This window comes from Myotis nattereri, assembly GCF_964212035.1.
Source record: "Myotis nattereri genome assembly, chromosome: 7".
Lineage (NCBI taxonomy): Eukaryota > Metazoa > Chordata > Mammalia > Chiroptera > Vespertilionidae > Myotis > Myotis nattereri.
In genome coordinates, this window is record NC_138082.1 from 28004274 (window position 1) to 28119837 (window position 115564).

General features: G+C 42.6%; 1 protein-coding gene across 1 annotated transcript; it reads right to left on the reverse strand.

The window, feature by feature from the left end:
• Nucleotides 1-9817: 9817 nt before the first annotated feature.
• Nucleotides 9818-103594, reverse strand: COL4A4 (collagen type IV alpha 4 chain). The gene is made up of 46 exons (XM_081095691.1): nucleotides 103458-103594; nucleotides 101486-101528; nucleotides 97594-97668; nucleotides 85066-85200; nucleotides 84237-84281; nucleotides 83471-83587; nucleotides 82007-82075; nucleotides 79300-79335; nucleotides 77940-78002; nucleotides 77586-77621; nucleotides 77331-77372; nucleotides 76176-76256; nucleotides 74987-75040; nucleotides 74662-74721; nucleotides 73734-73778; nucleotides 73364-73417; nucleotides 72289-72358; nucleotides 71396-71500; nucleotides 67203-67367; nucleotides 64715-64804; nucleotides 63579-63742; nucleotides 59316-59388; nucleotides 57981-58087; nucleotides 55732-55915; nucleotides 54302-54370; nucleotides 52515-52622; nucleotides 51830-52048; nucleotides 49861-50022; nucleotides 48412-48582; nucleotides 47629-47781; nucleotides 44378-44476; nucleotides 43327-43508; nucleotides 42432-42495; nucleotides 39944-40018; nucleotides 36415-36522; nucleotides 35682-35789; nucleotides 30073-30144; nucleotides 27317-27445; nucleotides 27108-27221; nucleotides 25621-25776; nucleotides 24745-24852; nucleotides 20713-20838; nucleotides 16040-16156; nucleotides 13844-14032; nucleotides 11207-11493; nucleotides 9818-10834 (listed from the first exon to the last, which is right to left on the reverse strand). The coding sequence occupies exons 1-46, from the start codon at nucleotides 103517-103519 to the stop codon at nucleotides 10571-10573; spliced, it is 5055 nt and encodes a 1684-aa protein (XP_080951817.1). The 5' UTR covers nucleotides 103520-103594; the 3' UTR covers nucleotides 9818-10570.
• Between the last annotated feature and the right edge of the window lie 11970 nt (nucleotides 103595-115564).

The window sequence follows — 115564 nt, forward strand, 5'->3', positions numbered from 1 at the left end:
TCTTAGTCACTGAGATATTTATTTTTTAAGAGTTGGAAGCAGAAAAATATCTATTTCAATTTATCTAAGATTTGTATAGAGTTTTCTGATTATGAAAGTAATATACATGTCTCTTGTATATGGATAAAGCAAACATGTTATGGAAGAAGATAAGCCACATGTTAACAGAGGTTATTTTGGGGAGCGGAGCAAAAAGGATTTTGTTTTCTGATTTTTATAATTTTATATTGCTCTTTTAAACATGTATTTATATATATGTGTGTGTATCACTTTTGCAATAAGAAAACTGATTTATATAATAATAAATCAAGAAATATATAATCAAGAAAATGATCAAGCAAATTGTTTTTTTCAATGCATTAAGCCTAATAACTTTATATGGAAAAGTATTGTTTGTTGGGTTTTTGGTTGTTTTTTTATTGGGGGGGGGGGGGTTTGCTGTTGAGTCCAAGAATAATAGCTCCTGGCTGTATTTGACTGGTCAGATACAAAGACTCTGGAGTTGGATTTGGGATGATGGAACTGTAATATGCACACCTTCTTTATTTATGGACTGGAACATCGCTAAGCTATAGAGAAGAGGAAAGGTCATTTTAGTTATAAATATAAACCAGTTATCTTAGCACAACAGTAAAGATGTTCTGGAAATTATTATACTTACTTCATTCTGTTAATAAGTTTGCCTGTAACCAGGGTTTATTATTTCCCATGTCCATCTGTTTTCATTTGTTTCCTACAATAAGGAATCCCTAAAATTATGCCAACAAAAATAAGTGTATTGGAAAAATGATCTCTAATAGGGAATAAGCACATAGAGCTGGTTTTAAAATTTGATGTCTTTGCTTGAGAGCAATTTCTTGATTGTCTATTCAACAGCCATTTCCCAGTTTGGTTGTGGTCAGTCTACTTATGAGACCTCTTAATTCAGAATCTTGGTTCTCAAGATAAAGGACTGGTCATTCCTCTGAATGACCTTGAAAGTATTGCCTGTGATCACAAAGTTGTACATGGCTGTTCAAGCCTCCCCCATCGTTCCGTCGGCTGCTGAGGCGCAGACTGAGCCGTCAGTGTCTGGTTTTCGCAGGACCAGGGCCAGGCTACATATTTGGCATCTGTTCTACTGCCTGGGGAGTGAGTTAGCTAAAGGGGTGAGATCTGACACCAACCAAACTGGGAGACAGAGGGTGTGTCCGACCAGGCCTTCTTGTTCCCAGACTTAGTTTCTCTCAACAGATTCAGTATTCAGTGAAGAATTGTATCCAATGAGTCATTTTTAAAAACTTATCACCTCTTCCTTCCCCTTCCCATGGATCATTGAAACAATTTCTTATATTTTTTTGCCCATCATCTTTCATTTTAGAATCTCAGACTCTGCATAGAATGACCTTAAAAATCTCTCAATCCCTTGCTCTGCTTAATACTTATAATAATACCCCTGCACTCAGTTCTACGTAGCTCTGCCCATTAATCTTCCAAAATCAACTCTTGTAATGGCACTTGTTATCTCCTACCTCTTATTGTCTCTGTTGCCAAAGGATAAAGGTCAAACTCATTAGCCTTGACCCTGCAGGTGCCACCCAGCCCTGGGCCTTATCCCCATTTATCCATGAGTCTGTGCTGACCAGCTCACCGCCTTAACCTGTGACTTAATTTGTGATGCACTTTCACATGGAGCAGCCTTTTCTTCTCCCTCTGCCCATCAGAGCCTCCCTGACCTGTCCCAGACACCTCAGCCCCACCTGGTCTCGCCCCCGTCAGATCCACTGCGCCTGCTGGGCCGTCCTCACAGTGTCCACAACCTACTGGAATGGCTGGTTATCCACCAGGAGAGGCTGTCTCTCTAGGGCAGGGACCATGACAGTTTCTGTGTATCTCTGTACTCCGAACAAGGCTTTGTCTGGACCATCAGAACCAACAAACATGTGGACTGAAACAGAGCAGCTCATTTATACTGTCACCCCGGGAAGGTGTGAAAAGATGTGCCTGTTGCTTATTAATATTGTTGTATGCCCCCTGGACTCCCTTGGATCACATCAAGGGAAGGGTAACTGGAAAGAAAGCATTTGCCCATCGAAATAGAAACTGGGATCTTCCCCAAGTCTTCATAGGATGACAGGCCTACTGATGAGATGGTGGGGAGATATCACCAACCTGTGTCACTAAGACACCCCCCATCTCACTGAATGCTGTGACCCAGAGCACAGCTGCGAGTCCAGCATATCCAGGTGGCCACTGCACTCCTGCAGGTATGCGTTTGATGTGTCTGTGCTAACATTTTTCCTTCTTCTGTGGAATTTAAGGGCACGGAGAGAGTTATCTTGACATTGTGTTCAGATAGCAGGAATGAGCTGGCAGATTTGAAAATACAATTTATACCTTATGAAGGAAAACTGGAACATTGCTCATAGAAATCATTAAATTTGCTGGTAGTATGGATTGCTTCTTAGGGAGAGAATGATGCCATAACCTCAGTATCAGAGCACACCCAAGCAAAACCTGAAAACAATCCCTGCCACACGCCTGTGCGGGACCTGGCCTAGGTCCTTATTACGTATTGACAAGAGCTGCTTGCCTGCAGGCCAGGGTTTCTGCCCAGAAGCCGTGAAGTTCTTTCTGTCTCTCACTCTATTTCCCCTTAAAAAACTTCGTGTGGTGCCTGGAGGGAAGTGCTAAAAACAAATCAAACAACCAAAAAGTATGTGACACGATAGATTCTTGGAATTTACTTGAGGTTCTTAAAAGTTTCTGCCTAACTTTAATCTCGAGAAGCTGCCTCTTGATAAGATTCTCTCCCCCAACAATGAAAATGAGCTTGCACAGCCTTAGCCGCAGATCATTATTAAAACAACTGAGCAAGGCCTCCGAATCTCTAGTCAAGAACAGCTCCAAGGCCAAACTCCCTGCTGCTCAGAGTGTGGGCCCGGGGCAGCGGCCAGCGGCAGCGGCCAGCAGCACCCAGGAGTGGCTGGGGATTCAGACTCCTGCCCCAGGCCCATTTCCAAGGTCCCACGTGTGCACGAGGCTGTAGTGATACCATGGAATCTTACGGAGAGTCCATGAGACAGTGGAAGTCCTGCTGTTTACAGCAACATGGATGGAAGCAGAGGCCCTTACGCTGAGTGAAATAAGTCGGATAAATCCCAGATGACCTCTCTCAGATGTATGGCATCTAAAAAATAAGTCAAACTCCTAGAAGCAATAGAATATGGTGGTTGCCAGGGGGTGGGGGGAAATGGGGAGACGTTGGTCAAAGAGTACAAACTTCCAGTGAGAAGATGAATGAATTCTGCCTGGCATCCCATGTACAGCACAGAGACTCTAGTTCAGTGGTTCTCAACCTTGGCTGCACATTAGAATCACCTGGGAATCTCAGAGGATGAGGCCCAGAAATCAGGATTTTAAAAAGATTCCCAGGTGATTCGAATGTGCAGCCAAGGTTGAGAACCACTGCTCTAGTTAATGCTGTATTGTAGACTGAAATTTACTAAAAGGGTAAACCTCAAGTGTTCTCACCACAGGGGGAAAGAAACAAGAACATGGATGTAGAAGAAAAAATCAAAGAAAACTGGTCTGAGGTGGTTTATAGTCACCAGAGTCCTGCTCAAATTTCAGGTGCATAAATGCATTTTAAGATGACCCCACCACTTATCTGCTAGGGTTGTAATAATCGTCCTATCAAAAATAGCCCTGTTTCAGGTGATAATTGTCGTTCTCTGACTGGCTTATTTCATTTGGCATAATACTCTTTAGGTGCCTCCAGGCTGTCTCAAAGGGTAAGAGATCCTTCTTTTTTGCAGCTGCGTAGTATTCCATGTGTAGATGAATCACAGAGGGAAGAGGGGAGAATGGGGTGGGGAGAGATTAACCAAAGAGCTTATATGCACACATGCATAACCCGTGGGCACAGATAATAGTGCGTGAGGGGGGGAGTATGGGTGGAGAGGGTCAATGTCGGGGGGAAAGGGGACACATAATACTTTCAACAATAAAGATAAATAAAAAAAAACAAAAACACATAGCCTTGTTTCAGTATAGTCACGGAGGCTCAGAGAGGGGAACTTGGCTCCAAGACCACCAGCACACAGTAGGGCAGCGCCTCCTGTTTCTGTTGTGCTGAGCAGAGAGGAGCACCTGGTCGCAGCAGAAGGAATAAGTGTAAAGAACAGCTTACCTGGGGCTGCACACGTTCCTCCCACAAAGAAGATTCCAATCCCCGACTGTGACCAGCAGCTGTGCAAGGCAGAAATGGGCCGGCCCCAGGGACAGGTGTGGGAGTCGCCATAGTTACTCCTCCTGCATCGCCAGAGCAGAGTAAGTGGGGGATCCAGCCCACACAGTGTCGCAGGTTGGACACTTTTCACTGTGTGTGTTGTAGAGCAGACTGAGTGCTTTGCGACCAGAGGAACTTCTTACTCTTGATTTTAAAGCTTTCCCTAGTTTTCCAGACACGTGGATTCCAATTGATAACTGGTAGAGAAGTTTGTGTTAGGCTGATAAAATTATGCCCAAAGTATATAATCATAAAGGAGGCAAGCCACGCCCTAGGACCGGAAGTGCCTTGCTGGCAAGTGGGACAATGAAAATGTCTAGGTCAGCCGGCACTGCCATGTCTGGGCCGCCAGGTAAGGGCCTCCAGATACTTCTTTCTCCAGCTCAGGGTAGTTCTGATTTGCTGACCTTGGACATCAGGGGGCTCCAGAGGCCTGATTGGTTTGCATTGGACCCTGCAATACAGGCCTTCCGGGCTCCCCCAGGTCGCTCTGACCTCATGAGTTCCCTGCCCCCTTCCCAACAAGTGCATCTTCAGACTGCCTCTGAGCCAAGCTGGGTGGGGGTCTGAGGACTCACGAAGGCCTTGCAGGAATAGCATCCGTTCAGGCCCCGTGTGACAGCCTCAGGGGCCCTCCGTTTTCTAAGCCACCACACATGGGGAAGCCCTTGGGAGGCGATGTGTAGGTGAAGGCACAATCTTCAGTGACAGAGCAGGCTTTAGACTCTACGGGGTCCTGATTGTGTCCCCTCGATCAAGCCGATCAAGCCGCTTACTCTGTCTAAACCTCAGCCTCCTTACCTGCAAAATAGGGCAGTGGAGAGGCTGAGAAGGAGCACAGCAGCAGGGTTAATTCAGCTCCTGTCCCCTAGCCCCTGCTAACACACAGCTCAAGAAAGGTTAAATATCCTCACATCTCCACCAGGTGAGAGGGGGGCCCAAGGACCACTGAAGGTCCCCTCTAATTAACAAGAGTGGCTCCTTGACACAGTCACTGAATGCCTGCACCTCGCCTGCCCTGCGCTTTGCTGCGGGAGACTGTCATCCCTGCCTGACCCCTACCTTCCAGTTACCATGGTTATCAGTAACCGTACCTCACTTTCACTTAATCTCTTTGTAGTTGTATCTCTCACTTTAAATCCTCAGAACCACCCTGTGAAGCAGGTGGTCTCATTCTCCTTCAATTAATGGGACAACTTCAACCCACAGGGTCTGCACCCCAGCCCACTGCCCAAGCAACTCAGCAGGTTGATGTAGACCCCTGACCCTGAGGCCTGGTTTCCCATCCATCCTCCAGCCCATCACCATGCACAGGACAGTGCTGCCCGGAGCCCCAGAACCCCATCCTTTCCCCGGGAAAAGGGGATCATGTTTTAGGGTGCCCATGCTCTTCCCATTGGCTGCTCCCATTTCTGCCTTGTGTTCTCCCCTGTTTGCCCCACTGAGCCAGCTGCAAGGGAGGCAGCATTCCGAGGTAGGTAAGAAAGTGAACTCACGTTGGCTTGAAAGAAAATAAATGCACCAGATACATCACAGTTGTTTGGGGATGTCATCACAGAACTTTATACATAATAAATGAAATTATAACCTGTAATACAACAAAGACTGAATTGTCAGTAACAGACCAGGCATCTTGCAAATGGTACATTTCGAAAGTCTTTAACTTTACAACCATAGGTTAGAGAAAAGGATGCAATTTATTGGACCCGTTTCACATTTTTCCTATGAACCATTAAATATTTAAGCACCATAAAATTCAAGCATCTCATGTGGGTGTGGCAGCCAGCCTTGGCGGTTTAAAATGCATTATGCAGAGTCTCTGGAAGATAATAACAGTGACAATTGCAGAGTACTGATTTTTAATGTCAATTGTTTTGTTCCCTGCAGAACTTCCTGATAATGTCCCTGTTGGAAATCGTGACTTTTTTGGTGTGGTATGGTAGCTTTTAGAATTGAAATAAAATAGCATTCCCAGACATTAGAAATTGACCAGGTTTAAGTAATTCTAATTAGTAATTTGTATGCCTGTGAGAATCATAATATAATTATATATAAAAATATATTTTTCATATTAAATGGTTTGTTTTAAATAGAACATGTGACCATAATCAGTGCACCGTGGCCGCTATGTATTAGGTTCATAACCAAACTTAATTTCCAATGCCAGAGTATATGTTATGTCCCATGTTATAAATGAGAAAATTGGGGCTCAGGGAATTGGTGTAACTCACCCAAAGTAATAGCAAAAAGTGACCCAACCAGATTCAAACCTGGGTTCAACCAACTCTAAAGTCCACATTTTTCCACTGTTCTTGCAGCCATACTGCAGCCATAAAAGTTAACAATTATCAAATTACTCTGCTGAGCTAATAAAAACACAAATCTAATGTACTTTCCTGGAACATATAGAATGATTTGCTTTATTATAATCAGAGGCTCAAAATCTTTGATAAAATCCAGTTTTGTGCACCATTCCATTGACTATTTTCCTAAGCACCGAGAACATGTGTAAATTTGTTAGAGGCGACCTTGTGCCGGGAAGATCTCACATCACCAGGGAACAGAGATTTCAGCCCAAGTCAAGTCACGTGACATTTCAATGAAGAGTCTTCTCTCAGTCAAATCTCTCAAATCTTACTTCTGAAATTTCAATTTTTGGGAAAGCAGCTATTCTTCAGGAGGGAGTGATGGTTAAAATTACTCTCACAACATATGTGCACACCCACAATCTCTTCTTACAATTATTCACCGGAAGCCAATTGATAGACTTGTACATCTGAAACCTATATAATTTTATTAATCAATGTCACCCCAATGCATTCAATTAAAAAACATTTAAAAATAGATGTCATTGCCCATTAAAAAAAAGGAACCCCATATGCAGAGTGAAACATCTAATGCCTGATGACGCTTGTTGAGTTGTCATTGAAAAAAGAATTATGTCAATAATGCGTCAGCTCTGTGGAGACACTGGGCACGCAAAGATGAGGGGAGCCTGGTCCTGCCCTCCGTTTTAGCAAGAGAAGGCAGGAAGTGTGATGAGACTATACAGGAGCCATGTGGGAACAGGGGAGAGTGGGCAGGTCCTAGTCTCTCTGGGGAAATTCACATAACCTCCTCAACTCATTCAGTCTTTATAGGTAAGGAGTTGTCTGGCAGGTCAACTTCTGGGGCTGGTGGAAAGAGCAGGAGCAAAGAAAGTCACAGCGATCAGAGTCCACCTCTCTGGTGAGCACAGAGGCAACCTAGACAGCCCCTGCAGGCCCCTGCACCCCGTGAGAAGTCATTGCACTCCATAGGCAGGGCAGTCTTGGAAGGGGTTTTAAGCCAAAGAATAACAATCACATTTGCATCTTAGATAAACGACAACTGGGATGGGCACACAGAGGCATCAGTGGCGGGTGTCTACCGCAAGAGCGTAGGTGAAAGACAAGGCTGTTAGGCAGGTACAATGAGGCTGGAGAGGAAGCGTGCACCCACAAGGGGTGGTGACGAAGCTCAGGCCTTTGGAATATGAGAGCAGCAGGAATGGGCCACCACTCACAGCCTGGACATAACCCGCAAAGGAAACCTACAGTCCCCAGCTAGTGACCCAGAGCAATTCCCACTGGGCAACCTAGACTCGGTCCAACCAGCCAAGCGGGAGAGGGGCTCTTGGGAAGGAGGTTTTGGTACTGATAACCATCTGTGCTGGATTAGAATAGCCTGAGAGCTTTGTCCATCCTTCACAGAGAAAGGACATTTCAAAGTGCATTGATATATGACCAGGAGGAGAAAGTAATGGCTTAAAACAACTCGGTCTTCTCTTCCAAGAAGTTATTTTTCCATCTAGATAATTTAAAATGCTTTCCCCCCCCCCCCCCAAAAAAATCATAAAGCATCCCTAGCCAGTTTGGCTCAGTGGATAGAGTGTCGGCCTGCGGACTGAAGGATTTCAGGTTCGATTCCAGTCAAGGGCACATGCCTGGGTTGTGGGCTCGATCCCCGGTTGGGGGCATGCAGGAGGCAGCCATTCAATGATTCTCTCTCATCATTGATGTTTCTATCTCTCCCTCCCTCTCCCTCCCTCTCTGAAAACAATAAATATATATATTTTAAAAATCAGAAGGCAGCATTTTGTTACATTTAGAAAGGGCTCTTATGTATGAAACCAGTATTTTGAGCAATCTCAAATTGTTCAAAATATCCCAGGCTCGCCGTGGAGCAAACTGTTTTTTTACAAAGTTTACTTGGCAAGCTTATTAAAGTTGATGCTACCGAAGTTAAAGTGTTTTAAATATGTTTCTGATGTTTCCTTTTTCACCCTTACCTCTTCTCAGAAAATGTTCTCAGACCAAGCTCATGAATGAACAAGACAAATTTTTAGAGTGCTTGAGTTTTGGTAATATATGATAAAGCTTTTGGAGACAGAAAATTGTAAGTATAAATAAGGTTGAAATTGGCTTAAATTTCAGGTGCTTAAAAATATGTACTATGCCATACCATAGTTTAAGAACATCAATGAATGGGTCAAATGAACTCAAGAAAGTGTTTCATCTTAAAATGCACATATTTTCTATTTTTACCAGAAAGTATTCTTAAAATAAATTATCATTCAGGGACACCTCATACAAGACTCATTTGAAATGTGTTCTGCGTATAAGGGCACATTCCTAATCAATGTTTGGCCAGGAAACTATTTCTTATAAACAAACTTTTAATTGAGTTTTCCTTCTCTCAATTATTTTTAAGTGCATTGAAATAGCACTAAAATGAGTGTCACTCTCTCATGAGAAATGTCTTTCATTTTCTCTAAAGTGACTTTTTTTTAAAGGAGAAAGGCAAGTTTCCTAAAAATATTTTTCAACAAGCCTTTTGATATTTGTGACTAGACCACTGAAATCCTGCCCAAACAGAAAACATAGCCTTTGCTATTCAGAAAACTACTCCTTATAAATGGACATACCTCCTAAACTTTTGTAGAAAATGTTAATACCAAATGTCAAACTGCTGCCTTGGTATAATACTGATAGAACATATAAGAATGTTCTTAAAATTGGGAAACCAGAATGATCCTATGAAAATGAATAACAAGAACATAAAATTCAAATTGTAGGCTGTCTTTGTTGCATTTCAAGATAATACTGTTCTTTCTTCTTCCTGGTGGGGTGACCGTGACTTAAATGAATCTTCTTACCTAGGCTTAATGAAGTCGGCCCTTCATTTTCTTGGAAGTGCATAATAATAGCTCTGTCACTTCCCCGGGTGAGATGCTATTATGTGCAGGGAGCGGAGTGTCCACTGTGGGCTGCGAGCCAGCTCTGCAGGGGCCGCTGGGGACCCGAGCGCGATGCTTTGTATGAGCCGCGTGCTGCCCGAGGAAGTCCCAGGTGGCTCCCGTCCCATTAGCACGCACGCACCGAAGACAAGCTGGACCCCGACTGGGGAAAAGCTGCCTGTTTGGAAGTTCGCTGCCATGGGAAGTCAATTTTTGTGAATCACTGTCTTAATATTCATTAACAGCTTTTAGGCTCTTAACCCCTCATTGAATATATTTTTTCCATAATTGCTGCTTTTCAAACGGGTTGCCAGAGTAGGCATCTCCATTCTCTGACAGATGCAGTAGAGAACATAATGTTTTACGTTCATCTGCAGTGTGTTTGTGCTAATGCTGTCTCCGGAATACGGCCGCGTGGTCCTTTCTGGCACAGCAATTCAGTCTGCTTGGAAATGAGCGGTTCACGCTGGCTGTGTGGATTTTTTTGTGTTTAAGTCTCGTTGGGTCATGGTTTTACCATTATTTAAAGTACGTGAAAAAATAGATTACAGAGGAAATCGTTTTGAAATGTTGGAAATCTCTACTTTCCAGTTCCATTTGTTGGCCTATGTATTTTTTTTTCCTGTAAAATCCATCCCAAAGCCCCCCTGTATTCCAGAGTAACTGACTTTAATTGTTTGAGGTGCTATTAAGCAATGAATGGAGTTTTCAGTAATGTAGCTTGCCATCTGGCCTTTATCACCTATTTGCCTTTCTGTGCATTTTTTTTAAAAATGATAAAGCTAGCTCTTCTATCCTCTTCAATAAAATAAGGAGATCTGGGTTTCATCTAGATTGGTGGGTCCAACCATATCCATACACATAGCATTTGCTTAATCTGTCCAGAACAGAGAAATACAGTACTGTGGGAATAAACGCAATCCAACAGAACAAACTGCTATCACAGGAGTCGGAAATGAGCACCATTAAATCCCAGCACGGCCCGGGACCACTGAGCCCCTGGGGAGTGTCTCTCAGTGGCACGTGGGCGAGTCCTGGGTTCTCTAGCTAACCTTCATGCAGACCTGACACCTGCTGATTTTCTGGCGCTGGGCCTGGCTTTCCTTTAAGGTTTCTGGCGAAGGTGCTGCGGAAAATTGCAAGTGTGGTTTGACCGCCGTCAGCCAGAAGCTGTACTTGTTTGCAAAGAAGTGGCAAGTTCCCTGCCGGCCTTGGCATTCGAGGAAGGGAGCTGCTCGGAAATCTTCCAGGCAGCTGCCGGGTGACATGAGGGCCTGCCCTCCTCCTTGATCCCCAGCGCCTGTGTGCTGCCAGGACAACAAGAGAATTAGGGCTCAGACACACGCAGACAACCCCAGACCCAGTCGGGGACATGCCGAGATCTGGGCCTGACTTTCTCATTTTTCCTGAAATGGTTCCACGAAAACCAGACTAGCTCTGCTGAGGGCAAGTGCAGTGGAGACCAGTTGGGTGCACACAAAATTCAACCACTCTCACCGATGCCTGAATCATCTCCAGCTTCTAAATGCTACCCAAGTAGAATTAAAAAAACAACCTAATTGACAGGGAGGGAAAATGACCGCATGTCCTGCTGCTGCCCATGTGCCCGGAGTTCACAGAATTACTGTGCAGAGGGAAAAGCAGAGGCTGTGACGAGACCGCAGGGTGCGGGGACTCACCATGAGGAAGGAGTACCCGATCCAGAGGCTCCGCCAGGCCCGCGGGCACGGGGGCACGGACTGGTCCTGGCTATGCAGCGCCACCGCCTGAGCAGGGGCCTCGCACACGGCACAGCGGCTGATGTAGGGGCGGATGTCCTCCTCCGACAGCGGCATCATGGGCAGGGGCGCGGCGCTGGCCAGCCAGTAGGACCTGTCGTTTCTCCGGGCGTAGTGGCACACTTGGTGGATGTTGCAGTAGGCAAAGGGCAGTGTGCTAAACACCGGGAGGCAAGACCCCGCCAGACCTTGGGAAAGAGAAGAGATAGCTTGGCATCTGAGCCACCTGTCCCGGCGTGCCCAGCGACCCTCCTGCATGTGCCGTGTATAGACATACGGTCTGGGCACACGGAGGCCCTGGACAAAGTCTACTTCTGTGCTGGCGGAAGTGGGTATGTGCTGGGAGCCGGTCCATGCTTGCTGTTTCAAGGGACCTGGCATATATGGCATACTGTTCTTAATATGTTTGCTCACCTTCTTGGCACTATGTGTTTTAACCAAGGTCTCCTCTCTGAGAAAGGTTGTTTCCCCAGGTAGGGCTTTTCCCCTGAAGTTAGGGAGGGAATAAAACCTCTTAACTAAGTGCCAGGCGGGTAATTAATCACTTTAACTATGAACAATCATGCTTAAGCTACATAATCTTTACTCCCTGGAATGGAGATAAGAAACGCCCTAACCTTTGGAATAGAGATTGATAGGATTGGAATCAACTGGTATAAATACAGATGTAACAAGTCAGAACTTAGGAGACAAAGAAGACAGAACCGAGAGAGACAGAAATTGGCACAGAACCTACACAGAACGTTCTCTAGAGACAGAAGAACTTCGCTGGAGAGAACATGGCAAAAGATCCTGGACAGAAACTGGCCTCAGAACCTAGAGACAGAACCTAGCGAGAGAACATAGCAAAAGATCCTGGACTGAACCTGACTACAGAAATTGGCAAGAGAACCTGACTAGAACCTGGTGACTGAACCTGGCTGGAGAACCTGGACAGAACCTGGCTGGAGAACCTAGTGAGGGAACTTGGCTACAGAACCTGGCTGGAGAATCTAGCAAGACAACATGGACACAGAACCTGGCTGGAGATCCAGAGCAGAACCTCTCTGGAGATCCAGACCAGAACTTGGCTGGAGATCCTGGCTAGAGATCCTGGCTAGGCTGCTGATCAACTGAACGCTGTCTCCATGTCATTCCTTCTTCGCCAACTCCGTCCACACCTTTGAGGACCCCTGGACCCACTGGGGTTGGACCCCGGCAGGTATGGGCCTGACCATTTCTGCCACCTCCCTGGTCCCGTGGGCCAGCCCTCATTCCCACAGGCACGCATCACCCCTGAGCCGAGCACGCAGCCAGGTGCGGGAGAAAGAGCCACAGCAACCCTCTCTTCCCCAGGCTCTTGGCCTCGCCTGGGGGGAGGCTGGAGGAGCACACAGGCCATGAAAATGCAGCGTGACCAGCCCTGTGGATGAGAACTGTGGGCTGGGATTTACGGGAAGGCTAACCAGATTGAAGCTAGGACCTGAAAGATGAAGGTTTGGAGATGGTGAAGACTATTCAAAGAAGATGCAGAGTAAACAGAGTCAAGATATTGAGGGAGCATGGAGCTCGGGGAGCTCAGACGTTCAGGGAGGAGAGATGGGAGAGGTCTGCGTGTGTCTCTCTCTCAACTAGAGGTCAACCAGACAGCATGTGGGCTGTCTGTCTGGTTAAGGGGCTTGGATTTCCCCCCATAGTTCTGCAGAGCTTTGTGATGTGCGCTATGGCTCGGCCAGGATGGAGAAGTGAGATTGCTGGCGAGGCCAGGCAAGAAAGACTGGCAACAAAAAGGAGAGAAGAGAAGCAAGCACAGTCAGATATGAACATACTTCCTCTTCCCTGGCCCCTAAGATGGGAAAGGCCATGGCTGAACCCCAGGGAGAGATAGAGAGGGACATGTCAGTAGCTGCCACCTCCAGGCCTGCACCCTTTGACCATAATAGCCCAGTGAGGGGTCAGGCCCAGTGAAAGCAGTGACAAAACTCACCCCCCCCCTCACCCCGTCACCCATCCCTGCAGGCATCTCCCTCCTCTCCCCCCCACCCCTCACAACCTTCATTATCTGGGAATGACAGTGTTTGCCAGCACCTGGGTGCCTAAACTCTTGGCTTGAAGTCAGTCTCATAAATCTGCTATTGAAAACTGACAAGACATACCAAGGATGCCTCAAACTCAGTGGGAGTGGGCAGGGAGTTGGTGCTGGGGAATGCCACACCATGTAAGCATCGGGATGCTGCCAATACACCTTTTACATTCAAATAATTTACACGGGGAAGTGAAAAATCCCCTTTTATATCAGAGTTAAAACTCACTAAGTATAAGTTTTTAAAAACTAATAACCAGCCAGATAATAATAATAATGGTAGCTAGAATGATCCCTTTGGCATGTCACAGGATCACAGATTTAATAGCCTTCACTGAGGATTAACATGGTAGTATAAATAGAGAAAAAAATCCCAAAGAAGATGAGTAATCACTTGATGTTTTTGAATTCATAAAATTAACCCAACAGTTTTACTTTTAGGCAATGCACATGGGCATCCAGTGCTCTGTACGTACCGAGGTCCTGATTGTGTGCTCTCTCCTGTCCTTCCACGTAGAGCAGACTGTAGCCTGTCCAAAGCCTGGGCATGCCCATGGGGCAGGTGGGCTCTCCATCCGTCTGACTGTGGAGAACCAGGAGGAAGCCACTGAGGTATCCAGGGCCGACCCCTTTGGGCCCAGGATCCCCAATGGGCCCAGGAGGGCCTGGAGGAATAAAGGAAAACAATGAAGGCCATTTAGGGGGGTCAGTTTCACAAACATTTCTGAGCACCTCTGTCCAGTGCATCGCTAAGCACTCAGACCAGAGAGAGGAGCACAGCAGGGCCCACTGCCAGAGTGCTCCCTCACACCCCTGCGATCTGTGCATACTGCTCACTCAGCAAACGTGTACTACAACCAACCTCCAGGCATTGGGCTGTGTTAGCATAAAAACAGAACAGACAAAACGCCCTGCCTTCCTGGCATTTACACTCTACCTGGAGAAATGACAAACAATACGCAATATAAAGAGGTAAAGTGTGAAATATGTTAGAAAGTGATGGGCGCTAAGAACTAGAATAGGGTAATGGCACACCTATGTGTGATCTTCCAGCTGTTCCAGCCTGGACAGGGCACCTGCCTGGCCAAGAAGGTGGTTCTCAAAGTTGGTCTCCCTGGCCTGCTCTCTCTCTCTCTCTCTCTCTCTCTCTCTAGAGCAGCGGTTCTCAACCTGTGGGTCGCGACCCCTTTGGCGGTCAAACGACCCTTTCACAGGGGTCGCCTAAGACCATCCTGCATATCAGATATTTACATTACGATTCATAGCAGTAACAACATTACAGTTATGAAGTAGCAACGAAAATAATTTTATGGTTGGGTCACAACATGAGGAACTGTATTTAAAGGGCCAGAAGGTTGAGAACCACTGCTCTAGAGGGGCCTGCACCTTCTCCCTTTAGGCATGTGTGCCTCTTTGCTTTCTCTTAAGCTCCAAAGGCCCTTCTTTTGTCTCTAACTTGTTTCCTGTGCCCATGCAGCCCAGCTGGCTCACTTCCTCACTGCTCACATTCTGTGACTTTCTAAATATACTTTTGCTTATATTTGGGCAGGGGAAAGTTGGTCTTTCCCAACTTCCAGAACCTGTCTCATGGTTCTGGCAGAGTGTCAGGCCCATTCTAAGAAGGACAAAGGCTTGGGAGCCACATGTTGGACTTCTGATCTTTTATAAGGGGGGACGTGGGAGGAAGGCCAAGTTCCAAAATTCTCAGTGGCAGGTGGGAAATAATGAGGCCTGCAGCATGCGAGCAGGGCCTGTCCCCTCTGGCATCCCTCAGGGACTGACCGACTGAAGAAGCCTATGGTGATTTCTAATTGCCAAGAGCAAAAGGGGAAGTTTGACTTTACAACCAAAAGGCTTTTGTTTTAACTTGTTTCTGGAAGATCCCCAGTCTCTCCGAGCCATGTGCACTGCACACCAGTTTGTGGACTGGATCAGGCCTGCTGCCGGGTTTTGTTTGACCCAAACAGGGTTTCCAAGGTGAGGTTTTGGGCTTGAAAAGCAGTGTAGGGGACAGGGGGCTGCATGTCCACATGGCAACCACAGGCCCAGGCTGAGCTGCGGTTCAGCCGGGGCTCCTTCTGGCTGCAGAGCCCGCCCAGCCCTCCTCACCCCTGCGGTCTTTAGGTCCCTGGAGCCTAACATTTATCCTGGTGCCTTATATTTCACATTTCTGTCCAGAAGAGTCTCTCCCCTCACACAATGCCCACTCCCAAACATTTTCCTTAGGAAGGAGCCGTGCGTGCTATATACATTTACCGATGGCTGTACACTCGGATGAAGTGAACTCAGAAAACCAGAGGCCGGTGAATCGAGGGTGAGAACCCTCCATCATCCCAGGACCCTCAGCACAGCCTCTCAAAGGTGGTCACACGGCAGGTGCCAGGCTTGCCGTGGCCCATGGGGCCTCTGAGATGGCTGAGCCTTGTGATAAGGTGCAGTGCTTTGGGAAAAGACTGGATGGAGACAGGGCCTTCACTCCTTTGTCGGGCGGGTGAGAGTCACAGCGTGGGGATACCGCCTGGTTTGTTCTTGCTGTTTCCACCTCCCTGACACCTGGTGAGTTGGTGTCTAAGGCCAATGCTTTTCACAGATCAGCTTGGAAAGCTGGGGATCCTGTACCCAGTTCTCAGATCTGCTTGTCAGAGGAAAGACAAGAAACTGAAACTCTTTACCTGGTGCTCCAGGGCAGCCGGCTTCTCCCATGTCACCTCTGTGTCCCGGAGGCCCAGGAGGCCCTGGGATGCCATCCTCGCCCCTCCTGCCATCCAGCCCGGGCTCTCCTTTGCACCCTGCACAAAGTCCATGATGGCAGTGTGAGGCCGTGTGACACCTGCTGGCCGCAGCACTCGCTGTGTGTACACCTGTTCCACCTGAACTGCGCAGCTCATTTCACCCTCCAGTGAATACTGTCTCCACTTGGCACTGGGGTGACTGAGGCTCTGAGAGGCCAATCAACTTGCTAATCAAGGCCAAAGAGCCAATAAGGGGCAGAGGCAGGATCTGAAGCCAGACCAGGAAGTGTTGAGAGGTTTTCACATGTTCTTCATATTCTTATATATCTGACCTTTTATTTTTTTTACATTAAACATGTATGGGTTTTACCATTAAATATTATCCTAATACTGACTTTTTAAAAAGCCAGGATGAAGGAATGAATAAATTTAATAGGATTCAGCTAGAGGTCAAGTTAAATTTGGAGCCAGATAAGAACAGCGATTTTTTTGCATAGGCTTTTTTGAATGTTTATAAAGTGCTAAGTACCACAACAATCCTGTTGGGTGGATGATCTAATTCAGCCTTGACAGCAGTCATGTGCCCAGGTACTCTCATGTGCCAGACTACGGGTGGGGAGACTGAGGCTCAGACCTGCTGCAGAGCCGGTCACATGTGGACAGGAAAGGGGCCCAGGTTGGCCGAGTCCAGAGGCTGTACCTCAGCCACCTGCTTCATGACAGGCACAGAGCTCAGGTGCACTCCTTGGCGGGTGTGCGCTGGGGGACCAGGCACGGTCACATTGGTACTCGAAGGGTTCTTTAAGTGTTTGCTTACTTTGGGCCAAGACATCAGTTCATTGCCACAATGCCCTTTGCTCAGAGTAGCAGACATGGTCCTTGCTGTGAAGCAGTGTATTGCCAATAGCCCTAGTTCCCCAATTTACTAGCCCTCTCAAGGCTTCCAGTCTTTAGTTATTATTCTCCCTTCTTCTTTTCCTCTCCCTCTCATTCTCTCTCAACCTCTCTACCTCCCTACTTTTCTCCCTCTCTTTTCTTCTCTCTCCTTCTCTGTCCTCTCTCTCTGCCACAAATCAGCTATCTTCAAATAACATCTGTTATTGTGGGGGGTTGGGGAACACAGGGCCCCAACCCTAACCCTAACCCTAACCCTATTGAACTCAGAGCATCCTTTCTCTCTCCACCCAACAAGATGATTCCAACAAGTGGCCACTGTGCTCTCTGGAAGGGGCTGCCTATGTGCTGATAAGACAAGCCAGTGACCAGGCTTCTAATGGAAGAGATCAAGGGCATCCCCCTGAGATGTGGAGTGGGGAGATCTCTGTGGATCTGGGAGAAGCGTTCTCTCACCAGACATTATCATGTGGCTTTGCTCCCATTAGGGAAGACAGTAATAGTCAGGTGGGTGACATTTCCGAAGACGGGAAGGAAGGCTTTTGCTAGCCCAAGTTGTGTGCCCAGAGCTTCCCAGTACCTGGACTTACTCTCTACCTGGAACTTGCTTTAAAAAATAAAATGACATCTGAGAGCCCACCAGTGTTCGACGGATGACCTCCACTGAGAGGGTCCCATGTGACTTGAAGAGAAACACACCTCAACAGGATGTGGGCACATCCATTAGGCAGTAACAGCCCCAACCACAATGGAAACCGCCTGGTATTTGTCACCGGGAGCCTCAGCCTTTGAAGCCACCCGGGAAGGAGAGGCTGTAGATCAGAGACGTGTGAAGAGAAAAGCACTAGACTTTCCGTGGTGGAGGCCCCTCAACAGACCCGAGTGATGCTGAGTGTGGCTGTGACGCATGCTCACTGGGGCAGGAAAGAGCAAGCAGGCTTTTTCCTATGTAGATCTCAGCTGCAACACTTGGTTATGTGCCTGGTTTCATCAGCTCAGCAATGAGAAAGATTTTGAAGAGAAAACGAGAGGAAACTAACAATGTCATTTTAAGTAGAGGTGGGACTTCCTAGTGGCAGCTGATCCTTCACAGCCAACCTTGCGGGGGGGGGCGGGGGGGAGTGTTTGCAGCCTCTCCCACCTGCAGATGACCCAGGTCAGTCAGGGCTGGGTCAGACCCTCAGAATAGACTCCTCACTTTTTAGCAACTGGACAGTATGACCAATGGATCCAGGGTGGTCAGCAGGAAGAAGAGGAAGAGGGAACCAAGGAAAAGAGGGGTCCTTTATAATAGTGGCTGGGGGCACCCATCAAAGAAGGGGAGCCCAGAAGAAAGCATGGCTTGTAAGTGGGTACACAGGAGGAAGCTGGGCTATGGAGTGGGGCAGCCCTGATTTAACATCATCACATTCTGTGGCAAAGCTGTGGCCTTGGGGAATTCCCCTGGCCAGTAGGCAGGGTCGGTGGCATCAATAAGGGGCGGGCACAGGAAGCCAGAGAAGGACCTCTGTGGCCACCTGCAGCTGGCTGAGCCCATCTGACCCCACATCGGGCGGAATCGGAGATGACAGGTGAGCACACCTGGGCCCAGAGGCTGTCGGCCGGTCAGACGCTCACTATGAAGAGAGAATCTCGTATATGCCCAAGATCGCGACTAAGTTAAAGTGTACAGAATTTGCCCAGATGATTTTTTTTCTTCTCGGTTACTTTCCTTGGTTATTTTCCAAAGCCACCATGAAGGAGTGGGTCTCAACCTTGGCTGCCTGCCACGGCCATCTGGGGAGCTTCCTTAAAACCCTGACACCCGGGCTCTGATTCCCTCTGCATTTTATTGGTCTGGGATGAGGCCCAGACATCAGCCTTTTGCAAGCCCCCGTAGGTGACTTTAACCTACAGCTAGGACTGAGCCATGAGGGAAGGTGTCACTCTTAACTGAATTTTAAGGACAGCATTCATATAATATAGTTAGGATTTCTCAAACTTGAACACACTTGCAATATTTTGGAGATCTTGTTAAAATTCAGATTCTACTAGTAATTCAGTAGGTCTGGGGCGTGACCATACTTTGAGTGGAAAGGATGGAGCTGGCTCTTTGTTACCAGGTTATTAGGCCAACCTGCCCCTATCTGTGCTCCTGCGTCTCCCTGTTGGACAATTCTGGTTCCTCTAAGCCCAATCTTTTCTCAAAGGCTCCACTCAAATGCCACCCCTTGCTGGGGTCTTAGCAGCTCTACAATCTCCACACAGGATTCACCACTCCTGGTATCACTCTCATAATGCCCTTTCCTTGAAACTCCTTTAAAACACAAAGTATTATCTCCCATCGTTGAGCATGACTTATGCTCTGCTGGCCATGTCTGCCCTGAGGCTGTGAGACCGTGGGCGGGGGCAGGAAAGAACATCTTACCCACATCTGTACTGCCCACACCTACTACTTTCTGAAGAGTAGAAAGAGTCTGTAAGCATTACATGCACTGAATTTGTAGAACCCCATTGTAGGCTATACCTTCTGCTTGGAAGTTATTTTGTAAAGTTTGGGGGGAGGGCAGCTCTCATTTCTGAAAAAATATATACAACAAGGCAGCTTGGTTTTAAAAGCAGTTTGAGAGATGAGTTACCCTGCCTGACTAAGAGCTTTATCCTTGTGCTGAGAGCCAAAGCAAAGAGGGAAAGCGACTGCCAATTCCCAGGGCTTGTGGGCTGTCAGAGAAAGTGGCTCCAGTGGACGCCAGTTAACCTGGTGCACAAACACAGATGCAACGCAGCAAGTACAAACAACAGCCCCACCACCACCACTTCCAGGAGGGGTCCGAAGCTGACACCGCCCAAGAACTACTCAGACTCCAGAGGAGGGGACATCTGGGGGCCCTCCACTACCTGGGAGAAAAGCAGGTGGTGCAAAATTCCTGCTCCCAATTCCTTTGGCCCTAAACCGAAAAGAGCTAAAACCATAGCTGGGTGGTGGGGGAAATGAGATTGTCATGGCCTTGTGTCTCTTAGGATCATTTGCACACAGGTTTCTAGAATCAGGGGCACTGCCGATTGGCCCGAAAAAATCAGTGACCACCAGAGGACCAGCCCAGACTCCCTAACCACTAAGTAAATTACCCAGTGCCGTGGAGATATGAGAAGAGAAAATAAATGATTTGGAGGATACTTTTCAAAGGAATGGTTTAGTTTAAATCCTTAAAGAAGGATCCTGCTACCCCGACAAGGACTGAGCAATGCTCAAATCAATTAAATAAACAATGCAGTCATTGCCATAATTAGAGTGAACCTCCCTCATTTCTCCCTCTTGCTCCTCCGAGGACGCACCTCCTTCTCTCTGCTTGCACACTGTTTCTGCTCCAGGGAGCCCAAATTCAGTTGTTCTTCATTGAAAAATCAAGTCAGCAGCTATTAATGACATTGAACAGAGCATCTACTCTTTTGTGCTAAGAAGTTTCAAAACCTCATGTCCACAAGCTGCCCAAATATAGAAGACTTAAGTAGAATTTCAACATAGAAATGGAAGGGGCAAGACGATCCAGTTAGTATATGATTAAACCTTGGGATAAATGTAGAAAAAAATATACAAGGGGAAGGAAATTTTCATTATTTCATCCTCACTAGTTGTTTAGGCTCAAAAAACAAACCCTACATGGCAAAACACTGAGTTTTCACGTCAGCAATATGCACTAGTATATATCAATAATGAACAATCAGTGTCAGGCTCCTACCTGCTCCTGGAGGGCCTCTCCTTCCGGGGGGCCCCATGGCTCCTTCTGGTCCTCTGGGGCCTGGTACCCCAGGAAGCCCCGGGATTCGGGGGCAGGCATCCAAATCTGCAGGTGGCCCCTGTTCACCTGAAATTGGAATCGCCACTTTTGTGATGAATTCAAATGCTTATGAGCAAGCTCCTTCTGCCATCTCAAGTTAGACAGACGGGCTCCTGACACTACACTTATCGAGAATGTCTGACAGCCCTTGTAAGCTCCAGAAAGCATTTTGTCCAATGACTGACTGACTGAATAATTAAGTAAGTGAATGGGACCTCCTAGGAAGCAAAAAAAAAAAAAAAAAAAAAAAAAGTATGAAATAATGAAGGTTGGTTGAATCAGCAATAATTTGGTGAACTTCACAGGATTTTCAATCTTTAGGCCACTTTTTACTGGGGACCCAGCCACAGGTGGTGTTGGGAGAGGTACTGGTGTATTCCTAACGCTCAGCTTAACATCTGTCTAATTCATTACTCTACATTGCAGCCAGGAGGGGTTCCATCGTGTCTGCTGCTCAGAGAGAGAAACCTTCGGGTTAATATAGGTGCTAAAGCATGACTTTTAACCCTGAGTTCACAGTGGAATTATCCAGGGCAGTTATAAAATACTGATGTCTGTATCCCGCCCCAGAAATTCTGGTTGAAGTGGTACAGATGTGGCCTGGGCAGTGCCTGCAAGCTGGGTTGCCCAATAAACCCAGCTGGGGAGTTTTTAAAAAGTACTGGTGCTGGGACCCACCTAGAATTATTAAACAGGAATTTCTGGGGATGGAGGCCAGCTACCAGGAATTTTTCTCCAGATGATTCCAGTGTGGGCCAGGACTGTGAAGCACCAGGGCAAAGCTGCAGTTCTGACTTTAGCACATCTGGATCATCTGGCCAGACTGTTAGAGTCTGGAGCATTGAGGCAGCAGGGCCGGGCGGGCCCAACCACGGCACGTCTAACATGTTCCCGTGAGGCCAGTGGTGCCCCCTGGGCTCTCATTTTGAGAATCACTGTTCTAAAGTTTTGAGATGTCTTTCTTCTTGGTTACATTCACATCTTAAAGGCATTTTTTTCTAAAGCTTCATTCAATCTCCCTGCAAACAATCCACAAGGAAGAAGAAAGAATGACCCTAAGCAATAATGGGAATAGCTAGCATGCACTGAAGGCCCTGTGCTCAGTGCTTTACAATCACATGCTCCCAGCCTGGGTATATGTGCTGCTGTTACTAGGGTGTCACCGGAAAGAAAGCCCAGGTTCAGCTAATTGGGTGACGTATCTGAGCTAGCACGTGGCAGGGTCTAGATTAGAACCCAGTATGTTCCGGCTCCAAACCTGTGTTCTTCCCGGCCACACCATATTGCCTTAAGAGCTCTTAACATCTGTATGGTAAATGCCAAGGAATGCAGCATATTTTAAAACCTGTTTACAGGTTTTCTTAAAATTCATACAAATGTGCAAAATAATTTTAAGAACAGCAATGATAAAGCAGCAAGAAAATGCCACAATCACATTGTTTTAATCTACACAGTGGTTAATGTACCTGTGCAGATCGAATCTGAACCCAAAAGGACATTGGAATTTAGCCTCTTTTGTATACTGTATGAAACCACAGCAACACAGAGCTGCATGCATTTTTACTGTTTTTACTGTACGGAGAACTGAACATAGAACTTGGGAGCAAGTTGAGAGAAATGCAGGTGACTATGTCCCATGCTCCCTGCGTCACCCGGTCGCTCACCCGTGGTGAAGGCATGGAGGAAGCGGGGAAGGGGAGTGGGGGTGGGGATGCATTTGGCTGGGGCTTCAGATTTAGGATTTTGATGTTTCCTCAAATGAGTTGATACAGACAGTCAGAGAGAGACAGTAAAAGGGTTGGAGTGAAAACTCATTAAATATATAACTGTAATTTTTAAACATCAACATTTAAAAGAGCAGGACCTTTTAAAATTATGATTTTGCTTTTCTTTATTTTTTAACAAACCACAAGCTGAAAGACAGAGGCCAAGACATCTCTTTTATGCACCGTAGAGATAATATACGGCACCTGTATCCAGGGCAACTTTCATGGGGGTTAATACCAGGTGCCAGGAAGGAAGAAATGTGAGGGTTCACAGCTTTGCTTTCCTTCTTTTGAGAAACTCCATTCTCTTTGAAAATGCCAGACAGAAAATAACATGTTGCTTTTGCATTGTGGGGGGTTAAACGAACACTCAGTTTAAAGGAATAATAGCATTTTCATTTTAACACACAAAGAAATTTGCTCCTTGAAAATGGCCTTCTGGTACCCCAGGAAAGGCTTGTCGCAGCCCCTTACTGGGTGTTAAGGACCCGTCTTTTCATGCTGCTAATACCGCTGATTTTAGGGGTGTTCTAGGCATTTCTACTGTGGAGTTTATAAAAGAAGCTTCCGTTGGTGGGTACCGTGGCATCTGACAGAGAAAGCCGCATACTCTGTGCCTGAATGGAAACTATGGAAGCTGCGTTTGCACAGTCCCTGACAACCTGCAATGAGGCTCAGCAGAGGATAGGCTAATATGGGGTTACTATATCTGTAACGAGCAAGCAAAGGCGTTAAAACCTAATATAATTACAGGACCCCCGCATATAAATATGTAACAAGTTTGACTCCCAAATGCAGTGAAAAATGGAAGTATAGAGATGGCTGGAAATAAGATTTAGAGGAAATTATTCATTTTATAGCAATGCTTACCTCTCTTACCTGGAGAGATCCAAAGGCAAAATCCAAGGCCACACAATGATTTTCATATGGTAGAAAAAGATTTTAAATCACGAATTAGGACAAACATGAAATAGATTGTTTGAGAACATAAACAGTAAATTGAAGACAGCGTTGAAGGCAAGCAGCATGACATTAAAAAGTCCATATAGTGTGTCCTGGTCGAGTGGCTCAGTTGGTTGGAGCATCGTCCCCTACACCAAAAGGTGGCAGATTCGATTCCCAGTCAGGGCACATACCTAGGTTGCGGGTTCGACCTCTGGTTAGGGCATGTAAGGGAGGCAACCAATCGATGTTTCCCTCTCTCCCTCTCCTTTCTTCTCTCTCTAAAATCAATAAACATAAAAAAATAGCCCATAGTGTTACTGACCAGAACAGCTACGATTTAGTAATGGAGTTTTCATATCTAGAAAAACCTGAAATGAAACTCTTTTGCGCAACATAAAATTTGAGTTGATTTTTTTTATGGAAAATATGCCCCAATTTAATGTATTTAGAAGTTCTGCCTATTTTGAAGGCTTCTGAAAATTCCATATTAATTTGCCAAGTTTTATAGGTTATGTAAAGAAAGGAAATATGAGATGAATCAGAGTATAAGCTCTCTGTCATGCTGAACTATGATCCACTATAGAGCAGTGCAGTTTATTTATTCTTTGGACTAGAGTGCTAATTTAGGAGATTGCCAAATATTCTGAACTGACACCACATTATCATAATATTGATTTAAGATCTTGAGAGATATTACTTCTGCCCATCTCAGATACACACGTCTGTTTGCCCTTTCAACAATCCCTTGGCTTATTTTGACACTGTGATGAAAACGTGTTGTCTATGGGGTTTAAATTAAATAGCCTTTCAACTTCATAGGCATTAATGCACTTTACAGAAAACATTAAATAAAACATCTAGCAAAACCAATGGGAAGCCAGGGATAGGAACTGATTATGCAATCCTCACAGAACAATAACCAACTCAGTGTTTGCCTCTTGGGTGAGGGAACACAGATTGATCCGTGGTTGAGATAGTATGTGTAAAATCCACCCCTAATGTTCCAACTTACCCGTTTTAATAATAAAGATTAGTTTACCAAGCAGAAGACTTCGTAGTGCAGCCTGAAGTAAACACAACGTTTATTTCAAAAGGACTGAACTCAGAAGAATTTGCTGCCTTCAGAAGAATTGCTTCTGAAAGATGACTGTCAGAGGAAGTGTTCAGGCGAAGAGCCCTGTGTGGGCTGCTGGGTGGAGAGAAGGAGGCATCAGAAGCTCACCTGCAGGCCCACGGGGCCCTTGTCTGCCTGGAGGGCCAGGTACACCCTTCTCTCCAGGTGACCCTGGAAGTCCATGTGGCCCCTGTGGCCCCGGGAACCCCACTGGTCCTAAAAGGAACATATAAAAACAAGGGCAGTGGAACGGAGCAATACCAGGCGATGACAGTTTGATGGACTGGATTCAGAGGCTCACGCCAACAAATGCTGGGCAAAGTTCGCTCAGGGTGGAGAGCAGTCTCTCACTTTCTCTTGTAAAGCTGAGAACTGCCTATGTGTTTGGGAAACCCCAGAATTCATCAAAGGGACTCAGGAAAATGGTCCCATGATCAAGACAAAACTAAATGAGAGCGAGAGGCCCTGCAATCCTGAACTTCCTCTGGAGACAAAGGACTGCAAGTGAAGGAAAATTAGGGAAGACGCTGCGCTACCTGGGGAACAGACTCCCAGACCTGAGTCCCCACCACTCTCCTTCTCACTCTGTTTCCCCCACCAGCCATTCGGTGCCGGGCACGTGCTGCCTCAGCTCCTCCTCCCGCCCACGAAGTCCTGCTCATCCTGCACGGTTTAAATCAAGCTCACCTCCCCCTACGTCTTTAATTACATGTAGCCGGCATTATATTTCTGTTGTTCAGTTCTGGTCTAAAAGATTACCAAGTATGCCTTTAGGGGCTAAAGATGAACTTGTATTTCTCATTTTACTTGTCCAACAATTACCTGAACTTTAGGACTCTCTGGAAATGAAGGACAATTGGGCAATACAGCCACTGATTCAACAGAAAGTAAGAATTAGGTCATGGTGGTCCAGTACTCCAGACCCTCAATGACAAGATAGCCGAAGCCTTCACGTACTACTTAAGGAACAACTCGCGTTCATACCTTTCTGGCCATCGTTTCCATCACATCCTGGGAGGCCTTTGGGTCCCGGAGGGCCTGGCGGGCCCCGGGGACCTGGAGGCCCCGGCAGACCACAGTCTCCTGGATCCCCTTGCGGAAGGTCAATGCTCCCAGGGGGCCCTGGAGGCCCGGGGGGTCCTGGCCACAGGGAGGAGGCAAGAGATTCTTTCAGTCAAAGACAAGCCTGTGTGCTGGCTGCCTGAGAGCTTCCGAAGGGAAGTAATTTAATGGTTTGCAAGCAAGAGATGGAAGGAATTAGAAAAATAAGAAAATCAATAGCGTCAGAAGTGAAACAGAAAGTAGGTCTCGTGGAGCCTGAGAAATGGTGTAAGTAGTCTGTTAGTGGCTGTTGGGACAAAATGAACCCAAGCAAAGCCTTCCTTTCCTTCAGAGCCATTCCCTTTGTTTGCATTGCTATCCCATTGCTTTAATATGGTAGAGGATAGGTGGGTGGGTGGGTGGGTAGGTAGATAGATAGATAGATAGATAGATAGATAGATAGATAGATAGATGTAGATGATAGATAGGTGAGTGGGCAGGTAGGTGGGTAAGTATGTAGATTACATAGAGAGATGGATGGATGGATGGATGGATGGATGGATGGATGGATAGATAGATAGATAGATAGATAGATAGATAGATAGATAGATAGACAGATGTATAGATGATATACTTATGAGAAAATTTGGCCGATGTGAAAGAAATGTTCACTCAGTTATAATCATATTTGAAAACAAGTGTCTACATATAAGAATTGAGCCCAAGTTTTATTCTACTAAAACTATGCTGTTTTAAGCAGTTTTATTTTGTAGTAAAATAGAATTATATAATACTGTAACCCCACCTTTACTAAAATGTTTAGCACTTAAAGATGGTGGTTTGTGTCTCTCTTTGATTAGGAGGAATGTGATGATCTGCATTTAGCAAAACACTGCACTGAGTCATGCTCTTCCCCCATTCCCTGCCCAGTTCTGGTCCACCCATTGGTTAAATATGGCCTTGCTGGAGTTTGTCCCTGGGAAGTGATGAGAGGAGCAAAATGGACTGTGGGCAGCACAGGGAGAGCTCTGTCTCTGTGTGTACGCCAGGCCTGGGCCCTGTCACTCTGGGCCAGTGGCAGAGGTTTAGGGGGCAGGTGCAGATACCCACAGGCAGGATGAGATCCCTGCCCCTGCTACAGCCTTGCACACAACGTCAGGCTGGTGATGGGAAGGGCTTGCTCTGACTCAGAGTTTGTACTCACAGAGAGGTGGTCTGATGGGGTGTCACAGAAGAGTGAGGGGCCTGGGCTCTCCTGGGTATGGTCCTGCCAGCCCACCGCTGCCCCCTCCCCCCCACCTTTCCATCTGCCCAAATAACGGGGCTGCTAAGGGGCTTCTCCTCTGCCATCCTCTGGTCCTCCCTCCCTACAGAGCTGGCAGCATCTCAGGAAAGGGGCATCACCAACCTTTGCCAGGATTTTCCCGTACCTCTTGGACCATCGGGGCCAGGAGGTCCTTGATCTCCAGGCGGACTGGGGTCAGGAAAATCATACTTAGGAGGTCCTCCTGTGGCGCCTGCAGGACCAGGAGGTCCAGGTCTCCCTGAGGATGGACATGTCCAGATGTGAGCCTCATCACATTTGGAGATTTTGATTCAGTATGGAGGGGGGCAGGGGTCAAAGCATTCTGCTTCTTACCTGGAGGGCCTGGCGGACCTTTTTCTCCAAAAAGGCCTGGAGGAGAAATTCCTGGGTTCCCGGGGTCACCTGTCTCCCCTTTCAGCCCAGGCATTCCCATTGGGCCGGGTGGGCCCATTTCATTCAAACCTTAATGTAGAAGACAGCATTAGCACTGTGTCTTCTCCCTATTTGTCCCAGTGGTCGGGGTGTGACCGGGAAGTAGCTGGTTCTGCTGAGACCAACCTCAGCTTCAATGGTGACCCAAATGGCTGCATACGTTTCCCAGGTGACCATCTACTCTCTTAAAACCCATCATACTGGTCAACCATAGGCTTGATCTACTTTATAATTATTTTCCATATTTAAAAAAACAACCCAGTGCCAATACCAATTGTCTAACCTCTACAATGGAAAGGGTAAAAACAGATGAGATCCAACAATGCGCAATTATGAATAAACTGGTTTGAAATGGAAGGTGGAAACTGACATGTAAATAGAATTATTGTAAACTTTCACATTGAAAAGACAGAGCATCATTGGTTGTTTGGAGGGGACACATATTAGCAGACTATTTAGAACAGCCACTAAATGAATCCTACATGGCCCAAATTTTACTTCTTGGCCTTCTAAACTGTATAAAGATTCAACAGACTCAAATCTAGCAGCACAGCAATTCAACCCTTTTCCCACAGTCCCTCAAATCTGTGTGTCTGACTCCAGCTACCTTGTCTGATGGTAAGCTATTTTTCTGAGAAAGTCATGCAACAAATGTGCATTATATAAAAACTAGGGGCCCGGTACACAAAATTTGTGCATGGGGGAGGTGTCCCTCAGCCCAGCCTGCCCCCTCTCACATACTGGGAGCCCTCGGGGAAAGTCCTAGTGATGGCTTAGGCCTGCTCCCTGCTCCCCTTGGGGAGAGGGTCTAAGCCACAGTCTGGCCTCCCTTTGTGGGAGGTGACCAAGCTGATCAGGGGAAGGCACCAGCCCCATCACCCCACTGCTGCAGCCACTGCCAGTCACCACAGCCACCAAGGTTTTTTCATCAACATGGACTCCAGTCCCTTCACCGTGAAAAAAATGACAACTTTCTTTAGGTATTTTCAAGATGTGTCTTTCATAGGATATGACATTTCTTTATTATTTTTCTTTTATCCTCACCTGAGGATATGTTTCCATTAATTTTTAGAGAATGTGGAAGAGAAAGGGAAAGACAGAGAGAAACATCAGTGTGAGAGGGACACTTTGATTGGTTGCCTCCTGCATGAGCCCTGACCTGGGCCCTGGCCAGGGAGGAACCTGCAACCTAGGTGCATGCCCTTGGTCAGAATTGAACCCAGACCCTGTGGTCAGCAGGCTGAGGCATTATCCACTGAGCCAAACCGGCTAGGGCAGGATATGACATTTCTTAGCCCTCCAGCAGCAGACTTTATTTTTTTCACCAGGAGTGTGGTGAAAAACCCTAGATCACCTTTTTGGATTCTTATTAGCCAAGTTACTAAGAATATTACCAGTGGCAAACAGGGAGCTTAGCCAATGAGCGGTCAGAACAGGTGTTTCCTCTGTAGTTCACACCGATTGCCAGCTTGGCCCCCCTGCCCAGGCCAGATGCCTCAGCCAGAGGTGTCAACCCCCATCACCCTCTGATCACTGGCTCTGCCCCCCGCCCAGGCCTGATGCCTCGGCCAGAGGTGTTGACCCCCATCATCCTCCAATTGCCCAGGCCTGATGCCTCAGCCAGAGGCGTCAGGCCTGGGCAGGGGACTCCCATCTCCCCCCGATCACCAGCTCAGTCCCCCACCCAGGCCTGACGCCTCAGCCAAAGGTGTCAACCCCCATCACCCTCCAATTGCCGGATCGGCCCCTCACCCAGGCCTGACGCCTCGGCCAGAGGTGTCAGGCCTGGGCAGGGGACCCCCAGACCCCTCCTATTGCCGGCTCCCCCCCCCCCCACTCAGGCCTAACGCCTCTGGCTGAGGCTTTAGGCTTGGGCAGCCCCTCCCCCCCCCCCCCCCCCCCCGCAGCTCCAATGGCTGGCTCTGCCCCTGCCCAGGAGTCCCCTGGCTCAGGCCCTTCCTACACTGCTCAGGGCCCACACGGGGCCTACCTCGGAGTGACCTGGGTGCCGATGATGTTCCTGGGACCCAGGCCACTGGGCACCTATATATGCAAATTAATGGCCATCTTTGTTGGGTTAATTCACATACTCTCCTGATTGGCTGGTGAATGTATCAGAAGGATGGTCAATTTACATGTTTGCCTATTATTAGGTAAGATACCAGAACAAACTAAAATGCAGTTGTTGATAATTATCTATTTGCTACGTCAAAAGTAACAGTAATTTGTTCAGGTAATTTGTTTCAGCAGCAGGCTGTTTGAGAGATGCTAAAAGTGCTAATGAGACCCACATGGTTGTACTTGGCAATACTTCACCTAAAACAAAACAAGACAAAAAGAAATCTGGACTATTTATTTGTTCTTCATAACATTGTGAAATCTTGCCCCACCTAAGCAATTACCCAGTGTATTTTAGTAGAGAGATCATCCTAAGCAACATCAACAAAAGGCACTGTTACCAACCATCCCCTCTTACTTTGGGTTTTCTCAAGTGTCCTTTTCATATAAGTCATCTTCAGCACTAAAAGGAGTCCCATATTGTGTCTCTGTGCTAAGCCAGTTTCCTTGTGTCACAACCCACATTGTGAGAAGTGAGGAGATACCTACCAGAGGTCCACTGATTGCAGGTAAGTCTCTCATGGAGGGTTTCCTCTTACCTGAAGCTCCTTTGGTTCCTTTCTGACCCTTTAAACCGTGCAAGCCATTCAGGCCAGGTAACCCGGGGGGACCTGCAACACATCACAGGCCTGTGACCCCCGGGAGGAGACCAGCCCTTGAACTTTACTGGCCATGGTTCCCAGGCACCTCTCAGAGGGGGGCCTGCTGATAGAGATGGACAGATTCTCTAGGTGGGAACCACGAGATCTCACAGTCTACACACCATTATCAGGGCTGAATCCATGCCAGTAGTTATTATTTATCATTCATTTGATGAACATTTTCTGCCAAGACTGCTTAACACACCCATTTCTTTGGCTTTAAAATACTGCTGTGAGTTGATGACCATTTCAGGACCATCTTCCTCTCTGACCAAAAACAGCCTACAATTACTACATCATGGTGTAGGCAGTGACCTTCAATTTTATGACAATAAAATCATCCTAGATGAGGAAGGAGATTGGATGGGAGCAAACCCAGGCCTCCCTCCTCCCAGGTTCAGGATCTTTCCACTCTACCAGACTTTTTAAAAAAATATTTTTATTGATTTCAGAGAGGAAGGGAGAGGGAGAGAGAGAGAGAAACATCAATGATGAGAGAGAATCATTGATTGGCTGCCTTCTGCACTGGGAATTGAGCCTGCAACCCAGGCATGTGCCCTTAACCAGAATGGAACTTGGGACTCTTCAGTCTGCAGGCCAACGCTCTGTCCACTGAGCCAAATCAGCTAGGTCAGTCAGGGTCTTTAAATTCTCATTTCTGCAGGATCTAGTTAGGTAGATGAAGTAAGACAATAAAGACAGGTGGGGCCTGGGGCATACTGGGGAGTATATACCCTCTCTAATTTTTTTTAAATAACTGTGCTACTCAGAAAGATCAGGCCTGAAGGTCAAGTTTGGCTGCAGCTCTTTCTTTGCAACCACTTGTTTCAAAGAGAATCATTCTGATGCCTCTTTTCAGAAACAAAATGTATTTCATGATGACCACTGAAACTTCATTCTCTGCAGTTAGATAGGATCTCATTCACACCTTCATCTTCTTTCACAATCTTCTATCGGACATCTATTCTCTAAGGAGACATCTTCTGACCTGGCTTTACTTAAGTTGTCACTATATATTTATCAATATATAGATATATAAACTACATATTTAAAATATGTTTATATTATATAGTACATTATATTACAGTACACAAATATATAGATTTATAGGAAGGCAGTAGAGGGAAGAAAAGGAGAGAGAGAAGAAGGAAAGAAGGTAACCAATATGTACAGAACATTCCAGGTACTGAGCCCTCTGCCATGTGCTTCACACACATCTTGCTCCACTGATTAATTTAGGGAAAGAATCTTCTCCTCAGCCCCTGGCCATGCCTGGTAACCTTCCTCTTTCATTAATGGTTCTTCCAGCCAGTAGCTGCTCATTCTCATCCAAGGCTGTAAGCCCTTCAGTGCACAGCCAGCCATTCACTCAGCTTATGGTCACATCCCTTGGATTTGTGATACTGACAGCCTCAGCTTATAGGACTAACACCCAGAAAGTGCCCGTCCCTATGCCATGACACCCACAGAGAACCCCATGATGCCCTATGGTAGGCTCACTCTGTACAACAATCATGTCTGGATAACTGGTTTATTTGGTGTAAATTAATTGATTATAAGATCAGATCTTATTAATCTTTCTATCTGTATACCTGGCATATCTCCTGACGTACAGTAAATATTCAATGAATGTTCATTGAATGAGTGAGTAAACCAATGAGTGAGTGAGAAAATGTGGAACGTGGAGGGGGAAGGATTGAACAGTTGGGAAAAAAGCTTTAAAAAGAAGTGGACTACCGTTTCTATTTCATGTCTCATCTTTCTGTGATAGATTTATAGTAAGATTTGGGGAAGTTAGAGGTATCCATTTGTATATAAATAATTCAAGTGCTAACTATTATATGTTCACAAAAGCAAGTTCTCTGTGGACTTATTAGAAGATAGAAGTTAGTTGGTTCCATTTTATTTATTGTCAGTACTTGAAACACACAGTCATTCTATTTTTAAAATCTAAACTTTAGGGTTGGGGAAGGTAAATGAAGGGTGAATGGTGATGGAAGGAAACTTGACTTGGGGTGATAAACACATTATAATATACAGATGATCTATTGTAGAATTGTATACATGAAACCAATATAAATTTTATTAACCAATGTCACCCCCAATAAATACAATAAAAAATAAAATAAACTTTAGATTGGTACAAATAAGCCATATTCTCTTGCACCCCCCAAAAGATATATTTGGGAATACACCCTTACTTTCCTTAAAGATCTTATTTCCTTATACTTTTAACAGTTCTGGTTTAGTTTATTTTCTAATCATCTTTCTTATTTATGAGCCAATGTTCCAAGTTTGCACTAAAAGAACACACAGACCTTCCTCATCTGCCAAATCTAGATATTTACTGCAATCTATCTGAAATGATAATAAATTTCAAGATTACTTTGTTATTTCCATGTGTTTTGATCTCCGGGTTAAGCCACCAAGATTGATGTCTTGGGGGAGCTGGCTGGGGGTGGAATGCCCTGGCTTCTGCCAACTCTCCATTGTCACATCAACACGTCCAGATCCTGGCCTGTCACAATCCCAGGCCCTCGCCATTGTTGAACTGTCCGACCCTTATCTGACCCAATGTTATCTTTCTAAATTGAATGCAGCTACATCTGGGTAGGGTTTTAAGGGCAATTTTTCCTTTTTACTGAAAGCTTTTTATCAATCTCATCTCTAAATCAGAAAGTTGTTCATGCATAAAATATATACAGTACAGATGAGAGGCAATTAAGCTAACAAAGCACATTCCTTGATAATGAGGACTTTTATTCACCTCTGTGGACGGCTTCGGCTAACAACCATCACTTAAGACTGCATCTCCCTGCACTCGCAGGCGGGGCTCTCCCTCCAGTCAGAGGGGCTACCCTCCACTCCAGCCTCCAGCCATAATTGTCACCCTAGCCTCCAAGTCAAACAGCTGTGTCACTGAATCTCCACTTGTAGGTTTTCTTCTGTCCTAGAGCCGAAAACACTGTTCTATCTCCAAGAGCCTTTACACAGGTTTATACTTTTAATAGGGGACCTATTTGTTGGGGACTTTCCTAGTTCTAACACAGGAAGTTCCACAGCCTGACACACACACACACACACACACACACACACACACACACACACACACCCTCGATTCCAGGCAAACTGGGACAGCTGGTCACCCTAATGTTAAAGCTGATGGGAAAGAGAGACCTTCATGGCTATAAATAACAGTTGAGCAGAGTTGAAAACTTATCAAAACAGGTTCTGAAATACAATTTCATTTTTTTCCAAAATTCAGAAAATAGATTAGTCTCTACTAAAGAAATGCACAAGGGCATAAGACATGGTCTCCTAACCCAGGGAGCGTCAGTCCCCAAATGTGCTTAGTGACAAGTGCTGGATAAGATAATGAGGAACCTAGAGAAATAGCCCCAACTTGACAGAACAGGGATCCACCCCCAGAATGGCAAGTGGTGTGTGTGTGTGTGGGGGGGGGGGGGGGGGGCAGTAGGGGTGAGCAGGAGGAGAACACTCTAGTTGTAAAAAGGGAGAGAAAATATTACTTGGCTGATGAAAGATACTCCAAGGTATTTTATTTCTTATGAAATATTTTACTTGCCACCAACCAAAATAACCCAACCAAATGAGTCCTTGTCATGCTACGAAGTTGTCTTTCGGTCCCTATTATGCCAATCCTCTATGAACGCCCAACTAGGAACAGAGCGTCTTCCTTGTCGAGGGCATGTGTACTTGGAAATTTAAGTCTAGGAACCAAGCCATTTTCAGCATATGTTTAAGTTAAAGTTTAAATCTGACTGAACACAAGCAGGACTCAGAATCCATATGGCCCGTTCTAGCAGAGCAAACAACTTTGAGTTCAGCAGCTGGTTTGTTCAAACAAGAAAATCGGGCCCCTTGACTTATTTAGCACATACTTCAAATATTTAATTTCGCAGTTCAAAGTGTTTCTGCTGGAGTGTGGTTCAATTTTATACCAGCATGATAAAAAGCAACAATGGATTTAGATGGTCGGAGTTCTAATTTTTAGGAATCTGTTTCACTGTTTTGTTTCTTTTTAAGACTGGCTGTGCAATAGGCGGTTCACAGTGAAACAGTGCCACCACGTGGTCGGGAGGCGCACTGCAGCATCCTTCTGCACACTGAATACTTGAGTGGATATATTTATTTCCTCACCTTCTCTTCTTAACAAACTTATTTTTTCAAAGCACAGAATTATGATGTGATTAGAGATTACCTTCAAGTAATATTTATTCTATCAAATTCATTAGCTTTTAGGTTTTAATATAACATATACTGAACTTATGTAATAAACTAATTCAAGGGAAGGAAGAATCAACAGTAGTAGATTGAGCCTTGTCATTTTAGACAGACTGGGTGGATATTGTTACGGCACCAAGACACGAAAATGCTTACTATTTTACTGAACTTGGAGGATAGAAAGAAGTGGAAATACAGTAGAAGTGGTTAATCATGGAAAAAGTGGGAGGGAAAAGAAGAAGGAGGAGGTAGAGAAAGATGGGTTACAGAAATCTATCAAGTAAGGCTTGAACCTTCAACTGTTGATTGGGGTGAAAACCCTCATCTTCATTACTACTAGCTCAGATGTTCCTTCTTCTATCGTCCATTCCTTCATTTATTAATTTATTCATAAATTTAAAAATACAATAACCAACCAATAGACTTATTGGGTATCTACTGAGTGCCAAGCATAAAAACATAGTCCTTGCTTTTTAAAAAATCACTTGGTGAGAAAAACTTCTAAACAAACAAATGTTATACAATGTAAGTATTATTAGGCTAGAGGTACACACAAAGTACCAGTGGAAAAATATTTTATCTAAAATGAAAGCAATGAACTGAAGAGAAATAAGTACCATAGATGAATGGGAGAAGGCATGGAAATTTGTTAAAAATCAATTATATAATTCTATGGCATTATGTTATATTAACCAGACCTATATTATAACCCATCTATAAAGACCGAAAAATTCAACCAGGAAAAAATGTTTCTTCATCAACAAACGTAATGAATTCTAGTTCCGCCATAGCATCTTATTTTTCCCCCCTCTCCCTTCCACTTATCACAACTGGTAAATACATATTTATTTACACATAGATATTTAATATATGTCTCTCCTACTCAACTGTGATCTCCATAAAGGAGGAACCCATGTCTATTTTCTTCAAAACTGGGTACTGAGTATCTGGAATCTAGGACATAGTAGGAGCTTAACTATCTGAGGAGAGAATAAATGAATAGGCCTGAACATTATGGAAAACACTGGGGGAAGTGCCTTGGAAAATGAGATGGTATCACCATCATTTTGATAGGAGGCAGGTCAGGAAGCTAGATGGGCACTGCCTGGAGCCCTGAGTGAGGAAGTACAGGCAGCGGCTGATGACATTGGTGGGGAAGGGCCATGACCAGGAGCAATGTCACTCAATGCTGGAGAGCCACTACGCATTTGCCCTCATTGGCCTGGATTTTTCTGATGGGCAAGGATTCCTCTTTGACTTACCTTTTATTCCCGGAAGACCTGGTGTCCCTGGATACCCCATGAGGCCTCTTGGTCCAGGGTCCCCCATTTCTCCTGGATGTCCCTTTGGCCCAGGCATCCCTTGATCACCTGAGGATGACAGGGAGGTTTTGCAGACACCCAACTGGCACATGAGCTACATTAACTGGGAGGGTCATCTATATTCTTATTATATGAGGTACTTGAACCAGGAACACTGCTTTATTACTTTTTCTTCCTAGGCCTCCTGACTCTAGGGAGAAAAAACACACTTAAGCTCAGAAGGAAAAAAATACACTTTTGAGCAATTAAAGTTGCCAATTATGATTTCCACTCTCACTTTATTCTGAATCGGCAGGAAGAGGAGCCTTTACAATGCTGTCCTGTATGTGTGATATTTACCTTAAGTCTAAAGGAGAAAAAAGAAGCCAGCACCCTGAATGACGGGTAAATTAGGAAAGGCGGGAAAGGAGCGCCATCCTTTTGTGCCTGGCACTCTGTTAGGCCCTTTATAGGTGTTGACCTAGTTTTACTCCCAGACCACCCAGGGAGTGAGGACTAGCTCCAACTGACAGGTTAGGAAGGAATAGGGAAGTTTGGGTGACTAGTTCAAAGTTCTGGTCTGGGAAATGGCAGAACCAGAGCGGAACCCAGGTTTGAGTGAAGGCTGGTTCTTTCTGATGCACCACGAGATAGATAGGTGTCTGGGAAGGTTCCAGGCTTCTTCCCAAGGTACCTGGACACCCTGGTGGTCCGGAGGAGCCGGGCAGTCCTGGCCTTCCTGGTGGTCCTCTGGGCCCTTGAACACCGGCCAAGCCCTTCTCTCCAGGAGCTCCCAAATGCCCTAAACAAAGAAAGATGAAAAATCTGAGTGGTTGTAGATGCTCTTCAAGACAGTGAATCTATAAAACCTCCAACTCAGCCCTTGTTATTCTTTTCTAGTCTTACTTTTTTATATTAACAATTTTCCCATTGAGAAGATAACATTAAGGAAAAATTAAAAACAAAACACCTATAATCCCACCACCTTAAACAATTTTTATATGTATACAAATTGCAAATAATACCCAGAATTTTATATTCTGATTTTTTTAAATTGGCATTGAATCAGAAGTAATTTTCCAAGTTTGTCATCATTTTCCTAATTCTTGTTTTTAAGTGACTGGCTCATAGCTTACTGAGTTCACCTAAATGTAATTAATTAATGCAAATGTTTCCTACTTTTGGCCACTCAAGTGTTTTTCTCTTTGTTATTATGCATGATTTTTATACATCTTTAATACATTTTTCTACTATTACATTATTTCCTTAGAAAAGTTCCTAGGAGTAGAATTTCTAGGTAACATAACATTTTGGGTCTTTTTCTTTATTTTAAAATGCTGAGATATTTTAAAGTAAATCACAGATATCATGGAATTCTATCCCTAAATATTTCAGGAGGTATGTCTGAAAAATACCATTCCCTTACATGGGCAAAATAACATTATCACAGCCAAGGAAATTAATAGCAATCCTTAATATAATCTAATACTAATTCCATTCTTGAATTCCCCCAACTATCCCCTTAATGTCCTTCACAGCTGGCTTGTCCACACCAGGTTCCATTCCAGAAGCACACATGGCATCTGGTGGATATATCTCATATATTAAAAAAAAATCTACTACAGTTCTTTTCTCAGGACAGTGATTTGCTGAAAAGAACAGTTCAGTTGTTCTCTAGGCTTCTAGCACAGACCATTCAGCATTTGGTTCTTGATAGAGATTGCCAACTGGTTCGGACAAGTGCTGCACCAACTCACTCCACCCCACAGACCCACCCACACTCAATCTCGAATGTCCAAGAGCAGGGCAGGCACTCACCGAGGCCTTTTTAGGCTGTTGGTTTATTTTCTTGCTAATTTAGTAAGGATGAAATAATATTCCAGACTTACATTAAGTTACACTTCTTTGATTACTAGAGAAGATAACCATTTCCCCATATGTTTATTTCCAATGTGTGATTTTAATACAATTCATATTCATAGGATAAACTAACAGTCTGTGCTAAAAAAAATAACCAGTTGTAGCCACAAAGAAAACCTAGGGCTCTGTACTGACAAACACATGGTGAGGGCATAGTCATTGTTTATTATAACACACATGAAACAAGACTATGTTAGTTGATACCTGTTCCCAGACCAATTTCAGACCTTGAGCCTCTCTCTGTTATTTTATTACCCTGAAAACATTCCTGGCGTGACGATAAGGCAGCATTATTCTCATCTCCACATGAGAAAACCGAAGTAGTGAAAGGTTTGCCTCCCCATCACAGCTGCAGTATGAATAGAATGTCTGAGTTCATCGCTACTGTGTTTTCTCTCTGAATTGAAGGGGCGATGGAACTGGACCCAGTAAAATCCTACGTAACCCCTGAGACAGCAGCAGCCCCGTGGCATCTCGTTAGGCTCATTCAAATTCAATGCAGCTCTTTTTAGTCAATGGAAATCACATATGTAGGTAAACTCTGAGCTGGTAAATAACATAAGATGTCATTTAAAAATTTTTAACCTAAAGCGATGGCACACAGGATAGGGAACAATTTAAGTGGTGCTAGCCACAGGAGACCAGGGACGTTATGCCAAGGCAAATTTTCTTGAAAAAGTTAGCTTAAGTGTCAAAGAACTCAGATTTATGATTTTTAAATTAGAATATTAGGTAATATCAAAGGGCTCCATATCTTACTACCTTCAGTTTATAAAATTTTACTATCTTCAGGTTCACATAAAGATACCAGTAACTATAGAAAAATCTCTTAATGCTTTGCTGACTGGTGATGACGGTGACAATGACATTTTACATTTGTGTAGCAATTTTCAGTTTACAAATTGCTCTCCAAAAATCTCATTTGATCCTCTGAATGATCCTACAATGAGCACTGGGCCAATTTACAGGTGAGGACACTGAGCTCAGAGATGATAAGCAACTTGCCAAGACGCCCATGCACTGTAATAATAAGGGTGACTTTGAACCACTAATTTTCCTTTCTGAGACCTTTCACTCTGGCACTTAAGAACCCTCATAGCGCTAACCTTAAAACTGTTTTCTTCTCCAAATGTACACTTAGGATATACCTTTCTGTTAAAATATGAACTATATTTGACCACGTTGGAGATGAAAGACCCATATGAGAGAGAATGCAAGATGAAAACATTGTAATCGCTAGTTTTTCTGTTAGACTTCCATTTGAGCAATCATGTGGTATAACAACCAAGAAATAAAATCTCCCATAAACTTCTGTTCAGATGTTCTTTCTGTTCTATGGAATAAAACATGCCTATTGCCAGAGAGAATTTCAAGATACTGCGCAAAAATATTAATATGAGAGGCTTTAATTTACAAGGGACCCATCTAAATACGAACCTGGCTTCCAACCTGGCCACTGTCAGCAGAATGACAGTGGACAGGTTATGTAACCAACCATCTATGATGGACCTGTTCTTTCCAATCAATGGATATCCTTGTGGGCGCATCTTTGTACACTTGTCTGATTGATGACTTAAGATTAATGCCGATGGTGGAACGACTAAGGAAAAGCGTGCATCTTTTGTCAGCTGCAGGTCAGCTATTGTTGTCAACCACAGCCTCCTGGACTGGAGGGCAAGAACTCACTGATCTGTCAGTTCAGAGGGATTATACATCTGTTGTTACTGACAAAGAAGGTACTATTTTGAAGAACTTAGATTTGTCACTGGTGATGAGGTTTTACATTTGTTTGGTTTGGTTTTTGGTAAATTTGGTATTTCCTAAGTGAGCAATTCAGTGATATCTTAGCAATTCTTAGCAGTGATATCTCACTGGCACTCACATACGCCTTTCTGAGTAGGAAAGAGAGGGCTGAATGAGAACCTGCAGCTGTACTCAGTGTGAGTGGTTATTGCTGATGTATCATTTTAATTAGAGAGACTGCAAACTAGTCCAAGTTTCAATTGCTTTCAATAATCATTGTCAAAATCTGGGCACACCTGATTGTATTGTCATGTCAACATCATTGGTCCTGGGAGCCATGGTTAGAAAAGATTGTGAGTCCCCGGGGTACAATCCTAGTGTCCTTCTCAGCCAGGGATGTGATGCTGTGTTTGTACATAATCCTTCCGACATGTGTCTTAGTGGCAAAGAGGGAAGAAAATACTAACATAATCATGCTGACTCAGAGGATAAAGTAATCGTTCTAGCTTTCAAACCAAATGTATTCTTTTTGGATTAATAAGAAAAATATGTAGCAATACCTGGACATCCAGGGCTGCCTGGCTCACCCTTTGGACCGGGTGGACCAAAGTGACTTGCAGGATCCCCTTTGTTTCCTATAATAAAATGCACATAACATTATTTAAGAGAATTTAATTTTGTCTCATACAAGTAACTTAATAACTTCTCTGATATTTTTTATAGTCTATCTTCAAATATTCCAGGAAAAGATTTTTGAAAAAAATTTTTTCTTTTTCTACATAAGAATAAATGGAAACATAGATGCAAGATGTAGTATTTAAACACACACACAATTTTATAATTGATAACAATCATGGGAAACTATAAATCTTAATAAGTTTAAATTTTTAAATTCCCTAAAATAGTTTCAAATGTAGGCATCTATTTAAGAAATTCCTTGGCATGGTGTGACTATTTCCTGATATTGTGTTTTTGAAACAAAAAGAAATTGTCAGTTTCAGCTGCTGTAGCCACATTTCAAGCTCTCTGCAAGGAAGCTCACGTTAGTGTTCTTGTAAAAACAAAATCACAAAGCCACACTTGATTGATGATTTCACAAGAGGTGGCACAGTCCAAGGCCATTGTGAGCAATGACTCCCACAGTCCCACAGAGCCATTCCGCACTGCCGCCGAAGGCTTCCAGACACCGGACACCAACACTGCTTTCGAAAGGCCCCGCCCACACCTTGTAGAAGGTGCTCTCCCAGCTGACACTCCTCATAATTGTGGCTAATTATTTGAACAGTAGGAATCTGGCCCATCCCTGGTCAGCCAATCTTTCCTTGAGAAGTTGTATTAAAAAGTGAGGATTTGAGGTAGTTGCTATTGAGGCAGAAAGCAAAAAGATTATTGTGATGTAGATTATCATAATACCCTGATGCAGAGCATTTTGGAAGGCAACCAAACATTTCCAGAAAGATCCGGAAAAGATACCAAATAGAGAGCGATGAAAACCAGCTGGTAGGCAGGTCAGTGAAAAACTGACCATGGAGAATGGCAGAAAGGTCTCAAGAGAGAACCATGACTTGCTAAGGGCCAGGTTCTGTCAGCTCCTGGTCTCCTCTCTGGGCTCCATGAGACACCTTTCGCTCCAGGTACCCGAGCGCATTTCAGTTCCTGGCCAATGTGGCCTAATCCAGTCATGAAGGAAATAAGAAGCAGGCTTGTACTTTGAGAGAGGCAAAGGGACTAGAATAAATTTACAGGGAAGTAGAAGAGGAGTGTGCTCTGAATCCTGAAGCTATAAAATGTCAAAAGTTAAATATGAAAACTTCCCTTTTTGTAACCATTTCCGAAGAAGAAGAGAGCTATATTATTCTTTCTGAATAAATGTGGGCACTGTCTGTTTTTACAGCATATTCTTTATGTAGTATCTGTCAAAGGGTAAAGCTTGTATCATTGGAATAGGGGAAGATATTTTTAGGTGGTTTATTAATTAGTATTTTACATTTTTAAAAGGTGTGTCTTTTAACTGTATTAAAATATAATCTAACTTCATATCAAACCTCTGAATTCACAGAGAGTGGGATTAAAAAGGTGCATCATTTTAAAGTAGATTTTAAAATACATTAACCCAATGGTTTAGAAGAAATACTAACCCAGTAGTATAGAAAAACAGTAAAAAATATTAAAGGTTTTATACAAACATTGCAATGTAAGATAGCCTGATTTCTGTTTATTTGCTTGTTTCTGTTTCTATGGAGAAAGGGTTAATGAATTCTCTCTCTAAGGACATTTTTGACATTGGGTCAACTTTCTATTTCTGTTTCCTGGAAACATGATAAAAGTAGAATGTAGATTGTGTTACAAAGCACACGGTGAACTAAGGCCTGAAGCTTGTATTGTAAATAAAGTTTTATTGGCACTTAGCCACGACCCTGTGTATTGTCTATGGCTGCTTTTAGTCATAGTCAAGCAGTTGTGACAGAGACCACAAACTGAAAATAGTTATTACCTGGCCCTTTGAAAAATATGTATTTGCTGACCCTTGGCTTATGGTAAAACATAACCCAATTGTACATTACATGTGGCCCAGGAATTCTTAAGTGAACTATTAATACCTGATGGGAAGTCATGGCTTTGGCCTTTGTGTACTGTGGCTCTTGTAACTGAGACTCTAAAAGCTGTACCTGTGGAGGCCTTAAAGGGGCACTGGGCTTTTCAGCCAAGGGTACAGTGTGCACCGTGTGGATCTGGTCTCCTTGCACTTGAGCTGTCACTCATAGAGATACGGTCACTGCAAGGACAGCTGCAAGGACTTCCCTGAGGGGGAAGCCTGGTGTGCCCTGCAGGCTTGCTGCTTTCTATCTGACACTCTCAGGTCTGGATGACAAATGTGGACGGCTTGGGTTTTGAGTGTTTGACTACCTAGAGAGTCTAAAAAGAACCCCTGGGTGTTGCAGTTTGTTTGACTGTGTGTTGCTTTTCATGCAAAAGGTACTTGCTCCAATGTTACAAACACCCAGGACTATGAGATTAATGTTTGGCTGCTGTATTTCCAAACCATACCTTTAGGTCCTCTCATTCCATCAATTCCTGAAAGTCCCGGGGGCCCTGGAAAACCCGGATCACCCTGATAGATTAATGAAACAGAAGTAAAACCTTAATTGGGGTTCACTCACAAATGACACCAGCATGACATGATCCAGCTATAATTTTCTACAACCAATTTGGTGTTTATAATTTGCAGTGGCAAAGAAATTTGGAAATGCATTATAAGCATACTACTACATGTATCTAGTTTTCAAAAGTTGATAAAACTCCTCTAGAATTGGAGGTATCAGTACCAACAGGTAGCATTCAATTCTCTATACTTGATTGCAAAACAGTAACTGCATCACATAACTTGAGTTTTAAGTTTTAAATGAACAAGTTGACACTAAATAAAATATAACTAGAAATCACTTCATACCCAAAACTTTAAAAGTCTATTTTATTCCCAGAGATGGGTAGTGGATTATACATTTTAGAGTTGTGATGTAGGCCACTACACTTATTGTACCTCCTGGCTTCTCACGGGGTGTTTTACTCATAATTATAAGGACCAAGTCAATGTATTTACAGCAAAACCTATAATATCTGCAATTGTAGATGCAATCATTTCTCAGTTGACTCTTTAGTACACCAGCAGTCATGAGTGAGTCTCTATGGGGCTGTTATAACTATGCCAGGGATAGTAGGTGGAGTAAGTGACTTGGTCACCTATGTCATGGGAAGCAGGCACTGGTCAGAAACCATAGTTACATCATGGCCTTCTGGAAGTCTCTATTCTTCCCTTGGCCAAACCCTGAATTCTGAAAGCCAGTGAAAGGGCTATGATGTCCACTGGCAAACTATGACTCATCGGCACCCTGAGAGCAGAAGGTTTTATTATTTCTTCCCTCCCAAAACAGCAGCCACTTACCTCATCACCTGGAAATCCCGGAAAACCAATGATCCCTCTGAGCCCCGGTGAGCCCGGAGGGCCTGGGGGTCCAGGAGGCCCCGGCTGCCCATCTCTACCCGGCTCTCCTCTGTGAAGCCCAGGTGGGCCGTGTCTTCCTGGCTCCCCTCTTCTCCCTGGCATCCCAGGATGGCCTTTATCACCTGGTGTGGTTAGAAGTTTTAGAACCAATTGGGAGGAATTCTTGGACTAGGCTGAGGGTCTTGGTCTTACTTTTAGGAGATGAAGCCAAAAAGGTGAATCATTTTAAAGGTGAATCATTCCTGCCCTAAATCACAACGTGATGGTTTCTGGTTTCAGCGCCCTGCCTGTGAAAAACGCTGCCCAGGAACAGCCTCAGGGATGTCCCAGGTAGGAGCCAGTGTGCAGGATTATTTGCGCCAACAAGCTCATTTTACAAACGAAGAAGAACTCACTCAGAGAAGTTCAAACATGTATCCCTAACAACTAGTTAAGGCGAGAGCCAAGGCAAGAACTCAGGTCTCGTGTAGATTAAGTCTGAACTTGGGAAAGAGAACCCAAATGTGGAGGTCAAGATCCTCGCTGCGTGCTGGTTCTGAGGCCAGCAGCACGGGGCAGGGGGTGCTGGTTAGAAAGGCAGGGTCGGCCCAGCCCTGCTGATTCAAAATGCGCCTCTTACAAAAGCGCCCCAGAGGATTCATATGAACATTACAATTTGAGAAGCGCTGGTCAAAATGACTTGGACCATCTCTGTGCTCTTCATTTTAATACTCGCCACCAAAAATAGGGGTACTTTAACCCTGGAACAATACGGTATGTGTATCTCAGGATTGACCCTACTTTGGAATATCCAAACCTATAAATGTATGTGAACTTCAGCTAAGTTCTAGCATAGAAAATAAAAACCATTAAATTCACTAGTGCACATGTTTGTCTAAAAAACGACCTTTCCTAGTCTCAGTGTTACTGGGAAAGTTGCTAATATACATGCTTGCTTGAGCGATCTGCGAAGCTAACTTATTTGATATGGTTCAAAAACATGAGTGTTTACCTTCTCCTCCTGGGAATCCATTATCTCCAGGAGGTCCAGGCTCCCCGGGTTTCCCCTTCTTGGAAATTATAGCCATTTCTCCTTCATCTCCTGGGCGTCCTCTCTCTCCTTTGGATATTAATTATGCAAGAGCAAAACAAACAAGCACCACATGTGTAAGGCCTCCGTTGTCACTTCACGTCCAGTTTGCAAATCCCCATTTAATCTACTAAACTGTATTCATGTTTATGGATTGCACAGGAGCAACACGTTGGTTGATTTCCTGAAGGACTGGCCATGCCTTTTATATTCGTCTCCCAACGGGTCCAGTAACAGGGTCTGGTGGACAATGAGTGCTCAGTGAGGGTTTGCCGAATTCAACCAGGCTGGTCTGTCTTCAGTGAAAAAAAGACAGGCTTGCAAAGTTCCAGGTCTAAAATATGGCTCTTAATCCTATAAAATGTGAATTGCCGATCTCATATTTTCCAGTTCCCTATCTTCCCCTTCCTAGCCACCCTCTATTATTTCTTTCACATTAAAAGAACAGACACTTATCTTAATGTGGTTCTCTACATAGAGAATTCCAAAAAGTAGGAAGGGAAAATAATATATCTGTCTGATTTTCATAAACACTGTCCATTTGTAAAGTGCATCAGAGTGGGCTCCTACCAGCTTGGTGAGAACCGATTATTAACAATTCAAGAATTTTGGAAGCTTTAAACCAGCCATGCTGGGACTATTTATGCCACAGCGGGAGTATTTATGCCATGAGATCAGCAATCACTACAAGTCATGGCACTTGTTTTCAATTTTAGTCTGGAGAGCCAGTTTATCAGCACATCACTAGCATTCACGTAATTGTTTACTTTTTTAGTGGGATAATTGTGTAGCATGACAGCACAGCAAACGCCACTCAATCTCCACTAGCAAAGACTGACTGATTCCCTGATTCTGCATAAATAATTTACAGGCTAATAAAACAAAATAATAGCAGATTCAATCAACTGAGAAGTAAAAGTAATTTTTGAATGAACTATGAGGCTATTTGCCCAAAGGGTTTTAAGATGTTTACCTCATTGCTGAAAATTGACAACTATTCATTCCCAACACTGGAAATGAAATGGTACCTTCCCTCACTGCAGACTCAAGGCTCAGAGGTAGAAGTAAATATTTAACATGGATGGGAGCATTTAAACCAGTGATCTCAAAGTTTTTATTTTTATACCAATAAAAACCCTTTTACTTTTCAATTACAGTTGACATTCAAAATTTTTGTATTGAAAACTCTTACTTTAAATGAAATTCGGGGGAGACTAACTCAGAACCAGGTGAAAGTGAACTGCTTCCATTTCAAGGCTGCAAACTCCAGCCCCAGGGCCTCACCCGGCCTGCTGCCAGTTTTTATACAATCCATGAGCCATGGTCAGTGTTTACACTTTTAAATGATTGGAAGAAAAACTCCAAAACAAGAATAACGTTTTATGCCATGTGAAAATTAAGTGAAGTTCAACTTTCCATTTCCATAAATAAAGTTTCATTTGAACACAGATCGTTCGTTTTTTACGTGTTGTCTCTGGCTGCTTTCATGCCTCAAAAGCTGAGTTGAAGAGTTGCAACAGAGACCATACTGCCTGCAAAACCTAAAATATTTATATCTGGCTCTTTGCAAAAAAAGGTTATTTTATTTATAAAATAATTGAAACAGAATCTGGGAGCCAAGAGCCTGCCTGCACTCCTTTCTTAAAAGGTGGCAAGGCTCCAATAAGGGTTTAATCTCCAACATTTATAGGGAACTCATACAACTTAACAAAAGGAAGATAAACAACCCGATCAAAAAATGGGCAAAGGACTAAATAGACACTTTTCTAAAGGGGACATACAGAAGGCCAGAGACATGAAAACATGTTCAAAGTCACTAATCATCTGAGAGATACAAATCAAAACAAGAATGAGGTATCATCTCACACCTATGAGAATGGCTATCATCAACAAGTCAATAAACAACAAGTGCTGGAGAGGATGGAGAGAAAAAGGAACCCTCTTACACTGCTGGTGGGAATGCAGATCGGTGCAGCCACTGCGGAAAACAGTATGGAGTTTCCTCAAAAAATTAAAAATGGAACTTCCATTTGACCCAGTAATCCCACTTCTAGGAATATATCCCAAGAAAACAGAAATACCAGTCAGAAAGGATATATGCACCCCTATGTTTATAGCAGCACAATTTATAATAGCTAAGATTTGGAAACAGCCTAAGTGCCCATCAGCAGATGAGTGGATTAGAAAACTGGTACATCTACACAATGAATACTATGCTGCTGTAAAAAAGAAGGAATTCGTCAAAACCAGTTTGGCTCAGTGGACAGAGCGTCGGCCTGTGGACTGAAGGGTCCCAGGTTCGATTCCGGTCAGGGGCATGTGCCTGGGTTGCGGGCACATCCCCAATGGGAGATGTGTGGGAGGCAGCTGATCTATGTTTCTCTCTCATCGATGTTTCTAACTCTCTCTATCTCTCTCCCTTCCTCTCTGTAAAAAATCAATAAAATATATTTAAAAAAAAAAAAGAAGGAATTCTTACCATCTGTGACAGTGTGGATGAAACTGGAGAGCATTATGCTAAGCGAAAGAAGCCAGTCAGAGAAAGATAAATATCACATGATCTCACTCATTTGTAGAATATAATGAACAACGTAAACTGATGAGCAAAAATAGAACCAGTGTCATAGAAGCATCAAACAGACTGTACAACCTATGAGGGAAGGTGGTGGGTGAGGGGGTAAGATATCAACCAAAGGACTTGTATGCAAGCATATAAGCATAACCAATGGACACAGACTGGGGTGTGTGTATGTGTGTGTGTGAGGACATGTTCTTGGCGGGGTTGAGGTGCAGCTGGGGAGAGGTCAATGGGGGGAAAAGGAGACTTATGTAATACTTTAAACAATAAAAAATTAAAAAAAATAAAAAGATGAGATGGTTCTCTGAAACCCAATAGCTATAAATCAAAGCACTTGTTCATTTTCTTCTATTAACAGAGCAATTCATTTACCGGAGTTTTATGTAATAAGATTGAGAGGGAAGGGAAATGAATTTTGTTTGAAATTCTAAGACCAGCACCACAAAAAAAATAAATAAAACTAGCACCACAGAATCAAGAGGAAGAGGGGGAATCCAAGCTGCAGGAGAGTCCCGTTTTGTTTTGCAGAGGTCATATTCATGGGTTGTGATCAGATAGCAAAAGCAAACCTGTGTTGCATTCCTGTGCTGTTCACTGCATTTACCTTTGGCACCCTTCGCTCCTTGGTCTCCCAGGGAGCCAGGCCAGCCCTTCTCTCCGACTTCTCCCTTTCTGCCAGGGTGTCCCTCGGGGCCAGGCTTCCCTCTCTCTCCCGGAAAACCTGGCATGCCAGGCAGCCCCTGAGGTCCTGATGAAATAAAAGCATGAATGTTTAAGAAAACGTTGCAAAAGCTAGTGTGGTTCCTACATCTGCATTCCCAATGTCCAACCGATGCACACTCCCACCTGACTCCGAGTTTACATTGAAGGTGAGCAGCCATGATCAGGCTCTCCCACACCACAGATCTCAAGTCTAGGCCTTCCTACAGGTCTTGCTGGGTGGGTATGCCAAGGACACAAGGTCCTGACTGCTCTTTACTTGGGTTACTTCTCAAGGTTATATTTGCAGTGAACAACCTTGACACATGATCCCAGAATGGTTTCAGAGAACTGTGTGAGGGATGGGGCTGGAGAGAGGAGGATCCATCCAACATAGAAGCACATTAGCCCTGACCCTACAATTTACCAGTTCTACCCAGTTCATTGAGCAGAACTGGGTTTACAGGATTCTGTGGCCCTCACACCCCATCTACCCAAACATCCTGCTACTGGAAATATCAATACAGAGGACAAGAAGAAGGGAGATGTCCCCAAGGGCAGGACAAAATCGGGCTCATATAACAGAACATTCTATAGCGTGGTCACACCTAACAGGCTTTACTTAGCAGTGGGTTTCACGTTTATAAAATGAGGAAAATAATGAAGAAGTGCTACCCACCATTGGGGCCTGGAAGACCAGGTAGCCCATCATCCCCAAAGGGGCCTGGGATTCCTGGCGGTCCTCGGGGTCCATCTGTCCCTGGCCTTCCCGGGTCTCCTGGGAGGCCCTTCATCCCAGCTGGTCCAGGAGGCCCCATATCTCCTCGCTGTCCTTTCCAACCGGGGGCACCTGAGACAAAGCACAGAGACCACAATGTAGGACGGCTGGAAAGTGGCTTCACACACAGACAGAAAAAAATAGTCATGTTGGCTTAAATTGTGTATCTATGGCCAAGGAAACTAAAGTGAAACAATGTTTATCAGCTAACATAAAACTAGCAACTCTCCATCATTCTTCAATTATGTTTTTTTCTGGCTGTTATAAAAAGAAGGGCAGAAATATTTCAAATATTTATTACTTGAAGAAAGAGTCCCCAGTAAGGAGCCTGAGGGAATATTATAAAAAGTTTTGTATGGGAAATGGATAGGGACTAAAAACCAAAATGTAATCTGTATTTAGTCTTGGGGGTAGATAACTTTCCAGGTCCTTCCAGAAGCTATGACCCAGTGAGTTTTGATCAGGATGTTAACTGTGATGAGAGAATTGTAGAAATCAGAGCAACATCATCTGCTATTACTGATGCTAGAAATAAAGCTATAACGGCAGGTTTTGCCTCAATCTCATGTTGATCCTATGAGAGGGCACAATCCTGCATTTGGATAAACACAATAGGATTTACATAACAGGTGGCAATCTGAACGGTGAAATGAAGATCATATTGGAGATAACCCCTAGAACCTTGTGTTGAGAATCACTCTTTCTCCAGTCTCTTCCAGTTCTTACAGGTCTTGCTGGGTGGGTATGCCACGGACACAAGGCCCTGACTGCTCTTTACCTGGGTTACTTCTCAAGGTTATGTTTGCAGCGAGCAACCTTGATGCTGATATAGCACCTCCCCTGGTGCAGAAAGCAGGTTGCTTTACAGGCATGTCAACCAGTGGTTCCCCAGGCCCAGAGCTCCTCTCAGGTACTGCAACCAGCTGTGTGCACGACACCTATCTAGCACCTCTTATGTCTATGTCGCTACAGAGAGACTTGGGTGAGGTGGGGAAATGACACAAACCAACAGGAAGCTCATGCTACTTTCTGTGCCATGAATAAGGAAGCTCTTCCTCTCTTACCCAGGAGGCTTGCTTCTTCCAGTGTCCGTGAAAGAGCAACAGCAATGTCCGTTGGTTAGGCCTATATGCTTGCATATAAGTCCTTTGGTTGATCTCTCCCTCTTATCCCCACCCCGGAGGGTGGGTGGGTGGGTAGGGGATAACGTGGGGATAAGGACACATATGTAATATCTTAATCAATAAAAAATGTATTAAAAAAAAAAGAAAGAGCAACACAAGCATAGTCCTCTGTAAGCCAGCTAAAGCCCCAGGCCCTTCACAGTCCTTGACACCTGCTGACACTTACCTGGACTGCCTGGAGCCCCAGGGAGTCCTGGTTGCCCTGGTGATCCGGGAGCGCCTCTTTCACAGGAATGGCCAGGTGTACCGGGAACACCTGGAAACCCAGCACTTCCCTCTCTGCCTTTCGGGCCTTTGAGACCCGGGATTCCGGGCATGCCAGCTGGCCCTGGAATGGTACAATCCATCTGTGACACTCATGGCATAAAACGACATAGATGGCCTACCAGAGTTCTGGCCCATCAGTACCGGAAGCCAGCGTTTTGATCCTGGCTCAGTGCTCAGATGAGTTCAGTCTCTGAATGGATTTTCTTTTCATAGAACATGAGCTCCAAAGGAGTGGAAAACTGTGCATGGCTAAAAGAGTTACTTGATAAAATTATATAGATGACAAAGAAGTTGTTTATGCAAATTGAGAAACTATGGGATTCTTCCTGATTTTAATTAACCTCTAACATTGCAGCAGGCTTCACACCAAAACTCCACAATACTTACAAACCCAATTTGCACTGTAACAATTTGCATTTCGTAATATATTTCATCACTTGAACTCTCAAATTTCTATTTATTGAAAAGGCAGTGCCATAATCTTCAGAGAGAAAAACAAACCCCCTATAATTCCACAGCCCAACCAAAAAAACCTAATTTATTTTTCCATGTTTTCTTTACATTTTCTGTTCAGATGTTTACATTTTTAAAGTAGTAGTCACAGTGCACAGTCAATTGTTAGATTATTTCACATGGCATATTAATCTGCAAATGTTTTCCATTGTGTTGTAATCTTTACAAATATAATTTAATTGCTAATGCTAATAGGTAATAATATTTCTTCTTTTGAGTGTGTGTGTGTGTGTGTGTGTGTGTGTCTATGCTACTTAACTCTCTATTGTGAATACTACTACAGATGACCCTTGAACAACTCAAGTTTGAATTATCCAGGTCAATTTACAAACATATTTTATTTCAATAAGTACTAAAGTGTATTTTCTCTTCCTTATTATTTTCTTAGTAGCATCTTCTTTTCTCCAGCTTACTTTGTTGTAAGAATATAGTATATAATACATAAATACATGCAAGATATAAAATCTGTGTTAACTGATTATTTATGTTATCAAAAAGGCTTCCAGTCAAGAGTAGGTTATTAGTAGTTAAGTTTGGGAGAGTCAAAGGTTACATGTGGATTTTTGACTGCACAAGTGTGTGTGTGTGTGTGTGTGTGTGTGTGGCGGGGGGTCAGTGTCCCTAACCCCAGCATGGTTCAAGGATCAACCATATAAGAGTATTTTCATATTAACCTTCATGTTCTGCTGAACACTGTCTGAGATACATTTTCGCAAGTGAGATAGTGGGATTATCAAGGCAAAATTATTTTCATTGACTCATATAATATGTTGTTACTTTCCAATTGATTGGATTTTTATATATGAGTATTTTGACTTACAAACTACCAAGCGAGCTCCCTGAGGACACAGAATGTGCTTACTCCGCTGCCCTCCCACCTAACCAATGCTGGCTCGACCAGAGCAGTGTTTGTTAGTCTGGTCTGCCAGGGCTCGGCTGGGCCCCAGCTCTCCCAGGAGCCTTCCCAGACTCCCACTCACACTGCTCCTCCCCTGAGCTATTCTCCCTCCTCCCCCGTCCAGTCTGTCCTGTTCTCCTTCAACCCGGCACTGGCAGCAGGCAGGCCACACAGCCCCTATTCCTTGGTGCTGCCCGGAGTCCAGAGCAGGCAGAGTCCAGTAGTTGCTGAATCTAACTGGGTTGACTGAGCCACAGTGGCTGCTCTGGATTTGAAAACAACCGATAAAATGCAAAAGCAACAAATGAAATGTAACCAATGCCCACATAGGAGGGAAGATGCTTGGGTGACATTTTTACATTCCCGATTTCTAAGTCAAGATCGTCTAACTGCTCTTCCGTGACTGGTTCCAGAACTGAGCTGGAGGTATAGACACAGGGACGGAGCAGCCTCGTACCTGCAGGCCCCGGATGTCCTGGGTGGCCTCTGAGGCCTTTCAACCCTGGCGTTCCTGAGGGACCCCTCTTTCCAGGGGGCCCTGGGTGGCCATAGGCAGGGTCCCCGGGGATTCCTTTCTGACCACTGGCTCCAGGTGAACCAGGAGAGCCTGGGGGCCCGACGGGAGAGGAGCCCTTTTCACCTTCAAAACCTGGATCGCCTGTGTCACCACGGAGACCTATGGAACAAAAAATGGTTTCAACTGTTAAATGTAAAAACGTACAACCTATGCACATATCATCTACTGCTTTGATGAAAACATATTTCTAAGACATACAAAGGTATTTATTTAGTATGTATTGTTTTACCACCTTTGGCAGGGGAGTTTATTGTGATTTTGTCATTCCTAAAAGCCCATGATGTCTCCCCAATTGCTTGCATTCTCTGGCAAACTGTCTTTCTGGATTGAGCAGTTTTCATAATATAATAGACCAGTAACAACCTATCACTCCTGCTTCAAGTGAAAGAAGCCCTGAGAACCCACAAAACTACCATAACCTGAAAGTTAATGAAACACAGCGAAGGGCTCAATGTATCAACAAAAACCATGTCCCCCTCATCTGGGGATCTCGGGGCCATTTCCTTCCTTAGATCGTCTAGTTTTAAAAGTATATGACATTCCTCAGGAAAAGCACTTCCCTTACCAGGTGGACCAGGTATTTTCGATATTCCTGGTTTGCCAGGCCGACCTTTTTGCCCATCAAAACACCTCAGCCCAGGAGCACCCGGTGGACCTGGAAAGCCTTTTGGACCTAAATGATAATAAAGAAACACGGACTTCATAAGATGCACATCAAGTGAGAACAAACTAAGGAGATTTCTACTTGATGGCAGTGAAGATGTGGACTAGGCTGGGTTACATAACTGTTTTACAAGTCACCTGCTCTGAACAAGTATTTCGCAGGCAGAGATTGTGCTAAGGTTCATTCTCAGAGGCCGAACTGTGAAGGATTCTTCTGAAAGCCTTTGGGACGAGCACCACCCTACAGATGAACCTTTTGGTACCTTCCCCTGCTGGGTCTCAAATACAAATATGCGAGCACATCTGGTCCTTGTGGGAGGACAGGTGGTGGCCCATGTGTGGCCTGATGAGAAGGCAACCAAAGTAAAGGCCAAATCTATTCCCTGCATCTTACTGCATTTGCCCTTGAATAAAATATAAGCCAAAAGCACTGCAAAAGGAATTGAGGGGTGTTTTGTTTTTTGTTTTTTTGAACCTCTTGTGATTTCCTACTGAGATACCTCAGCTAAAATAACCTTCAAATCATGAACAAGTTTGAGTGTTCACTTCCCTTGAGATGAAAGCTGCTGAGAGTAATCATTAACTTTTTAAATCCATCTATGACAAGGTATCAGTAAATGTGGAAATGAGTTTTCAATCAGTCAACTGGCAATGCTTCTTTCCAGTTATACTTCCCCACCCTGGCCCCTTGCCTTGTGCAGGGTGGAGTGTCATTTCCTTGCTTTGATCTGGGCCATGGTCCTGTGACTTGCTTTGGCCAATAGGATATTAACAACCATGGAGCAATGAGAGGAGTGAACTCTGCCTGTAAAGCTGGGCTGCCCTCTTGCATTTCTGTAATCACACAAGATGAGCACATGCTGGCCCCACAGTGACCTGATGTCACAGACCTGAACCTGAACTAGAGCCAGGGACCAAGCCAATAGATAGCATCTCAGATCAGCTGAGCCCCACCCACCTGCACACCCATAACAGAGAAAATAAATATTGTTGTAGCCCACTAGATTTTGAGGTTGTTACACAACACTATTCTGACAAAAGCTATTGGCTATAGAGAGCAATAGAGAGTCATTCATCATTCAACCTTTAAATACCTTTTGTTATATAGGACAAGAAAGGTTATCTTTAGCTATGCTAGTGCTCAATGGATCAATTTAAGTGAATTCGGAATAAATAAAAGAGAATTAGGCATTTATATAGATTTAGGGTCTGATTTAGCTATAAAGAAGCGATTGATTCAAATGAAGGGTTTCATGAAAGTGCAATCACGGGTGTAGGTATGTGCATTATTCACACTGCTTCTAGTCAAACTGGGGCTTCTTATAAAGCAGAATAGAATAACACTTATAATCAGTAAGTGAATGATCATTTTTGACTCTTGGGACACAGGATAAGAAAGAAGACAACATTTTAATACTCTCAAAGGGCAAACATTTTAACTGGTATGTGATCAAATCAAGGTAAATTTTGTTGCACAGAGATATGAAAAACCCACCTGCCATGTGCCCAGACCAGCAGACTAGAGACCCAATGTGAGTGACTACAAATGCCGTTTTCCCATAGACCCTCAAATCCTTATAATAATTTAGAAATACCTTATTTGCCTGTGGGTTTGCTTTTGGTTTATCTACCTTGCCAGGTCTTTTATTCTGGAGAATGTGTAAGACAGTAACATCTCATTGATCATACCTGGAGGTCCATCCAAACCTGGAGGGCCTGGCCTCCCAGGGTAGCTGACATTACAAGAAATTGTATCACCTGGGGGGGAAAAAAGGTAGTATTCACATAATTGATAGGCCAAGACACGGTAAATCTCAATGACAATTTGATCAATATATTTTTCATAGAGTATATGTAGAATTCAAAGGAAATGCCACAAAAATATCATAGTTCACTTGAACTACTTTTATTTCAAATTCTAGCAAACCTGTCCTCAAATCTAAACAGTTATAAAAATAGGGGAACTATGAAAATATTGACTCCAAGAAGGATCCGTTTTAATAACACAGAATAAATATTGGATTTATAGGCCCATAGATGTCAAATACCATGAAATCAGAAGCTTTGTGAATCATGAAATCGTAGCCAGTACCCATGCTAAGATCAGAAGATTCAGCTCCTAGTTTGGATTTGGGGGGATTGTGCAAATAAAGCTACTGGGCAGGATATTAGTAACAGCTACCATGTCCTGAGGGCCGCTGTGGGTCAGGTGTTATAAATAGGTGGTCTCTTGTTTTCCTAAAGACCTTACAATGTGGTTATTGTCATCCCCCATTTTAATCAGTGAGGAAAATAAGACTCCAAGCTTGTGCCTCTGAGTTCCCGTCTCCTTTAAAATGGGATGCTCCTCTTTTATCATAGAAATAATATCTCATAATGTATCAGTTCACATGCTCTCAACTCAAAAACACATGAGATGAATACAAATAATGTTCTATTCTGATGGGCCCCAGACCATGATTTTAAACCTTATTGAATTCCAAGGTATTTGTCTTTCTATGTTGTCAAATCAAGAACCAAAGATATTAGTTTCTTCTGAAATTTCACACTTAACAGTGTAGCCCAATGTATATGTACATATTACAAAAGAAAAAAAAATCTTAAATATTTTCCAACCTTTTAAAAAGTTTCCAGCTATCATACTGCAGATCATTTTATTGTTTGACATTTACAAAACAGTCAGATATATTTAAAATCCTTTCTTTTTTCTTCCTGGATGCTTACAAATGGGTTTCCAGGGACAATATGATGTGTTTTTTTAATGAAACACTAGTTTTTTTATTAAAATATACTGCCTTATCTAAAAATATTATAAAAAATCAATATTTTTGAATACATGTCATTTGAATATGGTCAGACTGTATAAGCTGATACTGAGAAATGCATGAAAGGCAACTTTCATATGCCAAACAAAGCAACAAAGGCATTTTAAGAATTTGTTTTAAATATTGATTGTGCTGTAATGCTTTTATTTGTTTGACACTATTCAAGATCTGAACAGTGGCTTGATGGAATTTTATTCAGTGGTTCTGCCATAGCTATAACTTTACCCAGAAGAGAGGCCCACTTTCCCATCTGTGATTTCACTTGACACTGTCACACAAAGTGTTCAAAATTACCTTTTCGACCCTTCACACCAACAGGGCCCCTCTCGCCTGGGTGGCCTGGGGCTCCTGGTTGCCCCCTTTGTCCTGGTGGACCAGGAAATCCCAGTCCTGGAGGCCCCCTTGGTCCTTCTCTGCCAGGGGGGCCTGGCAGTCCAGGAACTCCTTGATCACCTGGGCCTGCATCTTCATGATCCCCCTGGGAATGTTTGCATCATGAATCAATTACCAAACCATGAACTCAAAGTAGTCATTGTCATAGGCTAATGAAACACATGCAGAAAGCTCATAATTCCAGGAGAAAGGGACTCAATAGCAAATAGAATTTAAACTGATTAACTTCGATTCCTCTTAATAGTTTATATACATATTTACATATACATGTGATTGGGGGGGTGTCTTATGCCTCCAACACAAAGAGTTATGTGGTTGTGACATTTAAAAACAGAATAAGAAATTTTATATGGAATCATTCTTTAAGTATAATAAAATACAGAAATAAGTAAATTAATGGAGGTAGTAGGCTTGCGAATTGGGTAAGTTCTTATACATTTGAAATAGTTTTCCTGCACTCTTATGAGAAGACACAGGGATAGTCTCCCTCACCCTCCATGTCTGTGGACAAAGACTGACCAATCCTTTCCCCTCCTGCATAAGAATTGGACCTTTAGTAACCGTCTAGTTCTGTTTCTCTGGAAACTCCATAAAAATTGCATGTCAGCCACATTACTAGGCAACCTTACTTATGGTAACATCAAACATAAGTTGCAACATTTGCATCTGGTCTGGGAGAACTGGAAAGACCTTGAGTGGTGGCTCCTGCAACTTCTAAGTTCCTTGTGGGGTCCCCACAAGCTGTGCTGTGGAGATAACAGCTCTTATGGAGAATGAAGCCTTCAAGTCAGGGCTGCTCACACATCTGCCACATGTGGCTCTCATCTCCTTCACCCCAACCGAATGCCCAGCTGCAAGGATTCTCACTCATAAGAAATGCCTGACCCTGTCCTACTGGCAAGTTGATGGCCCTGTCTTCTATCCTTATGAATAGTCTGGTCTCAAATATGATATATAATAGTGTTGTGAGTCTGAATTGTTTTAAGTAAGCTAGGAAGACCACCACACCCACTCCCCATGCCAACCCTCCCCCCCCAGTGGCTGTAACAGAAATTCCTCTCCCGTTTGATCTGTAAATATACTTTGATTTTACACAAGTAGGTTAGTGTACACAATGAAAATTGCCACTCAGTGACACAGATTCTAAACAGTTTCTCAAGTGGAAGAATGAATTAAATAGGGACTATCAAATCTCGAGTAGAGTTTATTCACATACTTGAGAGCAGCTGAAAGACCAGAAAGCTAGAAACATTATCTAACCTGATTTCTAAGCTTCTGTCTCTTATTCACATGCATTCTTTCTGAATGAGCTCCTATAAAATCAGAACATGGTCCTTCTCTGTTACAACACAGACTGGTGGGAGTGTCCCAATTGACTAAGTCACACATGCTTTGGAATAAGGCAGACTGGACTTTTCATTCCTATTTAGCCTACTTGATAAATAGATATCCTTAGTAACATACCCTAAACCTCCATTTCCTTACTTTAAAACTGGAGAGATAATTGCTATTCAGAAGACTACTGTTATGAGTAAACATCTAGCGCACTTTCTGTGACACTGTAAGCATTAAAAATACCTCATATACCCAATATATTTCAAATTCCAAAGCATTGAAACATATCTTACAGTCTTTTCTCATGAACTTCATTACCTACACATGGCCTCCATCTAAAACACGATTGAAAAATGCAGAAATATCATTTATCAATGGATTTTCCATCAGCCAATACATTAGTTCAGTAGATTTGCACTAGTTTATCCTTCTTTGCTTGCTACTTCACGAGGGGACAGAACTCAAGATAATTTTCAAGACCTGTGCTTTATTCTTCACCTGACAGTCATCTGAACAGGTCTCAAATCAGTAGGGGCTTTGAAGATACAAAGGGGAAAACCACCATAATAACGACACATAGAGACAGAAAGTCTTGTTATGACTGAAATGTCACTCAAGATGTTAGACCATCTGTAATGATGCCATCCATACCTTTTAGAACAATCATCTTTTTGTGGGAATGAATCAAAGGTGTCTCTGATTTCCAGCATACTAATATTTGACTGAGTCATAGCTCTCTAGGTTGAGAAGAGGAAAACAGATGTATTGTGCCCATGTAAGAAAGTGAAATTCTATAGCAGAATAATTATACATACTGGGGGTCCTGGATCCCCGATTGCTCCAGCATGTCCATCCCAACCATCTTGTCCCCGCTGCCCTGGAAATCCTGGGGGCCCATCAGGACCTCTTTCTCCTTTGCGCCCTGGGAACAAACGCCACAAAGATATTCAAGCTCTTATCAGAAGTGGGTGAAGTAGAGGAAGACTTGGGACTAAAGATAAAGGCTTGACCTTGGCTCTCTGTGAGCTAGTAGAGATCCCTCGGAGTGTCCCAGTTGACTAAGTCACACAAAATCAACTGTGCAAAAGTCAGGGGGGAGAATGACAATTGCCAACCCCTTGAATCTTCTATTTGGGAAACATCCCTCTTCCCATTCTGACAAGGAGATACTGAATGGAGATGCCAATCACAACAGCATCTTCCCCTGCTTGTGTGATGGCAAACAAGGTCCTCTACCTCCTGGCCATCATGAACAGGGAGATGATCCGTGGACACTTGCTCCAGGCCAGTCCAATCCTTCCTGATTTTTTTTTCTTCTAGCTAGAGTGGAGAAGGTAGAGCTCTCTTTTATATCTAGTTGTAAGAACTTGGAGCTGCCTGGGACATGTACCCATAGCCTAGAGAAAGCTAATCTTGGGGGGAAAGTGCAAATAACATATTTCATTAAATATCAAGATGCAGGAGGAAGAGTCTCCTATGCAGTTGTCTTATGCAAACCCGACATCTAACCTTCAAATTTTGTTTAATCAGCCAATAAATTACTTTTTAAAAAAATATATTTTTATTGATTGCAGAAAGGAAGGGAGAGGGAAGAGAGAGATAGAAACATCAATGATGTGAGAGAATCATTGATTGGATGCCTCCTGCATGCCCCCTGCTGGGAGTGGAGCCCACAACCTGGGCATATGCTCTTGACCGGAATCAAACCCGGAACCCTTCAGTTCACAGGCCAACACTCTATCCACTGAGCCAAACCAGGTAGGATACCATTAAATTACATTTTCTTCTTAAAGTATATCAAGCTGGATGTCTGTCACTTACAGCCAAAATACTCTTGATTAATACAGGATAATACAATGCAGTGAATAAACACTAGGCACGTTAAAGGAGGGCTTGTTTCAAACCCAAGTTCACAACAATAAAGAGTTGAAAATATGACTAAAGGAGCACTTATGTTGTCAAATAAGAGACAGAGGATTTGAAATTCAACATTCACATGACTGAGTAAAGGACAGAGAGTACTTTTTAAGAAATTTCAATAATCCTAAGTCTGGTTATAGAATTAGACTGTGGTCACAGGGGAAATTACGGCAAGAGGATGGTTCCTATTTAATTCAGAAGATGGCAGTTAAGTGATCAACTAGGCTCACCTTTAACTCTTGATACAACCATGTCTCCCTTTTCTCCTCTGTTGCCAGGTGGTCCTGGGGCGCCAGCTTTTCCCTTGGTGAAAAATAATAGTAACAGATCAGTTTAATTGTGAGGGGTCAAAGATCATTCATATTCGTGTATATCGAATCTCTCTCTTCTTTCCCTCTAATCACCTGTTCTGGATTCTAGATTGGCACACTTGGTCTCATTCTCCTTCTTGCCTTATGAGGTGGGTCTTACCTTACAAAATTGAGGTTCTCAAACTGCATGTAAAAGCTGGTAGATCTGAACAAGGTCTGTACCCGAGTCAATAGAAATTTGTCACAGTTTCCTGGTTTTGACAATGCACAAGGGATATGTAAGATCTCATTGGGGGAAGCTCAGGGAATGGTACATGGGAATTCTCTGTATGATCGTGTAACTTCGTGTATGTAAAACTTTATTTCAAAAAAAATGTATAATTAAAAAAAAAACTTTTAAAACTATCCTGGGCTTTGTAATGTAGAATTGAAAGGAGAGGGGTAGGTTAACCAGAGCAGCTGGCACTAGAGCTAAAGGCACAGGTTTAGAGGTGAGTTTGTGATTAAAGAGACTGATATTGAAGGAAGTTAATGAGCAAGAGAAGGAAAAATAAGAACCTTCGCTGACAATATATTTTCTCTGTATAGCAAGTAAAAAACTAATTCTGGCTGAGGGGGTCATCATCTTTTGACATCAATTGCTCTGAGACTAGAGTATTTGGGTGTTGTTTTTTAAGTGTTACCTGTATTAAATAGCAAGCCATGTCAAAAAACTAGAACCTACTGTTGGTATATTGGAGTGGCTAAGCATTCTAGTAAATACAGTTATAGAAACACTAAACATACCTGAAGGTTACTTATCTGGTAATAATAATAATAAAAAACATAGACAAGAATTTGAAAGGAGGCAAAATGACTGATTTGACCAACTGTTTTGCTCTCACACAGGCTATGTTGTCTTATTTTCATACACTCTTGCAACATGTTGAAGCCTTTAATCGGCCCTTAGTACTTTATACACAGTGAAGTATAAAGGGGAAAAGATACCAGAGACATGAGCACAGTGGCAGCATCAAACTGTGAGAATGAAAAGAAGCCAAAAATGTACCCAACAGGCATAAAAACTGAAATGGATATCATGGTTGGAAGCCAGTTCATTAGAGAAAATATACCTACACACACATACCAGCCACTCAACACCCCCAAGAATATCACTCTAGATCCTGTGTGTAATGATGTCTATGAAGAATCAAAAAGGTGAGTGGAACACATTCCTTACTAGAAATAGCCAAATTGGACAGGGAAGTAACTTTAGAAATCATAAAGTGCTCACATGGGTTGAGTGTTGCTTAAATTCTTATTTTTATTGTCTATGCTAAGTCATAAGTACCTGCCTGACAGAGAGGACATTTTTGTTGATGCGGGGATTTTATTAAGGCCCGTGAAATCATTTAGTCTGTCTCTGCCAAGGCATTAGTGGTAAGTTAATGAAATGTTTGACCAAATATAGAAGGCTAATTTTTAAGTTGATAATTTTGTATGGCCCTTAAATTATGTTATTAATATCCAAATGGCCCTTGGCAGAAAAAAATGTTCCCCACCTTTTTGGATAGTATCCAATCCAAGAGATGGATAATGAAAATGGCCTTTGATGGGTAGGCTACCAACAGAAAACTATTCACGTAGCATTTGAACCAGTTTCTCTCCAGAAGGAGAATACAGGCATGCTTAGTAAATGCCCTGGAGGAATGGATATACCCTGGAAGTCTGGGCAGATTATCAGTGAGCACATTGGCAGCTTAATGTATTGTAAATTGCTCTAATGTTTTGCATTAGAGTTTTAATTACTAGAATCAGATCATAGTCTTAATTGAGCTAGTAAGAAAAAAATTACCAGCGCGGTCTAGATTTCACTAGAGACTTCATTTACTGAGAACCTACAATGAGCCAGGCATTATTCTGAGTCCTGAGGACACAGCAATTAAAGACCATCCTGCCCTCATGGCGCTGAGACTCTAGTGAAACAAATGTTGAATCTAAAAAATAACCTGGGGCAGAGAGGTTCCCAGCCACTTGGGGATCAAGAGCTGCTTTTCACAATTCTAAGACCCGAGATCACTAAACACATGTGTTAACACAACAACAAAATCCCAGCAGCAACAAAAATGTCCTCTCTGCCAGGCATGTACTAGTTGTTTCATACATGGTCTGTATCAGAGACTTCAATTGCGGTGGCTAGGGGGCCATGTCCTTCTGAGGAAAGTAGATAGGTGGCCATGGTGAGGACCGGAGAACATGGACCTCCTCCCAGGGGCACAGCCACCTCTCAGCTTCCAGCAGCGGTGGGAATGCACTGACCCTGTGTTAATGAACTGCCAGTTTCTCAAGATGGCCATAAATCTCATATTATTAACACACACACAACAACAACAACAACAGAGGAGATACACAGAAGAGTGAGAGCACCCACAGTGATTATCTGTTGTTCCTTCATGCTTCTTCCTTCTGTCCCTCTATCTCTCTTTTGCTTTCATGGTGCCCCATAGTATGGACTTGGTCCCTAACTGTGGCCACAAAGTGATGAATTTAATACAGAGAAGTTATACAACAGAACCATACACAGGACAAAAACATCCAAAATTCAGCCAATTTAAAGACTTAAGTCCTTAGAGCAACTGAATTCCATAAACCATAGCCAGGATAACCCTGAATGAACTAATAATCCACAGTCCAAGATATTAGCCCTGAGAAGCAACACAATAGAAAGCTGCAAAAATATTTTAGAACCATAAAGTCTTCATTAAGATTAAGTACAACAAAAACATGAGTATAATAAAATGCTGAATTGGAAAAGCAGACTATAAAATGCAAAGTACTTAATAATTGCCACCAAGTCCATTCCACATACACGTGTGAAGGACCTAGCTTCCTGTTGAGTAGACTTTGCAAGTGCGCTTTACAGTGTAACGGGGTAGTGCAGGGACAGCTCAATCATCCCCCTCACTTCAGGGTCTTAGTCGGAACCTTATTTTCATGAGATTTCCTGGGGAAAATGGAAAGGGTACAGGTGCTGATGGTTAGGCTCCAGGTCACCCAAGGATTAAGCCTCTTTAGTAAGGAGGGAAAGGAGGGCTGTCTCCAGCCTCCAGGGGCGAGTCCTGGGGGCAGTGATTTTATTCTGAGGGACATCTGGAAGGCTATGCCTCCACCTGAGTCATTGCAATGGTCAGCAAAAGACAGCCATTTTGAGATACACCTCATCCACTCTCTGGCACTAAATATCATATAAACTCTGACAATGCCAATATTTATAGCTCCAGCCTCTATACCTCTGATCTGAACCCTCAACTTGACTATCATCCCCCTGGTTTACTTGGCATCTCCACTTGGTTGCCCACTAAGCATCTCAAATGTAAAATGTCCCCAGTGATACTGTTTCCTTTCATGAACCCATGCCTGCTCCTCACATTGTCTTCACCATCTTGGCTTCATCCTTTATGTCTCTTTTTCTCATGTACCATGTCCAGTCTAACAGCCAACCTGTTAGCTCTACCTTCAAAATATATCCAGAACTGACCACTTCCCCCCATGTGCTGTACTACCATGTTAATCCCTGCTCTATTATATTTCACCAGGATTGTTGCCACAATCTACCTACTTCTCCCCTTGCCCCCTGTGGTCTGTTTTTAACAGAGCCACAAGGATGATCCATTGGCAATGAATGTCACATTGTCTTTCTTTTCTTAAAACTCAACACTGGCTGTTCTGTGTCATCCAGAGTAAAAACTCAAATCCAACCCACTCACAAAGCCCCACGCTCAGCAACCTTCCTATCCTCTAGCCACTTCTTTGACTTCCTCTCCTTCTGCTCTTCCCTTCATTCTGTCCACTCAAGCCACACCAGATGGGGGTGGCCTTTATCGCCACCTGCCATGCTATATATTTATGCATCAGTCTGTTACTAGTATATAGCGTATGTCCTCCCAACAGAGTAGAGGCCCCCAGGGGACAGAGACTGTGTTCTGGACTCTGCTGCATCCCCAGCACCTACAATAGCATCTAGAACATAGTAGGTGCTCAATAAATATGAATCAAATGGATGGATGAATGAATGAATACAGATGATTTGGGGGGATTGATATATTTATAGGTTCAAAACAAAATATAACAGAAACAGGAACTGTTGAATTTTATCTCTGTCTCTTTTAACTAGAAAGATTGTTACTCGTAAGAATTACTCACTGGTGGCCCTGGAGATCCTTCAGCACCAGGAAGGCCTGGGTGACCTCTTGCTCCAGGCCACCCAGGGAGCCCCAAGTCTCCCTTACTTCCCTGCCTCCCAGGAAGTCCTGGAGGACCTGGCAAGCCTATGGGACCAGGCTTGCAGGCACAGAGCCCCGCATTTCCTAGACAGAGGATAAAAGACAGCTTTGTCATATTACTGAGTAAAATCCCAATAAAGGCTTTACAATACAAAACAAATAGTGAAAATAAAGAGAGTCTAATGTGCACAGTCCTTTTAGCAGAACTGATAAGGTGTGCTGTGGGGCATGGGCAGGAGGGGGGCACGTAGTCATGGGCTATATGGGGTGGATATATCATTTCTATACAAATGGGGTATTATCAATCTTAATAATTCATCCTGACAAATTCTAGGGGAAAAGCTTATGTCCAATTCTAATTAAGAAACTTTAATAATAAGAAAGCTTCTTTTTTTAAAAAGTTTGTCTCTTATTTGGTTCCTATGAAAAAATGGTCTCTTGATTGATTCCCGCTATAGAATCAACAACAGAAATTCGGTTACAGCATAAACCCTGAACATTTAAAGAAGCAAAAGAATATGCGAAGAGGGATTATTGACTGCATTGAACAGTACAATTGATAACTCACTACAATGCAATTATCAGGACTTTCGATCTCAAAATAAGTGTCTTTGTGAAAGTCAAACTTCTCAGCTCTCATACCCACCTAACTCAGATGGTCAAAAAGGCACCAAACAAGTTAGGGTAGAGAAACAGCCAGAAGCACTTGATGAGTCTGGGGAATAGGGGAACCACAGAGGGAAACTAAAATAAAAGATCAATACTGCCCTTTCTCTGCTTCATTTAAGGAATCAAGAAGATTTAGTGGAAAAATTATTACTTTGCGGAAAATTTCATGGCAGGTAAGATTCTCCTTTATTCTCTAAAATATTAGGAGCTGACTTTTTGGAAAGATCTAATCACATGATGAGCATATAATGAAGTGGAATATTTACCAGGGGTAACTAAGGGCAGTAACAAATCTAAATGAGATGCCACATTGTACGTGTCGTAAGTGCCTCCCAATCCTGCACATGCCGTTGTCTTCTGGGAATGCTACCTGTGCAGCATACTTGCCTTTTTCTCCTTTTGAGCCTCTTCTTCCTGGAGGACCCATTTTGCCTTTTGGTCCTTGTGGTCCAGGGTGTCCAACACTACAATATATAACTTTATAGTGGGAAAGGGGATGGGCAGAGAGAATCACACAGTTTTTGTGAATGTCTCCTACAGCACAAGTTAGGAGTGTCTCTTGCACTCACATCTTCCCCTCAGCCCATTCTTTCTTTCATTCCTCTTGATTCTTTCTCTCTGATATAAGAATAGACCATATAATTGTCACAGCATGCTTCTTCCACCATAACCTTTGGTAAAGTCATACTAATCTCAGCACTAATTAGTGGGGTGCAGAGCAAGGCAATGGACAACAACAGAAACAGCCAAAACAAAGCAAACAAAACACTAAAAGTAAGTGTATCACAAAGATCATTTTCTCTTCCAATTATCAATAATTACCTAATGAAGAAAGCTTAAAGCAGAGCTTGTGAAAGCAGAACTTAAGAGATACCTGATTAAGGATGACATGTAGAATGCAAACCGTAAGTTCCTTGTTCTCTCCAAACTCCAATAAAATAGCATGCAGCAAAAGAATATTATAAAAAGCCATAAACCTCACACTAAAGAAAAGGAAACAATGCAAAAATGTAAAAAGACTTAGCAGACCCTTTAAAAAGCTGAATTCTAAGCAGACAGTAAGGAAAGCGGAGAAAGGACACAATTTATATCAGAAATCCCTCCCAAAACTCAGGAATTGGAACCTCTGAAGTAGAATGACAATGAGGCCCCAAACAAGATCCCTTTCTCAAAAATTGCAGCAGGATAAACAACAACCCCGCAAAGCTGCAGGAAACAATGCAGTAGGAAGAAAACTTTAAAAGAAACCATGTGATTTTAAAAGCAGGTGAAAGAAGACATTTTATCCCCGAAACATGAACAGACTGCTGCAGAAGGAACCATTAGAAGGGAACACTAGCAACAACAAAATCCTTGAAAATTAGAAAAAATATATGACAGCAGAAATTTAAAAATTCAGGAGCAGAGTTGGAAGACAGAGTTGAGAAGATCTCCTAGAAAGTGTTACAGAAAAATAAAAAGTAAAGAATAATAAATCAAACATTTTACTGACAAATCTATAGAGTCCAGAAAGAGAAAAAGGAGAGTGGGGAGAGGAGAGAATAGCTTCAAATAAGTAGTTTAATATTTTTTTTAAATGAAGATTTGTGTTGGACCAAAAGTACCCACTCCATGTCTGCAAATAAATGCCAATGCACACACACAAAAAGGCAAATCACTGTGAAATCTAAGGACATGAGAAACTCATAAGTTTGTACAGAAAACAGATTTCAAACAAATGTCATGTATCTAAATGTCATTGAATTTGTCAAAAACAACACCGGAAGCTAGAAGACAATGAAGAATGCTTTTAAAAACCTGAGGGAAAATATTTCCAACCTAGAATTTTATACTCAGCCAAACTATTGATCAAATTCTACTTTAGATTAATGCCATTTTCAGACATGTAAGATCCCCCAAATTTATGCTTTTTCTCAAGAAGTATAATGAGAGAGTAAATGAGTGAAAGAAATATATGTTGTAGGAAACAGAGAGAGAAAGAGAGAGTGCCCAGAATAATGGTGAAGATAGATCTCAAGACACTATCTCAGCAGTAGATTAAAAATGAAAACTGACCTAATTTGAACAGCTCAAAAGCTCCAGGAGAGATTTATTTAAAGAGGTAACACTGATAGAATATTTAATGAGTTATAATGTACTATTGGGATGATATTTCTATAATTCAAGGTGGGTTCAGGTTGAATTAGCAAACACACAAAGAAAACAAGACAATTGTTAGCAAAATATCATGCTAGAAAAGTATTGATAGATAGTATTATGTGGCAGAATTGGTGAATAGCATTTTATAACTATTCATTGTAAACACTGAGTGTTTATTTATTTAACTGAAATTTGGATACTAACAATATTTTTCAGTGTGCACATGTGTGGTTGGGAGGGAGGGAAAGAGAGCTACATTTATCTTGTATAGAGGGAATACAAAAGATAATGCTCAAACCAAAAAAATTAAGAAATAACAATACAAGCGTGTTGAATGGAAACATAGAGACAAATAACAAAAGATCCAAGAAGAAACAGGAGAAGGGGTTTCGTAGGATGGCAGTTCACTATAACTGGCTTTGTAGAATTGTTTGACTCCTAAGCCAGGTCCATTATAGCTCTGATAAAAAATTAAAACTACATTTATAAAACACAAATTGTATTAACTTACAAAATTCTATCATTACACTTAAATTCTCCACCAAATAGTTTCATATGCTTTCATTGATGTGATAGTCCAATAATATCAGTTTATTTTTTGTGGTAATAATGCTAACTTGGCTCAGGAAATATGAAACATTTTTAAAAAATATTTAGAAAGTCACATTTTCTGAATGACGCTACAAATGTCAAATTCAACATAAACGATAATGACTGTGAGTGAGGAGCGTTTTACCATCTGATCCTGGAGGTCCCTGACATCCCGGTGCTCCTGGCAGCCCAGGTGGTCCCGGGTCCCCTGGTTTTCCTGGAGCGGAATCAGGTCTTGCAGGAAGGCCGGCTGCCCCTGGAACTCCCGGATGCCCAGGAAACCCTGGTGGCCCAGGGAGCCCCATCATGCCTCCAAGAGAAACCAAGAATGAAAACCACACAGACTCTCAGACTAAATGTGTCTGTAGAAGAAATCAAACCAATACATTCTGTTTTGGACTGAGGGAGTTTTTAAAGGGAAAAAGTGTAATTAAAAAATAACTGAATATCCCCTTCATCAAAATGACTCACCCCCTATGAAACAAGCACATAAGTAGAAACAAATTTGGGGAATCAGATTTTCTTTCCTTCTCCCCATTCTTTAGGATTATTGGGAAAGAAATATATATTAGCTAATTAAAGTTATTTTTTCAATCTTTCCACCTTGATAACTTGGTAAAAATCCTATCTAATAAAAGAGAAACATGGTAATTAGCCGTACATCTGCTACCCATCCAATTGGCTAATCAGGGTGATATGCAAATTAACTGCCAGCCAAGATGGCGGCCGGCAGCCAGGCAGCTTGAAGCTAACATGAGGCTTGCTTGCTTCAGTGACAGAGGAAACCAGCGTTCCCCACCTGCCTTGCCAGCCTCTGAGCTTGCAGTTTGAAACATTGTTACAAATATAGAAGCTAAACAAAACCCCAGAAACCTGTTTTCAGCCAGCCGGGATCTCAGAGCTGGAGTTGATACAGTGTTTCGATTATAGAACCCAAACAAACCAGATACCTGCTTTCAGCAGCAGAGGCCTCAGAGCTGGAGCCAGAGCTAAAGCTGGCCCAGAATAAAAAAAAAAAAGAAAGAAAAAATGGAGCGGTTGGGAGCTTCAGTCACCCGCCAGCCTGAAAACAGCCCTCAGCCCCTCACCCAGACTGGCCAGGCACCCCAGTGGGGACCCCCAGCCTGAAGGGTGTGTAACCAGCTGCAAACAGCCATCATCCCCTCATCCAGGCTGGCCAGGCACCCCAGTGGGGACCCCCACCCTGATCCAGGACACCCTTCAGGGCAAACCAGCTGGCCCCCACCCATGCACCAGGCCTCTATCCTATATAGTAAAAGGGTAATATGCCTCCCAGCACCGGGATCAGCGGAGCCACAAGGCATCCCGGCACTGGGATCAGCATGACAGGGGGCAGCGTCCAAACCCCCTGGTTGCCCTGCAGCTCTGTGTGTGACAGGGGGCGGGGCCACAACCTCCCTATCAGCCCTGCTCTGTTCGTGACAGGGAAAGGCGCCCCAACCCCCTGATCAGCCCTGCTCTGTGCCTGATAGGGGGGAGCTCCCTAACCCCCTGATCACCCTGCGGCTCTGTGTGTGACCGGTGCGGCGCCTCAACCCCCTGATTGGCCCTGCTCTGTGCATGACAGGGGGTGGTGCCGCAACCTCCCCATCAACCCTGCCTTGAGTGTGACAGGGGGCGGTGCCCCAACCCCCCAATCGGCCCTACCCTGAGCATGACTGAGGGTGGAGCGACAACCTCCCCATTGAACCTGCCTTGAGTGTGACAGGGGGCGGCACCCCAACTCCCTAATCAGCCCTGCTCTGAGCCCGACCAGGGGCTGCACCTAGGGATTGGGCCTGCCCTCTGCCACCCGGGGGCAGGCCTAAGCCAGCAGGTCGTTAACTCCTGAGGGGTCCCAGACTGCGAGAGGGCACAGGCCGGGCTGAGGGAACCCCCCTTCCCCCCGAGTGCACAAATGTTTGTGCACCAGGCCTCTAGTAATATCACTAAGCACATTAGCACATTTAGTGAATAAAAGTATGGACTCACAAAACCATCTATATAGGACATGAAGCAACCTAGGTTGGTGGGGAAACATAAAGGTGCTGGATTTGAACCTGGCCTCTTCCCCTCTGGCCACAGGTACTTAATGTCTTTAATCCTATGTCTGTCTCAGAGGCCTGTTATGAGGATTAAATAAAATAATCCACCTAAGAAGCTTAGTGCAATATCTGGTAATAGCATGTGCTCATCGAACAATTAGTCTTCTGTGTGTTCAGAGTGAGTAATGCAGCAGAAGCTAAAGCCTGCTTCCCCTTGACATTCTACTCCCTCTCTGGTGGCTTTGCCTTAAAGACAGCTGGAAGCCTTCGTGTGACCTTGACCACCTGTCCTAGCTGTGTCTTCCTAAGCACACCTGGCTCTAGAATTTCTTTGTGGAAGACTGTAGTTTTCAAAGATGGTCATGTGGTGCTCTGTTCCTCATGTTCTTGTGGAACCTTGACTTTCCCCATCGCTAGGTTGGGGGTTTCCCTCCCTTTGAATGTGGCAGGCGTTTGTGATTACTTGGGCTCATGGAACACAGTGGGAGTGGCACAATGGTTTCCAAAGCTAGATTATTAAATGTGATTCCATTTCTGCCTTGTGAGCTGAAACACTCGGGCCTGGAAGAGTGGCCCACCATAGAAGCAATCCCACTGTTCCAAAGCCACCTGGTGAGGAAGTCTAAATGAAGTCTAAATGCACACAGGCCTGAGGCTACACGAGAGAGATAGGAGGGAGATGCCTGGCCAGTCTCACATTCCAGTTCCTTCCTGCAATCAGTCCTTGATCTAGAATAGCTCAGCTTAGCCCTTCTGTTTGGAACCACAGAGAGAGTGAAGGGTACTATAATGATTGTTGTTCTGTTAAGCTACTAGGTTTGGATAACAAGTTCATTGATAGACCACTGAAACCCTGTCGGTAATCAGTAATACAGTATGCTAGTTAAATAATGGCTTTCATTATTGTGTGTACATGTGCTGGGGCTTTACTACATATTTCCACACATTATCTTTACTCCTCAAACAATCCTGCAAAGTTTGTACCTTAGAGATGAGCCATGGAAAATTTAGGCCAAATATGAGTAAAATAATAGCTAACATCAGTGAGTCTTTACTATATGCCAGGCTGTAGTCTAAGAACTGTATATGTAGATATAGGTAGATAGATATACCAGTAGATGATATAGATATAGATAGATAGATATAGATATAGATATAGATATAGATATAGATATAGATAGATATAGATATAGATATAGATATAGATATAGATATAGGTATAGATTACTTCTTTCAACCTAAACAAGAACTCCATTTTGCAGAGGAGAAAACTGAGGCACATAGAGGTTTACTAGATGCTCAAGATCACACAACTTGTAAGCAGAGGAACCTGGAATGTTCTTAGTCCTTAGTGTGAGTGCATAACTGTTCCACTGTACTAAGTGGCAGGGCTGTGATTCAATGACAGGCGGCTGACCCAAAGCCCTGCTTACCTCATGCTAAATACTGCAGACCATTAAAAAATAAACTATGTATAATAAAGGCTCTACGCATTGGTGGACTTAAGGCAAAAAGAACATGTGCTCCTGTAGACTTGGACCCTTGGGGCTTAGGAGAGAGAAAGGTAGAGGTAACACGCTTTGGGGGAAGAGAGGAAGGAGAAAAGCATATATAGGGATTTGATTTTTTTGGGGGGGAGGGGAGGAGGGAAAGAGGAAGATTGTTGTTTTGTTGTGTGTGTTTTTAACTAAGACTGAATCAAAATTTTACTTTTTAATTCATAATTTGTATTTCCACATTTCACGTGGGAAATTTAAGCTGGGAGCAGGTGGAGGAAGTCAGTTTTGACAATTAGGTATCGGAGCTCCAGTGGCGCAATCGGTTAGCGCGCGGTACTTTTAAGACAATTAGGCATCAACAGGGAGAGCCATCCAAGAGGGTGGAGAAGACCCACAGAAACCCTGGCACCCTGGCACGATTCCAGATCTCGTCTGCAAGTGACGCTGTCCCGGGAAGCCTGTTCTGCAGACACATTCCTCACCACACCCCTGACACCTCGACTGACTATTTCTGAGGTGCGGCCCAGGAACCTGGGTTTCTTCCCAGCAAGTGATTAACTGGTTGGCGTGCGTGGTTCTGAACCCCGGCTGTCCATTAGGAATAAAAGGCACTTTTATAACAGCAGAGGCCTGGGTCCATGCCCCAGGGAGTCCAACATTCTTCGTCTGGGGTGGAGACAGCCCTCGGCGTTTTGAAACACTCCCAAGGGGATTCAGTGTCAGCTGGAGCTGAAAAGCCTCCGGTGCGGAGGAGGATGGAGCAGACCTGGTTTATAAAGCCGGTGGGTTCATACCTGGACAGGTTTCCCCTGGTCGACCCGGGGGGCCGGGGAGACCGGGGAACCCAACAGCCCCCATTTCTCCATAGCGGCCAGGGAGTCCTGGATCCCCCGGAGGACCTGCCAAAAAGAATGACACTTGTGAATATAATAAGCATATACTTACATTGTAAAATCCCACACAAGTGCTTTCTGTGACGCCTGCTGAAATGTAACTAGGAGACTGCTTTATAGTTTCCCTCCACATTTTACATGCTATATCTTAGATATGAGCCTTTCATCCTGACTGGTTTGGTTCAGCGGATAGAGCGTCGGCCTGCAGACTGGGGGTCCCAGGTTCGACTCCGGTCAAGGGCATATACCTTGGTTTGCGGGCACATCCCCAGTAGGAGGTGTGCAGGAGGCAGCTGATCGATGTTTCTCTCTCATCGATGTTTCTAAATCTCTATCTCTCTCCCTTCCTCTCTGTAAAAAATCAATAAAATATATTTTTTTTTAAAAGATATGAGCCTTTCATCTGGTCTGCAGATGCATGACCTTGGAGTGGTGCTGTCTGTCATTGATTTAGGCTGCTCTGGTCTTGCAGGTGCCATCTTGGTAGGTCTTAGTCAAATGGTTTTACATATATTTTAGTAGATAAAACACCCTACTTTCTAAAAGGTGACATAGTAAAAAAATCCCAGCATACAGTGTACATACTAAAATAAAATTTGATATCTTATGCCGTTAGAGATGAACTAAGATGCACATCTCTACCTGCACTTGCGTAATTATAGATTCACACTAAAGTTCACCTATTTAACCTGCCTGATGTGCAAACTATGGCAATACTGGGCCATATTCCTCTGTCAGGGACACTCAAGTCCCATTTCCACATTATTAATGGAAGACCTGAATGAAACACAAACCTTTGAGTGGAGGAGGTGGAGTTGTCAATGCCCCTGGCGGTCCTGGGTACCCGCGGTCTCCGGGATCCCCCTGGAATCATTAATGCATTGACTTTCCTTAGAAATAGGAATATTTTTTCATGTTGCCTAGCACTGAATAAATATTATAAGGACCAAGAGTCCATTCATATAAGAAATAAAGACTATAAGCAGACTAGAGAAATGGATAGTTCATGGATTTCTAGGAAAAACAGGCATTCGACCTTTTCCCTATGCGCAGAAATAAATAACCAACTAGCAACGTTCTCTCAAAAGAAAAGAAAATGGCCTTCACCAATTTTGCTCACTGGTTGAGCATCAGCCAATGAACTGAAGGGTCTTGTGTTAGAATCCAGTCAAGGGCACGTACCTAGGTTGCAGGCTCGATCCCCACATATGGGAGTCAACCAATCGATGTTTCTCACATAGATGTTTCTCTCTGCCCCTCCTTTCCACTCTCTCTAAAAATCAATGGAAAAAATATCCTCAGATGAGAATTAACAAGAAAATAAAATGTTTTTAACTCCAATAAAATTATTTCATTCTCATAAATTAGATACCTCTGAAGCCATAAAGTTTCTTAAATATACCATGAGCATTAATGTCTGATTTGACACTCTAGGACAAATAGTTTTGATTCACCTACAAGAGCTGAATCCACATTTTATTTTAGCAGCAAATATGGTCCCCTTCATTGTGTCCTCTTAGTGCTACCATGGCTTGTCCTGGGCTAGAGCTGAATGTAAGGTCACAGAGGTTGCAATGAAACAATTCAGTGGTGGTAAAAGCAAAGAGCTTTCCACAGCTCCCTCTGGTTTTAATCGAGATGCTGTATGATTCCCATGGAATTTTTTAAACTTTCAAAAGGATCATTGTTCAAATGTAAAATGTAATCATTACAACATGCAATAAAATAATACATACAAAATTAACTCTGTCTCTTTCAAAAGTTACATTTTTGAATCATTCTTTGGAATATTTTTTAAACCTATATTGGACCACATAAGGGATGTGGAATTTTGTCAGGTGGGTACTCTGACAGGTTCACTTTTTTTACCTTTGGACCAGGAAATCCAAATGACCCAGGAGCTCCAAACAGTCCTTGTTCACCCTATAAATAACCAGAAACATGCCTTTTTAAAAAAAATGTAACTAGGTGACAAATTATCTCATTGTCATTTAATTTGAGCGACACATGCTCACAGAGATTCTGCGCAAAATCTTAACATCTTAACACTACTTTGGGGTTGCAGCAGTTTTGTGCTTTAGACTTTGCACCCACAGTTAAAACATGTAATTCATAAAGTGACTATGTCTCCCTTTCCAATTCTGCATGTGTGTTTGCATGCATTGTTCCAACTTTTGAATGACACTCAATTGCATTTACTAATTAAAGTGTATTTATCATATCCATACTGTACACTTACCTTTAATCCTGGAAAACCTGGAGATCCATAGGAGCCAGGAAAACCCTAATAAATTCACAAAAAAATGACACAAACTGAGTTAAATTAAAATGCATGCAGCAGCTCAAGGAATCCTATTTCACGTGAAGGGATTGCACCATGCATATTTCATCTTATCCGCTAAGGTCATTGAATAAAAGAAAATAAATATAAAGTAGATTTTATTTCTTTATCACATTTACTATTTTAATTGGTAAAGACCAATTTTAAAAAATGTATGTCCTCACCAGTGCTTCAAATTAAAAACATATTTTGTTGTTGTTACTATTCCATTTTAGTTTATTTAACTTAATGCTTGCATTGGTCTAAACATCTTTGAAATCATTGCAATATAATTTGCCTACAGATTAATAGTTGCTCTAAGCATTATCAGCAATAAAAATTACCATGGAAGCGAATTTTGTCCCACTCAACACTAAATCTAGAGCCAAATAAACACAATACCCATGTCCACTGGGTCTGACCTCGATAGTCACTCTATGAATGGGGACCACACTAGCGACATGCGTGGTGATGTTTGAGGTGTGATTCTGTGCTTCTTTTTTAGCTCCTGCCCCTACATCAGTACTTTCTTTTATCAAATACGCTTAAATGAACAATTCCAAGCTGCTATCACACTGACACTGAGCCAGACAGGAAATGTCACAATGCTGTTACTTCCCTCCAGTTCGTCTATCTCCTGCTTGCCTGTTTTATCCAAATGATGTCAATAGAAGGGGTGTTCTGGACTTTGAGCTATTGTACAATTCTTGTTGTCAAAATTCTATTGTTTCTATTTGAAATAACCCCACTTTTGAACTCTCAGAAGTAGTGATCTAGTTTTATAAAAATTTAAGAAAGAAATGCCTCCATACTCACTGAAGTTAAGGGTGGCATGAACGATCCTTACCCGAGGGCCTGGGAAGCCAGGGACGCCCTTTTCTCCTTTTTCCCCAATACCAGGTTCTCCCTTAGAAAGATGGCATTTACAGGGGTTCAAACAACAATATTTCAGCAATAGAAAATGCAAACACAAAATGAAAAATAAAAATTGTTGCCAGCAAGTTAAAGAAATCAACACTTTACAATAGGAACCCTACAGGACTATGATAACACAGTGACAAATTCTAGTAACATATACTGACATTTAAAGCAATGATAAAGAACACAATTTTTTTTTTTAATTAAGTTAGCACATGATACAAATTTTTTAAAAAGTGACTTCAATAAATTACCTTGGGTCCTGGAGGTCCTGGAGGTCCAATCATTCCAGGTATTCCTTTAACACCCTAAAAGTCATAATGAATGTAATCTGGCTTATTATTATTACTAGAGGCCCAATGCACAAAATTCGTGCACTTGGGGGGATCCCTCAGCCCGGCCTGTGCCCTCTCACAGTCCGGGAGCCCTCAGGGGATGTCCAACTGATGGCTTAGACCCAGGCCTTCATTTGCGCTGATATGGAGGCAGGAGAGGCTCCTGCCACCGCCACTGTACTCGCCAGCCATGAGCCTAGCTTCTGGCTGAGCAGCACTCCTCCTGTGGGAGCGCACTGACCACCAGGGGGCAGCTCCTGCGTTGAGTGTCTGCCCCCTGGTGGTCAGTGCACGTCATAGAGACTGGTTGTTCCTCCGTTCGGTCAATTTCATATTAGCCTTTTATTATATAGGATTATTACTTAACCCATTGAATTCCATCTCAGAAATTGCCTTTAATCATCCATTGTATTAATTTTTAAAATAAGAAATTACTCAACTGTCGCTAATTAGTAACTAAGGTCCAGGAGCACCTATGAGCCTGACACTGTTCGGGCCAGTTCAGTGTGAGAGGTGTGACATCTGGGGCACAAGTGGAGAATGACCACGGAGCCACAGCAACAGATTCACGCTGGGAATGCAGCCACTGAGAGGAATGTCTCATTTTGAGCCAATTAGTAAAATTTAATCCAGTAATTGACATCATCAACAGAACCTGAATGTGGCATCCATAACATCAGCCCTGAAGGCTAAAAGAGGAATGGATCTTTACCAAAAAGTGTATTATGTGCCCCGTTTTATGCATCAGTTTCCTTTTCTATCATCAAAACATCAAGCCCAGATGTAACATCTAAAGACAACTGGACTTACAGTGTTTTTTTCAGCCCACACACCAAAGACAATATTAATGGGGCATATTTGATGAAGGGCATGTCACAGTTGAGCAGCCCAAGCTAGGCCTGGGTAAACTTGAACACACTGGTAATCTTTTCAAGCCTCATTTTCCAACTCTGTACATGGGGCTAATAATTGTACAAACCTGTTAAGGTGGGGTTGGGATTAATGCAGTGATGGGTGTAGGTGCTCAGGACTTGGCTGGCTCAGGTACGTGTTCAGGCAATGGTGGCTATTACCACTTTACCAAAGTAACATAGGGACTGGAAGTTACCTTTTCTCCTTTATAGAGACAAGAATCAGGTGGCTGTACCAGTCGGGTTGGTCCAGGAGAACCTTGCTGGCCAACCTCGCCCTTGAAAAAAAAAAAAATCAAGATAATACGAATTTCATATGAACTTTACTTTGAAATAAAATTTAGAACAAGGAAGACTTTCACCCATGGATTGTGATGTGATGCTTAAAATCCCATGTGTCATGGATTTAAAACTAAAACCATGACATATAAATGATATAATTTTAAATATTGATTGTTTTTCATAACTAATACACACTTGTTGTTAAAAATAAATTTAAAAAATAAAAGTGCCCCGTAATCTTACCATCCTAGAGATAATCTCCATTAAAGTAAGTGTATATTTTAGAGTCCGCTTGTTATTGTAGTTTTTATAAAATTGAGCGTACACTTTTGTAACCTATACTTTCTGCTCAACATCATATCATAGGCGCCTTCCCACATCAGGAAGTGTTCCAATATATCTTTGACAATGTGACATTTTGCTAAATGGCTGTACCACATGCACCCAACCAGACTGGGACTCCCTAAGAGAGGGGATCGCGTCTGTCCTGCTAAAGCCCCACACCCAGCACTGCGCTGGCCTGGCACAGGGCAGATGCCAGTTTCTGAACTATTTGCCCACAGTTGTTGAAACAGCCATTCCCCACATTCAGGCTTCTGCCAGAGGAGCTGCCATTTTGAAACACGTTAGCTTGTCGTGCCAACATTCACGTTTCAGTGGAAAGGGCTGTCGATGTGAGAGAAAGAGGCAGCAAGGATCATGTATTGCTAAATGCTCTGGTTCTGGTTATTTATGTGTAAAACTTGGGATTTTGATAAAATGATAAAGTTAAGGCAAACAAATCAGTCATTAAACAAAATTGCTACTCCGAGTATAATAGAGTATCAAAAATGTTCACTCTATTCCTGCTGGGGTGAATGGACTTGAGTTTAGAGTTCAATTTTGTCAGAACTGTCATTTTATAGTCAAGGGTAATGGTACCATAATAATTCAGCAAAGAAAAGTTCGCAGCCATTAAATTGGGCAGCGATGAGACAATGAACGCAGTTACGTGATCATCAGAACGGCCTCCACAACCCGGGCAGCACATACATTCCAACATGTGCCCTCCAGGCAAAGGGGATTCTTACCGGGTCTCCCATCTGCCCCTTGACGCCCATGCCAGGATTGCCCTGAGAAAGAAAAAACTACATTAATTGAGTTGCTTTTGAATATTAAAGAAATAATTACAAGTAAGACTTCCGGTCAAGCAATTTTTTGAAGTTCACTTATTAAATACATTGGGAAGTCTAGTGAGAGGAAAGACATCATCCCGACAGACATCAGTGGTCGTTAGTCTCACTGTACCTGGGTCCTATTTGTATATTTTCCTCATGGCTGCCTACCTTCATACCCGGACTCCCAGGATGGCCCCGAGGTCCCTAAATCAATGGCAAAAACACACAAATCACAGATCAGTTGCAGAAACCAGAATGTGTCTTTGTTGGTTGTCCCAATTCCTCTTTAGGAAACCCTTAATTTAAAAACACCCATGGACTTCCTATTACGGGGGGGGGGGGGGGGGTTCCTTGTTATACCCACCCCCCAGAGGGGCCCATGCTTCTCGATGGACTCACACAGGTAAGGAGTGGGCATGCACTTGATTCATCAGGTGGTGTCCTCTCAAAGAGCCCACCTGTACCTGACCCAAGATGGGAACTTGACTTTTAGAGGGGCACCATGAGCAGGGCTGTACTTACCGGTAACCCCGGCTCTCCTGGGGATCCCATTGGGCCTGCTGGTCCTCTAGCACCCCTTGATCCCTAAACATGAGAAAAATCGGGGCATTTTTTACCAAAATCCATAATCATCATTCACAGCAAGAGCTGCATGTAATCCCAGGTGGATATAAACTTCCAAAGGAGTCACAGTCCCAACACATCCGCCTGCTGGAGCAGCTATCTTCCCAGCAGCTCTGCCTCGAATGTAGGGCACAGAGCTGCGTGGGCCAATCGCTCTGGCAGGTGTGGCAAATTCCTATGTTAGGCCCAAATTAAACACCAGAAACCAATCTACTTACTTACAGATAAATTTTGTAATAGCATAGGTAGAGAACAAAGAAACTTGTTATAGCTACTCCTAAATCCCATATATAACTTTGATACACAACAGGATGCTTTTTAGTTTTTAATATTAATTAGCATTAATATATGAAAATATGAATGTATTTATATTCTTTAATATATTTTTAAGCGTGCCCTTTCAGATCAGTGTGAATAGAAATGCTGTCCCCAGTTTGAGGTCACGATGGTTAAGCCATAAGTCAACTTTCTGTAACCTGTAAGTTGTGGCATAATTACAGAGATTCACAAGGACAGCTGTGGAGAAAGGCTCTCTGCTCTCCCACTGACCTTGCCCAGGTCAAATGATTTGCAAGTGTGCAGTGAAATTGTTCTCTTCAGGAGGATGAATTTGTTTTTATTTTAACAGCAACATCAAGGTATCTCATTAATGACGTAGAACCAAGCTTCAGAAGTAGGAAGGAAATCAACCGGGGTAAGTACTCCTGTCCACAGCCAGAAGTCACCAAGCAAAATTATAGGTTAACAACTGGAAGGTGGAAATTGATTTAAGTTATAATCTTGTAAACATTGATAAATTGGAAAGACTAACATAATCATCGAATTTCAAATTTCAGGGAGATGAAAATGGTCCTAAATTTTAAATATGATACGCAATGACTGATTCAGCAGTCTTTCCACCTGACATATGTGGAAGTCTGGGCAGACTTCTCTTCTAAATATCAATGACTGTATATGTATCAGCAATACCAAATGATTGTTGAAACATAGAAGAGGAAGGTAATTGGAAGCTTGCCAAGGTTCCAGGACGGCCTCAGGGTGTGTAACCTGTGCAGTCAGATGGGGTTTTGTGCTTGACTTCATGCTCTGCTCTCACCACCTTGAAATTCTTCATACTTTTTGAACAAGGGGCCTACGTGTTCATTTTGCACTGGGGGGTCCCGCACATTTTTCTGCTGGTCCTGCTGTGACACATACAGACTGTGGGGACAGGAAGCTCTTGGGGATCACACAAAAGCACATGCCTGCTCAGACTTACTGGTAAGCCGGGCGGTCCTGGGTTCCCTCTGTCACCCTGCAATAATGACACATTGCTTTAAAAGAGCAACACCATTTCCTAAAACACGTGACGTAAAAGTAGACACACACACAGGAATCGTTTGACCTAACGTGCAGCTTGTTCAATTTTTCCAGGTTGAAAAGACAGCTGTGGAGGGCTCTGTGGAGATGATCATGGGCCTCTTCCTAGGCCCAAATCCTGCTTCTACTCAGCTAAAACCAGAGGCAGGTGCTGGGGTCCTGAGCACGTGGAATCAAGATGAGGTTTCAACTTTCAATTTAAAATGTTCTAAACCAGTGGTTCTCAACCTTGGCTGCACATTAGAATCACCTGGGAATCTTTTTAAAATCCTGATTTCTGGGTCTCCTCCTCCGGAAATTCTGTTTCTTTGTTACTTATGTTGTGGCCCCACCCCATAACAAAGAAACAGAATTTCCGGAGGAGGAGGCCCAGAAATCAGGATTTTAAAAAGATTCCCAGGCGATTCTAATGTGCAGCCAAGGTTGAGAACCACTGTTCTGAACCCAGTGGTCCCGTTTCATCACAGTCTGTCTCTGGCCCACGGGCCAGACCCTGCCTCCCTTTATAGACACCCTGCTCCGTTGGTCATCCTGGAGTAAGCGTAAAGGGAATGGCGTGGAAATTCTCTCCCCGCTGCCTCTGTGCGAATCCACCACTTGTGACTCTGCCCTGAGACTCCACTTACTCTAAAGGATCAAAGGGACTGCAGGTTCTTTTTCAAATGTAAAATATAACATAATGTAAAATATACGTTAGATTAAAGTTTACATTTTAACTATTTTTAAGTGGACAGTCCTGTGACATTAAGAGCATTCACACTGTTGTGCAGCCATCATGACCATCCATCTCCAGAGCTTCTCCATCTTCCCAATGTAAACTGTTTCCAGTTTACAATAAATACCAACTCTCCATTCCCCTCCCCCGGCCTCTGGCAAAAATCTTTTTGTCCTGTCTCTATGAATCTGATTACTCTAGGAACCTCATATAAATGGAATCACACATTATTTGTCCTGTGACCCACTCATTTCACTCAGCATAATGACCTCAGGGTTCATCTATGTTGTAACGTGAGTCAGGATACTCTTCTCTTTAAAGACTGAGCAATATTCCATTGCATGTATATACCACTTTCTGTTTATCCATTCATTCCTCAGTGGACACTTGGGTTGCTTGCCTCTTTTGCCTATTGCAGGGGTGGGCAAACTTTTTGACTCGAGGGCCACAGTGGGTTCTTAAGCTGGACCGGAGGGCCGGAACAAAAGCATGGATGGAGTGTTTGTGTGAACTAATATAAATTCAAAGTAAGCATCATTACATAAAAGGGTATGGTCTTTTTTTTCAATAGTTTTATTCATTTCAAACGGCCCGGATCTGGCCCGCCGGCCATAGTTTGCCCACGGCTGGCCTATTGTGACTAGTGCTCCTATGAACTTGGGTATACAAATATCTGCTCTTTGAATCCCTGATTTCATTTCTTTTGGGCATAGTATAATTGCTTAATTATAGGTTAATTAGGGTGTTTAAGCCATAAACAAAAGCATAGTTTTTATTGTCTAACAAGTATAAACAGACATAGAGGCCACACACAAATACTGTGAGCTCACTAAAGGGATCCCACTCAGGTGTGCCCACTCTGGTGGCATGAAACTCAGGGTTTAGTAGGAGCAACCTAGAGCTAGTCTTATCTAATTGTTGTAGAATATTCTACCTTATGACAAATGATCGTGTCATGAAAATGTACAATATCTCTCCTCCTGATTTATTCTATCTAGTGATCTCCTTCTTCTTATCTATGGCTACTTGTTTTAGAGTGATGAAGTGGTCATTCAAGAGTTTATTTCTGAATATTTGTATACCGTTCTCTGCTAGAAACACAAAAGCATTTAATTTACCAAGGAGAGTACTATAAGGTTTCCATAATTTTCCAGTTCAATAGTGTTGACTCCTAGTATGCTGGGGTGCAAGTATTTATATCGCATTTTAACTACAAATAAAATAGTGCTTCCCAACCGGGAGTAATTTTTCTTCCCAAGGGGACACTTGGTAATGTCTGGAGATATTGTGTGGGTAGAGGTTGCTACTGGCATCTAACGGGTAGAGGCCAGAGATACTGTTTCACATTCTGCAATCCATAGGCCAGCCCTCACACAAGTGATTATCTGGCCCCAAATGTCAATCGTGTCAAGGTTGAGAAACCCTGAAATGGTGTACCGTTGCCACTCTGCAAAAAATAGTGGAGAGGTATGTGTTGGAATGTTACAGCCAGAGCAGCTAATGCCAAGTGCTTCACACAAGAAGAATGGCGCCATCCCAGAGGACCAGGGGGAGAATAAAAACCAGCGTGCCACCTGGCTGGTATGGCTCAGTTGTTGAGCATCAACCCATGAACCAAGAGGTCACTGGTTTGATTCCTGGTCAGGGCACATGCTCAGGTTGTGGGTTCGATCCCCAGTAGGGGGCGTGCAGGAGGCAGCTTATAGATGACATTTCTCTCTGATCAATATTTCTATCCCTCTATCCCTTTCCCTTCCTCTCTCTCTAAAAATCAATATATATTTAAAACCCAGCATGCTCAGGGACATTTCAAAGGGAATCTCAGTTCATGCATGGGTTTACCTACGTTGGAGAAAAATTATTTTAAAGCCACCATGATCAGAATGCTTACCTGACTACCTTTAATGCCACCTAAAATGAACACTGAATTTCCTTTTTCTCCTTGTTCCCCAGGAAGGCCCTGAAAATAAAACATTCACTTAAGAGAGGAGAAAAGCACATTACTATTTTAGCATTTTATTTTCTATGTGAAATATCACTCACCAATAAAATTACCATTATAGTCATATTTCACTAGTGAAGATTTCTTTATTCTCTTCATTGTCATTATCACCTTAAGGTTCTCATATATAGTCATTCAGTATTCAGTTAAAATCTATTAAGAAATCTCCAAAGATAGAGTATCTACTAATTTATTTATATTATAAATATATGGTATATATGTATAGTTTATATATAGTATATACTAATGTATTAATAGATATTTGTTAATTATATAGCAGGGAAATTTCACAACATAATGCACATGTATTATTCTTATAAATAAACATTGCAGTTGTCAATAATATGCCATAGATATAGTTGTTTAAAAATTTAGTTTATTTATTTTACTATTTGTATTTAAAATAGAGCCTATGCACCCTTTATAAGATTTTAAAAATCAGCATGTTCCTTTTGTAAGTTTTTTGTATGTAGCTGCACGTTTATTTATGGTATTTTAAAAAAGTGAATGAAGTACCTGAGTGTATCCTTTTTTCCCCACACTTGATATCTTAATATCCCATATATTAATATACCTCACCTGGGTTACCACATAAAAATTTTAACCATTTTCATATATCAAGCTCCTACAAAAGACATGCACATGTCAAAGGTAACCCCTCTCGGAAGAGTGCCTGGCTTTGCTTCCAATGGGAGAGACTCCTGGTTTCATGGTAAGCTCCTCACCAGGTCCCTTGAGCAATCAGATTGCAGTCCTTTACCCCCATAGTTCCAACAGGCATGGATTTCAGTCTCACGTTTGAGTAAAACAGCACTAGTCCTCAACTAACTGGTTCGAAATTCAGTTACCACTGCATTAACTAAGTAACTGCATGGAGCACAAACTTCACTGCTAGCTTGTGGGTCCACAGATCACCCCTAAGTGACATGGGAGTCATGATCACTGACTGATCACATCACTCCATTCAAAGCCTGTTGTGACGGGTTCCTGCACATCTGCTAGTTCACACACACAAGTCTGCAGTGAACCCTGAATGATAAACAACATAATCTTTGGTCCGATGACAGCAGCCGGGAGCATCTCAATGGCACATCCATCCGGTCATATCGCTTCCTCCCTTAGAACCACCCAAAACATTCTTATGGCATGAAAAGAAAACCCAGCCTCCTGCCACAGGCTACGAGACCCCAGGTGTCCTAGGTCCTGCCCACCTCTGTCCTCATCCTCCAGCTGCCCCACTTGTTCACCATGCTCCCTCACACTTGTCTTAACTGTTTCGTGAGCACACCAGGCCCTTCCCACTGTGGGGCCTTTCACTTAAGATTCCCGTTAGGAGAGCTGTGGGTGTCTTACTGGGGGGCCTTCTGGGCCAGGAGCTCCTCTTTCTCCTGGAAACCCTGGGTCGCCTCTGGATCCATTGCAGCCATTCATGCCAGGTTTGCCTCTGAATCCCGGAGGCCCCGGGTGCCCCTACAGGAAACAAAATGACAAGTGAAGCATTGTTTTGCAAGAACACTAGAAGACAAAGATTATGCAATATGGGTACCCAAATTATGGCAATGATGACTCACATACCACTTCATATTGTGAGAATTCCTTCCCTATCCACAGTGCTATGTAGCATAGTAAATATCCATAAGCAAATTTTAATATGCCCCCAATTTAAATTCATTCAGCTTGGAGTATTCTGGGAGATTTGGGAGGAAACCTTCCTTTAAGTCCTTAGAAAGACTCTAGTGAATAGTAAAGCTCTCCAAAATATCTCTTCCTTCTTTCATGTGGTTTTCATATTAGAAACAAGAGTCTTAAACCCACTTCCAAAAGTTAGGACTCATCAGCAAGTAAAAACCGTCATTATGAGTAGGCATTCCTTTCCAGAAGTATCTCTGGCTCCTGTTTTGGAATGTTTTTCTCTAACCTATTTGAAAACCTTGCTATTCAGTAAAGTGTCTCGGTATTGGAGTTATTCCACAAAATTGAAATGCAACACCCTTTCATTCACTGAGGTGAGAAAATAAGGAAGAGTTTGCCATGTGCATATCTATTTTTTGAACATGTGATTTTAAGGGTTTTGAGGAGTGTTTCTCCCTTCTTTGTGAGAAAATGTAGGGATACTTACAGGTATACCATCCAAACCTGGAAATCCAGGAACACCAGTGGGACCCTAAAATTCCAGATGATAAAACAAAGTTATAAAAGTTACTAAGTTATTAGACTAACAAGTTAATTTCCTCAAAAACATAAATAATTAATGCTCATCATTTTTAACCCTTAGCAGTCATGGTTACCTATTTTCACACACGCTTAAACGCCAACATTTAGGAATGAACCTTTCATACTTTTTGTCCTAAGGAAGCCAAGTTGGCAGCATCAATTGAAAGAAAACATACAGTGCCCTGTAAACTGGGAATTCAACGTCTCAGAATCTGTCAGTCCTGGAGAAGCAAACTCGTAAATGTGAGCGCAGGTAATTCACAGGATTGCTTTTTCACACCTGCTCTACACAAATTAGGACACGATCTCAAATTCTCAACAAGGAAGAAACTATTGTTTTCTTTATCCATTCTATAGCATATTAAACGGTGTTTTTAAAGGAATAAGATGAATCGACATAAATTGATTGATCTTTAAGCCACATGGTTGAGTGGTTGAGTTAAAAAAAAAAAAAAAAAAGCCCAGCATGGTGCACATAATATCATTTAGGTGTTTTTTTAAAGCCATGAACCGGTACAACTCCCCCCTGGGTGCAGTCATGCATTTAAGTGCAGAGAAAAGATCTAGATAAACAAGCTCCTCTGGAGGTTTGGGGAAGGAGGGCTGCTATGGAAGAGGAGTCTAGACCTAATTTATTATAAGGCACAAACAAGCAGGTCCTACGTGTTTATAACAAGTGTGGCATAGCAGTGCTGGTGGGTGGCTAAGAAGCTTTCCCTTAGGAAGGGACTTACCTTATCTCCTTTATCCCCTGCTGCTCCGGGAGGGCCGCTGTCCCCTCTCATCCCTTTCTCTCCTGGAATCCCAATGGGTCCTGGCGGTCCCAGCGGTCCAATAGGACCCTGTGGCCCTGGTGGTCCCGGGTGACCCTAAGAAGGAAGATTAAAAAGGGAGGTGAGCTGATTCTTAAGTAGCGTCTTCTAATGCAAATATATGACCACTGAGGCTTACAGACAACTGAAGAATTAGAGGTTGAGCAAACTCTGATAGAGAAACACAAATGATTAATTAATTCATCGCAAAAATAAGAAACTGTACCACTGTCTTTTTCAATCTGGATTTAAGCAGTACAATAAATCGGAATTACCATAGGTACACACACTTATCTGTAAGTTGATAATAGTTCTCTTATTACTTTCATTCTGTCGATGACATTTATAAGTCTTGAGCTGTTTGGTGAAGCCAGGAACTTAAAAATAATAAAAGTCTTATTACCATTATGTTAGTGATAAAAGTTAGAAGCAGGGTGAAAACTGCCAGGTCTTTTATTTACTCCAAATGGCCAATGTTCCATCTGTCCTTTTAGGGGGAAACATTTATTTTTAGCTGCTTTTACTTAATTTCTTGTAAGTGTGAAGTAGGCTCTCCATGTGAGGTTATATTTCCCCAATCTGACTTTCCAAGACCAAGAGGTCACCTCTTGGTTCAAATAAAGAGGTTTCCTGAGCTCAGTTCTACCCAGAACACACAGTGGGAACATTGCTGGCACAGCGGTGAGCAGCTCCTGCTCCCTGTTGTCCTCGCACTGTGTGAGGGGGACTCATCCACCGAATGAATGCTCAATCGCTGCCCTTTACAGATGCTGCAGGCCTCACAGCTCTCTGTCCTGGAGGAAGCAAGCCTGCCTCTCAGGAGCACCCTCCCCTGCCCTGGCGACCTGCTCCCTGCCCTGTCCCAGGCTCCCTTCATCATTATATAATCGCTGCTATTTATTGAGTTATCCATAAAACTACTAAAAGCCTAGAATTCTCTAGGAAGTTTAAATGTATGAATATGTGCTAAAAAATAACAATAAAGTATAAAATATAATTACATGGGCACAAACCATTCAGGGGCATTTTGAGGGCAAATAAATTTACTCTAGATAGTGCAAAAATTCTAAGCTACAGCCTGAAAGTAAGAATAAATAATGACTTCAGCTGACCTGATCATTAATCTTACTTGGTTACTTAATCAACATACATTAAAAGTTCCCATTTTTCCTAAATGTAAGGCTCAGGAAATAACTGTTTTTTCATTAAGTTTATCTTTTCGTCTTACATTTAATTTATACAAAAACTCCAACATTATCTTTTGTGAGTGCTGTATTATTTAGGAACAACAAAATGCACGTTTGCACAGTCAAGGGTAACTGAGAAAGAGACAGCCAATTAACTGGCTATAAATCTCTCCAGTGTGTTTCATTTTAGACCCGAAAGGCCAAATCCAGTGAGCTACCGGAATTTCGGAGGGGAAAGAAAAAAAAGGAGAGGAATGTTTAATGCAGTGTAAGAATAATGGACCTCCATTCAGTACAGCACTGTGCCCTGACCTGAGAAAGAGCCATCTAAAACACTCCCCTAGAGACATAAATCAGGAATGGCTGTCTGCATTAAGTTCTTCCTCCCACCTCCTCCTCCTCCCTGCCCTTCGTCTGCTACACTGACTTCCTTGCATTTCTGAACAAGCTCTGTTCCTTCACAGACTGTGGTGTTCTGTCCAGAAGTGTCTCTTCTCACCCCCCCTCCCCTCCCCCAGCCCAAGTCATCTCTCAATGCCCCAGGGAAAAACTCCCCATCTCCTGCCCTCGCCCCCACACCCTTCAGAATCCCTTCAGAATCGGATGCCTGTCCAAGACGCCTCTATAATAACACTTCTCACCTATACCTGTGATTATCTCTTTATCCTCATCATGGGAAGAAAGGTAGAGGGCAATACATGCTTAATAAAATAACACAGACACAGACAATAGTGTGGTGAAGGCCTGGGAGGAGTGGGTGCGGGGTGGAGACATCAGTAATACTTTCAACAATAAAAACAAATTTAAAAAATAAAATAATTCAGTCAGACGCCATCCACCCTCCCCAAGGGAAGTCCCTGTAACCAGGAAGGTGCAGCTTCCTCTTGTTGCTGAACTGCCATCCCCAGGGCTTGGCTGAGAGCAGCTCTGGGATCCTGTGAGAATGGCTCCGCCCCCAGGAGCAGAGCACCGCCCCACCTGAGCAAAGGACCCTGAATGCAGTGAAGTTGGTGTTCTTTGTGGTTGAGTAGAACAGGGGCCTTCTTGTGCCTTAGTTTCACCATATTAAACCCATATTAAACAGCAAATACAACACCTACTTTGCAATGGGAAAATCTGACATAAAACACTACATGCCTACATTTCAATGGCCTTTGGAAGACTTCGTTGTTTTATATTTAATGCGGTGTTTTCATATTAACAGGTATTTTTCTATAGGATAAAAATGTAAAGAAATACATTAAACCTTCTACAACAGCATTAAATCTGTCAGAAAGCTGCTCATGAAAATTTCCCAAATACCAGTCTTCAAAACAGTCACTGCTCATTCACCCAATTTGAGTAAATAATTTATCCCCACAATGGAGACAGTAATTCCATTTCATTCAGTCATGTCATATAAAAGGTGGGAAAGGTTGGGTGGATGGGAAGAGATCAACCAAAGAATTTGTATGCATATATGCAAATCCCATGGACAATAGGGTGGTGAAGGCCTGGGGCAGGGATAGCAGATGGGCTACTAGGGGTCAATGTGGAAAAAGGGGCAGTATGTAATACTTTCAACACTAAAGATTTTTTAAAAAGTGAAGTAGGAAATACTAAAAAAAAAAACAACGGTGGCTATGAATAGTTATTTGAGCTTATTTATTGAACTACTAGAGGCCCAATGCACGAAATTTGTGCAAGGGGCTCGGGCCCCCTTGCCCCAGCTTCATCCAGGAGGTCGTCCAGAAGGTTGTTCAGCTGTCCAGTCTAATTAGCACGTTATGCGTTTATTGTTGTAGATAACAGGATTAACTTCATGATAAAAAGGTATAGGTAGCAGGCCCAGAACAGGCATTTCCACGACAAAAGAATCATTAAGTAACCACAGAAATATTTTATCTTTGTAAAAAAAAAAGAGTTTAAATAAATATTCTGCTCCTAACATGCATCCTCTACCCATGAACCATAATGGGATCTACAATGAATTGCTCCACAGTATTCAATCCAACAACAAAAAAGCATGCCCAGTGGAATGACTGGCTCTCACACATGGTGCCCTGACTTTTTTAATTTTTATTTATTTATTTTTAATTAATTTATTTTATTTTTTATTTTTTTGATGGTACTATTGACCCAGAATGGTCCCTGTGGTTTACTACTTTCAGTGAGAGACAGTGAAGTCAGAGAGCAGATTCATTGCCCCCAGAAACGACAATTGGCTGACAGCTGAGGAAACTGGCATGCCAGGTGAAGCCACCAGGCCATCCTTCTCTCTACTCAAAGGCTGGCTGGCACCGAGTCTCAGACCAGATCCGTGCCTCCCCACTGTGCTGCAGCAGCATCAGGCTCGGGGCCAGCTGTACAAACAACAGACAAAGGCCATCCCTTTGTCCGACTCTCTGAGGCCAGAACATTCCTTTAGGATTCTGGCCCGTATGAATGGGCTATGTCAGGCGCGTCTCTCGAGCAGGGCTATGATCAAATGATTTTTATTTCACAACTTTGTGCAAGAAATCAACAGATAAGAGAATATGTACATTTTTAAAGCCAAAATCTTCAATCAGTCATTTGGGCTGCCGCTGATCTGCTCATCTCTAGAAATCCAATGCTGTTCCCAAAGGAGGAAGCAGAGGCCCAGAGAGATGAACCAAGTGACTCGAGGCCACCTGGCCATCACCTGGGGAATCAGAGACTCAAACCCATTTTCTCCGACTTCAAAGGTCCTGCTTCCCTTTTTATCCCAGTCATTAGAACAGTGGTTCTCAGCCTTCTGGCCCTTTAATACAGTTCCTCATGTTGTGACCCCAAACCATAAAATTATTTTTGTTGCTACTTCATAACTGTAATGTTGCTACTGTTATGAGTCATAATGTAAATATCTGATATGCAGGATGGTCTTAGGCGACCCCTGTGAAAGGGTCGTGCAACCCCCAAAGGGGTCTCGACCCACAGGTTGAGAACCGCTGCATTAGAACCTCACTCTCCTATGAACTCTCATTTCCACCTTGAAACAATAAACACCTAAGTGCTCATCAATGTCTTATAGCAAGCTTCCTGAGGCCAGGAACCCAAGTACGTATTACCTGAGCCTTGGCCGCTGCCTTGCACAGTAGAAATTCTACATATACACTCATGGAATGCTGAATCAATTCAGACTTTTATAATTAAAACTAACAAAAAAAGCATTCAGCAACACCTCTCCTGCTTTTTTCATGCTTGTTGGTGAATTCAAACATTAAGCCACTAGGTGACACTATAACATCACTTAAACCCTCTCTATGAGTCCTGGTCACTTATCCAGCTGACCTCAAGCTCCATAAATCCAAATCTAGACTTGGGATTCATGACATCCCCTGAAGTGTGCAAGTCTGTGCACACAGCCGCTCACACCTCATCAGAGTCCTCCCAGGCGCCTCGGCCACCCACCCCTAACTGTCCCACACGGAGTCGCCCTCTCCTTCCCATCAATTCTGCCTCCCAAATATTCCCGATGCCCACCCACTTCCCCCCACCTCCACACTCACCCCCTAAGCCCCCGTGACCTCCCACCTGTAGCAGACTCCTAACAAGTCTTTCCTAACACTGTTGCACCCACTTACTCTTCAAACAGCAGCCAGAATGGTCCTTACCACATAAATTCAACCTGCCTCCACTCTTTCTAAAGTCTTCCACAGCCTCCCTCATCACCCAGGATAACCTAGATCCACTCTTCCAACTGCATCTCATGCCACTTGCTACCTCACCTACTCTGATCAAACCTTGGTGGCCATCTTGGGTCCCTCAAACATGCCAGCCTGTCTTTTTGCCATGCCAGGGCCCGAATAGAGACTATTCTCTCTGCTCAGATGGTAGTGGGTTGAATGGTGGCCACAAAAAGATATGTGCTCATGCTGATCCTCAGAACATGTGGCTATTACTTTAGATGCAAAGAATGTGATAGAGTTAAGGATCTTGAGATAAAGAGTTTACCTCGGATTATCCAGGTGGGCCCTAAGTGCCATCATATGAATCCTGATTAGAGGGATACAGATGAATTTTGATACAGACACACAGAGGAGACGGTGGTGGAAAGATGAAGGCAGAGACTGGAGCGATAGAGCCATAAGCTAAGGAATGCTAGCAGCCACCAGAAACTAGAAGAGACAAGGAAATGATTCTTCTCTATTGCCTGTGGAGGATGTATGGCAGTGCCTTGCTTTTGGATTTCTGCCCTCTACATCTTGTGAATAAATCAATTTCTATTGTTTTAAGCCATCAAACATGTGGCAATTTGTTAAGAACAACAAGAACTAACGGGACATGCTTCTTCCAGGCTGTTGCTAAGGGACGTCTGATTCCACCCAGTCCAAGCAGAGGTGTTAACCCATAGTTCCCTTGCCCCATCCCACCCCACACATGCTCCTATGCAAGACCAAGTTAGGGCACCAAACTATGCACACAGGGAATGAGCGAGGATCTTTGTCTGCCTAGAATGGTGCCTGGCACTCAGCAGGCACCAGAAGTAACAGCTGGAGGGTTATTCCTGGTAGGCTCTGAGCTCCAGGCCACAGGCACTTTCTTTTTTACCATCAAGGCCTCCCAGCACATAGATGCCTGGCACATGCAGAAGGCTCAGGGGCTGTTTGCTGAATGAATTACAGATAAGACTGTAGGACAGAGGAGTGACAATATTAGCACCTTGCAGACATAGCTGTTTTCCCTGTGGACCTCATCCCAATTTATTGAAAATAGTATTTGAAAGGAGGAATATATTTTTCTTTTCTACAAACTTTGGAATTCAGCTTTTTAACTCATTTACACAGAATTTCCCCTTGCACCAGAGAGTGTTCTTAGAGTCACAAACACTGCTTCCCGTGTTGCTACATGGGACATGCCCTGCTTTGGGAGACACCTGTGCGTAGCCCCTATTTCTGACCAACAAGGCTGCCTCCACTCTGGTAATGACCTTGATCCTCTCGAGTTTAGCATAGTCCCACATTTGCTGAGCTCTGCGCTGGTCTGGCCCGGGTTCACGCTGGGTCACAGAGCTCCGCAGTCGTTGCTATGGAGTTGAACCCCACGTGAGGAGACCAAAGGCTCGCTGCAAATCACACTTAATGAGGTGACTGACGGGGCAGACAGTCCCAAATCGACCTTCAGACCCAAACTGCAACTAGGATTCCTGAGGGAGGATCTGCACACTTGGCCTGTTTGGAAAATGATGCCTTCCACAGCACGGAAGGCAAGTATAAGCTGTTTCTCTAACACGAATGTTGGAGTTAAAGAGAGGGATTCGTCAGTGCCCCAAGAGCCATGCTAGTTGCAGTTATTCTTCCAGGTAGATACCAGCTACTACTGCTCCTGCACCACTGGGATTAGGAAGCCAAATAGCATAAAATGATAGGTATGTCTCCTCCCTCTGCCTCCCGGATCCTCACGTCCTGTTCAGGAATATTTCCTCAGGCACCTGCAAAAAATAAATAATCCCACAACTAAGGATTTATTCTTTTCACTTTTTCAAGTTTTTCATTCTCCAAAAATCAATGTAAACAACTCCCATCAGGGAAAATGTGTTAACAAGCTAAGTCAAAGTTATAAACTGGCAGCTGGCAGGCTGAGTTCTACTGGGACACTTGTTAATTGTTAGGCACTATTTTTTTTTTTAAATATGTTTTTATTGATTTTAGAGAAGGGAAGGGAGAAGGATAGAGAGAGAGAAACATTGATGGGCTGCCTCCTGCATGCTCACTCCTGGAGATTGAGCCCACAGCCCGGGCATGTGCCCTGACCGGGAACTCAACTGGTGGTGACCTCTTCGTTCATGGATTGACATTGAACCACTAAGCCGCTCTAGTTGGGCAGGCACTGTTTTTTGTTGTTTTGTTTGTCTGTTTGTTTGTTTGTTTTGAATGCTGACGCCTTTATGTAACAAATGTACTGTTCAGCTCCCGATGGTCCCCTCCCACTTGCTGTCCCCCAATGGCACTGGGCCAAATCTGCCAACTTCTCAGCTGTCACTGAAACTTGCTTACATCAAAATGAAACATAATTGACTACATGAGCTTTAGGACATAAAAAGAACTGCTCTGAACCGCTTAACAGGCTGAACTAGAGTCCAGCTGTGTGAGTGATAAAGACTCAGTTCTAGAACTTAGTGTGCAAATAACTTAATAAAAAAAGTTAACAATTATTAAAACTTCCCAAGTAAATTCCATTTTTATCATGAAATGCAGGCTCTTAGAAGTGTACGGAATAAGTGAGTGAGACTCAGAAAAAATACTCTGAGGACATTTTTCAGTGATTTGAAATCCCCAAAGGAAAGTCTGAAGTGTTCATATGTGATTTTCATTTTCATACCAAAAATAACTAAGACGGGTCTTGACTTTTAAGCCATTTGACCTCCTTGTACGTAAAACCACTAAATTATAAAGTTGTATTGATTTAATGGTTGCTGTACTTTTTGAGTGGGAAACAATGTGGATATGTTTTATTTTAGAAAAAAAGCTATAGAAAGTGTCTTTATTACCATGCTAGCCATAAAGCAGAACTTCTAAAAGGTTTCATCCTAGCCTATAAAAACATGTGATTTTCCCTGCAAGGAGATAACCATCAAAGAACATGGACATTTTCTCCCTTGAAACTTATCATGAATAACTTATAATTCTACCCAACACCAGCTCATCACATCCTTAAAGAGGGCTTATCACAGAGTTTGGGGAGATGCTATGAGAGTCATAAAATATTTGGGGAAGCCAATTAAGCGGCTGTTATATATGAGAAGTCATACCCCCTATCATAGCTCCACAGGCTGCTAGAGCTGCGAGGAACAGGACCAGCCCTCTGATACAAACCCTTATTTCCCAGGTGAGGGCTCGAGCCTGAAAGAGACCACCTCAGACTCCAGCTCTTTCTGGGATGCTACTGAACCCTTAGAAGGTCCAAGTGCACAAGTTTGTGGTCTTATTTGTTGCTGCTGCACCAAGTGCTTATTACTGGCCCTACCTGAAATTCACAAGGGAATTTGAAATATGTGCGATGACTCATTTAATAACAGATTCAGGTGCTGTGGGGGCGGGGAAGACCGGGGGACTGTGGGGGCGGGGAAGACCGGGGGAGATACTCCCCGCTAATTCTGTTCCCCTTCTCTTGGATGTGGCAGGTGACTCCACACCCACGCTACAGCCAGTCCACCAGCTCGGGATCCTGAACCCTATCCAAGCTAGAGTCTGAATTTTATTTATTGATTTATGTATATTAACTACCTTTTAGGTGCCACCTAATATGATCATCTCAAAGAAGTACCAAAAAATGACTCCCACACCCTGTTGTCAAAGGGGAGAAACAAAAGTAGGCAACTTAGCTCTCTACAGGGTCCACTATGGGCAGGAGGCAGCATACACATGTAACGTGTCCACATGATCACCTTTATGAAGTATGTGCTTTACAAGCTAATCAAGAGGGTCAGACACATCCACACGTGAACTCAAACAGAGCCACCGTCAGGGTATGCGAAGTGAAGGAAAGCAGGTGCCCCTAGGGAGCACCCACACTGGCTGACCCAGGCAGGAGGCTTGTGGGAGTGGCATCTCCACTGAGTTCCTTTGGGGAGGGCAGGAGAGAGAGAGGCAGACTGGAAGTGGAAAGGGCAGAGAAGTGGGAATGTTCAGATAATGTTCAAATGTTGAAAACTATATTTGAAAGCCCCCATGGGAGGGTAAGGGGCCTGACTGACACAGCGGGAGAGGATCAGGGGGAAGCAGTAGTGATTACTGATGAAACACTCATTGAGGCCAGACTCAGCCTCCAGCCATACATTGGTGACACTGAACTTCATTCTGTAGGCACTGGGGGAGCTGCCCTCGGACATGTCCCAGCTCCACGCCAACCTTAAGCTTCAGTGCCCAGTTAAAACCCTCACCTCAGTCATTCCAGGGCGGGGGCAGCCTGGCTTCCCACAATGGCTTTAGACACAGACAGCAGTTTTGATCTGGGGCTTGAACAAACTCCTCTCTCAGGCAGTAAGCCATAAAGAGTACATAGTCTTTCTTAGGAATGCCTGGCTAAGCTCCTAATGGCTGTGCTGCCTCGAACAGATGCTCTAACCCCCAGAATTCAATATATTCCTATTTTTATAGCCCACCTTGAGCTGTAAACACGGCACAAGAGATGGTATGCTAGTTGGCTGGCTGCTGAGGACGTGGGAAGCTCGCCTCCCAAACCACCTCCAGTTATGCACAAGTCACGCTCCCAGATTCCCAGCTGGTAGACTCCCCAGCAACTTGCAGCCTTCTCATGGGACCATCTGTCTCAGGAAGGCCAGAGGTTGACCAGTGTTCCGCACACAGCAATCCCTGACCACCCAGAATCAGGGACACCCACAGCAGCCTGTGCCAGGAGCCCTCCCAACCATGGGCTGATGACTGTGTTATAGGACACACAGTACACCCTCGACATATGCAATTACTTGTGACTGTTGAAGAGCCCAAGGAAACTGAGAAGAAAGGAGCCACGGTGTAAATATGAAAAAACCAAAGCTTGGGCAGCTTGAAATGTCCACCTGAGCTCACAAAGTTATGACTAGAACTGACGTCTGAACCTTTGTGCAATCATCTTCTCCTTGATGCTGGGGCAAATGCTGGGTGGAAGCCAGACACCAGGTGTGTGCCCTGCTTCTTCCCCATACAAGCAAGTACTTAAAACTCTTGGAAACTCTGTTCCTTGTATTGACAGACAGAAATAATATTATAGTGGCCTTACAAGCCGTTGTAGGATTGGGGCAAGGTCCCTCAACCTTGGCACTATTGGCATTTGGGGACAGAAAGTCTTTGGTGTGGGGACTGTCCTGTGCGTGGTAGGAGGCTGAGCAGAGTCCCTGGCTTCCACCTACTAGAACCAGTAGCACCCTGTTCCACCCAGTTGTGTCAACCAAAATATGTCTCTAAATGTTGCCAAATGTCCCTGATAAAACAACTCTCAGCCTCATTTAAATCGGAGGACCACACCAACCTGGCTTTATTCAAGCAACTGGTCCTCTCTGTTGGGTGGTGGCCCATCCCCTTCCTGCCACAGAGCTGATCAATCCATATTTCTAGGGTCTCAAGCTCAAAAAGTCTTCAAATTTAGATGCACTGATTTCTTTTCTTTTTTATGTATACAATCTTAGTATGTTTATATTAACAACGTCACAAAAACCAGCCGTTTTATCCTGAATAATGTGTGTATTTACATGGAAAAGGCTAAAGCATTTCTTAGAGTGCTAGTTTTTAGTGTCCCTACTTTTAAAAAATTGAGTTATAATTGACATATAATATGATATTGGTTTCAGGTATACAACACAATGATTTGATATTTGTATATATTGCAAAATGATCACCACAATAAGTCTAGTTAATAGCCATCACCGCATGTAGCTACCAATTTTTTTTCTTGTGATGAGAATCTTTAAGATCTACTTCCTTAGCAACTTTCAAATGCAGAGAACAGTTAATAACTACAGTCACCACGCTGCACATGACAGCCCCAGGACTTATGCTATAACTGCAGGCTTGCACCTTTTGTTTTTAAATTATTTCATGAAGTACAAATTGCCAATTATAAAAATAGTCAGGCAGATGTAAGGTACAGCATATGATATTATAAAAACTACGTATGGTGCCAGGTGCATCCCAGACTTATTGGGGAGATCACTTCATAAATGTCTAACCCAGGGGTCCTCAAACTACGGCCCGTGGGCCACATGCAAATACAAATGTTGTATTTGTTCCCGTTTTGTTTTTTTACTTCAAAATAAGATATGTGCAGTGTGCATAGGAATTTGTTCATAGTTTTTTTTTAAACTATAGTTCGGCCCTCCAACGGTCTGAGGGACAGTGAACTGGCCCCCTGTTTAAAAAGTTTGAGGACCCCTGGTCTAACCACTATGTTGTATACCTAACACTGATATCGTATTATATGTCAACTGTAATGAAAAATTAGAAATTATATCATAAAGTAGCTTGGAAAAGCTCATGATAAATTCTGATCACTGAAATCTTTGAAGTACTGAAGAAGACACTAAACAGCTTAAAAGAAGGGATTTGCCCCAAGCTCAAGAAGGCAGTTGATGGACAAAGGAACCCCATACACATTGCACACCTACCAGGTGAAGATAAACAGATGCTGTGGGAGAAACATATGGTCCCTTCTCTCAGGACAGTAATATTTCAGTCCCTATCAACTGATCTTTACTGAATTGTGCTTTCAGAGCTTCATGCACAGTCCCATAGGATCGACTTGGACATGTTTCAACAGAATCATCACTCTGCCTCAAACACTGTCCAAAGCTTCTGAAACACACTCCTTCCCTATAAGATTGTGGAAGTATTTCTAATCAAAAGAATTTTTGATTTAATTCTCTAGCACAAATGAGTTAGTGGGCTGCCAGCTGCCGTTGCCACAACATAAGGGAGAGTTTTATAAATGCCCAATAGATCCACTATACCCAAGAGGGTTCTTGTGCATTCAAGACCAGAGAGTCTAGTGTAGTCATCAAAAGCACCACTCTGGGTGGACTTGAGCAAGACACTGCAGGGCTCTGTGCCTTGGTCTTCTGCACCTAAAGGTCAGTACAAGACTATAAGAGAGTTGTTGTGAGAAGTCAGAGCTTGGCACATGAGAAATATGTGAGAAATGCCGCTATTCCTTTTATTATAGATCACTATTCCACAGCATTTCAACAGGTGTTATCCAAAAAAGAGTCTTATAGTCCAATGTCTGGAAATACTAGTTTAAGCAAAGTTAAACAAGCTTTAAAAAAACTAACTAACTGCAGCCCTTCTCAGAGCCTTTAAAATGCTGATATGCAACATGAGTATCAGGAGAGCCACCCAGGATGTCTCCTTTAACAATGGGACCTTTCTGCAGCTGGCAAATCACTGGGTGAAACACTGCTGCCCAGACTGTCTGCTAAGCATGGTCTAATGCAATTGGGAATTGCTTATCAGAATGTACAGAACGTTGATTATAAAAGATACGAACATTGCCGACTACCAGAATGTGCTGGGACTACTTACTGTTAAATATTCCCAATGGCTCAAAATTCAGAATGCTGTCCATGTTGATTTCTTAAAAACATTTATTGTGGTAAGAACACTTACCACTAGCTTAACCCTCTCAACAAATGTTTAAGGAAGCATAGACAGAATGCTATACGGCAGATCTCTAGAGCTTACTCAACTTGCTTCACTGAAACTTTATGCCCTTTCATTAGTACCTGCCCATTTCCCCTCCCCCAGCGTCCGTGGGTGTTTACATCACTTACCCGAGCCCCCTTTTCAGGAAAGCACTGGCAGACAGAGCAATCTCTCCCTCCACAAGGAGTGAACTTCTTTCCACTCTGGAAGGTGAAACATCTGATTCAGTACATGCAACCCATTCCTTAGCCACCTACGTGATACACACATTACAACAAGCATGCTTGCATTGCCTGACTCATGAGGAGTCCAGAGTATACCTTTACCTTTGAGTCTGTGAAAATAAGAGACGAATAGCGATAGATAAAAAGGCAGAGACTTTACCTTGTGGCTTGATAAAAAAAGAGGATTGATGACTTTGTGAGCAAGAGTAAAAGTCTGTGTGGGCCAGGATACAATATGTCAGCTAATTGGCTTTCACCAGAACCTTCGGCATTTCTCCCTCCAGTTTAAGATTCATTTACTAAGTTGTGAATGATCTTAGAGTGTAAACTGTGTAGTTAGGGGAAATATAAGTACACAATGATGCCTAATTCAAAGTATAAGTTTGACTTCTTTTCTTTTTCAGGACTCTCTTGTTTTACCTCCAAGATCAGCTAGGGCGTGTCTCCTTCATGGAGTCCCTCTTATGTCAACATTCTGGTAACAAATTGTTCTTCCTACAATTTGCTGATGCTTCAAGATGGTTCCTCCAACATGTCTCTCAACCAGAAAGCTCCTGAACTTAAATAATATGGGCACTTTCCCCACTTTCCCTGACTTTTCTTCAACACTCTCTTTAAAGACTCGTGTATTTTCTTAACTTAAATGCTCCCCAAACACACACGCACTAATTTGGGGGAAATTAGTCCCCTGCTCTTGCAAATCCTCATTATCTGTATCCAGAGTCATCCATCACTTCAATACAAAAAAGTGTATTTCCAGAGGAGCTGTTTCCATAGGTGGATTCCTCAATGACGGTGCAGTGGAGATGAGCTCTGGGCTTTGTCACTGGCTCGGGCTATGATTGGGAGAGTGGTGCCTAAAGCAGCTCCAGGTGCCAGGAGCTGAGGGCATTAACGCAAATGCCAGAAAGGCATGATCCAGCCAGGCCCAGTGCTCACTGCAGCGTGCGTGTATTAACCACACATTTCTGTAACTGATAGATTGTTTTAAACTCAAGGCTGTAAACTTAAGTCTTTAGATTAATGTATAATGGGGAAACAAAACAGTTAAACCAATATTTATAGTTCTGATGGAAGTTTTATATATATATAATCTATGTACCAATGTAGGTACATAGATATGTATGTGAATATATATATATGAATATGCACATATATAAATACATGTATGTGGGAGGGAAAGGAGTCTATCTAGCATGGTTTTTTTTTTTTCCTTTTCAATCACATAATTTAGAATTTTTTTTTCAGGAAAATTATGCTCAGAAACAATCCAAAAGAAAATATCTTTACATTAAGCAATAATAAAAAGACATCCTTATAAACAAAACTCTTAATGGGTCATTGAAAGTATATAAGAATTTAAACCTTGACAAGAGCCAAGCAATTAGATAATTAAAGTTTAAAAAATGTATTTGAAGTTTTAGAAATAGATGCCTCTTGAGTTTTGAGTAATTCTGTTATTTATGATGTAGAAACATAGAGTTCAAAACCCTGGTAAGGTAAAAAAGAAAATTAAATTAATAAATGCCCAGGGCCAGATCAGGACAGCATGAAAGCATTAAAACAACTAGTCTGAACACTTAGGTTCATTTGAGGTTGGGTTCATTACTATGTGTTCAGTGAAATATCAAAACAACCAGAGAAAAAGGAGGGGCAGTTGATCCAATGGCTTGATAATAAAGGCAAGTTTGTTGTTTTATTGTGTTTTTTTTTGTGTGTGTGTGTGTGTGTGTGTGTTTTAACTTCATTGTGCCAAGCATCACTGAGATATTTGGGAGCAAAATTACATTCAGAGAAGAATCCATTTAAAATAGATCAGCAGATTCTAATAAAGAAACAGAAATAGTTGTATGTAAAGCTTTGACTTGGACCAATAAAAGAAAAAAGCAAGAGGAGATTTTAGTCTCTACAAAGTTCTTCTACATTAGACACAGCCCAATAAACAGCATTTGAAAAGGAGGAGGCGTGTATAGAGGAAGAATCTTAAAAAACAGATTGTAGGAACCCATTAAAAGAAGATAAAGACTCTATTTCAGACAAGTCAACATTCAAAATATATACTGTACTCACTGGCAATATACTGACATTCTCTAAAACCAATGTAACTTCTTCAAAGAGAAAAAAGGAAAAGTCATGATCCATTTTATGATAGATATTTTTAAATAAATATTTATTGCATAGAAAGTTTAAGAAAATAATGTTATTAATTTATAGATTAGTCATCTGCCCTATATTTGTACCTCTATTTTCTTTTTTGAAAAATAAATAACATATGCACATGATTAAAAAAAAACACACACCAAATAGTGCAAAAGAGTATAATGGGAAAAGACATTTTCTCTTCCATCGTGGCCTCCCATTCTCTCACTAGAGGTAATTGATCTCCTCAAATTGGTGTCTGGGTATTTATAAGCACATTCACATGATTATCACATGCATACACACACAACTTTTTGGTGTGGTATATTTTCCTGTGCCTTGCTGTTTTCACTTAATCAGATGTCTTCAAAATCATGCCAAAATAATACATTTGGCTACACACAAAGTATTCTAACTTGTGTAATCAGTCTTTACTGATGGAAATGTAACTATCTCCCTTCTGTTGCTACTGAACAATATCCTGCAACTAATATTGTTGTGCATTTATCTTTATGCACAAGTCAATGTAAGTATGTATGATACATTCCAAAAAGATAAATTCCGGTGTCAACAGGTACATGCACTTAAAATCTTGAAAGTTAAATTGCCTCCCATTGACACTGCAGCAATTTATATCTCCACCTTTACAACCCAACTATAGCATAGCCACTCCTTGTGTGAACTCCAGAATCTCTGCATACACAGGCTGCTGGGAAAATCCAGAGCAGGACGATCTTTGGTTCAGGAACCAAATTCATTCATATGGAACATAAGGAACACAGGAAGCGAAATTTAGGACTCTGTAAACCTTCATAATAATAATAAAAAGAATATAATACAAAAATAAACAGGAATATCAAATAAGATAAGTAGAAAAATCCACACACATATATTTCAGTGTGTTTCATTTATTATTTCAGGTGATGCTCTCAAGTGCATGTGAACTGAGCTGGATAAATCTTACCATCTTTACTTCAATCAGGATAAACTGAGTCTTGGTTAGGTTAAGAGATCAATCATTGTCACAGCCAAGAACCAAGACTTCTCATTTCTGAACACAAATGCCTTCTACTCCTGACTGATAAGAAGAGAACAGAAAGAAGCTTTCTATTTGATTTGCTTTGATAACTTGCATCACAGAATTGGATTGGGTGGATCCAAGCTGGAGAGATGAGATAGAAATGTGTTCACTAGAGTGATTTAATGCAGCCCAGCTGTCTTAAGATCGACCTGAGTTACAGGCAGCCCATTGAATTTCCCAAAAACATCTGAAGTTGGTTTTTAATAACTTAGATTCTTAGATCTTATTACAGAATGTTCTAGTCTTATCTTACTCCAGAGTTAAAATTTCAAATTTAATCTTATATTTCTTGATTTAATCGTGAAGTGGCCCAGCTGCTTCCTGGCCCTCTCTAAAAAATGTTTTTAAGAAAGGATTATATTATAAAATAAAAATATCTCCAATATCATTTGGAGGCAGTTTGCTAAGCAGTCTTGACTGTAAAAGATAAAAGAAACTTTAGAGTTCATCTAGTCCAACACTTCATTTTACAGATGAGAAAACTGAATCCCAGGGAGCTACTTGCTTAAAAATATAACAAAAATATTCAATAAAGTGAATTTTCAGCATGCCATCAGAGCTAATTAATGTACTTACCCCATATACAAGTTGCATAGAGAAGAGAATAAGTGTAAGTGACCTACAAAAAAGCAAAAATGCAGATGAATTTAAACTGTCCCTTTTCATGCAAACCACAATAAATAAGTAAATAAATAAAGGAATTAATTCTAGAAAACTTCTTATATTGAATAGGCTGTTGACACCAGCTGATTGTCATTGGTGACAAGATAAACATTATCCTCTCTCTAGTGGTCTTCATTACCTTTCCCCTTATTAATCAGTCCCGAAGTACTCACACCCCTTGGTGAGGTCCTCATTGTGCTGGGTACCATGGAGACACTGAAGGCGAAGCTTGGTTGGATAGATGAGTGAAGGAAAATGACTCTCAGAATGAAAACTAGAGAGGAGAGGCTTTGCCCAGGGACGGTGCAAAGACAGTGCATGCGGAATGACATTAAGGAAAGCCAGCTGGAAGGAGGTAGGAGGGAAGGAAGCCTAGCTGGACAGGGAGATAGTTTGGAAAGGGACGCAGAAATGTTGAATGATGTGCTCAAAAAGTCACAGGCAGACTGGTACCAAGTCAGGGGGATGGGGGGGAGGCGGTCAGGTCCGGTCTGAGTCCCACCACTCAGTCCTTCCTCTCTTCCTGCAGTATATGTTAAAAAATAATGAGCTCTTTAACGAACCATTCAAAATTAAGATTACTTTGCAGTTTCCTCCGCATCCTCTTCAAACAAGTAAGACTCAATGGCACTTCTGATAACTACATGCTCCTTTCCACCACCCTCTCCTCCTTCATTGCCCAAAATACGTGTTCATCAGCTTGAAAATTTTTCATATTTTTCATTATTTAATGTTTCTCTGCCTTAACTCCCAAAGTCTCTTTTAGTCACTTGTAACAATATCATATTAGCTTCCTACTGCTACTACCACAAACTCAGAGGCTTAACACATAACACACATTCATAATCTTATGGTCTGGGGGTCAGAAGTCTGAAATGGGTCTCACTGGGTCACACCGGTGAAAATCAAAGCATTGGCAGGACTGTGTTCCTTCTGGAGATGCCAGGGGAGAGTCGGTTTCCCTGCCTTGTCTGGAGTCTAGAGGCTGCCCGCATTCCTTGGCTTGTGCTCGCTTCCATCTTCAAAGCCAGCAGGGGCAGGTCAAGTCTCTCTCTTGCTGTATCCCTCTGACCTCTTCCTCTTCTACCACATCCCTTCTTGGACCCTCACTCTCCTGCCTCCTTCTCCTACTTCGAAGGGCCCTTCTGATTATACTGGATCCACCCTGATAATCCAAGATAATCTCCCCCTGGAAAGGTTAGCTGATTAGCAATCTTAATTCCACATGCGACTGTAAATCTCCCTTGCCACAAAACAAAACATAGTCATGGGATTAGGATGTAGACTTCTTTGGGGGCATGTATCCTGTTTACCGTACTCATGAAATGCATTGAACTAACTCTGCTAGTTATAGGGACTCTGCTGCTCTGGACATAAAGGAAACGTTTTGCTCTTCAAAGCCAGTGTGTAAGAGCCAGAACCTGCAGCCTTTAAGTGGGCACCTTCCCATTCGGTAAGAGTATGCGGGTGCAATTCAGGGAGAATAGAAAGGATTTGTGTTTAATAATAAAAACGAGATGCAAAATGGCAGGCATAACCCATCGATTTCTGGAATGACTGGCTTTTTGACACATGAAGCATTCACATAATTCATACCTATAAAACCAACATAGAGCCCTAGCTGGTTAGGCTCAGTGGATAGGGTGTTGGCCTATGGACGGAAGGGTCCCAGGTCCGATTCTGGTCAAGGGCACATGCCTGGGTTTCGGGCTCGATCCCCAGTCGGTGGCGTGCAGGAGGCAGCTGATCAATGCTTCTCTCTCATCAATGATGTTTCTATCTCTCTCTCCCTCTCCCTTCCCTCTGAAATAATTTAAACATTTTTTTAAAAAACAACAGCATTGAGGAAGCGTTATTATTGAATAAAAGCACTGAGGATGCTCACCAGGGCTTTGTGGCCAAGAGCTTGAACCACCTGAGAGAGCACCTTACTAACTCCATGCGCATGGCTTACTGCACAGCCAGTCTGAGTCCTCAGTCTCCTCTTCCAGACGATTCCCGTTCATAAGCGAGGTCTAAAGTCTGTACATGGTAAATATAAACATATCCCTTAAAACACAGTATGGATTATAAGGTTGAAATCATTACTTTCCTTGTTCATAGCTAGTGATGAAAATATTCAAAACTTCAAAAAAATATTTTACATAATCTTTCCTTAGTGGGAGGTAGTTAAACTGAATAAATATCAATTTGTATTCTTAAAAATAAAAATACTCTCAAATTCCTTATATGTCAAATATATTTTTGAGAAGTAAAAAGATGTATCTATATACACATATATACATAAAATGCTTGCATAAAAAGTATTGCTTCATTTCTCTAAGTGGAATTTTCTTCTATTTAATTGTTTTTCTTGAAAATCCGAATTAAATTCACTTGAGTGCTATTTTTACTGTTTGAAAGTAGGAAAGGAACCCTCTAGTATAGAAACACATATTTTGCACACATACAGCAAATATATGTCAAATATTTTTATGTAAAATGATACAACTAATGTGGAAATGTTTTGATAGTTCCTCAAAAAGTTAAACATAAGAGTTACCATCCAACCCAGCTATTCCATTTCTAGGTATAAAACCAAGAGAATTGGCAATATATGTTCACACAAAAACTTGCACATGAATATTCATAGCAGAATTATTCATAATAGCCTGAAAGCAGAAACAAGCCAAATGTCCATCAACTGATGATTGGATAAGCAAAAAGTGCTTCAGCGGTTCTCAACCTGTGGGTTTCGACCCCTTTGGCGGTCAAACAACCCTTTCACAGGGGTCGCCTAAGACCATCCTGCATATCAGATATTTACGTTATGATTCATAACAGTAGCAACATTACAGTTATGAAGTAGCAATGAAAATAATTTTATGGTTGGATCACAGCATGAGGAACTGTATTTAAAGGGCCAGAAGTTTGAGAACCACTGTATCCATACATTGCCTTTGGCCATAAAATAAAATGAAAGACTGATACATGCTACAGCATGGATGAACCTTGAAAACACTATGCTAAGTGAAAGGAGTCACACACTATATGATTTCATGTAGGTGAAATATCCCAAACAGGCAAATCCATAGAGACAGAAAATCGATTAGTAATTACTAGAGGTTGGCAAAGAGAATTGGGAGGTACAGGGTTTCTTTTGGGGTGATGGAAATGTTCTGGAATTAGATAGTGGTGATGGTTGCACAACATTCTGAATATACTAAAAACCACTGAATTATAAACTTTAAAGGAGTCAAAAAGATGAATTTTATTTTGTGAACTTTATCTCAATAAAATAAGAAAGACTATTTTGACTCAAAGAACTTATGACTTTGATAAAAGATTTCTTTTGGCTCAAAGAATTGAAATGTCTCATCTTAAAAACTGGCTTTGCTGAATACCAGAATTGGGTAGAGAGCAGAAAACTAGGAGTGTCGGATATTACAAGCTATTTTTAAATGTCTGGGTAAAACCTGGATAAACTAACTCAATGATGTGTTTATGAGAGACTAGTTTTCTAAGTAAGTTTTGTAAGTAAGTGGTAGAGCAACATTCCATGATACAGTTTCAAAACCAATAGAAACAGAATCTCTTTCAGTGCCCAGATCTTTTCCCATCCCTAAATCCATCCTTTTATTTTTGTGTGTGGTGTGTGTTTTTTGTTTGTTTGTTTGTTTTTTATTTATTTATTTTATTGCTTAAAGTATTACAAAGGGTATTACATATGTGTCTTTTTTTTTCCCCGCCCTTGACAATCCCCTGGCCTCTCCTACCCCCCAGTGTCTTATGTCCAATGGCCTAAATCCATCCTTTTAAATAAAGGTTTTTTTAGTTGCATTCTAGAAGTCAGTCTCAAGAAAACAAATTATTGTTTTGGAAGAAATACATGAATTGGTTTGAATCATTTAAAATGTACTTGATATCTGTAATAATAAAAGCATAATATGCTAATTAGACCAGATATCCTTCCAGACGATCTTCCGGACGAAACTGGGGCTATGAGGGCCAAGCCCCTTACCCGAATTTTGTGCATCGGGCCTCTAGTTTTAAATAAATTGAAAGCACAGGCATAAATTAAAGAAAATCAGAGATATTTGCATTTTTACCTCAAAAGAGATACATGATACAATTATTCTCTATGCATAATTGTGATAAAGGGGGTACAAAAGGGGATTTTATTAAAATAGAGTATTGATATCATCACCTTTCAGAGTAAGAATGCCTTATCATGGATCATGATCCTGATAACCTAGGAGTTCCTTTGTACATTTTAATTGAATTGCTGGATGGCTGGACAAATGGATGGCTGGACAAATGGATGGATGGATGGATGGATGGATGGACGGACGGAACAATCTGCAGGAAACCTAACTGGTCTCCCCATTAGTGGGACTGCCCAATGTAAAAGGACACTGGGCCAAATCGGTTTGGCTCAGTGGATAGGAGCGTTGGCCTGCGGACTGAAAGGTCCCAGGTTCAATTCTGGTCAAGGGCATGTACCTTGGTTGCGGGCACATTCCCAGTAGGAGGTGTGCAGGAGGCAGCTGGTCGATGTTTCTCTCTCATCGATGTTTCTAACTCTCTATCCCTCTCCCTTCCTCTCTGTAAAAAATCAATAAAATATATTTTAAAAAATAAAATAAAATAAAAGGACATTGATAACAATGAACAGACACAGCTATATGGGGAGTACCCAATGCATTCTCATCACCATGCACTTAGTTATTGTATATGCTCTATGACCACAGGGATTTCATCTTTGACTTCAAGTTTATTTTTTATTGTTGACATTTTTACAGATGTCCCCCTTTTTCCCCTCTCTCCCCACTCCCAGGCCTTCAACACACTAATATGTCCACAGGCATGGATGCATGGAACAGCCTGACAGATCTCAGAGGTGAGAGGGGTAGGGTGGATGGGGAGAGATTAACCAAATAAATTATATGCATACAAGCATAACCCATGGATACACTCAACAGTGGTGAGAGGATTTCATCTGTTTTTATTCGCGGATTTATCCCCAGTGCCATAATAATGCCTGGAACACAGTAAGTGCTCCAGGATGTATTTGTTGTATGAATAAACTTGGGGAAGAGACTTTGGGACCTTCAGAATGTGAAACAAATATATTAAATAGGAAAAGTAAGATGAGGCTAACTCTGAATACAGGTGAGGGAGGGGAGGAAGGGAGAGTGAGGGAGATGGAGAGGAATAATAACAGCTTTGGGGGAAGTGAAGAGAAATAAGCATTTACTGGCCATATGTAGGATTCTTTGCTAAGTGTTGTTCACATCAAGTCACTTCCTTCTCATCAAGTTTAGTAAGAAAAGTATTATTTACGTTGTACAGAAAAAACAAACTGGATAAATGCAAGTAATCTGTGCAAAGTAACAGAGCTAATAAACAGCAGAACTGACTGTAATACGTATCCCTTCTCCCACTTGAACCCTGGCATGGCAGCCTTCAGACTTTTCTGTTCTCATACTCCCATAAGAATTTTGAAAAACCTATGCACACTACCTCTTTTTTTTTTCAAGTTCATATATAAAAACTTTCATCTTCTTTTTAAATAGTTCCAAAGAGTATAATCTGGAACACTGTAAATGATGACCTATAAAATAAAACTGTTGCAGAATTATTTCAGGTGTGGCCAAGAAATCATAAGGCCATGGCAATCAATTTTCACCACCATCAGTTTAAAATATATGTGTACAAGTTCTTTAACAACAGAAATTTTATATTCATTTTCTTCTTGAATTCATATTTATATTATCTTTCCCCACATACACCCTAGTGCAATATAATTTTATACTTGAAAACCATATTGATCACCCTATCATACTTCTCTGCAACAAAAAATTATATAAATGGAATATTTTTTTATATCCTATGATTGCAAATCTCTAAGTCTTAAAAAATGTATTTCTCCTGGATTGGCTTATCATTATGATGATTAGTAGTATGACATTCATCAAATAAATTTAAATTTTGATAGACAATTATTAAACATTAAAAGTAAAATTTTATTGGAATTGTAGTTGGTAATGAATGAATGGGGCTTTTTTGTATCTCCATTTAGCCCTAAATTAATAATACTTCTTACTGGAATAAGACAGGTTCAACAACAATCCTACTTCTGTTTTAATTTTTAAAGCTATAAATTCTAATAAAACGTATTCACAGAAAATAAGAAGTTGTGAATAAAAGGCATCTGTTATACAAATGTCATTAAATTGTATGCCAAAAGCAATACAGACTTTATCATCCAGATTATTTTGAGTAATATTTCAGCTGAAAAGCCTTCCTTCCATTGTGATGACTGCAAAAGTTGGGAACCACCTGGTCCGGAGGACGTGGAGCCCAAGAGGTAGAACTCTTTCCATTCTCAACACTGGCATTTACACTGCACATCACTTGGCCCCATAAACAGTCCTTATACTCTGGGGCAAAGCAGGTTAGGGATGGATGGGGGCAGGGGAATGGGGTAAGGATATGTCTTTCTTTTAAAAAGTAGACAAAGGACTAGTGTTAAAGGGTCGCTGAGAACCTGGGCTATTTTCAGATAGAACAATTCAAAAAAAGAATATATATAGCAGTTGAGAATCTAGACATTGATTCCTTTATTTAATTTTTCAAGCTGCCTGCATGAATCTTAAGAATCTTTTTGGCCCTAATCGGTTTGGCTCAGTGGATAGAGCGTCAGCCTGCGGACTCAAAGGTCCCAGGTTTGATTCTGGTCAAGGGCATGTACCTTGGTTGTGGGCACATCCCCAGTAGGGAGTGTGCAGGAGGCGGCTGATCGATGTGTCTCTCTCATCGATGTTTCTAACTCTCTATCTCTCTCCCTTCCTCTCTGTAAAAAATCAATAAAATATATTTTTAAAAAATATATATATATTTTAAAAATATATTTTTAAAAAATATATATATATTTTATTGATTTTTTTTACAGAGAGGAAGGGAGAGAGATAGAGAGTTAGAAACATCGATGAGAGAGACACATCGATCAGCCGCCTCCTGCACATCTCCCACCTGGGATGTGCCCGCAACCCAGTTATATGCCCTCGACCGGAATCGAACCTGGGACCCTTCAGTCCGCAGGCCGAAGCTCTATCCACTGAGCCAAACCGGTTTCGGCAATAAAATATATTTTTACAAAATATTTTTTTAAAAAAAGATTTTTTTTTTTTGTCCCCCAAAGTCCATGTAGTCAGTTTGAAGATTTTTGCTCTGAATGAGCTGCCAAAGATCCCTTGTTCGCTGGTTCACCTGGAGTGAGCCTCAGATAACCATCCCACAGGCTGTCTAGCCTAAATCAAGCCAGACTTTACGACTGTTCTCCTGCCTAAGCTGCAGCAGTAGCTAACCACAGCCCCATCCTCTCTCCGCTGGACACTGTGAACAGCATTGTGCACTACACTCTACAGTTCACAAAAGGCTGTCACACTTAACCCACAACAATCTATGAGGATTTTATTTGTTGTAACTGCCTGTGTTAAGAGCATCAACACTTTTGTCTCAACCAGGCTTTTTTTATTCTGAGGACGAAAAAAAGGGAAGGCCTGCATGGCAATTTTGCAAACTCAAAGACCTCAAGTATCCACAAAGGATGGTCTGAAATTAAAACTTGAACTAAAGCAGCAGAGCGTCATGTCCTAGGCCAGTATCTTCCCTGACAAAGGTCAATCTTTACCTTAACTGAGCCTATTGTCTTTTTGCATCTACTATAACAAACACATCAGTGAAATGTCAGGGTTAACTTGTAACTTCCTTTTTCTGGACCCCTCAGGGCACAACCACAAGTTCCTGGCACCAAGACTGAGCCCATAAATTCCTTCATTATTACTGTCATCATGTTAATTGTTGACTGTTAACTATCCTGTAGCCACCTAAGTAAAAAGAAGTGTTTATCATTTTACTTTTTATCCAATCCCAGAGGTTTCCTCACTTTGCTTTCTCCTGCCTTTCTAATCTATCACCAATGGATTTCATGTACAGTGGGGCCTTGACTTGCGAGTGTCCCGACTAACGAGTTTTTCTAGATACAAGCCATCTCTTGACCGATTTTTTGCTTTGAGTTGCGAGCTAAAATTCGGGTTACGAGCCAGCTTCAGATACCCCACTGATTGGCACAGTGAACGTCACAGTGAACGCCACATCAGCCCAGCATCACGTGTCTCACTCGTTCACTTTTGATTCGACATATGAGTAATTTGAGTTACAAGCTCCGTCACAGAACGAATTAAACTCGTAAGTCAAGGCCCCACTGTAACCCATTTACATCTCCTCCTTTGATTGAAATGTATAAAACAAGATGAAAAACTGCCATTCTCTGGAGCATTATCCCACTATGGTGAGATTCTGCTTCCCAGCAATTGTCCACAGTTTGGCTCAAATAAACTCGCAAAAATTCTTTACAGGTTTGAATGTTTTTACATTAACAATTCCATCAAACAAAAATACCCCATCACTCAGAACAGCATCCCTCCTAGCGGTTCTCAACCTGTGGTCGCGACCCCTCTGGGGGTCGAACGACCCTTTCACAGGGGTCACCTAAGACCATCGGAAAACACATATATAATTACATATTGTTTCTGTGGTTAATCACTATGCTTTAATTATGTTCCATTTGTAACAATGAAATTGGGGGTCACCACAACATGAGGAACCGTATTAAAAGGTCGCGGCATTAGGAGGTTGAGAACCACTGCATCTCACAAAAAAATGGCTGTTACCGCTTGACACTGTGTTTCCAGTGGAGTCTATCACTACTGCAAAAAAAACAAAATCTCCAAACAATCCAAAGTGCTATGCCATGAACACATATGCAAATGATAGCTTTGGAGAATTGCCTATCTAGGAAACTTCTGCAAAAGTTGTGTGCCTTTCAAAGAACATGATTTACTTTGCCCACTTTTATTCCCAAGGCAGAGGTGTTCTCCATAGACTGATTCATCCTAGCCCTGTCAGCCCGGCTCGGTGGGGTGTGACCAGGTTTTCATCACCTGGTGCTGTCTCCCCAGCCACATTGACATGGGGACAACCATCTGACCCAACCCAAGGTTTGGCTTAGTGACATTGAACTCTGGCTCTGGGCTGGAGGATGGTGCCGAAAGATAATCTGGATCAGTCCTCTTGGAAAGCTGAAATGATGAAATTGAGAGTAGAAGTGAGGATGAGGGAGGAAGGATGCATCCAGAAATGCCCCGAGGTCGAGTAGGGCATTAGAAAATGGGGACAGGTCAAGGCAAAGTACAAGCCTTAAGTTAGAAAAAAACAGATATGCAGAGTAATCATAAACAGCTCTTTTCAAAAGAAGAAAATGCAAAAAGACAGAGGGTTTCATGAGAGGATTGAAGACTAGCTCATTCCCAAGAGCTTTTCTTGGTGCAGTCTTAGAGTCAGTGCCTGTTACTTGAGCAAACTGATCTAGGCAACTTGGTCGAAGGCCGTGACACATCAGGGAGCTCATCTGGAAACCCCCAACAGAGGGAAGGTGAACTTAGGTGACCTGAGTCTTTGACATCCTCCTTGCTCACCAGCCCAAGTGAGGTCCACAGTGCTTTCCCAGTGTGTACTTACATCAGTGTTTTCTAGCATGTATATTCAGTAAATAGCACTGTTCTCTTCTTCCAGCTCCCTGAGGTCATTTCTTTTCTTTTTTAAAAATATATTTTTATTGATTTCAGAGAGGAAGGGAGAGAGAGAGAGAGAGAGATAGAAACATCAATGATGAGAGAGAATCATTGATATGGGCCACCTCCTGCCCGCCCCTCCCCTCTTCCCCCCTCCTCCACCCCCTTACTAAGGATCGAGCCTGCAACAAGGGCATGTGCCCTTGACCGAAATCGAACCTGGGATCCTTCAGTCCACAGGGCGACACTCTATCCACTGAACCAAATTGGCTAGAGCAGGTCATTTCTTTTCTTATGAAAATTTTGGATTCTAACTCCACTGAGAATATCTTCCAAATGCTAAGTCTGGGAACAAGATCTGAGATATTCCAAATCACAATCTCTACCATGGGGAATGTGTTTTCTCTGCAACCCAATCTTGAAAAAAAGTACACTTTGCTGGGGTTCTCATTGACTGGGGAGTTGGGGTGGGCAGTGGCCAAGATTGGAGGACCAGATAAACAGGAGACTGAGCAGCAGAATCTTTTGCTAAAAAGGTAGCAGAAGTATAATGTCTTCTCTTTTCCCAAGTAGCATTAAGTCTGCATTCTTTTTAATAATAATGTTCTTGTTCTTTCAGAGAAATAACTTCCTCTTAACTCAGTGACTACATGTTCTTTTCTTTTAACCTTTTGACACTGAACTATCTGAAGACTCTCTAAGGCTAAATTTTTTAAATGGTTTGAACACCTACTTGTATATACCTTTATCTTTCCAAAATAGAAAAATTCCTAAAGGCTAAGATTTTGAAAAAAAAAAAAAAAAAAAAAAAAGCAAAGGGCCTGAAAGTCTAGAAAAAATGCTCCCAGATAAAGAATGGCATGCCCTGTCTACCTTAGAGGCCAACATCTTCCAAGGTTTACACATTCCTTTTTAAGAAATCATCTGGCCCTGGCTGGGTTGCTCAGTTGTTTCAACTGTGGTCCCATACACCAAAACAGTTGTGGGTTCAATTCCTAGTCAGGGCATATATCTAGGCTGTGGGTTCAATCCCTGAACAGGGCATGTATGGGAGGCAACTGTTCAATGTCTTTCCTTCTCTTTCTCCATCACTTTCTCTCGAAAAATCAATACAAATATATTCTCAGTGAAGATTTAAAAAAGAGAGAGAGATCAACTAACCTTCTTCCAACATACAAGCGGGTTGCTTGGTTTTGCTCTTTCTAAAATCCCATATCTTCTGCTTGACTCTATCTGCAGTCTTTCAAAGACTTCAGTTTAGTTTGAGCTTTTTAGTAAAAACAGTCAATCTCATCAAACATCACGAGTGGGTCATGAATCTGTGTGGTCCATGAACTATTGGAATGTGACTGGAGCTTCATATTCTCTAAGAAGCAATAGCGATAAACTTGAGAGCTACTCAAGTAAATTCTTAAGAATGACTCTGAGTTTCAACTTGATTAGAATGTTGCTGGATTATGGCCACACCCACCCCCACTTCTCCTTCCCCCCTGGTTCGGTTGAATTTTTTAAGGGTGCTGCAGAGTTCTCAGTTGACCTTGGAGTTGAGTTTGCTAGTCTAAGGCCAACTGGACCATATCTTAACTCATCCACCACTCCTCCAATAGTGGCTTTTCTTATCATATTGTCCTTTGCTATCTCTTCCCAATAGCAACAGAAAATTTGACATCATAATAATGTTACCACATGGGAAAGGCATGGAAATGATAAATGCTCTAAAAACATACAACTAATTTTCAAAACCGGAAGGGCCCTTCATTCCCAACTCAAGAATGACATTTTGACTCAGAATGCTGCATGTCTGTTGCCAAAAACACTAATCCCCAGGTTTCTCTTGGTCTGTGATTTTCCTGGGCAGGGCTAGAGTGACTCTATCTGAAGTCTCTGGATCTTTCAGACCTCCGGGAACTGCCTTTGGGGTAAGCTCTGGCAGTAATACCCTGTGATCCCACCAGACAAGGCCCATCCTCCATCCCGCAACCACAATGTGAGGTTAGCTTTCGTTTGCCTTAGATGACTTCTTCCCTCGTCCTGAGAGACTGGCTGCCTTCCTCTCCTGGTGCCTTGTGCCCTCATGGTTAGGGATGTGAGCAGAGCTCTAGAGTTAAAAATATTTATGTTAAGATTTTGATCACTTAGCAGTGCAACCTTGAGCAAATTCGGAACTCCTCTGAGCTCTTGATTTCTCAGTATGTAAAACTAATACCTGAGTGAATTGCATGAATCTAATTCTGTTGGCTAGCATAGTGCTTGCTCTGTGGGGGCAGCTCAACAAATGTTTATTTCCTCCTTCCTAATTCATTGTAGAGTAAAAAAGACCTCCCAATAAATTTTAGAAGGAATAAAAAGTTGGGAATTGGGGCAACCCCTAGCCAGCGGTTCTCAACCTGTGGGTCGCGAACAATGAAAATACATCCTGCATATCAGATATTTACATTACGATTTATAACAGTAGCAAAATTACAGTTAGGAAGTAGCAACAAAAATAATTTTATGGTTGGTGGTCACCACAACATGAGGAACTATATTAAAGGGTCACGGCATTAGGAAGGTTGAGAACCACTGCTAGGCAGAGCTCAGGGAGGAACAAGACTTGGTATGGAAAGAAAGGAAGAGAAATAAAAAGGAAGACTAAACTATAACAGTCAGTTTTAAACACCAGGAGAGAGAAATAAGTGAGGGGTATGAATCATCCGTTAGTTCAGAAGAACATAATGAGAAGAACAATTCTAATGAGAATCAGAATTAACCTAAGCTGACTGAGAGGACACTAGGAAAAGGTTGGTATTTGATTTAACAAACCAGAAAGCTGGCTCTTTCTGCTGTCACCATTGCTATTGCTGATGCTTCTCCCCCTATCCTCTTCTTTTCCACCATTAACCTAATCATCATCATCATCCTCATCCCACCATAAGAAATTATGATGAGCCCTAGCTGGTTTGGCTCAGTGGATAGAGCGTCGGCCTGTGGACTGAAGGGTCCCAGGTTCGATTCCAGTCAAGGGCATGTACCTTGGTTGCAGGCACATCCCCAGTAGGGGGTGTGCAGGAGGCAGCTGATCGATGCTTCTCTCTCATCAATGTTTCTAACTCTCTATCCCTCACCCTTCCTCTCTGTAAAAAATCAATAAAATATATTTTTAAAAAAATTATGATGAGCAGCATTTTCAGAGGACTACCTATGTGATAAGCATTGTGCTAAGGGCTTAACACAGATCTGTAATCTTGCAAATAACCCTGAGGTAAGTGATATAATTACTTTATTTTCCCTGCAAATAAGTTACATAGTCAGTAAGTGAAATTTCCAGAATTCAATCTCCAAAGTTTCTTTCTTAACCACTACACCACACAGTTTTAAAGTTCATGGAAACTCATGATTGAGTTCCAAGGATGTAATGTCTAGAAGCATAGAGTTAGCCTTCAATATAGTAATAGCATTAAGAATCCATTATAAATGCAATGGTACACTATGATCCAAAGGCGTTCTGTTTCCTGTGAATCTCAGAAAATTCAAGTTCTCATGTGAAGTTCTATATGTTTGGTACCTAGAAACTCCTCTAGGACAGCTAGATATATATTTTTAAATATATTTTTATTGATTTCAGAGAGGAAGGAAGAGGGAGAGAGAGATAGAAACATCCATGATGAGAGAGAATCATGGATCAGCTGCCTCCTGCAAGTCCCCCACTGGGGATCAAGCCCACAACCCGGGCATGTGCCCTTGACCAGAATCAAACCTGGGACCTTTCAGTTCTCCGTCCGATTCTCAATCCACTGAGCCAAACAGGCTAGGGCCAGCTAGATATCTTAAAGGCACCATTTCCAACTAGGATATAGGAAAGTCAAATGTTAAAGAAAGTAGACACAACCCTTCTTAACAGAATATTAGCAAACCAAACTCATACCTATATAAATTCAAAAGACCTAGGGTAGCCTAAGCTATTTTTTTTAAAACAAATCAGAGCAACAAAGCTGGAAAACTTAAACTACCTGATTTCAAGGCTTGCTATAAAGCTTTAGTAGTAAAGACAATGTGGTACTGATGAAAGAAGAGAAATGTGTGTATCAATGGAGCAAAAAACCCCAAACTTATGATTTTGCATGAAGGTGCCAAAGAAATGTAATGAAGACAGAAAGTCTTTTCAACAAACGATGCACAAACAACTATATATCCACATAGAAAAGGAACCTGTCATCAACAACTCCAAATTAACTCCAAATGGATCACTGACCTGAATTTAAAAATACTACAAAAGAAGAAAACAGGAGCAATATTTGCCATGTTAGCTTAGATGGCATTTTCTCAGCAAACAAGAAAAGCACAAACCTTATAAAATAAAAAAGTTTATAAATTAGATGAATTCCATAAAAATAAA

What these genes read in the sequence shown, in the direction of transcription:
- COL4A4 (XM_081095691.1), bottom strand. Translation starts at nt 103,519, where the DNA reads ATGCGCATGGAGTTAGTAAGGTGCTCTCTCAGGTGGTTCAAGCTCTTG. An exon ending in TTCCTGAAAAGGGGGCTCGG is followed by an intron (nt 85,201 to 97,593) that starts GTAAGTGATGTA and finishes CTTCCTTCTTAG; the next exon opens with GGTCACCCGGGACCACCAGG. An exon ending in TGGTGTGAAGGGTCGAAAAG is followed by an intron (nt 54,371 to 55,731) that starts GTAATTTTGAAC and finishes TTTCCCCCCCAG; the next exon opens with GTGATACAATTTCTTGTAAT.